The 120,496-nt window shown below is 37.9% G+C and overlaps 15 protein-coding genes, 1 long non-coding RNA gene and 1 other non-coding gene across 21 annotated transcripts; 12 read left to right on the top strand and 5 right to left on the bottom strand.

The window, feature by feature from the left end:
* Positions 1–2,478: 2,478 nt before the first annotated feature.
* Positions 2,479–4,476, bottom strand: LOC131782122 (uncharacterized). Its single transcript, XM_059098835.2, has 4 exons — positions 4,403–4,476; positions 3,655–3,853; positions 3,075–3,184; positions 2,479–2,716 (listed from the first exon to the last, which is right to left on the bottom strand). Exons 1-4 carry the CDS (start codon positions 4,445–4,447, stop codon positions 2,519–2,521), a joined length of 552 nt encoding a protein of 183 aa, XP_058954818.2. The 5' UTR covers positions 4,448–4,476; the 3' UTR covers positions 2,479–2,518.
* A 13,106-nt stretch (positions 4,477–17,582) lies between these two features.
* LOC131782087 (uncharacterized) lies at positions 17,583–19,884 on the bottom strand. Its single transcript, XM_059098802.1, has 4 exons — positions 19,794–19,884; positions 18,746–18,938; positions 18,058–18,179; positions 17,583–17,789 (listed from the first exon to the last, which is right to left on the bottom strand). Exons 1-4 carry the CDS (start codon positions 19,815–19,817, stop codon positions 17,583–17,585), a joined length of 546 nt encoding a protein of 181 aa, XP_058954785.1. The 5' UTR covers positions 19,818–19,884.
* A 9,007-nt stretch (positions 19,885–28,891) lies between these two features.
* On the bottom strand, positions 28,892–33,614 carry LOC131782119 (uncharacterized). The gene is made up of 5 exons (XM_059098831.2): positions 33,479–33,614; positions 31,974–32,249; positions 31,257–31,604; positions 30,446–30,781; positions 28,892–29,952 (listed from the first exon to the last, which is right to left on the bottom strand). The coding sequence occupies exons 1-5, from the start codon at positions 33,564–33,566 to the stop codon at positions 29,933–29,935; spliced, it is 1,068 nt and encodes a 355-aa protein (XP_058954814.2). The 5' UTR covers positions 33,567–33,614; the 3' UTR covers positions 28,892–29,932.
* A 5,686-nt stretch (positions 33,615–39,300) lies between these two features.
* On the bottom strand, positions 39,301–41,414 carry LOC131782086 (uncharacterized). Its single transcript, XM_059098801.2, has 4 exons — positions 41,362–41,414; positions 40,792–40,984; positions 39,954–40,078; positions 39,301–39,501 (listed from the first exon to the last, which is right to left on the bottom strand). Exons 1-4 carry the CDS (start codon positions 41,383–41,385, stop codon positions 39,301–39,303), a joined length of 543 nt encoding a protein of 180 aa, XP_058954784.2. The 5' UTR covers positions 41,386–41,414.
* A 13,713-nt stretch (positions 41,415–55,127) lies between these two features.
* On the top strand, positions 55,128–57,008 carry LOC131782124 (uncharacterized). The gene is made up of 4 exons (XM_059098837.2): positions 55,128–55,233; positions 55,480–55,678; positions 56,096–56,211; positions 56,681–57,008. Exons 1-4 carry the CDS (start codon positions 55,216–55,218, stop codon positions 56,879–56,881), a joined length of 534 nt encoding a protein of 177 aa, XP_058954820.2. The 5' UTR covers positions 55,128–55,215; the 3' UTR covers positions 56,882–57,008.
* Positions 57,009–58,269: 1,261 nt separating this feature from the next.
* On the top strand, positions 58,270–60,514 carry LOC136283842 (cuticle collagen 1-like). Its single transcript, XM_066173230.1, has 3 exons — positions 58,270–58,371; positions 58,592–58,665; positions 59,998–60,514. The coding sequence occupies exons 2-3, from the start codon at positions 58,596–58,598 to the stop codon at positions 60,351–60,353; spliced, it is 426 nt and encodes a 141-aa protein (XP_066029327.1). The 5' UTR covers positions 58,270–58,371; positions 58,592–58,595; the 3' UTR covers positions 60,354–60,514.
* A 2,089-nt stretch (positions 60,515–62,603) lies between these two features.
* Positions 62,604–64,216, top strand: LOC136283939 (collagen alpha-4(IV) chain-like). Its single transcript, XM_066173531.1, has 2 exons — positions 62,604–62,676; positions 63,452–64,216. Exons 1-2 carry the CDS (start codon positions 62,604–62,606, stop codon positions 64,144–64,146), a joined length of 768 nt encoding a protein of 255 aa, XP_066029628.1. The 3' UTR covers positions 64,147–64,216.
* A 2,690-nt stretch (positions 64,217–66,906) lies between these two features.
* Positions 66,907–69,286, top strand: LOC131782084 (cuticle collagen 1). Of its 2 annotated transcripts, none has more exons than XM_066173229.1 (4): positions 66,907–66,977; positions 67,353–67,427; positions 68,422–68,821; positions 69,183–69,286. In XM_066173229.1, the coding sequence occupies exons 2-4, from the start codon at positions 67,358–67,360 to the stop codon at positions 69,232–69,234; spliced, it is 522 nt and encodes a 173-aa protein (XP_066029326.1). In that variant the 5' UTR covers positions 66,907–66,977; positions 67,353–67,357; the 3' UTR covers positions 69,235–69,286. The 2 variants fall into 2 exon arrangements, with proteins under 2 accessions (XP_066029326.1, XP_058954783.2); XM_059098800.2 differs by having other exon boundaries at positions 69,190–69,271.
* A 1,487-nt stretch (positions 69,287–70,773) lies between these two features.
* On the top strand, positions 70,774–72,335 carry LOC131782125 (uncharacterized). The gene is made up of 3 exons (XR_010718946.1): positions 70,774–70,836; positions 71,223–71,297; positions 71,921–72,335. It is a non-coding gene; the product is annotated as an uncharacterized lncRNA (long non-coding RNA).
* A 1,379-nt stretch (positions 72,336–73,714) lies between these two features.
* On the top strand, positions 73,715–75,305 carry LOC131782126 (complement C1q-like protein 4). The gene is made up of 3 exons (XM_059098839.2): positions 73,715–73,795; positions 73,902–73,994; positions 74,644–75,305. Exons 2-3 carry the CDS (start codon positions 73,916–73,918, stop codon positions 74,940–74,942), a joined length of 378 nt encoding a protein of 125 aa, XP_058954822.1. The 5' UTR covers positions 73,715–73,795; positions 73,902–73,915; the 3' UTR covers positions 74,943–75,305.
* A 1,050-nt stretch (positions 75,306–76,355) lies between these two features.
* Positions 76,356–80,715, top strand: LOC131782083 (cuticle collagen 1). The gene is made up of 5 exons (XM_059098799.2): positions 76,356–76,398; positions 76,642–76,713; positions 77,401–77,725; positions 79,275–79,348; positions 80,369–80,715. The coding sequence occupies exons 2-5, from the start codon at positions 76,650–76,652 to the stop codon at positions 80,548–80,550; spliced, it is 645 nt and encodes a 214-aa protein (XP_058954782.2). The 5' UTR covers positions 76,356–76,398; positions 76,642–76,649; the 3' UTR covers positions 80,551–80,715.
* A 2,191-nt stretch (positions 80,716–82,906) lies between these two features.
* LOC131782134 (actin-binding protein WASF2-like) lies at positions 82,907–87,616 on the top strand. Of its 2 annotated transcripts, none has more exons than XM_059098848.2 (7): positions 82,907–83,030; positions 83,269–83,348; positions 84,101–84,121; positions 84,661–84,720; positions 85,049–85,096; positions 85,551–85,565; positions 86,563–87,616. In XM_059098848.2, the coding sequence occupies exons 2-7, from the start codon at positions 83,273–83,275 to the stop codon at positions 87,099–87,101; spliced, it is 759 nt and encodes a 252-aa protein (XP_058954831.1). In that variant the 5' UTR covers positions 82,907–83,030; positions 83,269–83,272; the 3' UTR covers positions 87,102–87,616. The 2 variants fall into 2 exon arrangements, with proteins under 2 accessions (XP_058954831.1, XP_058954830.1); XM_059098847.2 differs by having other exon boundaries at positions 84,101–84,163.
* A 1,404-nt stretch (positions 87,617–89,020) lies between these two features.
* LOC131782149 (uncharacterized) lies at positions 89,021–94,393 on the top strand. Its single transcript, XM_059098865.2, has 7 exons — positions 89,021–89,300; positions 90,604–90,696; positions 91,105–91,161; positions 91,914–91,964; positions 92,303–92,617; positions 92,858–93,102; positions 93,351–94,393. Exons 1-7 carry the CDS (start codon positions 89,180–89,182, stop codon positions 93,750–93,752), a joined length of 1,284 nt encoding a protein of 427 aa, XP_058954848.2. The 5' UTR covers positions 89,021–89,179; the 3' UTR covers positions 93,753–94,393.
* Positions 94,394–95,272: 879 nt separating this feature from the next.
* On the top strand, positions 95,273–102,791 carry LOC131782142 (axoneme-associated protein mst101(2)). Of its 2 annotated transcripts, none has more exons than XM_059098856.2 (8): positions 95,273–95,637; positions 97,005–97,061; positions 97,205–97,261; positions 98,038–98,088; positions 98,878–98,985; positions 99,620–100,234; positions 100,649–101,166; positions 101,711–102,791. In XM_059098856.2, exons 1-8 carry the CDS (start codon positions 95,529–95,531, stop codon positions 102,329–102,331), a joined length of 2,136 nt encoding a protein of 711 aa, XP_058954839.2. In that variant the 5' UTR covers positions 95,273–95,528; the 3' UTR covers positions 102,332–102,791. The 2 variants fall into 2 exon arrangements, with proteins under 2 accessions (XP_058954839.2, XP_058954838.2); XM_059098855.2 differs by having other exon boundaries at positions 99,389–100,234.
* Positions 98,574–98,646, bottom strand: Trnat-cgu (transfer RNA threonine (anticodon CGU)). The gene has a single exon. It is a non-coding gene; the product is annotated as a tRNA-Thr (tRNA).
* Positions 102,792–104,869: 2,078 nt separating the features above from the next.
* Positions 104,870–110,596, top strand: LOC131782148 (keratin-associated protein 10-8). Of its 2 annotated transcripts, none has more exons than XM_059098864.2 (8): positions 104,870–104,946; positions 105,354–105,438; positions 106,660–106,761; positions 107,540–107,605; positions 107,901–107,999; positions 108,316–108,363; positions 108,452–108,514; positions 108,986–110,596. In XM_059098864.2, the coding sequence occupies exons 2-8, from the start codon at positions 105,354–105,356 to the stop codon at positions 109,672–109,674; spliced, it is 1,152 nt and encodes a 383-aa protein (XP_058954847.2). In that variant the 5' UTR covers positions 104,870–104,946; the 3' UTR covers positions 109,675–110,596. The 2 variants fall into 2 exon arrangements, with proteins under 2 accessions (XP_058954847.2, XP_058954846.2); XM_059098863.2 differs by having other exon boundaries at positions 107,898–107,999.
* A 1,493-nt stretch (positions 110,597–112,089) lies between these two features.
* Positions 112,090–117,774, top strand: LOC131782154 (actin-binding protein WASF2). Its single transcript, XM_059098871.2, has 7 exons — positions 112,090–112,172; positions 112,822–112,922; positions 113,255–113,275; positions 113,415–113,504; positions 114,011–114,067; positions 116,823–116,894; positions 117,162–117,774. The coding sequence occupies exons 2-7, from the start codon at positions 112,835–112,837 to the stop codon at positions 117,554–117,556; spliced, it is 723 nt and encodes a 240-aa protein (XP_058954854.1). The 5' UTR covers positions 112,090–112,172; positions 112,822–112,834; the 3' UTR covers positions 117,557–117,774.
* Positions 117,775–120,496: the final 2,722 nt, after the last annotated feature.

The raw sequence follows: 120,496 nt of genomic DNA, 5'->3' as shown, positions 1-120,496 counted from the left end.
GCAAGTAAACAACAAACTTGTAAACGAATAAAACGCATATTTGACTCTTCAGACGACGACGACGATCCACTCTTGACACAGAAAGAGTCAGCTTCGTTGAGAAGCTAAGAACTTATATTTGTCGAGCTTTTCCTTCTTTTTATTCAGTATATTCTTAAACGAATATTTAAGATATACTAATTCGCTGTTATGAAATTGTCATGCTGTAAGCTTAGTTAATTCAATTCAGCATTTTATTTTACTATTTCAGGCCTTGATTTAACTTGTAAGGCACTTTTTTGTAAGTTATTTAAGAAGCTTTCAAAACTTCATGGATACTTGCATAAATCAACTTTAATTTCGAGAAAATCTCAGTTTGTAAAAACCAAATTTCTTCATGGAAAGTGTTTTTCTACGATGTTTACGCACGAGTTTGTTTTCACAAAACGAACGAGGAAGGCTTTGCCTTTTTTATAATATATGAAAAAAAATTGTCATGTATTGCGGTGACTTGACGAAGATCCGATCGTGAAAATAAAAACTCATGCGTAATTATCTTACGTCAGAACTCTCCATGAAGAAATCTATATCTCTAAAGAGCACGTAATGAGGTCATTAAACTACCAATATATCTTGGTGCTATGTCATTATTAAGCATTATAAAATATCAGAGAAATGCGCGCGCCGTGATTGGTCATTTCCATAACGCACGCGCCTTACGTTACACGAGTGCACTGTTGAGATATAATGTACGCAGCCTACGTCATCGGTACAAGCGCGCAATTCAAGATACACTATCTAAAAGAAATAAAAGAACTCGAGCAAAGTGCGGAGAAGCACGAGTCTTCGGCTGGTGCCTCTCGCACTTCTCGAGTGTTCTTAAAAATTCCTAAGTGCTTAGATAACTCAACAATGCTCGAGGAATCAGTTTTTTTACTTATTTACTTCCAGTGTAAGTTAGCGATTGGCGAACTAATAAGAAGCGAATTGAAGTTTTTTAAACAAAAAGAGCAAAAGTATAGGCAAGTGATTATGAGTTCTATAAAGTCAAGTGTTACCTAATTTTAGCAATATTTCTAAGATGGAGTAAGGAAGACTTGCAGACCAACACATTTTCACCGCATTGTCACCTTTTTATAATATAAATGTTATCATTATTTTGATTATTCATCTTATTATTATCATTTATTGCGGTGACTTGACGAAGATCCGATTGTGAAAATAAAAACTCGTGCGTAATTATCGCACGTCAACACTTTCCATGAAGAAATCTATTTCTCTGGAGAGCGCGTAATGAGGTCATTAAACTACCAATATATCCTGGTGCTATACCATTATTAAAAAGTATATATATAATATTTATATGTATATAATAGATATAAATATTATCGTTATTTTGATTATTTATCTTATTATTATTGTCATGTATTGCGGTGACTTGACCAAGATTCATGACACATTTAAACATTATACAATCATATGTTGAATTCGATCTCAATAAGAAAAGATTGGGACTCATTCTCAACCCAATTTGTTCTTTACTAGTCGTTTGAGTTTTCTTTTGTAATAGTTTTGCTCGAGTACAAATTAAGGTAAATTTTTACTTGATACGAATATCAATTCCAAGTACAAAACGTAGTCAAACCAGCCCAAAGACGAGGGAAAGGCGAAGAGAATAAATAAACAAAATCAAAGACCAATCAAAGCGAAGCAAATATACGCAAGTTTCCTCAGGCTGGTCATCGGATCGTTGATAGCATTATCGAAATGAGTGACGACTGAAATAACGAGAATTCTTTGTTATATCACTGAGGCTGGGATCGCAAAACTACCTTATTAACCTAAACTTATTAACTGTGACCACTGCAGCCTTGCGAATTAACCTTAGTGTAATCCAAAGGTTATTAAACCACGGATTCGTTACACACAAAGCTGTTGGGTTCAAATTCCGTTCGTGTGCAGCACACAGTACGCAGCATACTATGAGTGCTCATACGTGTGTGGCAACGCAAAGAAAGTGGCAACGGAAACAAAAAATAGAGTGCCGAACTATTTGAGCAGAAATACAGAAAACAAAATCTTGAGGAAGCGAGCACAAACTTGCATTAGCGTCCTTTGAATTGACCTCGAGAGTCACCGCAGGGACATGAAGAAACCGTGTCGATTAAAGTCTAATTCAAAAAATTTCTATTGGGTTGAACGAAAATTTATCGTCGTCATCCGGGGCCTAGCGCTTGGGCAAGAACCGCAAAAACTCAGAGCACAGAGTAACGTAATAAGTCACTCATAAATTCTGCGGTAACGAAGGCTTTCCTTTAGAACTCAAATTTAAACTGCTTCTCTAAATAAACAGTTTCCGTACGTATCTTAATATGTTATAATTGCCGATAGCGTCGGTTAAAATTTAAATGCTAAAAGACTCGTGCGATAACCAAACTAGGTAACCAATTCGAACAAGCCAAAAAATACAGGAAAATAGAGAACCTCATATTGCATTTTCATGAAATTCACTTTATTTTGTTGATACTTGTCTAACATATTACACCCATTTTCTGAAATAGCAACGCTTATCATTAATAGTTGTGTTGTGTAAGTATAACCTAGTGTCGTGACAATCTGAGGATACTCCAACGCACGTTGTGTCACTGTGCTTGTACCTGTACAATCGAGTCGTTCCCTCTACTCTAACCTCATCAAAAAGGAACTCGCTGCCGATGGAATTGTTACACTCCCGTTTCTGTTAATAGGATCAAGATAAGCTCATTAAAAATTGCAAACTACGGAAAAAGTAAGTAGTCACTTAATTATTATACCATTCTAACAGATTATAGCGTAGCGGCTTATGCTTATCTTACACGGTGTTTTTCAAAGCCTAAGAGTGAAGGTAACTTACCAAATTTGACTCAATAAGGTCAAACTAAGCCAATAAAAACGAGTTTGGGTAAATATGTCTACAATCAGAATGATGGGTCATTATCTGTAAGTGGTTATTGCGCTTGAATTTTGTCATACGAAGGGGTTCGTTTTAGTGTTACGACTCTCGAATTGAAAGCACCCTACACTGAAGTTTTATTTACGATAGATTCGTCACTTACCTCAAAGACGACACCATTTGTTCTCTTAGTTACTTTCAATGCATACTTCGTACTTTGGTCAACAGTGAACTCAATACATCGCTTTCCGTTGATTTTCCTGACTGAAAATTCTAGATGACCAAATCAAAAATAATATTTAAAAACATACTTATATATTTCTTCCGAAAAGGTTAATAAGGAATTTTCGCATATGGCGGTTCTTGGGAAAAACAGTTAACTGCAGTTTGAAGCGCTGGTGATGATAAGGTGATGATGATATGAGGTCTCATTTGCCTTACAACAGAGCATCTTAGTTGAAATCTGCACCAGAGACTCGATGTCCTCGTCTTACGCTTGCGCACTACATCTATTTTGCATCTTTCTAGAATTTAGCATTTTTTTTATGTGCAGGTTCCTTATACAGAAGTCATCCTTCCTCGGTTATCAAAAACTTTCTGGAATCTTCTTTTATTGAGAAGCGATTTCTAAACAAGGACAATGCAACTTGTGGGGCAATCAGAGTATGAAGGCCTTCTTGTCAGTTAAATAATTAACCTTAAGTACTGACTTCAGTTAGATTTCACTGACAATTATCACTCACTTGTGTTGTTAGTTGTTTTTCTTTCACCATCGCACTTTGCCCTGCAAGGCCTTCCTGAAGCTTGACAAGCCCTATCTACGTGAATTGTCATGAGATTGCCTCGAAAACATTTTGTTTCTAATCTAAATTTTGACTGAAGGTGCACCTTTCTCGGGTTTGATAAAGTTGCTATCTCAGCCAATGAGAACAACATTAGAACCTGTGTAAAAAATCAAATAAGCTCGAAGTCACCTTACCCCACTGAAAAGAGGACGATCATGTAAAAACGTTTAATCACTTTTAGGGTAGGAGGATTCTGAAAATGCCCGTTGCCAATTACAGTGATTGACTCTTTGACAACCCATAACTTGGGTCAACAGAGAAAAATCATAAAGTTTCAGGTTGCATGCTTAGGTCAGGAATTACTAGAATCCAGTTTAGAAAAACTCTTTTCGTATTCCAATTAGCATGTTTTCCAGCCAGTTTTGAATGAAACGAGCGACGCCTTAATTTACGACAGTTGTACGAACCGGCAAATTAAAATGTCAATCAAGTCTAAATTAGTAAGTAAAGGGAATAAATCGATAAATGAAAGGAAAAGGCCTTGAGTAGCAGAGAGCACTTTGTTTTGTTCTGTTTCTTTGTTTGTTTGCTTGCCTGTTTGTTTCTTGATTTTGTTTCAGGTAGGAAGGCTTTTATGCCAGGCTTCTGAGATTTTTCAGAAAGGATCTTTTCCAGCAGCACCACATAAAAGTAAAATACTACCTACCAGGAGAGTGCATGAACGATCCCTCAGGCCACTGTAAGTTCTCATAATATTTTACACAGGTCTTAACAGGCCAGCAACCGAATGTGCTCGCATCCTTGCTCGTATCCATATTTATAGCCAGTGCCCTTAATCTCATTTTCGACATGCAGAGTGTCGAGGAAGTGCTAGATTTGTTTTGGTGTAAGAAGGGGGCAGAGGTCTAATAGTATGTAACTTTGCTTTTAAAACCATGGCTTCCTATAGTTACACATCACTTTTCCGCTGTCCGGTGGTCTCTCAATACACATGGGAATTACGATAATTTCTAAAGGATGTGTTCATTTACTTTCTCTATCCCCTGAATGAACAATTCCAAGCACCCACGAGGAACTTCGAATTTAAATGTTGCTTCTGGAGTTTTTACCGTTGCGTGGGTTGAAAACCAACACCATTAAAAAAAAAAAAGAAAAAAAAAAAAAAGAAAGGAAGAAGGGGGCGTTTTTGGTCGCTGAAACACCCAGGCACGCACCAAAAGAATAGAGCTCTATGGTTAATTAAATAATTCTGCAAGCGATAATCATGCCAAGAAACGTCTTTCTCCAGAGGTACAGTGATCATGGGCGTCATCGGAACGCACAATAACAGATATAGACAGCAAGTCACTTTAATCCACTGCCCAAATGGTGTCGCAGGAAATTTGTGGCATGTATTGGCACGTAATTAAACAAATCTCGTGGCAACTAATTATTTTCCAATGCAAACACTGCTGAGGTGATCATACCATTTTTCCATGTTCAATACATTGTTACGTTTCTCGATGACAAGTTCGAATTCATTTCTCGATTGGGTGTCGTCACGCATGGGAAGTCACCTTATTGTCTTTTTCCTTTATGGAGACTCTTATATCAGAATAAAGGGCGGGTCGCACATTGTGTGCTATACCTTAATAAACAAATTAATGACATGGAGACGAAAACTTGACATTGCGCTAATCGTACATCCAAAACAGGAAAAAAATCTTTAATTTGCGTAGTTGATTAAGATGCTTAATCCTAAAGTATACTTATAAATGTCAAATATTTCCTTTTAGTCCTTTTAAAGCTCAACAAACACAGTGAAATCAAGCAGAGATTTAAATCGTGAGAGTTCAATGGCCGGGAAATTTCCTGATTTGCCTCCATTTCATTTTAAGTTAGCAAAGACGATTCAGGAATAACAGAGGTTCATAAATGCATAAGTGAGGGATGACTGTCAAAATTTAAGAGTATTTCTCTTACAGTCAGTAGAGTTTCACTTCTGTGAAAATAGTGGTAATTGAAGTTTCCTATGTCAACTTCCCAAAGATTTATTGCTACAAAGGAAGTTTCCTGAATGGCAAGGTTCAGTTTAAACCATCACAAAATGGTATAGGTTTTTAGGGGGAATCAGAAAGAGAAAAAAACACATTTTATTTACATCACATCATTTTGCAGTGTACCCAGCCATTTTAGGGAAACCAGGCACATCCTGCGGAACTCAGAGTTAAACCCAATAGACAGACACCTTTTGTTTCTGGTGAAGTCATCGTTTTCGACAACTTTATTAAAAAAGTTAAATTCCAAAGTGCAATTAAAAATACCATGTAGAGCTAAAGAGCTAAATCAAGCTTCCAAGTTGTCCTCAATCAAAGTTATACATTCCGTTTTTCTGAATATGCACAATAGTAAAGTTGCATCGTAATAAGTTAAAACACTTCCTGTTGTTCAAAAAGGTATGGAAATTCAAGCTTCGAAGAATTTAGCGCTTTGCGGTTTGCGTCGGAAGACGGCTGGCGAAAAATCGGCGACATAATTCATTTTATCACGTACAGCAAAAGTTCCTGCTTAACTGGTCAAATAAGTTAAGAAAAATTTCGCCCAATACCTCAGTAGAAACAGGAGGTTTTATTTTAGCTCTCGAAGGTGTATTAAAGTGATAACCCTTCCAATATTGCCAACACAAATCTGCATGTGAAAAACTTTGAGGTTATTGACCCCATTGGAAAGTGTTATCCCTACAACCTGAAAGAAAAAAGTAACTTCATTTAGTCGTTTTCGATCACTATATAAAAATGCATTCTATTATTATTGATGCTTATGCACATATTTCTGAAAAACTTCCGCTTTAAAATATTCTCTGTTATCTTACCTCGAATTGCTTCGACTGCGGAGAACATTAACTTATTTATTTCGCTCTGAAATTTTTTTTTAGAATTGCCCATATGCGGATCCTAGATAAATAAAAATTTGTATCACTTTCTGTCATCAAAAGGCAAAAATTACCAAGCTTTTCAGTGATAGCTTAATATTGCCTTTTTTTCTTACACGTGAAAACTAAATTCCAATACTTGATTGAAGACAAATAAATGGAGAGGACACCCATGACTAACATTGACTTGAAAAGTTAGGTTTACAAACAAGGAAAACAATATGGATGTGTATATAAAAAGGATATTACAACATTTGTATAACATTTGTAAACTACAGTAGAGTTAACAACTTTTGATAAAAGATTTATTGAGTTTTTTTTTTTTTTCATGAAGGTTGAAGCAGTAGGAAAGGAAATAGGAAAGCTGACAAAGTTTAGAATTTACGATTTACCCAAGCTTTGAAGTACTTGACCTTTGCGGAACCCTACAGTAAATCTTACTTAACCAACTACCTTTCCACTGAAATTGGCTTTCGTTTACTTCAACGCCAGACCACGAATACCATAGTGATATAGTCTATCAAAAGGAATGTATGAAAGATCTATAAAACCTTCAACTGCATACTCTTTGATCCAGAGAAAAAGACATGTTGCCATAGAAGTCAATAAGTAGCAGAGTGAAAGCAAAGAATTTGAAAATCGTTTACATATCTTAAGATATTATGGTAAAAGATCCCCAGGAGAGGTCAAAAAGCAGCTTTGAAATTTTCTATCACGCGAGCAATACGTCTGGAACAATGCCATACTTTATGGAAAAATTACAAGCGTGCTCAAATAGGTAGATTTACCCGCCTCCCTAAAGAGTGCTTTACGCTGGATACAGGGATTCCATCATTGCCCACAACTTGACCTCACTGAGGCTGGCTTGCAATAGCAATAATTTTTTTCCTCCATTACCAAGTTTTTAAAAATCGATCGATTAAAAGTTTCAGATAAATGCGGCATTTGTGGGAGATGCATGCCTTTGCCAAGTTTGGCCCGATGCCAGAAAATCATGGACAAAATTTGTTTGCAATAACTGTTTGATCCATCGTTTCCTTCTTATCTGTTTTAAAAGTTTTGTTTCGCTTAGACTTTTTCGGTGTCCCCTTAAAAGAGGAAGGCGAAAAAGAATAAAAAAAAATTACTTGAAAACAGAAGAGTTCGTGCTTGATTAGTCAAATAACTAAGTCTTAGGGATAAAATGGAAGTTTAGAAACATTTTGTCCATTGCATTAATAGGAGATATGATTGCTTTGAATGATGCCGTACCTTAAAAGGCAGTCATGATATCGCTGATGTATGAGATTACAACGAGATGACCCGGCTCGCAACCTGATGGAATGAAAGAAAACTCACGCAGAACTTTGCAAGGTATACGAGCCGAGTAAGAGAGGGAAGTTTCGGGAATTTCTCAACTTATCTTTGCAGAACACATCTTGTGTTCTGATAGGATAAGACGAGTGGTTGTATGTCGTTAGGGTTTTTCTGTTCAAAACAATGTTTATGGAATTCTTTCCTCTCCTGAATCTGACCACAATAAGCCACATGATGTCTTTATTTACCCATTTTTACTTCTCTTGGTTTTGTTATGGAACTTTTACGTGTTAGTGATAGTTTTCATTTTTTTTCATATTCTTCTGTAAATTGCAATGTCTGCAAGCCCATGTTACAAATAATAAATCGGTTTTTTTCATTCATTCCGTCGGATGAACTATAAAGCTTATTGAATTCTATATTCAGTATACGAGATCTGGTATGACACATTTTACCTAATGGTTATTTTGTATTCTTCCAGGTGATAATGAAAGGCCATACGTTTTTGCGTGAGTCCTTTTTTTGGATATTCATAATTCTCTCATTTCCTTGCGTTGATAATTACGAAGAAAAAACTTGATAATACATGATACGCCAAATGTTCGTTCACTTTGCGTTGTAACCATTACAAGTTTTCACTTTATTGTTTCAGAAAACCTTTTTACTTTATAAAATTTAAAACTCAAGGAATCCGGAAAGATTAAAAAGGTTGTGATATCCAGTAGCATTATCCTCTTCCCTCACATTTGAAAAAAAAGAGTCAGCTCATGACAGCTTTATTAAATCTATTGGATTAGATTTTGAGCCGGTAAAGATTATCTCTGCGGTTGCAGTGACAGATCTACCAATATTGCAAATGCAGATCAAAAAATATTTGATATTAATGACCCCAGTGACATCTGTTATCCCTTCAGCCTGAAATAAACGATGACTACTTTCAGCTGCCTTTTTAGTTATTTTGTTAATCTTTATTAGTGCTGTTTCTTCATATATCTATTTCTGTCCACCTCCGGCTATAGAGTATTTTATTTTGTTTCAATTTGAATTGTTTAAACTACATAGAACGTTAACATATTTTGCTCTGAATTTTTATTCTCTGTCATTTATTTATTATCATTTTTGTCTATTAGAACTGCTGATATGCAGATCCTAGTCTTTACGGGTAGAAATTTAATTCCAGTCATACAAGTAGTGAAGATATATAGATGGAGAGGAAAAGTAATAAACACCATTTGACGAGTTGAAAGTTAGGTTCCCAACAAGGAAAACAGATGGATAAATACAGACGAAATATTTATATTTTCAATAATATAATTAATAATTGTTGATAATCGATTAATCAGTAGTTCTTTTTTGAAGGTTAAACATATTTCAGTTAAGGAGTTAACAATCTCTGATGTAAAAGAGTGATGAGACTTTGGACCTTGAAAGAAAACGGAAAAATTCCAGTTATTTCTTCCTCATGGCCAAAAACGAAAGAAGTTCAATTGCCTTATGTTTTAGCCTTTAGTTTGATTGTTTCTTGTGTAAATATTTTCAAATTTTCCTAGAAGTATAGATCTTTGATCGAGAAAATATGCTATCCATTTTGCTACAAATAAAGATCGTGGCATTTCAGCAATTTATATTTCTTAAAACTGTGACATGTTAGTGTAATATCATGAGACTTGTTTATAATCCTAATCACACGCTGTTTTATCGTAGCATTCCTTCAAAATTTGTTTATTAGCTTGATGCCTATACTAAATTACAAAGATTAAGGTATGAATTAAGGTTTTGAGAGGTAGAAACTAAATATAAATATTACACAAACAGATTTGGATATTTGACTTGCTAAAATAATTACGTGAGACTTCCAAGTTCAAGTTTTATCCAAAACTACTTGAAGGCTGACTGCTTCATTGAATTGTGCAAGTTAAAATTGATTTTAGTCACAATTAAAGCACTCATCAAGAAATTTAAATAGGTCTGTCGAATAAATATCGTCTCTAAATAAGATTAAATCAAGCTTTGAAGTGCTACTCAAGTGATTCATCTTTATCACAAAAATGGGACCCAGAATTGACCCTTGTAGAACCCCACAGTTTATCATTCGAGATCTGCGATTGAGTTTGTCCAGCAGCAAACTGTCTTGTTTCTGAAAATAGCTTTACACCCACTTTAACGAAAGACCACAAATACCTTAATTATAAAATCTATCAGAAAGAATTTCGTGATTCAATGTATCGGAGACTTTAAAAAGATCTGTAAAAACTCCAGTCGCATACACTTTGCGATCAAGAGCAGAAGAAATTTTGTCATTCAAGTCCAAAAGTAATAGAGTTAAGGCAAACAACAAGAAAATCGTTAGATGGCTTTATCCCCAGCTTTGAAAATGTTAATCACGCAGGCGATATGTCTGGAATAATGCCATGTGCACAAGCGGGACAGATCTGATATTTAAAGACAGCTTTACATTAGACATAGGAATTCCTTCATTGCTACCATCGTTCCCTGACCAAGACTGTCTTGAAAAATCAATAATTTATTTTTCCGTGTGCCAAGTTTTAAAAATCGATAGATTGGATGTTCTAGATGAAATGCTATTATGGGACATGTTAAATTGTATTCCTTGGCCAAGGTTGGCCCGATGATGGTTATCAATAGCTATTGGTCGATATTGTGTTACCTGCCTTAAAATTTGTGTTTAAAGAAATAAAAAATGCGCAAAAACGCAAGTAAATCATGAAGGACAGCAATCAAAAAGGCATGACGAAAACAAAAGAGCACAGCGCAAATTAAAATATCCAGCCGTCCGTCGAGGCAGCTTAGAAACGGGGTCCTTGTAGAATACTGCGCTTGAATCAAAATGACCAAAGTGTTTCGAACGAGGAGAGAGCTAAATACTCGTTATTTCCATCTTGAAGTTTAGGTTGAAATTAGTTTGGAATACCTCCACCAAATTCATAGTATTACCCTCGGTGCACGAAGATTACTGTACTCTGGTCTAAAGAGAAATGTTTTCTCTGCTTTTCTTGTTGTTGTTGTTGTTTTGCGCTATGTGTTTCTATTTGCGTTTTAAAGTCCTTTACTGCTTGACAGCCCAACTTAATGTCTTTCTTAAGTTTCGTTTTTGTTTTCTGAATCCTTTCGAAGAATAGAAAACTTTCTGTTGGGCTGATCCGAGTGTAAACGTCAATAAAGTCGATTGATTGATCGGGTAGGAATATGGCGTGTATTTATATGACCATACTCTGGGACCCTGCTCAAAATTTTTCCTTAACTGGTATTGCCTCAAACAGAGCCCCCAGCCCTAAAAACATTACAATTGCAGTGTTACAGAAATATATCTCACTGCTACATTCTGCGCATAGCTGAATTTTGTCACCACTGTAACGAATCAACATCTTTTCTATTATCAGAGAAAGTGTAGAAATTTGAGCCCCGAAGAATTCAGGCGGTGCTGTAGCTTGAGGCACGAAAGAACAGGGCATAGGAAATTCATCAAAACTAACTTAACATGCTCAACAACACTTCAAAGTTGAACACACAATTTTTGAAGATGGAAAGGAAACCGAAGAACGCTGTTGTGATACATAGGCTTTCCTAGAGTAAGTCACCTCATTCAAAAACAGACCCTTAGTAAAATTTCATATTCCTTCTATTTTCGATCTCCTCGAGTAATATGTGCGTGAAAGTGAGGCAAGTTTGTTGCAATTATGTTCGCTCTCTCTTCCAACTCCCATATTTATATTGCTATACATTTAGGATGAACTCAGTACCAAGTATACGTGATCTTTATCTTCAGTTTCGGAACAGGATCCCACACCTATTAAGGCTTTCATAACATTTCCTTTTGTATAAGATTTTATCGAACGACGCGGCACGTACTCTCAAAAGCTAAAAAGCAGTATGCTGTGGCAATGATGAGGCAACTTTTTCAGTTTTTGCTCAGGAGGTAAAGTTTCTCATCTCAAGTTATGCGTGACCTGAGAAGAAAACTTGCTATCAGTAAAAAAAAAAATTATTATGCCACTGGAGTAAATTATTCGTTTAGCTAATTTGGATTTCTTCGATGATACAGCACTTTTTTTCGCCTTAGTGAAACACTCTAAGACAGACAGCCTTAATGAATAGCTTTCTTCATTTTCCAGAAGGACCATAAAAGGTGAAAGAGGATACTAGAGCAATACTTTTCTCAACCCACGATGTAAGTCAAAATATGATGTAAAAAGACCCTTCCTATTCAGAGATTATTTAGATATTCAATTACAAGGCGGCTTTTAGAAGTGTCTCATGTGGTGAAGCATGGGATCCCAGTTTGTCCTCTCAGAATAAAATTTCAAAAAGATTGAATCGGAATTTTTTTCATTATTGTAAACAGATGTCAATTATCGAAGATAATTAACAAAAAAAAAAAACTAATGAAAGAAAAATCTGAGTTACTGCAAACTGCAACATTTAGTCAAAACATGTCATATTGCAGTTATTTGCTGATTCATGTATGCGTAAGTTGGAACAAGACCAAGCTCAAGATCTCGTAGTCTTACGTAATACAACGTAAATGTGGTAAATACTCGATGGCAGACAGCCTTATAAAAAGCTTTCGTCATTTTCCAAAAGGACCATAATAGGGGAAAGAGGATACTAAAGCAGAACTTTTCTCAACTCACGATGCAAGTCAAAATAAGGTGTGATAAGACTCTTGCCATTTAAGGGAATTTCCGAATGATTCTTCGAGTATAGGCCTTGAGAGATTTAGTAATTACTCGGTCCAAATCCCTTAGTTTGGAAATGAATGCCAAACACTTTGTTCTCTTACAGCCTGTTGTAAGTTAACTATGGTAAGTAAGACGAGTTTTAAACTAACTCAGAAGTCTTTTATTGTTGCTTAAAATTTTTCGCACCTTTTCCATGAAATGTTGGAAAGTTCAGACTTTCACAAGCTTAATCAGATCGTTCAAAAACTAAAAAAAAAAGTAAACAAACGAAAAATTTTTTATGATAAACATAAAAGAGACTGACTTTATTATGGCTGATTTTAATGGTATTCCTGGTCTGATTTTATTCGCTTGTAAGAGTGCTGAACGATACATAGCCGATACATAGCATATGTTATTTATACATCCATTCTTAGAAATATTTCAGAGGAAGTAGGGGAAGTCTTTTCGGTGAAATATCTAGTGATAGATTACAGTGATAAATCTCTTAATTTTCAATCGATTCACCCTATTTTGCATATCTTTTTCATTAGAGATCATGACCTCAGTAGAAACGAATCACAATTCTTACGAATTAAAATCCAAGGACAAGTACAAATTAAGCAAACCGTAGTTTCATTTCAATTGATACATTTTTCATGCCGTGGCTGTACATTCCGATATTTCTGCTACACTTAGGCTAAACATGTTCTCGATCGTTCACATGGATTTTCTTATACATTGTTTTTGGTCTTTTGAGGTCACAGTTATTTTTTTATATCTTTCTATCAGTCTGTTTTTTAACTTGTATTGCCAATTGACAGGTCATGTCTACAGTCAGAATTCACCAAACTTTAGTTGCACAATAAGGTTCATTTAATTTGATTTTATATCATTCCATTTTTTATCAACACGCTTAAATATCATGAGAGAAATTTTGAACTGCATGATCGAGATATTTCAAATACGTGTCATCTTAACACAATCTTCAATTGGCACTGATTGATTTGACCTAAAGCTAAACGCCTTTTTTTAGCCCACTCACTCAATGACTAGACAAATAGGTGTAGTTATACATGTTACTGTATCCTTCGGTTTTCTTCGCCTCTTTAGAGATATAGTCGAATTTATCGGGCATATTTTAAATTTTGAGCGTGTACATTCTTATTGACGAGATGAATAATGACCTCCAGGAGCTATATTCAATTATAAGGCGGCTTTTAAAAATGTCTAATGCGGTTAAGCATGGGTTCCTACTTTGTCTTCTTAGAATGAAATTTAGGAAATTTTTTCACTTTTGTAAACAGATATCAATTACTTGAGAAAAACTAATGAAAGAAAAAAAAAATCTGAATTACTGCAAACTGCAACATTTAGTCAAAACATGTCACATTGCAGTTCAATTTGCCAATTCGTGTAAGTGTAAGTTGGTACAAGACCAACCTCGAGATCTCGTAGTCTTACGTAAGACAACGTAAATGTGGTGGCGACAATCTTGTTGGGATCGGCACTAATAAGTACAACGTCTAGTCCGGAAAGCATCAATGTGACACGCCGCTAGATGTATTAGCTTGACCACAAGATTCTCCGATACGAGTAAGCGCGTGTTCGTGTCGCTAATTCAAAGGTTACGGAGAAAAATAGAAAACTGCAGAGTCCCAAGGCTGAAGACATTAATTAGAGAATTATTGAAAAAAAAGGAAAAAGAGGAAAAAAGACAATGCTCTTGATATATGGACACCATTGGCCACCGATAAAGGAGGTTAATAGTTTGAGGAGAAATTCCAATGGCTTTGGGACGTAGAAAATTCGTAATGTTTTTATAATCGTTGAATAACTTCACTTGTCCTTTCATGTCAGTACAACGAAACAATTACCCATCAATGTTCTAATTGTTTGAATGTTTATTTTTTGTTTGTTTGTAAAGGATTTACGATCCCAGCAAGCGGAAAAAAGAAATGCATTCAGGTTTCTGACGTACAAGCCGGCTCTATGTATTCAACCAAGGTCAAGAACAATAGCATATTGATTTTTTGAGATGTGCACATTTCGAATCAATACAGCCGAAAACACGAACAATTCAGCTCAACAAGATTATATTCGAATATTTCTTTTTAATTTCCTCGGAATATAACATAATCCATTTTAAGACCCCTCAAGATTTCTCCTCTGTGAAAATTTTCACTTGACTGACACAGTGCCTGATTTTCAACCAACAATAAAAATATTGTCATTAACTGTTATCTCTCAAAAGTAACGAAACTCTTGACGAACAAACTGATAGAAACGATGAGAAAGAGAAACAGAGGAAAAGAACAAGAGGAAGAAGCATTCAAACTGACGAAGAAATCAAAACGCGATGGAAAATCACATTTGCGCACAAGCAGTCATGTTGCTGACTAAGCGAAACAACGTTAAGCCATATCTAAGAGAAGCTCAACATAATTATAATTGTTCTCCAAGGGTTAGTGTTACGGTATAATCTAACCGACAGAAAAACACTACAATCCTACAAACTCAACTTCTTTATTTAACAGCAAGTAATGTTCTTAACCAGGAGCGATTCCTAAAAGAAGTACAATACTTATTGTTAATAAACTTAAGTAAGCTCACCACAGTCTATATCCTAGCACACCACTGACACCATCTCACTGCTGTCTCCAAAGTTCCTTGAAATGAGCAATCTTCTGCAGTAACTCACTCCCTCGGTATATGGCTTTCGAAACAGTCGTCGCTCCGAAAACAACAACAACAACTACTACTGCTTCTACTTGACATAGGTGAGTCTTAACATATAATCACAAAGTGTTCTGCCGGGTACATTCCAGAAGCTCATGTAAGAACTATTTTAGTAGTATTTCGTAATAAACACGTGACTTGATAAAATGTTCTAGAAAGTTCTATGGTATGCAAGTCAACATGAATAAATAGTCTGGAGATTTTTGGAAGCTTGTATTTACAACAATAGAGACCTTTAGATCCGAGAACCAGGACCAGGACCAGGACCAGTTTTGGCCGCGCGCGCAATGGCACTACAGACTTGTCCTCGAACTGGTACGCGTCAAAATGGCAACATTTATATTGTAAACAACCAGTGTCGGTGCGAGCTTTTTAGTTTTCAAGCTGCTTTCTCCCTGATTTGACCATGTTATATATTGACGATGTATTTGAAGAGGTGGAGGTTATACAGATTATCATGGACACAAAAAAGGACAATTTGTAATTTTACAATATCTTTCATTTCTTTTTCATTTAATTGTTCCCCGCAATGGCCATAAAGCTTTCAAGAAATATTTTAATAAAGTATTGATACTGCTTTAGTACTCTCAATTTATCTTGTAAAACAAAAACGCAGTTCGCAACATATCAACTTGGCCTCATTTGTTTACATAACAAAGCGACAAAAAATCAGCTCTTCTCTCTTCATTTGTTTCAAATTGGATATCAACACTATAGTTTACACAACTGAAAATATTTTTTTAATGTCTTTTGAAAGATAAAAGCATTGTCAACAATAAGTAAACTTAACCTTACCTTTAGTACTCTCAATTTATCTTGTAAAACAAAAACGCAGTTCGCAACATACCAACTTGGCCTCATTTGTTTACATAACAAAGCGACAAAAAATCAGTTCTTCTCTCTTCATTTGTTTCAAATTGGATATCAACACTATAGTTTACACAACTGAAAATATTTTTTTAATGTCTTTTGAAAGATAAAAGCATTGTCACCAATAAGTAAACTTAACCTAAAAAACTGGTTTCGGGAGGGTGACTTTTTAACAAAAACTCGTCGTCGACCACTTAGGGAGGACGAGTTTTTCAGGTTGCCTGACCGTGACAGACCTAGTGTGATGCTCAGTATGCGCACGCGTAACAAAACTGATCCTGATCCTGGTCTTGGTTCTCCGATCTAGAGGTCTCTATTAACTCATATCACTAGATGTTAATCAAATCAGATTAAATTGACTCCGAATTACTTTTTCCAAAATAACTGTTCCCTCACCTATTTATTTTTATTTTCTCCTGTAGAAATCATCCCGTTGTGGTATTGTAAATGATGTTAATTATAAGTTCCTTTCTAGAAAACTAGTATTACTATGAATGCGATGGAAGGAACGAAACTATTTATAGTGGTAATAGGACCGAGTGGAGTCAAATTCTGTCTGTAATCATACAAGTGATTAACAAAATCGGATGAGTGCGAAGCCCTTTAACTGTCTTATAACATTGTGCAATTACAAGCATGACGCGTGCAGTCCTATCAGTGTTAAAATCGGGCTGGTGATAATCAATCACATTCTAAAGTTTTGTTCTAGTTTTGATTAACCTTGGTCTAAGTGGGAACCGTGATGAGACGCTATTCTTAGCAAAGCAAGCAAGGCAGGCGTACACATGACAAACCAACACTTCTTTAGAAAAAAATCGAATAGTGTACGATTACAAAGAACCACACCAGTTATTCGCATTATAGAGCTAATTGAATTACTAATATTGCAACTTTTTGCAATGAGTTAGGCTAAGCGTAACATAGGAAATACAAGGCTCTACTTTGCTTTGAACCCTTGTCGCTTACATGAATCCTTTTCAGTTAAGGAGGGTGAAACGAAGTAATCATGAAATAACAGATATACGTTGATAAGTTGCCATGTGAAAATGTGGTTTTGAGACCGAAAAAAACTGTCATGTAAAAAATCCATGATCTTGAATGATGTTACTTGTCCCAGGAAGTGTATTTGAGATGCAAACTCAAGCAGACGCTTCATTATGTTATTTATAACACGTTTCACCTCCTCCTCCCTCAACACCCTGCTCCTCATGTGATATACATTTCGCTTCTGAAAGTATAGGATTAGTGGATTTTGTAGATATCACCAGGCTCTTTGCAGTGCAATACTCAGTTTTATAAACATGGGTAACTTGACAACATATTGAGTTAATTTTCTACCATATTTACGGTACAGTTTTAAATCAGCAACGTATTTGTGAGTACATATTTTTTCAGCGTAGGAGAGGCCACTTAATGTGTTTAAAGCTACATTTTTTTGTATTTGCATCACTAATAGTCATCAAGGACAAAGTGCCATCAATGTTTGTGCCTAAGCACCTTGAATTGTGTGTATATGTAAAATAGCCAGAATCACTGTCACGAGCTTCAGTAAAAATAAAGGCATCAGCAGTTTTGTTATTGCAGCCATTCTGCTGTTCCTGTGAATGTAATAAAAACGTAAAATTAATTAGGGAAGATCTTTTCCAATTTAAGGCCAATGATAAAAAATGCAAAGCAGTTTAAGTCCATTTCTCTAGGAAAGGAGCGATAAGAGGTAACTACTGTTTCACTGAGTGTATGAGGATATGAATTGAAGTACTGTTGTTCATTGTTAAGTAAAGGCATGAAAGAGTGTACAACTCCTTCGTTACATCTTTTATCGACCACGATGATTATATTTCTGATATTGTTTTGCGATCTGCTCACCTCAAAAATGATGCTGTTTATGGAGTCAACCTTCATTGCATATTTAACATGGCTGGGTGAAGTGACTTCAATGCACTTTGTAATGTTTGGGGTTGACTTATAAACCCTAACAATGGTAAATCCTACAAAAAAAAATAATTACCCTTGTGAGCTATCGTTTTTCAAAAGGTATCTCCTTGCACTCATGACTTTAGTTAGATACAACTAGTGTCTAGGTCTGTCAAATCGACGTCTTATTCATGATATCGCCTACGTTATAGCTAAGTGATACTCCTTTCTCTTTGTGGCCTTCTCTCCTTTGTATCATTTCACATTCTATGTCAAGTTCAATGTTAGGATCAGGCATTCTAAGTCTCTTTCGCTTTGATCTGATGGACACGAAAAGCAGGCCAATGAAAGCTGATTACATACCACCCTTAGACGATGATTTGGAAATCGTCATTTTAATGGTATGAGGTACTTTAGCCATCAGCATTTATTCCCATCATTTTTCATTTTTCATTAAGTCACTTTTTAAAGAAAGCACTTCTCATCAAAATGTGTGCTTGTGTCATCACATATTCATAACCATCAGTTTTACAAATCCCATCCTAGTCTATTTCAAGTCGAAAGATAAAAACAGGGACGAGTGTAAAGAATTCATGTACACTTTTATAATAAAATAAAATTTTCATCAAAGTTTACTCACTCGCTGCTGGATCTGTGGTCGTTGTACCATTAACTCTAACCTGACATTTCCTCTGACTTGTTGAACACCTCTGAATCTTCATCAGACATGCTTTAGTTGTAAGAGCGTCGCATATCGCTGATTTAAGGGTTTTATTTTTACGTTCGTTTGACTCGCTGAAGTCCACGAGAACTACCAGGCACACAACGACAATCTAATGAAAAAGTAAAATAAAAACACTATGATGTTTCATCAACACAAAAGAGAAACTTTTTATTCTATTAGTTTTCATTTTTTTTTTTGCATGTTTTCTTCTATCTTGTTATTTTGTCGTGTTTTGAACTTTTTTTCCGTTTTTCTTTTATTTTATTTTTTTAATTATTCAAGAAAGATAAGGTATCTGGAGGGTCTGATGTACTAAGGAAATATTCTTCAAATTCGTTAACAACCCTCGTTCAGCGTGTCAAGAATTGAAAAGAAAAATCTAAGTGATTTCAGATGAATTTAACCAGACATTCAAGATAGCGAGACATATTGTCACAATTTCATAAGAACTTTACCATTATCAAAACAATTTCAATACATTAACCTTTAAGTGACACAGAATGAGCATGTAACTGAAACACATACAGAGTACATATATCCTATTAGACGTTTTGGTGTATTATCGCTGATACCACACGCCAAAACTAGCTATACTCAGCGATACAACATACCAAAACGTCTAATAAGTTACTTATCATCCAACTGCTTTGTTTTGTGCTAAGTCTTTCTGCTCATTTCTCATAGGGGCGGGAAAAGCAAATAAGTTAGAGAAGAGTAGCGCGCGCAGCCGAATCATTATGGTTAAAAAGGTATTTTTTTACAGTACAAAGTAAACAACTGTCCAAGTAACCGTATAATATCGCAGGATATTTGTGGCGATTCATTTGAAGAACCTATCTGGCTGAAACATTTAAACCATAGAATCTATCAAACTAAATCAAATATGTTTGATATGTGAAATTACCCTAACCTGAAAAGGAACATTCGATGTACAAGCAAGGACTGACAATGACTATATACTTACTGGAAACATCTTTTTCAACTCCATGATCTCTGGTTTCTTTTCTTTCAATTTCAGTCAGCTTTGAACAAGTGTATATGTGAGTTCGTCTGCCATATGCCATCTGCCACCTCTTTTATACCTGCATTCTCTTAAAATGATCAGACAACTAACTGCTATGGAATGTATTTGGTTACGAAACTTCACCACTTCCGAAAAACAATTTGCAACAAAAACAAATGCATCAGGATTTGAAAAAGCCTTCTTTGTTGCGAACGGATATCCTTTATTTTTATCGCACGTTTATTGTCTAATAATTATTTTTCAAATCTAAAATCATACAATTTTTCGAATATGAAAGTAATTTCCTTGACTTAATCCACCGAAAGATAAAAAAAAAGGAAATTAATAACTCTGAAAGGTAGGGGTATCTTTCTGAGAATCTACCAGGGATTGTGCTCTCTTCCTTTAGGAAGTCTTCCAGACGGAATTGACTCTTCCTCTCTTGGAGGTCTATCGATGAAGATGAAAAATAACTATTCCTCAGTCGTCTATAATGTGCGAGGAGGTACGGTGAATCCTTCACCACATCAGGAGAAAAACGTTTTGGCTAAATCAAATACTCCACCAGATATAATAGATAAGTTGAACTCCCGTTGACTGAAAACTACAAGGAATTTTTGGTTTGATGGGAGTTCTCTGAGTTATCAGAGCAAAGAACAGGAAGTTTTTACTACTATTCAGTCAGAGTACAACATAATAAAATTATATCATCGTAGAGCAAAGACTATATAGAGGAAGAAGAAGTCAAGCAACCAGATGGTCAATTGGTTTGTGTAAATAAAGGAATGGGAACAGAAATTAAGAAAAATAATTTACGACTGCGTTAATTTTTGGACTAAACAAAAGATTTTTGTGTGACCCATCATGTATTGAAGAACAAGGCTGATGAATTCGTTGGTAAAGAAGTGTTAAAAGGTCAATTCATGAATGAGGATTACTGTACTATCATACATGGAGTAATTTTTTCTTCTTAGTGTATAAAACGAAGGCAATAATCACTCTCACCTAATTTTCGTGTATACTTCAAGTACAGTAAGAGACAAAAAAAACTTTAAATTGGCTCTTACCTATTAGGACAGGACAGGAAAGTAAACAACGTGGAGCGTACAGGAAAAGCGAAGCCGTCAAACACGTGGCGTGTGGGGCATTGAGCCCAAACAAAATTGAAACTGGGAGTGGACGTAAAAAAGTTTAAGTACGATCAATTGTTACTGAAAGAGATTTAAAGTAATTGTTCATGCAAATTTCCTATAGCAAGGGAAAGAAATCAAAAGACGAATAAATTAAAGTGGAAAATTGATAAACAGGAAACCAGCATGCTAAAAATCTCTAGTTTAATTGCCGCGCAGAAAAGACTCCATAAGCACCCAAATTAACTTCAAGATTTCTTCACATGCCCTTTCACTACCTAGCTTGTAGTTGTGGGCAGCAACGATTAAAAAAAATTGTCACTTAGTTATGATTATAATTCCAGAAATTGTAATATTTTTCAATTAAAATCAAAGTGTTAGTTTGAATCAATGTATGCTTACGCGATAACTTTGGTCAAATTAACTAGTGCCTATTTGGAGTAAAGACGCTCGCATAGTTTTTAAACTGTTAACAGTCTGTTTGCATTTGAAATTTCTAATCTATTAATTACAAGTTCTAAACTTCAACTCGCCGATGTAATGATCGTTTCATTAAAGAAGTAACAAAACATTCATGGTAACAGGTTATTTGTCGGTTTGCATCATCATCATCATCATCATTCGCGTTCAAGTTTAAGTAAACTTGAAAAAGTGTTTTTCTATTATGTTTTCCATCTTCGTTTTAGGGAAGCTGGACTAGCGTGACCTAAGCGACATTCCCGATGCATGACTCCCGCTTAGCTCTTGCCTCCTCCCCACGATTAAAGGAAACGGAGGAAAAAAACCGCCAAACAGTCTATTTTGAGATTCTTTAAGCGTTTTAACAATTACTGGCGGTTCATCCTATACTATTAGCAAAATCTTTCCACAAGAGTAGTCCGGAAGGAAACATCAATGTACCCAAGTGTAAAGAATTATCTGGCACGCGAAAAGAAAAAAACAGAGTTATTTGATAACCCTACAATGAAAAGAATTTGTTTCTGTCTGAGAAAGAATTGTGTAGGCGGTAATTCTTCGCTTGAGCAGACCTTGATCGTCAGTTTACTGATAAGGCGTTATGGTACTGCAAAATTTCGCTGAATGTTGCTTTTTTTAACGATCTCACTGAATCTATCTCCTTTCTTATCATCGAAGGTACGAGAGAGATAAATGGGTATGTTTCTAAAGAAACTGTGGTGCTGCGTCGTAGGGGGTAAAGCAAGATGATTTGGAGCTCTAACGAAGGGCTAACGCCGATTTTACGAAATATTATCCAATCTGTTGAAAAAACCAACTCTATGAGAGAGACAATTCGACATAGAAGATGTCTGACTTGTTCAGAGTTATTATATCCGTCTTCTTCATCCAAGATTCTTAAAGACTTCTCTGCACACTAATTTCCACAGGTGACGCAACTAAGAACCCATCACTGGGATCTGAATTACTAACTTCGGACAGAGTTACTCAAAGGTGCAGTGACGCAAAAACGAGCCACGTTTCGAAGAATACCTTTCCCAATCGTGTTTTGTATTCTCTATATTGGATGTTACATACGTAAATAAACGAGGTAAAGATGTTCGCCGTAAATGATAACTTTGGTGCTAAAATACTTGCAAAAAGACGCTACCTGCATTACTCACTCCGCTAATAGGAGGTTTCATCTCCCTCTTGATATATATCAATCTTTGGCGCTAAATACTTAAGAGGCTACTTGCATTACTCAATCCGCTAATAAGAAGTTTCATCTCCCTCTTGATATATATCAATCTAAATTTCAAGTAATCTGTTCTGGATTGTCTCAGGATTAGTTTGTTTTGTAGTTCGGTATCAACTCACATAGCTAAAAAAAAGGAATAAGGAAGGTCCAGGAATGGACACAAACTCTGAATGGCAACTCATAAAAATACTTTCACCGCACAAATCAAATTGATCCTTTAATTTCACTCATAACGGAGGGAGTAATTTTGAGAACGTCATGATTGGAAAGGATGTCTTAGAATGGCAACTATTTGTATATTCGAGTAAAAACGCAGAAATTATACTTGATTGTGGTCTGGCAACTTCTGCTTCTTTATCAAATAAATCGACACTGTGGATTCACTCCCGCCATGTTCATCTACATGTTGTTCGTGTCCTTGGAGACTTAAGTTTTGCAACCATGTCATTTGCAACCCGTTAAATCTTATCCATGTGTTATCATCCTCGCGGCCCAATTTGCCTCGTTCTTTCCATTCGTGTGTTTTCGAATTCTGGACCATAGCAACATTTTCTTTCAAACTCTCAATCTCAATTTTCCTTCGTTCATTTGACGCTCATGTAAGATGTGGGGTGTCACTATTATGAATTAAAGCATTTGTGTTTCGACCCCCATTTGTTGGTAGATCTATTCTTGCGGGAAAAAAAAGGAATATAATAACTGTAAAAAACATAGAAACTGACAAACAAGCGAGCATTTACTGAAAACTGTAAAGCCATGGGACAAAAAGTAAGAGATACGTAATTTCTGGAGGATAAGAGAAACTGAATTGAGACTGCATGTGAATACACAAAGGGACTTTGAACCCCAGCATTAGTAGTTTGGAGATGCATGTATGATAGAACTTGCAAGCTTTAGAAAAAGGGGACACCAATTCTTTAAATGGCTCACGGTTCAATTACGTTGGCTAGTGAAATGAACCGGCGTGGGAGTGATGGCTAGTTGAAAATTCCACCCACAAAGATGTAAGCCGCTTGTATGTGGAGGTATGAACTCGGTAAGACACGGCATACGTGCCGGCACGTCTAATACTTCTTTTGGAATTCAGCTCAGTTTCGCTCGAATAATAAAGCCTGTGATGGAGCTTGAAAGCGATAAAAACAGCCTTTGATTCACACGTAGACTGGCCGTTTAAGTCTAATTGGAAAATAAAATTTACCTTACATCTTAAACCTTCACTTCCTAGGGAACGGAATCGCAACTCGAACGGGAACTCAAAACTTAATCAAAGTGCTTTGTGAGCAAACTCGTGAATTGACAGATGACTTACATGATTTTTGGATTATATTTAATGTTATCTGGTTTAGGGAATTTTGTGGTTGATTGTCATATTTAGAGTACGAGCAGTAGTTCAGTGTTCGCTAACGTAGCATAGAAACAAAGTAACGTTGGGATGAGAAGGCATCACAATTGAAATGATCATGCTATCACATTTGGCAAGGGTGGATGATGTCATGTGTTTTAAACATATATCATTTTTAATTCTGGTTCAAAAGAAAAGGTCGGAAGTAAATGTGGGTAGGAAGTGAAATTTACCGTCTATCATGAAAGACTCTTACTTCAAAACAAACGATGCCAGTATATTCGCCAGGCTACATTCTGAACCATTTACGCCGAAGATCTTCAGTGTGAATCTTTGCCTTTTTCCATATAATCCTTAAAAAATCTTGGCGTAAATTTAGTAAACCTTCGCCGTGACCTTTGAGTGGAATGCATCTTGCTATATTCGGCGGAACGGGTGGTTCACTTACGTCAGCAGAATACATTATGAATACAAAACTGTCGAACGTCGATACATCCAAGAAGAACCAAGAATAAAAGCTATAGCCAAAAAAAAAAAGCCATTCCTCAAGGGAATCGACTTACTTCCAGTTCAAACACGACTTCGGCGCTCGCACGATGTACACTAATTTGAGCCCGCGATACTCCGCGCTTTGGTTTTTTTTCCACTGGTAAGCGGCTCAACAAAGAAAAAAAGTTCACAGGAATCGACCAAGCGCTTTTTTCCCCCACACACCTCTTATACTCATAAATGCTACGCATTCACTCGTAAAAATGAATAGATCTGGGCGTTTTTCATTTTTCCATCAGCTTTTAATACATCAAATAAGCTTTCCCTAGGAACAAAGTAGCTAGAAAGGCATACGAGCGCACGAAAATTCATCACTATTGAATGAAGACAAGCGTAATCTTTGCTCATTAAAGCTCAGTTATGCTTGAGACGTTCATTTTGTCAAGCTGTCTAAAACGTTTAAAATCCCGGCTGTACCTGAACATTTCTACAACTTCCTCCTCGTCTTAGATGATAATCAACAAATCGTTATTTTTAGTCGAATAAGTGTATCAATACAAGTCATGAAAATGATACGTTACAACCTGTCCCTAGGCAGAGATACTTCCCAGCATATCTTTCTTTATAGCGTGGGTAAACCGGCAACAGGTCACTTGTTCATTTTTGTGATAATGCATCATGCATATATTTAACTAAACAACTGAGTAAAAACGTATCTTTTGTTGAAAGAATCTCTATTCCTTTCATTCTTCTTGTGCATCCTATTGGCTAACACATGCTTGGCTATGGGGTTTCCGTAATGGGCAAAGTCTCTGAAAACCAGAGCCACTTGTACATGGTATAAATAAGGTGTATGGGTGAATTATTTTCAAGGAGAATCCCGAGAAAGATCAAACAGGCTGGTGAACACACAATGGTGTGCCGAAAAATCTTGCTTGTAAGTAGCTAAAAGAGTACTATGATCTTATGCAATATCTTCAGCCTGCGCCTACCAAACGATTTAATGATTTCTTCCATTTTCTTGATTTTACATAACTCAGATGCTTAGTTTGAATGAGGAATAATTTGTTTATAGCAACAATCACTTCCCCGCTTTAGAAGTGATCCTTTACAAAGACGTTTGGCTCTTTCTTTTCTTGTTATTACATCGATGAATTTCTCCATCTTGTTTTAATGGTCATTTGTGGTCTACCTGTTCATTTCACTTCTCACGTGATTATGATTTGGTATACTTTATTCGACCCAATATTAGTCTCAAAAGCTCTTAAATCAGCCTGGCTTTAGTTAACTGATCATGAATGATAAATAAAATATTTGTCGGCGAATAGGATTTTATGTTTTGGCCCTCTGGGTTTATTTCTTGTTAAAGTCACGTAATAATGCGTGATACGGGTTACAGGGTGGTGGAGAAGGAAGTCAATGCATCGCATCCACTCAAGGCAAACTGCTTGCTCAGTAACCTCGCTAACGTGGTCGTGCATTAACTTGGTTTTTTCCACCGAGTGAGGACGTTTATTTCCGACGCAAAACTTCCTCAGCCACCCTGTCGACAAGGTGGTCAATCAACTCAAAAGACTTCTGTCGTAATTACCCTGCCCGAATTCAAGTAGCAATTTTTTTTATTCTGGAATGTTTGTAAAGACGTTTTATCTCTCATTCTTACGATGTTTGAAAATTGTTAAGATTTTTTTCAGGACCAGTTTAATATTACAACTTCTGGATGTCTAATAAAGATTCAGACTTGTGTATCCGGCGGTAAGAAATGTGACGTTCGATTAAATGAGAAATGGAAGACAGATCCAACAACGAGTGAGTAAAGTGAAAAAAGGATGTAAGTTTCTAGAGAAACTGTGATGCTGTATCGGTGAGAGGGTATAGCAGGGTAAGTTAGTGGTATCAACGGAGTTGATAACGTAAATTGGCCACCGTAGAGAGTTCGAGTGACATTTCGAGCGTTAGCCCTTCGTCCAGTCGAACGACAAAACACTAGAAAGTCAACTTTTAGACTCTTTACGATGGCTAATTTACGTTATCAACTGAGTTGATAACGTAAATAAGCGAGTGAATAAAGGCTGGTTAAACTTTACTGATACAGAACACCACTAGATAAATAAACTCAAGCTTGATGAACTTTGTTGCTGTGGAAATTTTCCTCGTTGGAAAGACTAAGCCAGTGTCAGTACAATCAGTGTCATTCAGTAAGTTGATCAAGTTGTGAAAAAGATTGCTCCTACAACGCCAGACTAATAGATCCATATCCAACATACCAGAGACGGTATTTCTACTTTTAACGGCAGAAGGATTATTCATCATAAAGTCTTTATTTCATTTCGTCCAATGCTTTTTTTTAATGGAGTCATTAACATCAATAAAACAGCCAAAAAAACTGGAAAGTGCAATGAATTCACTACAGCCAGCCGAGTTGAATATGGGCTAAAGTCGACACTACGACTATAACATCATTTGTGAGGCGAGTGATTATTGAGTAACCTGACTCTGACATATAAAAGGAAGCTATGGGATTTTGATAAGGTTAACTGACTAATTTTTTTTTGTCGCCATGCATTTGTTCATTCTCTCATTTACGAGTCTGCACACTGTCCTATTTCATGCATCTGTTATATTGATTTAATTCCATAAATTTTAATGTTAATTTTGATTTACCCAGACATTTTAATAATTGTAGGAGCACTGTCTATGTCATTGGTGTTCTACGATGAGCAAGTGGTCCATTCAAAAAAGCCAATTCCTTTCTATACTGTATAGTTAAAATAGTCAATTCAAAAATATTTATTGTCTCCGCTACTATGATTGATCAATTTTCATGGAGATTAAGGCATACTCTTGAGGAACATCTTTTTCATTTTGATGCTGAGTGTTTCAAATGAGGGGTCAATATCACGTTCGATAGCTACTGTTGTTGTTGTTATAAAAACGGAACGTTTTTTTAAGAGATTGAATGAAATATCCCTTCTCTTCATTCACTATCATTTGTGTTTGTATTTATAGCAGCAAAATGCCTGTCATAAAATCATTCCTGAAGGGTTCATTTTAACAGAAGCCAGAAGCTCTGGATATTTCATATATTCGCAAAAAGCGAGTTGTCTAGGTAAATACCCTAATGGTACCTTGTCTGGAATGAGTTTGAATGATGGACAAAAATGTAGATTCCTTCACTATGACTACATTTGAGCATTATGATTTGAGAGAATATACACCGTATTCAAATACTTTTGCTAATAGCAAGCTTTCACTAACTGCGTTATAATACGAAGCCTGAAGGGAGATTTTCTGTCGGTTTATAGTATGTTACTGAGCTCTCTTTTTATTTTAATTTGTTCTGTTATTATACGAGGCTAAAGCCGTAGCTGTACATGTCAACAAGCCGTTTACTTTGTTGTAGTAAGTTTGGATTAAGCCATTCCCTCTCGATCTCTTGGTATGAAAAATTTTGCCTCAATAAAATGTTTCGTTGAAGATGTTATTGTAACTCACTCAAAAGTTTTTTTTAAAAGACGCTTTCCTTGTAATGCTTCAGTTTCAGCTCAGGAGATGCACATTTCATGTAATTCTAGATTGCAAACGCCTCATACTGCCAGCATAATACTAATCAAACTACACATATTATTATATACTCTCTACGTAAACACTGGCCAACCCATTTCCCCTTTGCAATGAAATCGTTGCACGTTCAACACGTGAGGTTACCACGGTAGTGATATTAATCCGCCTGAGGAAAATTTTTGGAGCATTAGTTCATTTCTTTTCCGTAATCAATTTAAATTGGAACTTATCAGTGATCGCAACCCACAATGAGGACGGAAATCCTGCGTTTGTTTATGTGAGCGTCAAGCTGTAAATGAACTTTCAGAACTCAGTTTCAAGTTCCTTCGTATTTACCTGTTTTATAGAGCAGAATCAAGCCTTTTACTCTGAAGTTCAGCTGAGCGACCGGTTACGATGAAGTGGTCGGCGATTTACCGAATGACACTCTCCTTGATTTACAGGTAACATTTTACGACAGCGGAAGTGTCTCCGAAAGAAACTAATTTCTGTCCAAAGTTTCATTGAGGTATATAAAAGGGTCCGAACAAAAATTTATTTGGCTCACATTAAAGCCGGGCTAAGCTTCCTTTTTACTTCTTAATCTGAATCATCGAGAGGTTGGACAACTGTTGGCTCACTTCATTGATGGTTCGCGATTGACCCCATCGATGGCCTCTAAATATGGCTAAGCATGGTTATGGCGATGTGAACATTTAAACAGGAAGCGTCGCCACGTGCAGCATGTTTGCTTGTTGTATGTATAATCATTTGCATCTTTGAGACATTGTGTTGTAGAAAATGATGAGATTTTTAATCATGAAAAAATTAAAGTTATGTGATCGTAAGGAAGTGGTTTTCTCGGGATGATAGTGTCGCTTTAAGTAGTGGAGAGCCATAACTGAAATAACTCAAAGAAAAGCCTCTTATGCTTTGAATGGCTACTCAACCGCAGATAAAGACTCAGACATATTTTGGCTCTAATTATGCTCGGCTCTAGGCGAGCTCAACGAGTACTCGCTCTCTACTTAACAAATACGTCCCAAGTTTCCGTGCGTCTCTGCAGTTACGGATCACAGACGACAAAATGTAGTAACACTTAGGCTTTTACGTACCAACTGAAATTTTTCTTTGATCGACCACTGAGCAGACTCAACAACATGGAATCTATTTTTTTTATCGTGTGGAGGCTCGAACCGTCATTAATTAATGAGAGCTAGGCGATCTCCGTAACCTTGACGCGGGCGGGAAGAAGCCATTGAATAATTTTTTTTGCTTCTTAAAACCTCAGAAAAGATTCTATCAAGTAAAATTACTTTTACTCACAACGCCTAAAAATAACCAGGCTTAAACGGAATGCGATTGCATGACCGCCACGCAATTCCCCTCCTTAACTGATTAGCCAACTTTATTCCAGCACTGAAATATAAGATTATCACATATTCCTTTCCACATATTCATCCCTCTCAGTTATAAAGAATCAGACTTTTGCCAATTTTTAAATGGCTCGATGGATTAGTTGGCCAGGGAGAGTTACGGCGCCGATAAAGGGACTCAGAGTCATGTGTTCAAGTCTTTTACAGCAAGCCTGAACCTCAGGGGTACCAACTTGACCTTCAAATTTGGGAATTTCTTCATACTTTTTAAATATTTCAGTTAATTAGCAATAAACGTGAAGTCAGTAATTGCAACTCCTTAACCAGAAGTGAACCGAAAACTTTTAATTCTGCCTGAAAGCTTGCTTTGCTGCTAATTCAGCTCGATATTTTTCGAACTCTCAAATCCACTGAGCTTACTATAGATAGAAAAAAAAAGGCTGAAGCTTTTGATCGCAATTAAAATTCGCCATTTCGTTTTATTCTTGGTTGTCGACTAACTCCTGCTGTGTTATTCCTGACCCTCACCAAGAAGAAATGTCTCCTATGAATAGAAAGAGAACTAAGCATGAAAAAGTGCAAGATCTCATGCTTTAATTTGATATCAACTGTACATTATAAAAAGTTAATGACGAGGACATTTCCAAGAATATTGCCTCCAGATAGCAAGAAAAATGATACCCTTGAATTAGTGGATGGATGAGAGATAAAAAAAGAAAAGGTCGCTCTGTCGTAAGCTTTCCAATTTTGGTGCTATAATACTTCTGAAATAAATGTACGTTTGGAGAACTTGATGTTCTCAGAGTAAATATGATAAAACTATTAACAGTTGCTGTAATTAATTTCTCAACTAATGTTTGAATAACATCCCGACAAAATGACATTCTGGTTCAAGTATGAGATCCTTTCAATAAGCGCGTCTTTCTGCACCTTCAAAACTCCGTACATAATACTTTGACTGCTAATAGCGCCTGCTGCAGAGGCTTTTTCCTATAACTCATCACTCTGAACTCAGTGATGAACATATTTATATTTACCTGTTGTTGACCGAGTAGAAACTTTCAAGACAATTGATGCTTTCGTAGTGTCCTCATACTCACACTTCCACTGGCAGCTGTAATTCCCTTCATCAACCTTAGTGACGTTAAAAATATTCAGGATAAATTCCTGCTTGCATTTGCTGTGTGTGTGTTTCACTACTATTTTGTACTTCTTACTGCTTGCCAAGGGAACGTGATCATTGTTTTTATACCAATGCAGCTCATCTGGGCAGCCAGTCTCGTCGCTGTCAACTAAACATGTTAGGCTTACGTTGGAAAATTTGTTTGCAGAGACCATAGATGTTGAAGTGGTGGGGGGCTGTGGTAGAGGACCTGTGTTTCCGCGATAAAAAAGTTTAAAACCATGATAACTCATTAACAATAATTAAGGGGCTTTGGTAACCTTTTGATTTGTTGGGAGTGCTTTTTCGTTATGAATTATTCTGAGGCAATCATATCTTATAGACAACAGTGGCTAGCAACAGTGGATAATTTAAGGAAATTTTTCGTCTCAGTGTTTACCAACAGATATCAAAATTTTTTAAACATGAACGTTCTTGCATTTTGAGAATGCCCGCTCTTACTTGAAGCAGCCTGCAGCCTGCCCCTATCATTGAATGTTACAATATGAGTGGATTTACCTGTGTGTGAATACCACCATTCATTCATAAAGCATAAAAGTGTGTAATAGCAACTCTGATAGTCAAAAGCTACATATCAAAAAAAATGAAACGGTCCTTAAATCATGCCTACACTCGTGGTTTTGAAGCCTCTATGTTGGACAAAAGTGATTGAAATGACTACTTACAAATGAATATTAGTTGTACCATATAGGATTTATTGCTGGACCAGCCTTGAATACTATCCACTACACTACAGGTATAGAATCCTTCGTGTTCCTCGCTTCCTGATGGGAAACGAAGGACACTACGAATCGCTTCTTCTTCATTGACCCGTATCTTCTCCAGAGATTGATAAATGCCTTTGGTTCCGTTCATCAACGGTAAACGCACTCTATTAGTATTTGGCAACTTATCCTTGTACCAGTTGACAACAGCAGGTAGAGGCCAAGCCGAGAAAACGCATTCCAGTTCATTTTTTTTGTCTTTTGATATAATATTTGGGGAACTACTTCCCCAAAGAAGATTAACAGCACCTGGATATAAAAAGGATATTACTTCACCTGAGGTGTCAACACTTGCCTAATGAATTCTCAAGAAATTGAAATCGGGTTGGTAGTTTAACATGTGACTAGCAATCGACAAAGCTGCTTTCTTTTCCCCAAAACGAACCCCATTTCAAGCCATGTCCATAACTCTAGGCTTCTGAGACACTTGGCTAAATGTAAAGATGCACTATTTAGTTCAAACGAACAGCAAAGGTGGTTAAACATTTGCAGGCATAACTTACAGTTCTTTTTTTTAATGAGAGTCGAACAACGATAAATACAAATGAGACAGGAACAAGGCCCCAGTGGGGGCTGAGAGCAGTTTCAGCCAAGTCAAATAAATGAGGAGCTGCTTACGTGTAAAATGTACAGCGGTGCACTGGCAGATATACTTCCCATTCTTTGATTTCCCCTTTTCTTGTAAGACCAAATCCAATAAGCCCTTGCTTTCACCAATTTGCTGTTTTGCTTGCTGCCAGGTGTGGATGTTTCCCTTTCTTCTCACGTTGATGGCACAGTTGGGTGGTATCTTGAGACCTGGATTTACTGTGATATTCTTTGTGATTTGGCAACTGGCTGACTCTGAACAGGAAGCCTTTACTTCGCATTTCGAGCTAGGCGCAGATGACACATCTGATTCACAGAACAATAGAAAAATGAGTTTGTAATCTCTTTCAAACGAATGGATGACTTACAGCCCAATCTCTATGTGGGGGAGGAAAAGAGGATAGAGGAGTGGGGAGGAAGGGAGGTTAAAAGGGTGAAAAGGATAGTTGACACATAAACTAAAAATCTATCGAAAATCGTTTTTCGAAAATGCAAAATCGTGCCCCCTAAGTTAAGAGTGAAATTAAGCAACAGCAACATGAAACTGAAGAATTAAGAACCTAAGTGAAAAGTGCTTCTCCTTGCGATGAAAGTCAACAATGCTTTACAAGATAATACTTTTCTCTACATTTCACAAAGAGCAGCATTTGAAATTTTACTGACTATGATCCACTGAACACGCACGTTTTGAGATTCTTCTTAGAAGTTTTTTAGGAAACCCCCTATATGTGTACATTCCTCTTTGAAAATAAAAAGCGCAATTTTTAATAGGCAAAACAAAAACAAACCAAAAAATAAATACATGAATAAAACAAACTGAATAAAATTTTCGTAATCGATGCTTGGGTAAACGTATCTCTTATTTCGATAATTCGATATGCGCAAGAAGATTTTGGATCAATTAAATTACAATGCAGCTTTGATACAAACTGCGCTTTTTATGCTTTTGCAAATGACTGATTTATTGTAATATAGCCGTTCACTCCACGATCAAATTGACACAAGGAATCCAGAAATTGCACCGTTAGGTCAGATAAAAGGGTCTACATTTATCTCTCTGGCTATGGTCATGAAATCAACATCTATAAGAATTGTCTGAGGCAATTGCGCAAGAATACAGCAAAAGTGGAGATGGAGAGCCACACATTTCTTAGGCGCTCGGAAACAGTAAAGGGGGACATTACACTTTGCCGAATCTGACCCCACAACTTGAAAATGACGAAGGTTGCGAGATCTCTAACTGGCACTTATTCACAATTACCAGACCCTTTTCAGATTAAATTTGGTATGAGTAACAGAGTTTCCATGCTGAAAACAATTTTACTCCTTGATAGAGATTGGAACACAACTCTTTATTAAGGTCGACAAGATTTTCACGTTAAATTGAACGAAAAAGTAAAAGAATATTTCCTCGAAAAATTATTTTATCAAGTGATACGTCTTAGAACTGCTAAGCGTACAAAGAAACACGTGAAGAAAAGGAACTGCTAGATAAATAAACAGAACAATTTTAGTTGTTCAATCAATCTCCTTACCTTGAAACAAAGTAAATGACAAAACCAACAGCAAAGAGACTTTTCTCGACATGAACCTCACGTCTTGTTCGAAACACTGATTCTTCATGCTTCTACAGCGTGGTTTGGCGCGCCTACACTTCACGTCTAAAATCTGATGAATTTATACCCCCCCACACTTTTTCAGAATTATGATTTAATTTTCTTTAAAACAAAACTTATTTGTTCAAGCACCATAGGTACCTATTGAGTTCCGCCCCTTTTTACGTCAGGGAGGGGATTTACCCCGGATTAAGAAAGCGTCTGTTCAACCAGGTTTAAGAAGACGAGTAAGAAGCTTAAGGAATGAAAAGAAAACGATCCATCATGACTGGGAATTGATTTTCGATATCTATTGCTTTGCTGACGTCTTTGATGCAATAATGAAAATACTCGAGAATTTTCAGTAGGAACAGCGAAACAATAGCATAACAATATGCATCACAACAGATATAGGAGCTTTATTAAAACAGGATATATTTATGCAGATGAAAAGCAATTAGCCCACTTTGGAGAAGCTTTGTTTAGAAAGGCGGGGTAATGAAAAGGAGTTATAAATTACAAAAAAGGTGGGTGCGTGTTGATTTTTTTCTATTATCATTCATCAAAAAGCTGATCATAGGAAAAACAATACTTTTTTTTTTGTGCCCGCGTAGCTGGTGGTTTTGTGTGCGCTTTGGAGGGCTGCGCGGCGGAACCGCAAAGACGAACGACGAAGCCGCTAAAGACCCCGCTCATATTCACGCTCCACCGCCCATCTCTTCGTCCAGCGCTCAAAGTATCGCTAGCTAGACAGGCAAGATATAATAAGTCGGAAACAAAAATGATCTTTGTCGCGTAAGATACTTGCAAACCTGTGGGCACAAAACGTTCATCGTTCTCTGCAATGTAACTTCATCCAAATACAGGTGTAAAGATGGCCAAACATTTATTTGGTATCGATCTGGCCACTTCTTATTTCACGAAACCCGAAAACAAAAATGGAAAAACAGAATAATAATTATAATAATATTAATAATAAAAATTTCTAGTTATGTGCATTTTGATTCGTTCGAAGTAATTCGCACATTTGACTCCATTATAAGGAAATCCTAGTACAGCTATTGAGCGTAACGTACATTTTAAGTTGAAAATCCCTGTAGGTTTGGTACAAACATGCGACCTTTATCTTCATTTAGAATGCATATTTTCTTCCCTAAATTAACTAGGCCTACTCCTTAAAGAAAATATGAAACAAGAACGACCAAATCACTGGAAAATAGAAAGGGGGGAAATTTTAATTGAAAGTGGAGCTCGGGTCACTTTCTAAGTCTGATGAAATGGCTCGTGGCTCAAACTTTAGTCACGGTTAATTATTACCATTAACATAAGTTACTAACTACTTGCAGAGTGTTTGATGTCCAATTCTGCAAAACCGCGGCAGGGGGCTATGTTGCTTAATTTTGCGTGGTTCTTTTTCATAAAAGCGTGTGGGTTTCCTTTTCTTTTTCTTAATTACCGCAACATCCGTTAAAGGGGTTGTTATCAGTCCAACGTGGGTCATCTACGTCATTGGCACTTAGAGTGTCTCTCATCACCCAGTAACTGATAGGAAACAGGGGCAAGTAGCAATGGCTCACTTACAGCGTGAACTTAGGAGAAACAACTTTTTAAGTTTCATTTCGTTTATAGATATCGTTTCGAAAGATAATGAAGGATTATTGGCGATATGTTCGCCCTTATGAAATTAAAACTTCATCATTCCTTAAACCCATTAACAGTCAATCCGCTTTGGGAAAGAGAGAACTCGTGGCATAGGGCCAAGTGGGTGATAAACAAAAGAGAATTGAAATGTACAGTAAGCGAGGGGCCTGTATATGCTCGTCGATAGATGATCCTATTTTATCTTTATCAGCATAAGAAACACTAGGATTGAAGCACACTCCTGAGTAGCGTTTAAATTTAGCTTACTCTCACTTGGAAGTTAGAGCTACAATAGGAAGTCTATTTATGAATCGATAACAAAGAACATCAGTGTTACAGATTGATAAGCTTCTGTGACGCGCAAAGCAGATGAAGCTCAGACTAAATAGAAACCTCAAAGCTGGTCTTAAGCAGGCACTGCTAATTATTGAGGTCATATGTGGCAATTTCGCAACCTGTTTTGAAATATTTATGTGACGATGACTTTGGTTAAAAAAAGAAACACTTTTCTGTTGGGTAAACAACCGCCCACTAGACAGGAACTTGGAACGCTAAGTGGAAAAGAGTGGTCGGACTCTACTATTGTTCAAAGGCACACTCTTCCGTTGTAACTGAGACTTCCTTCTTTGTTGCCGACCAACGTAAGGCCACCCAAGCACGTGCTTGAAGGATACAGAGGACGTTTTTGAGCTGTCAGAATAATTCATAATTGTTTTTTAACATCACACGACGATGGCATGATAGTTGAGTAACTCACATACACACATTTCTTGCCCTCGAAAGCAGAATTCTTATGTCCAAAAAGACGTCCGCCGTGTAGGAGATAGACGTTCCCGACCTAGTTTTAATTTAACAAAATGTATGTTATCTTTTGGCAGATGAAGGTAATCTAAGTTTAAACGACTAAGTTAATTTGACTTTGAGAAAACAAACCTCAATGGTAAACTGCTGAATTCTCTCGTTTCTTTTAAGTTTGACCCACTTATCGTAAATGACCCATCGTGACTGATATGTGGAAAATTGTTGCGAACAGAAACTGAATTTAAAAAAAGAGAGATATTAAATCGTACAATCCCATGGGGATTGGCTAAGCGGGAACATTTTGCTGAATATCCCACATTTATTTCTTTATTATTTTATATGATTAAATCGCTCTTGAAGTATATGAGTGATAGAAATGTCGAGCTATTTGTTGGATATTTCATTCCTAGATTCACTTATTTTCTTCTATAAAAGTATACTTTGGATACTCAACTATCAACTATTTTCGTACTTTAAACTGGTCATAAGAACCTTTCGAAAAATCTGCGAAAGGAAAAATCATTCCATCTCGGAAAAGACAAAGAAGTTTCTTTGTCACGCGGGGGTGGGCGGATGAATTTCATGTGATGGGCCATAGGAAGAGGTTTCACCTTAAAGGGCAGCCTTAAACACGCAATGCTTTTATTCATTATGCAACTCTGCCGGTGTCCACCACTTAGGATTTGTTCCCACGATGCATGAAAGGTAGTCGAACTCCAAATAATAGGAATCACCAAATCGTTGTACCAGCGCCTCACTAACAATGGCGTTCTTCGATTTAGAGAGCACCATTTCAATACCATGTAAACCACGAGAGCCTGATCCTTCGTTACTACTGCCCCAGTTTTATGGAACAGGTTACCCTAAAGCGTCAGATCAACAAAAGATCAAGAAATATTAAATGTGAAATTAGACGATTTTGCATCTTAAGACCTTTTGCTCGTAAACAGATGTGAGTTGCAGTGAATGACAGAACATCCAATTATCCCCACCAAAAGGGCCGGTTAAGATTTTTTTTTAATTTTAAGGTTGGTTTAGTTCTAAACACCTTTTTGCGTCGGCCTATATGCAAGTGTGTCTCTTACATGAGCTCCTGTCGAGAAAACGAATTGGAGCTGACCTACTAAGAGGAAAACGAAAGACCCTTTTGACAGTCATGCTGAAATTTTGACACTTTTGACGCATGGAAGAATTAAGATAAAATTTACGTTAGATTGAAACTGATAGCTGTTAAGCTACATGATGACCAAAGTAACTTGAATTCAGCAAAAAAGCCACCATTTTTTTACTTTTTTACATTTTTTTATTGGTTTATACAATTCAAATTTCACCAAAACTACGTCCTGCTAGACCATTCTTCTTGGTGAAATAAAAAACGTCGAGGAAACCGTAGGAGGATTCTCAAAATAGCCATTTGTTTTTAATGTATCAAAAAAACAATGCCATTTGGAATAAAAGAGGCAAAAACAAAACAAACAACGCTTCCCGTCTCTAATGGGGAACATGCCGCGCTGATTAAGCTTTCAACTAGAAACAAAGAGCACAAGTTTACTTTGGCAAGGCTAACTTGTTAAGTAAGACCGTCTTAGTGGTGTTCAAGAACAACACCATGCATGTTCATGAATCCAACATTTTGTTTTGATTTTCCCAGAGACTGTTATTGTAAAACTCTCTGTGCTCAAAGAACTTCATTATTTCAATGTTTATAGAGCTGTCTTTCGCTTATTTTTATTCTCAAAGTCATTCATACATCGCGCCGAATGCCTATTGTTCTCGCAAAAAAAATATGGATCTGTTGTATTCGCAGCGAAGCGTAATCTGGATCTCTAAGATGGTGACCTTATGATTATCATGACAAGCCGGTTCAGGAATAATAAACATTTCTGTAAGGCAGAGCTTTCTTCTGTGGAGACATCAGTCATTCTATTTCCTTTCCATTTCAGTTGTTTTTTTTAGCCAAAAGAACTCACCGGGAAAATATTCATTTTAAAATATCACTGGTAGAGACATTCACTTAAACAGAGGTGCCTTAGCATCGTCTTACTTACAGCTGCGTCTGTGACAATTGACTGTTGAGTTGAAAGATTCCATGCTAATCAACACGCCTAAATGTACGGAGTAAATCAACCATGGAAGGACATTTTTTTTTTTTGAGCAACGCAGCTGTCATGATTTGGGCCAAATGTAGTAGCTTCTTACAGTGCCCATCCTTTCGGTTGAGTGAAATTTACTCAAAGACGAAGCTACATAATAGGGTGATTATTTGAGATCTCTTCTTTTATTCTCGTTTAACAAACACAAAGCAGATCAAATGGGGTTCTTCCGACCCTAACTAAGCCGACAAACTGCACGTTCTTACGTTTTTCTTTTGTCTGATTTTTTCTTCTGGGCGGTTTCGAAAAAGGAAGTGACGTGTAAGGTTGGACAAGTTATTAAATAACACGAACCATCTTATCGGCCCAAGTGCCTAAAACAAAGAAAACATTGAATCATTTGAATTCTTATTGACAACCTCTTCCTATGGGCTACCTTCTTCAAGTTCCTTGACCTTGCGGGCTGGCCACTTTGGCTAATTCGCGGTAAGTGTAAGCCATTATTATTCTGGTATATCTACCGAGTATAGGATACTTATACCAGTTTTTGGCATAGTCACACTCGTCATATGATGTTCAAAACACATTAATATCAGAACATCAAAAGGCTACCTTTAGTGGCTGCAGTTTCAAATAAAACCAATTGGTGCTCCAGCTTTTCGGCCTTAAAAAGTATTGTCTATTTATCACCTGAATTTTTTGTTGTATCTGGGGTTTACCTCTTTGAAAACTCGATGTGTCAGCCAAGATTCTTTCCCTCCTAAATTATTTCCAAGAATAGGAAAATTATTGGTGATGCCGAAAAATATTTCTTACGTGTGCTTATAGGATCCACCAAAAAAAATACAACAAGAATTCAAGGAGAATATCCGTTTCTTACTTAGTCCAGGAATTACTACTTTGCAGGTGTTTCAATCCGAATATGATGTAGTCAAATGATTAGGTTAAAAGGGTAAATATTTATTACAGGCTCGAACTTAGCGTCTTAAGTACAAGTCATAAAAAAGAGAAAAAAATACTCGAATGTGGTTGCAACATCAATCTTTTATATAAATATCTTGAAAGTAGGTCTCCTTTGATATGAACAATCGTCAAATGTAAAATAGCGATAACATTAATATAAAAATCATCACATACGATGATGATTACAATAAAGATAAAAATACTGATCACCTTAACCATCGATCATAGGCTAGTTGTAGAAATCAAGTCTACTTGTATTTATATTTATGTGTACCTCAGGTGAGTGTATTTGCATTGTTGCTCATTGCTTGGATCGTTAGTTGTTTTTAAGAATAACGTGCCATCTTTCCTTGCAGCAAGGCACTTCGAGTTATAAGTATATGTAAAACTGTTTTTGGATCGAATTCTAGATTCTTTAAAAACGAAGTCATCAGAAATGTTGTCGTGACAGCCATTCTGCTGCTTCTGTGGATGCAACCAGAATAAGAAATGAGCCAATTTCTAGCAGATATGTCCCTGCCTTATCCCTAACAAACTACGAACAAATCTTAATTCAGAAAAATTGTTGTAAAAAAAAAACAAAACAAAAAACCCCCCAAAAAACCACATGTACCCCACATGCAGAGACTGGCGTGCATTCGATGGGTTTCAATTAATTTAAGGATCAAACAGAGAAGTTCTCTGGGAAGAGAACGTCCCAGTGGGGTAGGAAATCTGCTGTTTACAATACGTTATCCAGGGACAAGAAAGTATCTTTATTTTTTAAAATGAAACCAAGCAGTTTACGCATCATTAAAAGTTGGTCAAACTAATTAAGGTTAATTTTGAAAATCCGTTTCTTACTTAGTCCAGGAATCCCTACTTTGCAGGTGTTTCAATCCGAATATGATGTAGTCAAATGAATAAGCATCGCTCACCTCAAAAATGATATTGCTCATAGTGACGACCCTCAGCGCATACTTAACTTTGCTGTTTGTTGAAAATTGAATGCATTTTCCTCTTTTCATGCCCGACGAGTTCTTGATCGTGACGATAGTAAATCCTTGAAAGAAAGTACAATCATTTCGTCAGCAAGCTCGTGTCTTGGATAACATCATTCCCCTACATCTAGGCAGTACGGAAAGCTGTAAAACACTAGAACAAAATTTTCTTCCGAATCGGCATTCTTAATCTCCACGGTATCAACGAGCGCTTTTCATATAACTAATTTATTCTTGTTTTTTCGACACCATATTCTCACCAATAGGGCAGCTCGATATTCTGCACATAAACCCACATACAATCCACAATTCCTCCGATCACCCTGACGAAGGGCTAACGCTCGAAACGTCAGTCTTTAAACTCTTTAGGGTGGCTAATTTATATTTTCAATTCAGTTGTTAACACTAGATTACCAGGGTCCTGAAGTAGTCTTGTTGGACTCCTTTATTTGAAACAATTAATCAAGAAAACCTGTAGTTATTTCATGCACTACCGCTTTAGGACCTTACGAGCTCCCCTTTCAATGTTGAAAGTAGATATCTCGAAACGAGTTGTGTAAGTTTGAATTTTAGCATTCAAGCAGAGACAATGACATATTTTTTCAGTGACGTAAAGGTGACAAAAATGTTTAAGGAAGCTGCTTAAAAGTATGGGCTGTTGAGAGAACCGTTTCAGATTTATTTCAACCTATAAGCCGATTCGTTATAAACGAATTTTAGAATTTCAAGTCTCAGTTATGTTTAAGTCAGTCTCAGGTGATCAGCGTATACTCACTTGTTGCCGGATCTGTTGTATAGGCACCATCAATGCTGACTTTTGTTCTGATCGTGCTGCCCGAATAACTTCCAATCTTCATTAAACAGCGATTAGTTTTTATCCAGCCACAGAAAGCTGACCTGATGTGTCTATTCTTGCCCTGTGCTGATTCGCTGAATTGAACAAGCTCCAAAGAGCACATAACAGAAATCTAAAGGAAGAACAGAATATTCGTATTTCGCTGTCTCTCAACATGTAGTGCAATTTCAAAAAAATACTATAAAAAAGTATTTTTTTCTTAAAACTCCTCAATTAGAGGCAGTATTCGCTGAGGGCCATTGATGGATTCCGTTCTAAATAGAATCGTATATATCTTGACCAACGGCTAAGGTAGAATAGGACGTAGTTGTTACCACTGTAAAAGTTAAGCCAACCATTACTGGCCAGGCTAAAGAGCCATGCCAAGCATCATCAATATAAACTGACGGAGATCATTAGTAGATGATATCAAAGAATCTTCGAAAAACATAGTACCGTAGCTTAAGTCTGGAGCCACGATAACAATAATGAAACAGCTAAGCTACTTACAAGAAAAATACTCTTGCAATCCATTTAGACAACCTTGTTTCCACTGCTTCTCAAATAAATCAAGTATTTTTTAATGAAATTTCCATAGAACAAGGGTCTTATTTATACCATTTCAAGGGCAGGATTTTTTTAACGTGCCAACGTAAGAGTAGGATAGTTTGTTTTTGTTTTGAATTCTTGTTATTGTATACGGAACTCGCAATTCAACCCACTGTTGTAGGGTGGATTGCGGTAACAGAAGCAAATGTTATTTCAACCTCTCTGAACGGAAATTTTGTACGATCTCTAAAAAATTTTGTCGTTGCAGAAATAACCATGTGTTCTTCTTCGTTCATAATTGGTCTAAATATAGCCAGTTTATCAAGAGGTTTCGGCAAGAACTTTGCCAACAAATACAAACCGAATCAACGATAATTATGCAATTTCATTGAGTCCAGGTAAGGCCTGAGCTGTAAGCAACAGTTCCCCCTTAAGGATCTGGCTGCAATTAGCGACCTGTATTTTTATAGATGATATCATGAGAATATGCCACCAAAGAGAATTCATAACATGTGAACCCTGGGTTAGCTGTTAAGATTGCGTCACTTGAACTCAACAGGGTTGTAGTAAAGGAATTATAAAATTATGCGAGGAGAAGGGAAATTTGAAAGGCTATTTTTCTGTATTTCAGTGCGTTGTAATTTTCGATCGATTGCGGTTGAAGTCAAAAGACAAATAAACCGCAGGTAACAGGTGCTTTTCAACGTCCAAACGTTCCATGTCCCCCTTATCATAAGTGGTATCGGAAGAACGTTGGTGTCCTAATAAAGCATACAGTTGAAGAAAAAGTGTAAAGAAGAAGCAATGTTCAAAGTTTCAAATGTGAATTCAAAGTGAACAATTTAACAAAGTGAGCAATTTTGGTGAATCTATAGATTCACCAAAAGGTCACAGAATCAAGGAGAGAATTCGTTCATGGTTCTGAAAGGCCCATTGGGGTTGTGATCGACATCTAAGATAAAGACAGGCCATCCGTAAACTTAAAATTAGGGGATGACGGTGGCCAAGTGTTTCCCGGAATGGCGCCGTAAACAAGGAAGAAAAGCAAAGTTATAGTTAAAACGGATATCGCTGTATGTTGGAGTTTGAAGACTTCCCCCCGTTTCTTGTCTTACAAAGGTACCCCACATACAAATATTTTTACGATTCCCTGAGCCATTCCATTGCTGTAACGTTAACATCGTAATCGGTACGTCCGTGAAACAGGAATGAAGTTAGTGATGGCCGCAGATACTATGCGGCATGCCACACCGCGTAGTTCCGGTCACGCCACATAAGTTCAATTAACCGTGAAACATTTCCGCCCGTTTCAGGGGAAATTCAAAGTTTCTTTAATGAACCTTTTTATCCAGAACCACTTAACCCACGCAACTACTTTCTTCGAGACAAATATTCATCCATCTAGAAGGTTTCATTTTAGAAAGTGGTTGCTTATCTACCTGCTTGTTTATTTTCCGACTCTCAATGTTGTTTCATACATATCTGATCTTAATCTTACTTTGCGGCAGGGTCCCGAAGTACCTCCCTAATCATTCTAAACAGCATATGGCAGTTTGCGGCCTTTCCCTTCATCTTAGCAGCTCGGAGAGCTGCAAAACACTAGAACAAAATTTATCTTCCAAATCGGCACTCTTAATCCCCACGGTATCAACTAGTGCTTTTCATTCAACTAATTTATTCTTTTTTTCTCGTCACCATACCCCACCAAAAGGGTAGCTCCATTTTCTGCATATAAACCCACACACAACCCACAATTCCTCCAATCGCCCTGACGAAGGACTAACGCTCGAAACGTCAGCCTTGGAACTCTTCAGGGTGGCTAACATTTTCAATTCAGTAATTAACACTAGATTACCAGGGTCCCGAAGTAGTCTTGTTGAACTCCTTTATTTGAAACAATTAATCAATAAAGCCTGTAGTTATTTCGTGCACTACCGCTTTACTATTTTTTTTTCCTTTTTTAATTTTTGAGATTTTCTCTCAATGTTTTTTCACTATCTTATATTACTCATGTTTTCATGGTATTTTACATTGGTTAGCTGACCTTTTTGAACCGGCTACTTTTGATTATAAACTACACATTGTGTGTTATCTGTTCACAGTATCTTCTTTGTATGTCAATACAAAACGTTAGTACCAAGTCAAACAAAATGCTTTAAACTGAATATTTTATGTGTCGTCTTGCTTTCCTTTTCTAAGGGTGAAATGTCTTTACCCTCCATATTAATGAAAAGGCAGCGGAACCATCTAATCGGGGAAACTTACGAGCGATCAGCGCTCTCAAGATATGAGAGTTGGGCATTGGCTAGCTCTGGCTGGGTATAACTTACCAAATACGACAGTTGTTTTCTGAGAGAATATTATGATGATTGTTTTACAAAGTGGACACTATACCATTAAAGAGAGCGCAAGCAATCCTCATGAAATAACAGTGGCCTTCTGTACAAGGTTATTTTCATGGGTGCGTAGAGCGAGGTCAGGCAACGATGAACACGAGAGTTTCAATCATGCCTATTTTGTTCGTGAAACTTCATTTTATCTATGATTAGTAACATATGTAGTTTCCACAGTTAAAGGTAGGGGACGGAATTGAGGCCTTTGCCATTCGAAAAAACCAAATTTCCAACGTGTTGGTATCTTGTTTTCTGTTGTTTTTGTTGTTTTATTTTTTCTGGCAACCTGAAGGCCTTATATAATTTTGACGAAGCCAATACGTATTTATCATTAGCCCCCGAGAAAATTAGTCTAACTTCTTCTGCAGTTTTGTCCCTATTTACTCACTGAAAAAATTGCTGCCACATTCTAACTGGAATCGAGGTTTACACAGAGCACAAAGGTGCCATAGTATCCCTTTGGCAGCGGGGCCAACAGAGTTACTCATAAATCAACTCATTGAAGCACCAGAAATAAATCCTAGTAGTTTCATTATCTCTCTCACAATCTTTTCTTTCCAGAAGACACCTTATTTATAAATGATGTTATCATTAAGTTATGGACTAAGAAAAGCACTACAGAAGTAAACCTGAACATTCTGGATCATGAAAACATTGTCGTAGATCAAATTACTTTTGCCCTACGTGACTCATCGTCTCAGGGAATAATCTGTATCGTTTGGTAAGTTATTTTAATTCCTGTCACCGAAACTTTAAGCTAACAGATCACGACTGTCTTGGCTTTAGGTCTTTGTGCGTTGAGCAGGTCGAGGAATTTAAGTGAAATTTCCCGTAACTCCCCTGAAATCCGTAGCATTGTTAAGCCTTGGCACCATGCGTGTCTATGGAAATAAAGAAGAACAAACAAAACAGAGGCAAAAAAAGGGAAAATTGGGAAAATTATACATTAGCTACCCTTACATAGCTCTTATTCCAAGGGTACCTTCTCTTATTTCACAGAAAAGAAATAATTATTCCGACTCTTTCGTCTATCAAGAGACCCTTGAAAAAAAATCAAATGGAACTAAGTTTGCGATCTGAGATATGGGGGATATTTCAGCCTCTTGTCGAGGAACTGATGAAAACGTGACCATTGTTATCTATGCACGTCATTATTAAAGTGCATTACCTTATCTTGTGTAGTTTCTTATTTACTCAAATCCCTGATTATGAAGGCTGGTTGGAATTTTTGAAATTTTGAATCTTTTGGGTATTTGACAACACTTGTGCACAACTTAAGGACTACGGAGTTATTTCGGAACCCCCGGTATCCGCTTTTTCCTCTTTTTTTTTCATTTTGCTTTAAGAGATCTTACGTAGGCAAGTGAAACTTAAGAGCATTGTACAAGTGTGTGATGAAAAATCCAATCCTAAGCCATGCATATTTTATATTACGTCATCAGTTACATCCATAATCCACAAGAATGGGTGTCAAATATACAAAGAGAAAGTAAGTGACGCAGTCGGAGGCTACAAAGTTTGATATATCATGATTAAATCGTTAAGAGGCCCTTTCATGGAACATAACTTATTATTCTCCTTGGATATCGATACTTTCCTTTCTCTCTAGACAGGCCTGGCTCAGGTATACTGGGAGTGATTGCAACCACACCTTTCCTTCGAGATAGTCTTCCTCTCCAGAAAGTTCTTTCACGTTCCCTGCCGCATTACAGAGTTCTTTGCAAAGTAAAGCTATCTCTCTCATTTGAATCATGTAGTTTCTCAACTTTACTTGTAATTTCGCCAAAGGAAATGCATTTCTACGTCTGCCACTGAGACCCAGTTATGGTCAAGATGAATATCACCTGGGCGCCGGTTTTAAAATCACCGTCTGAGGACAGGACGTTGTGACACTAAATATTTGTAAAGTGCTGCCGAAAGGTGCTCTTGCTCCAGTTTTCCTGTGCTTAAATTTTTTATGTGCTTCAATTTGAAGCTCTGAGCAACCTCTGAAGAAATTGCATGCTATTTTATACTCTTTTCCCTCGATCAGAATCGATCATGGAAATATCTAGGAAAAGTGATCAATTATTTCTCATATCCTCCTGTGTTACATTGGAGAACGTTGAAGTTTTGGAAAAAAACCAGGCTGTTTTATGCAGGTACCTAATTTCTTGTAAAATACTTTTTGTTTTTAATTGCAATTTTTTTTTATAATTGTAAGGGGAGAGACTTTTTTATCTTCCTTTCACATTTTACTTGCGTTTATATGAGAAAACTCTCAAAGAGGCGAATTTCATACAAAACAAACATTACTAAGTTGACTGCCCATGAGTCACACAGGTATATCTTTTCATTCCATTTCTTCAATATAATAGTTTCCTATAAAAAAAATTCGCTTTTTGTTTAAAGAATGCTTGGCAGATACAATTTGCGCCGCGACCAGCTTCTGATAAATCGACGAAACAAATATGATATGTATTCAATTATTCGAGACATCAGCCACTTCTGTTCAAGCTAATTTAACTATTTCAATTCCTTGGATGAATTATCAAATTTGCCAACAGTTCTTATGACCATCTCTATTCAGCCCAGACAAACAAACAAAAAAGCTGTTTTTGCACTTGTTTTAAACATGTGAACAATTCATACCATAAAGAAACAATATACTTCTTGAAAACTACCCAATTAACAAGAGACAAGGAATCTTGTTTTAAAAGACAGTTCCAAAAGTGCTCCCGATGTAAATTCAGCTGATCACATGAAAATTACATCGAGAGGGTATCAATGGGGTGATGGATTTTTCGGTTAACGGTTAAAATTGGCTATTTTACGGCTAACAATTGATTTCTTCAATCACAGCTAAATGAAAAATGTCTGCGCTTAACTTTTTTTATGACCTAGAGACCCTTTGTGCTTTTTCTGGGCCCAGCCTAAAAAACCTTTTCGTTTAATTCAGTCTCAGAGTTTTATACCCCCTCAACCGGCGTCCTGAATTATGTTTAATCATGCCTATCTTATTTTATGTTGAACTTGCGGAGCCCTTACCCCTAAGATATTGCACTTAGATTTAGGACGTTATTTTTCACTTCACTCTTTAACAGATTCTATCAGGTCAAAACAAGCGTCTTTTGGATTGTTTCCAAAAAGCCCACGATGTTCCCAAGCAAGGCTCGCATTATTAAAAATAAACTAGAAACAGCTGGAGCGGATATCAAGAGAGATAAGTTACTACTGGCAAGTAAGCATCACGCGAAGTTTTAAACCATCTGCACTGATCCGCTAATGAGAGGTCTACGATGGAAAACAAACATAATTAAAAGAAAAAAAACTACAAGCTATGACAATGAATTGGCTCTTATAAACAATAAAGAAGGATATGTCAATACCCATTTGTCTCAACCGCTAAGATTACATTTGACAAAGCCTCCTTCCGATTAGTTTCCTTTCAAACATTTTTCCTACGTTGCATCCGTATATGACGATTTTGGAAGTGCTGATTCCCGAAAATTTCAGTTCACTTGCCAAATGAGAGCACAGTGCCTTTTATGGCTAAAAGCTTGCCCGAGACATCTCTGAAACTCTCGATTTTGTGTTTGGAGGCTAACAACTGTGCCAGTGGAGAGGACTCGCTAGCGCGCCACGCCATCTGCATGTTTGATGTATGACAAGCGTTCATGTTCTCCAGCCAGAATTGGTTTAGTCGAAACTATCCTTTTTGAAGATCGCTTTAGAAAGACGGGAAATCTAGGTTCGGTCGCTGATGAAGGAAACTGTTTAGATTTTAATTTTACATGGGCGTGGGGATGAGATCACACGGTTCCGGTTCTGCCCAAAGGGAAGTTCTTAGCGACTCACCCACAGAGACCTTGTCCTTGAGCCGTGCCATAAACTATTTTAAGTCCCTATTAAACAAGCGGGCTGCTATATTTATGCTGTTCAGTATTTCATGAGGATTGGAACTTCCACTTCTGTGTGAGTGATTTTCACTGATTGGAAAGCTAAGTGGAAAACAGGAACAAGGAAATACCTTTTTGAGTATTGTCGTAAGATGCAAGCTCGAGTTCGTTCTTCAAGCTGGCCAGTGTCTGATTTAATCAACAGGGTTGTAGCAAAGGAATTACAAAATTATGCGAGAAAATTATGTTTCTGTATTTCAGTGCGTTGCAATTTTTGATCGATTTCGGTTGAAATCAAAAGACAAATAAACCACAGGTAACAAGTGCTTTTCAACGTCCAAATGTTCCATGTCACCCTTATCATAAGTGGTATCGGAAGAAAGTTGGTGTCCTAATAAAGCATACAGTTCAAGAAAAAGTGAAGCAATGTTCAAAGTTTCAAATGTGAATTCAAAGTGAACAATTTAACAAAGTGAGCAATTTTGGTGAATCTATAGATTCACCAAAAGGTCACAGAATCAAGGAGAGAATTCGTTCATGGTTCTGAAAGGCCCATTGGGGTTGTGATCGACATCTAAGATAAAGAAAGGCCATCCGTAAACTTAAAATTAGGGGATGACGGTGGCCAAGTGTTTCCCGGAATGGCGCCGTAAACAAGGAAGACAAGCAAAGTTATAGTTAAAACGGATATCGCTGTGTGTTGGAGTTTGAAGACTTCCCTCCGTTTCTTATCTTACAAAGGTATCCCACATACAAATATTTTTACGATTCCCTGAGCCATTCCATTGCTGTAACGTTAACATCGTAATCGGTACGTCCGTGAAACAGGAATGAAGTTAGTGATGGCCGCAGATATTATGCGGCATGCCACACCGCGTAGTTCCGGTCACGCCACATAAGTTCAATTAACCATGAAACATTTCCGACCGTTTCAGGGGAAATTCAAAGTTTCTTTAATGAACCTTTTTATCCAGAACCACTTAACCCACGCGACTATTTTCTTCGAGACAAATATTCACCCATCTAGAAGGGTTCATTTTAGGAAGTGGTTGCTTATCTACCTGTTTCAGGCTCTTGTCTTTCCGAGTCTTAATGTAATTTTCATACATATCTGATCTTAATCTTACTTTGCGGCAGGGTCCCGAAGTACCTCCCCAATCATTCTAAACAGTATATGGCAGTTTGCGGCCTTTCCCTTCATCTAGGCAGTTCGGAAAGCTGCAAAACACTAGAACAAAATTTGTCTTCCAAATCGGCACTCTTAATCCCCACGGTATCAACGAGCGCTTTTCATTCAACTAATTTATTCTTGTTTTCTCCTCACCATATCCCCACCAATAGGGTAGCTCAATTTTCTGCATATAAACCCACACACAACCCACAATTCCTCCAATCGCCCTGACGAAGGACTAACGCTCGAAACGTCAGCCTTGAAATACTTTAGGGTGGCTAATTTATATTTTCAATTCAGTTGTTAACACTAGATCACCAGGGTCCCGAAGTAGTCTTGTTGGACTCCTTTATTTGAAACAATTAATCAATAAAGCCTGTAGCTATTTCGTGCACTACCGCTTTAGTATTTTTTTTTCCTTTTTTAATTTTTGAGATTTTGTCTAAACGTTTTTTCATTATCTTATATCATATTTTCATGGTATTTTACATTGGTTAGCTGACCTATTTGAACAGGCAACTCTTGATTATAAACTACACAGTGTGTGGTATCTGTTCACGGTATCTTCTTTGTACGTCAATACAAAACGTTAGTACCAAGTCAAACGAAATGCTTTAAACTGAATATTTTATGTGTAGTCTTGTTTTCCTTTTCTGAGGGTGAAATGTCTTTACCCTCTATATTACTGAAAAGGCAGCGGGACCATCTAATCGGGGAAACTTACGAGCGATCAGCGCTCTCAAGATATGAGAGTCGGGCTAGCTCTGGCTGGGTATAATTTACCAAATACGACAATTGTTTTCTTAGAGAATATTATGATGATTGTTTTACAGAGTGGACACTATACCATTTAAGAGAGCGCAAGCAATCCTCATGAAATAACAGTGGCCTTCTGTACAAGGTTATTTTCATAGGTGCGTAGAGCGAGGTCATGCAACGATGAACACGAGAGTTTCACTCATGCCTATTTTGTTCGTGAAACTTCATTTTATCTATGATTAGTAACATATGTAGTTTCCACAGTTAAAGGTAGGGGACGGAATTGTGGCCTTTGCCATTCGAAAAAGACGAATTTCCAACGTGTTGGTATCTTGTTTTCTGTTGTTTTTGTTGTTTTATTTTTTCTGGCAACCCGAAGCGTTCTATAATGTTGACGAAGCCAATACGTATTCATCATTAGCCCCCGAGAAAATAAGTCTAACTTCTTCTGCAGTTTTGTCCCTATTTACTCACTGAAAAGATTGCTGCCATATTCTGACTGGAATAGAGGTTTAAACAGAGCACAAAGGTACCATAGTATCCCTTTGGCAGCGGGGCCAACAGAGTTACTCATAAATCAACTGATTGAAGCACCAGAAATAAATCCTAGTAGTTTCGTTATCTCTCTAACAATCTTCTCTTTCCGGAAGACACCTTATTTATGAATGATGTTATCATTAAGTTATGGACTAAGAAAAGCACTACAGAAGTAAACCTGAACATTCTGGATCATGAAAACGTTGTCGTAGATCAAATTACTTTTGCCCTTCATGACTCTCGTCGTCTCAGGGAATAATCTGTATCGTTTGGTAAGTTATTTTAATTCCTGTCACCGAAACTTTAAGCTAACAGATCACGACTGTCTTGGCTTTAGGTCTTTGTGCGTTGAGCAGGTCGAGGAATTTGAGTGAAATTTCCCGTAACTTCCCTGGAATCCGTAGCATTGTTAAGCCTTGGCACCACGCGTGTCTGTGGAAATAAAGAAGAACAAACAAAACAGAGACAAAAAAAGGGAAAATTGGGAAAATTATACATTAGCTACCCTTACATAGCTCTTATTCCAAGAGTACCTTCTCTCATTTCACAGAGAAGAAGTAACTATTTCGACTATTTTGTCTATCAAGAGACCCTTGAACAAAAATCAAATGGAACCAAGTTTGCGTTATGAGATATGAGGGATATTTCAGCCTCTTGTTGAGGAATTGATGAAAACGTGACCATTGTTATCTATGCACGTCATTATTAAAGTGCCTTACCTCATCTTGTGTAGTTTGTTATTTACTCAAATCCCTGATTATGAAGGCTGTTTGGAGTTTTTTTGAAATTTTGAATCTTTTGGGTATTTGACAACACTTGTGCACAATTTAAGGACTACGGAGTTATTTTGGAACCCCGGGTATCCGTTTTTCCCCTTTTTTTTTTCATTTTGCTTTAAGAGATCTTAGGTAGGCAAGTGAAACTTAAGAGCATTGTACAAATGTGTGATGAAATATCAAATCCTATGCCATGCATATTTTATATTACGTCATCAGTTACATCCATAATCCACAAGAATGGGTGTCAAATATGCAAAGAGAAAGTAAGTGACGCAGTCGGAGGCTACAAAGTTTGATATATCATGATTAAATCGTTTAGAGGCCCTCCTATGGAACATAACTTATTACTCTCCTTGGATATCCATATTTTCTTATCTCTGTTGACAGGCCTGGCTTAGGTATACTGGGAGTGATTCCAACCACACCTTTCCTTCGAGATAGTCTTCCTCTCCAGAAAATTCTTTCACGTTCCCTGCCGCATTACAGAGTTCTTTGCAAAGTAAAGCTATCTCTCTCATTTGAATCATGTAATTTCTCAACTTTACTTGTAATTTTGCCAAAGGAAATGCATTTCTACGTCTACCACTGAGACCCAGTTATGGCCAAGGTGGCGCCGGTTTTATCATCACCGTCTGAGGACAGGACGTTTTGACACTAAATATTTGTAAAGTGCTGCCGAAAGGTGCTCTTGCTCCAGTTTTCCTGTGCTTAAATTTTTTATGTGCTTCAATTTGAAGCTCTGAGCAACCTCTGAAGAAATTGCATGCTATTTTATACTCTTTTCCCTCGATCAGAATCGATCATGGAAATATCTAGGAAAAGTGATCAATTATTTCTCATGTCCGATTCCTGTGTTACATTGGAGAACGTTGAAATTTTGGAAAAAACCAGGCTGTTTTATGCAGGTACCTAATTTCTTGGAAAATACTTTTTGTTTTTAATTGCATTTTTTTATAATTGTAAGGGGAGAGACTTTTTTATCTTCCTTTCACGTTTCACTTGCGTTTATACGAGAAAACTCGCAAAGAGGCGAATTTCATACAAAACAAAGATCACGTTTAAGTTGACTGCCCATGAGTCACACAGGTATATCTTTTCATTCCATTTCTTCAATATAATAGTTTCCTATAAAAAAAATTCGCTTTTTGTTTAAAGAATGCTTGGCAGATACAATTTGCGCCGCGACCAGCTTCTGATCGACGAAACAAGTATGATATAAATTCAATTCTTCGAGATATCAGCCACTTCTATTCAAGCTAATTTATACTATTTCATTTCCTTGGATGAATTATCAAATTTGCCAACGGTTCTTATGACCATCCCTATTCAGCCCATACAAACAAACAAAAAAGCTGTTTTTGCACTTGTCTTAAACATGTGTGAACAGTTCATACCATAAAGAAACAATATACTTCTTGAAAACTACCCAATTAACAAGAGACCAGGAATCTTGTTTTAAACGACAGTTCCAAAAGTGCTCCTGATGTAAATTCAGCTGATCACATGAAAATTACATCGAGAGGGTATCAATGGGGTGATGGATTTTTCGGTTAACGGTTAAAATTTTGGCTATTTTACGGCTAACAATTAATTTCTTCCATCACAGTTAAATGAAAAATGTCTGCGCTTAACTTTTTTTTGTGACCTACCGTTGAAATGTTTCCATTGTTTGCGGCTAACGGTTAATTTGTTTGGCTGTTTTTCGGCCAACAGTTAACCCCATTGAGACCCTTCATCAACAGCTCCCCTGACATTCTGCTAAAAAAAAACCTTTTCGTTTAATTCAGTCTCAGGGTTCTATCCCCCCTCAACCGGTGTCCTGATTAATGTTTAATCATGCCTATCTTATTTTATGTTGAACTTGCTGAGCCCTTTTCCCTTAATATTGCACTTAGATTTAGGACGTTATTTTTCACTTCATTCTTTAACAGATTCTATCAGGTCAAAACAAGCGTCTTTTGGATTGTTTCCAAAAAGCCCACGAGCAAGGCTCGCATTATTAAAAATAAACTAGAGACAGCTGGAGTGGATATCAAGAGAGATGAGCTACCACTGGCAAGTGTGCATCACGCGAAGTTTTGATTCATCTACACTGATCCGCTAATGAGAGGTCTACGATTAAAAACAAACATAATTAAAAGAAAAAAAACTGCAAGCTATGGCAATGAATTGGCTCTTATAAACAATAAAGAAGGATATGTCAATACCCATTTGTCTCAACCGCTAAGATTACATTTGACGCCTCCTTCCGATTAGTTTCCTATGACGATAGTATATGACGATTTTGGAAATGCTGATTCCCGAAAATTTCAGTTCACCTGCCAAATGAGAGCACAGTGCCTTTTACGGTTAAAAGCTTGCCAGAGACATCTCTGAAACACTCAATTTTGTGTTTGGAGGCTAACAACTGTGCCAGTGGAGAGGACTCGCTAGCGCGCCACGCCATCTGCGTGGTTGATGTATGACAAGTGTTCATGTTCTCCAGCCAGAATTGGTTTAGTCGAAACCATCCTTTGTGAAGATCGCTTTAGAAAGACGGGAAATCTAGGTTCGGTCGCTGATGAAGGAAACTGTTTAGATTTTAATTTTACATGGGCGTGGGGATGAGATCACACGGTTCCGGTTCTGCCCAAAGGGAAGTTCTTAGCGACTCACCCACAGAGACCTTGTCCTTGAGCCGTGCCATAAACTATTTTAAGTCCCTTATATTTATGCTGTTCAGTATTTTAAGAGGATTGGAAATTCCACTTATGTGTGAGGGATTTTCACTGATTGGAAAGCTAAGTGGAAAACAAGAAGAATGAAACACCTTATTGAGTATTGTCGTAAGATGCCAGCTCGAGTTCGTTCTTCAAGCTGGCCAGTGTCCGTAGCTTTTGTATGGCCTTGTGTCTGATAAGATAATCTCTCAGCCCGTCCGTGCAAAGACTTGTTTGGAAGAGAACGCCTATTAGTAACTCGATTATCTGTGGAAACGGTAGATCTCTTGGTCGTTGTTGAAAGGTACAATTCGCTCTTGGGAAAATAAAATCCATACAATATTATACTGTAATCAAGTATGACTGAAAAAGTAATGTTTTAACCGCAATAGCAATTAGGGAGTTTGATACGATCACAGCATTCGACAAGAAATTGGCACTGAAGTGACGGATGCATAAATCAAAGATAGAGTTTAACTTTTAATCCAATTATTCCGATATAAATATCCATACTGATAGACTATTTCTTTACGTGGTACTCTTTCTGTAGCCGTTGAATAAGATCCGCATGATGTATCATTTGCGTGCAGGATCATCGAAAGACATTATCATTATTCTTCTTGATATAAGGTTAGGGTCTCCTCAGCTTTCGTCCATTCTCACCGAATCTTATCATGGCTTTCTTTTCTTGCACAATCAGAAAAAGGCAACTGAATAGACGTCAGAACTTCTGGTGAAGTCTAAATCAAGGTTTATAGGAAAATATAAGAATTTCATACAATTAGCTAAAAGCCATCCGCCTTTCAAGAAGCTCCCAACTTAAGCTCCGACATTCCTCTTACATATTTCTGGGAAACACAGGTTTCGGGTTTTATAGATTGTTGCTCCACATACAGGTTAAACCAATCATGAAGGATATGCCTTTAATCGGTGTAGGGTACCTGTACGACTGCCAAAGGTATTGCATGGTGATACCATTTATCCAGGAGGTAGTCATTACTTATAGTTGCTCCCTCTCAATAAAACGCTAATTATCACTAATCGCTTCATATCCCTATTAACCCGTAATTGGAATCCAGTAATCGTGGAAAATTTGCTAACTTTGGTAAATTTCTTCAGTTCAAACTGTTGAGGAATGCCTTAGAGTTGTGCTTCATTTGCCAATCTCTCAGAGTGGAAAGAGGGTCTGTGTTGGAGTTACCGGATATTATCAGAGTTAGGTGGGCAATAGGGCACGCCAAGAAAAATCGCATGAAAGAATTTTCAAGAGTTACACTTTAAGTCAAGTTTTAGCTTGCAACATTGGCCAATGTTACATTCTTTGAAAAAAAAAAAAAACGGGAAATAACACTCCAAGTGAACCCTATGTAGTTTACCCCCCTCTGCATTGAAACAAATCCCACAGTCGCACTGAATAATATGTTTCATCTGAGATCATCCGGTGCAGCAATGGCAATCGTTCCCGTCTTTGTCACGAAGGTCACGTCCGGAGAAGTTTCTCACTTCCGCACAGAGGATATAAAGAAAAAGAATCAATACAAATCTCAGTTACCCTCAACACACAGGAGCTTCAGTATTGTAGACCATTGTGCGTAAAAGATGGACTCAAAACTTACGGTGGGTATGATGGGCAAATTTAATATGTTTTTTTACAGCTTTACCGGACTTTGCTTAAAGCTTGTGGCACGCACATTCTAAAATAATAGTTTTTAACGAACCTCATTATAAGTCCCAATAGTTCACAGGTCTTCCTGATTGCTGGTTGGATAGCGCACCCCTGTAAGCTGTAGATCAATGCTATAAATCCATTTCGATAAAAACTTTTTGCTTAGTCCAGTTAAATATAAAGTGTTTTGATTGCAGATTTTAGCCGTCTTTTTGGTGCTTTTGGCGAACGTCGAATCAAGATCAACTGTTCGAAGCCTAAGCTCAGTTTACCGTGGACAGAATTGCAGAGGAGGAAACCTCATTAAGATTCATACTGAAAAATGTTCAACGTTTTCAGGAAAACGGCACTGTGTAGCAAAATGTGACGGTTCTCGTACTTCAGACCCTACGACAAGTAAGTTAGGTGTCTGAAATCTTGGTGACATGGAGCGCAAACGGAACTTCAAAATCATAGTATTGAAGCGGCAATTGACAAAATTTGACCTATGTGACTGACGCCAGTAAAAAAAAATCTTACAAAGAAGTAAATTAAGGGCAAGATGAATAAGTTCGTTGATTTTTCTAGTTCTTCAAGAACCGATTTTCACGAAGGTAAAGTTGATTTAGTGTATTTCCCATTTCAAAAAGCAAATTGAATACTTTACCATGTTTATCCTCTCCTTTTTTTTTTCATCGAGTTTTTGTTACACCAATATCAGTTGTAGTTTGAAACGATCTCGCAATTTATCAAAAGGATGTTGCCGTTTAATCAAAGGTAATATTTAGCGCCATATTTCGTTCATAATCTTGTTTTCCTCTTCCATTATCAAAGGAATTAAAATTGAGTCCGTGGGAGGAAGGAAGTGCATCCAATTCACTAAAAACGAAAACGGAACTCAATACCTATATACCTTAAAGGTCGTCAACGGGACCAATGTTGTTTTTGAGGTGAGTCAGGAAGTCTTTTGAGAATTGTTCGTGAGCAGAAGTACTCAACATCTCTGGCCACTCCTCAAGAAAACAGCTCATTTAGATCTTTGTTCTCGTACTTGAATTTGGGAATGGTAGACATAAATAAAAGAATGTAAATGTAAGTGTCACTCTGTCAGACTTCTAGAAGAATCAAAAATAGTCGCGAGTCTTGCATTTTCCACGAAAATTAGCATTGATATGTAAAGGTCACTTAAAGGTTTCAGTCGGGGAACAAAACAGTCTTAAAGTGGACTCATTCTGAATTACATAAACAATCGAATTGCTCTGCATTTCTTCAAAGTTGTGGACTAAAGTTTCCTTTTATGGCAAAGCTGAGAAAGTAGGTGGTACTCGTCTACATACCTTATTAATGCTCATTGTTCGTATTCATCAATTGAATGTTTATTAATGTTTATTGACATGTATTTTTGTTCTTCTTTCACAGGAAAGTGGTTGCCAAAAACCAATTGAGGACGGTTTCCTCTTTGAAGAGTCAGTAATAAGGATAAGAAGTGGAAACTCGAAACGATTTGTGTATAAAAAATACAACACCATGTGTCTAGCCACTGATTGCGACGGAAATCTTTCTCTAATTAGTACAACAAACAAAATTAAGAGCATGTGCAGGTTTCTTAAGCTTAAATAAGTAACAATCATCTGTTAAAGCTGATGGTAATGACGATAATCTGTTTTTGATTTTACATCTGTCCAGCACTTATATCGCGACAATAACAATTCAGGTAGCGTAAAAGTAATTTACAGAGGAGTTTAAAAGGAGGCTAATAAATGTTATTCATCTGATAACTCAGATGTGTGTCTTTAGCTTTTACTTGCAATTAATTATGATAAACATTCCCCAAGATTCCATGGGAGGGATCAGTCTTGGTGGCCCTAAAAATGGCGCGTCGACTTCCGGATCAGTAAGTCGGGTCTCCAGCGCCGGTCAGAGTCAACGTGCTTTTTCATTGGCCGGTTAAGTACCTAACTCTTACATTGCCTTTCATCTTCCGGGGATAAACAATATTTAGAAGAAGAAGAAGACTTTTATTTATTCAGGGTAGCCCATTGAGATGCCTCAAGCACTGCTATCAATTGGGGCCTGATAAAAATTAAAATGATAAGAACTACACAATCATGCTAATAAAAACCACATAATCTCAGGGAAACCCTGGCATAAAGGCTATGGACCAGCAAGATTAACTACTGCTTTTCTTTTAATTCGTAAGGCAAGTTCAGCCACCTACTGTTTATTTTACGTTCGCTCCAGTCTCTGGGTTATGATAATCGCAGTAATGAATTTGCGGGGTGATTATATTGAGAACGCAAAAATTTTATCTTAACTCGCTCTTTTTTCGTTTTCATCTTGGTTTTTAGTACTGTATTGTTTCTCTGCCTCCCCAGTTACAGTACCTTTTTTATGAATGACGGCTTTCCCGCCCAGTGCAAACTTCTACTAGAAAGCAAAAATAATTAGGTCAACATTATTTTCCTTTAGAAGCATGTGGATACAGGTGCCAGATCCAATTATTATCTTTTCATTTTTAAGATTTAAGGGCAAAAAATTTTTCATCTAGCACCCAGTTCACATTCCAAAAGGAAGCGCATTGGAGTTTCCTTCAGCTCTTACATAGCCTGAAAACGTTTGCTATTGATCAAGTCTAGATTTTTCTGCTTCTTCCTTAAGTGTTTATTTTTGTTTCGTCACCGAAATATGACAACAAATTAACTAACCACGGAAACGATACATCCTTAAAGGACTCTTCATATGATTGGAAGCGCTTGTTCTCTGTTTCTACTGATTCCCTTCTTTAAAAAAGCACACGATACTTAAACTGATTTCTCTTTTGCTGGAGAATTTCAGATCCTTCCATCACGAATGCATTCTAAAACTCCAAACTTCTCTTGAGGAGATATGCAATGTTTTGACAAGGAACGACTGATGCGCTAAACTAGTGGAATTAATAACAACCTGAAGTAACCAATACAAGACATGAAACTTGACGGGCAGCACGAACGTAATTCCAGAACCATTAACATCTCCCCTGGCAAGCAATCAATAATTTATTGATAAGATCGCATAAACTAGAGGAACCTTAATCAAATAGGACATTTTTCAGGTCGAAAAGGCAATAAAAGGTAAGCCATCGGTATTTTACAGAGTTTGTGTTTCGTCACTGCAATGAATTTGAACTTCACCATTTCTTCCTACAACTTAATGTGTTTTTGTCAGTTAAAAAAACCTAATGCTGGCACCATTAGCATGATAAACCATTTCGACCATCCTAATATTTGGTGATGTTTATAAATCTCTTCCTTTGCTAAGAACCCTAATCTATATTTTTCTTCAAATCCGCAGGAACATGAAGGTCCAGTTAATTTTGTGCGTAGCTGTTCTTTTGGTAGCTTCCGCAGCCGCGAGGTCTCTCGAAGGTAAGCAGAATAAAAAAAAACAGTGCACTATTTACTTCATTTGACCTACATATGACAACTTCATAAATGTAAAACAATAATCCATGTAAAGTGTCAAGAACACAGATAGTCACAGTGCATATGGCCTGGACGAGGAATAATTGTGGGATACAAATCTTCCTGACAGAAGGGTAAATTGCTTGACAGCTATTCATACAATGTCTTTCTCGAAAAAGGGGAAGTGAAAGTTTATTCAGACGCTCTTTGGCCTTTGGTACGACAAACAAATATGTCTTTCTAAGATGTAATTTTCTCAAAATTGCCTAAGTTCAATACTTAAGTTTATCTCTGAGAGGAATGAATCGTGAATCGTTTAAGAAGCTAGCATGAAAATAATACCTCTGAAGCGATACCTCAAGTTATTTTTACTTAAGCGGTGAGCCAATGTTTTCCGTGGAGTTTTCGCGAAATAAATCTTTGCGGTAGATTTAAATTTAAACTGGTTGAGAAGTGCCGTATCTGTGACATAGAAATGATCGCATCGTTTTAAAAAACCATGAAAGTTACTCTGAGATATTCGGGTCAATTAGAATACTATTGACGTATCATGTCAAGGCAAAACGAAAGACGAACGATGACTTCAGAATACATCTGTAATCTTTAGGTGACCCCACTAGTTCCACTCTATCTAAGATCTCGGAAAAAAACTTGTAATGCGGGATCCTATCTCGAGTGAAATTCATCAACTGTTGATTGAAATATATGCAAGAGAATTATCTTCCGCTACCGCCATGACCACGATGATGGTCTGTTCCTGTTCTTTAGAGTGGAGATAAATCAGATTGAGAAGAGAAAATCTTTAGATTTAATTGAATTTAGAGTTTTTGGTACCGTCTTCATGGAAGTGTCTTTAAGTAAAATGATTCTGCAGTAACAATTCACCGGCTAAGTTTCCGTCGACTACTAAGAATAACTTGACGGGTACCTGATTTAAAACGGTAAATAAACAAAATGTGTTCAAAGAAGGTATTAAATTTTTCGTCCAAGTTTAAAATTTAAATTTTCCATATAGTCCATCCCTACTTCTAGACGCTCTGGAGCGTAATGGACAAGACATCCTAACCACTGAATTAAATCATAAGTCTTGAAGGCTGAAATGGCAATCATTTACCCCTATGATGTTTCCTCTTTGCTTATCGTAATGAAGTACTATAATATTGATATAGGTATTTAACAACAATGTCTCGCCATGTGCTCACCTTAAATGGTGACGGAACGATCAGTTGGGCTCAAAGTAGCAAGTATATAACATTGTGGTATTGATGCATGTGACGTTTCCTCAACTTTTTTCAGCCTCAAAGAGGTGTTGTCCACCACCTCCACCTCCCCCACCAGCCCCGCCTGTTGCGGGACCCCCCGGACCTCCTGGCCCTCCAGGAGCCCTCGGCTGCGCGGGCCCTCCAGGATCCACTGGTTGTCCTGGATGGAAAGGTGCTCCAGGAGTAGCAGGACTAGCAGGACCAATTGGACTTCCTGGAAAACCTGGTCTTAATGGCGCAGTCGGAGCACCCGGCCCGATGGGCCCCATGGGACCATCCGGATGCCAAGGACTTAAAGGCTGCCCTGGACTCAACGGTGCCCCCGGTCCAATAGGACCTCCAGGACCGCCAGGACCACCAGGACCCCCAGCTCAACCTTGCTGCGGTTAGGGTGCAATCCAGAAACAGATCAATCACCAAAACCTGACGCAACAGCAGACTACATTGAAGATAACTGAGAACCTGTTTCTGTATTAGTCCTTCTTTCTCCTTCGAGGAGACTCTACTTTCAACAGAAATCAATTAAAGATCTTTTTTGAATTACAAAAAAAGTGATGTACCCTCTTTCACCGAAACGTCTAAACTTTGCCTCCACTAAGGTGTTTCATAACCTTACACACAGAGTTGCTAGGGGACTCAGTTCACTCAGCCATATGATCAGATTTCAAGAAAAAGCTACACACATTTTCAAGCTCTCACCTATACATAGCTTATCAGGCACGTAAGGCTAAATTCAAAATATGAAAAACATCACACATACTTAAAGAGCCTTAATTAATAAATTATGCCAGAGAATATTTTTTTACCGAAAAGGCCCATGTATTCCACCACTCCATCTACCTCATAAACAGGACCCCAAAATCACTTCGACAAACCAACGGTTACAACCAGAAGTGACAGCGCAAACATAACTCGCTCGAAATTTAAGTAAGAAATAAATAAGAGCTGAAAGTTAGTTATCCAAGATCATAGGAAACAATAATTCCGTTTCTATTACATGAACGCATTACGGTGAAAGATTCCGTGTTCAACAAAGGGCAAGCAACAGCGGTCATATTATACACGCTAAAAAAAAGGCAATTATTTCCGATCTTAGCATGATAATGGTCGTCATAAACTACCAAATCCCCTCTTTTATCAGTAAGTGTGGTCTCTGAAAGACTATCATATTGTCGCCTCAGAAGTGACTCACCACCACTGACAACAATTTCTTTCAGAACTCAACTCACCCGGAATATCAGACCACACCGAACTATTTACATCAATGCTTGCAAACTGTTACAAAAATCAGTAACGGTAACATATTCCACACGATTCTTTACTTATCATGTCTTGGAGCGTAGTTTCGGGAGAAGATAGCATTGGAACTTTTAAAGCTTTTATATGAAGAAAGCTGAAGAAAGGGCGGCCACCTGTGTCCATTATAAAGCCAACTTACGCGCGGACAATTGAGATTTTATCCTTTTTCTTAAATAAAAGCCTTATCCGAAATAAGGCTAAAATGACACTTTGCTGAGCTGATGGTGAAGCCTGTATTACCGAACAAAAACACATCTTTTAATCAGTAGAACCCTTTGTGTCCTTAATCGAAGACTCTGGTGGCTAAAACTCATTATAAAAATCATTGTCCTTTTCGCACCCAAACGATAACCAAACCTGAGATGAGGTAAAAAACAAGAAAAGAGACCGTATTTAAAATAAATATTGTTGGATCTGATTAGACCACACACCTTTACATCATGTTTTTCTCCCTATAACTGTATTTCAGAATACTGGATAGAAACGTATGCAAGGAATTAGATAACTTACAATAAGAGTCAGACTTGAAAATGAACAAAAAGTAATACTAAGTATCTGTAAGATAACCAAAGAAGATACGAACGATAAAACTATCATCGCTTGAAATAAGGCATAAAGGTAAGAAATAGTGAGGCAAATGGAAAACAACTGGAAAAAATTCCGTAGTTTGCAAATAGTAGAAATGCAAAATCAAATCTATTACACCAAGTGCTAAGCAGGCACTCAAGAATTTCACACCTGTATCTGCTTGTTCTTTCACACCACAGACAAATGGTTTTGGAAACACAAGACACCCTTCAGCTTAAGGAAAAGACAAATATTAGGATATTTTTCTCCAATCATTTTTCAATTCATTTCTTAAAACAACTCACTCACCTAATGGGAATATTACTTCCCGGAATGTTTCGTCTGGTTAAGAAGCCAAGATTGTAGCGTATTATATGATCTCAGCAGTTTTAATAATTTAACAGTACAGGCGTATTCATATATACGATAGACGTCTCAATTGCTCAGACGGGTATTTGGTCTTTACACACCGTTTAGGTAAGTGTTCCCTCTAAGATATATCTTGAGTTTCGTTTTATCTGAAGACTCGAAAGATGTTTTTAATCAGCGTTTCACTTTTGAGTTACTTGATCTTCATCTAACCATAGACGATACGTGTCTAATACAAGAGCGAATATTCGCATCTACAAGTAGACTTAACAAAAAGCGTCCGACAGGCTCTGCATTATATGATATCTCTGTGTTAACTGATGATGAATTTATTTTGTTAATTGATTTCATCCTAAATTCTTTGTATTCAAGTCTACTTTCACGTCCTCCTAGACAGGCCTAAATATGAAAACTCAGCTGGTATGGTGTTTCGCAGTCATCTTCGTTGGCTCCGTGACCGCCAAGTCAATTCATAGTGGTAAGTAAGAATATTTCTCGATAATAAATTGCTCTAGTACACTACACTCATAGTGGAGACGGATTACGACCTACCAAGGTTTTACGAATCCAGATGCTAAGAGCTGGCGTACATTAATGCAATTCAAAAAATGTATTTTGACTTTCCTAATCCGTTCATCGTTTCTCGTCAAGTAATTAATAATTAAAGTAATTAAAGTGCCAGGAGACAATCTATCCTTAACCATAGTGGCACTCTTTAGAAATCAAATCAAATCGCGAGGACTCAGCAAAAGGATTATGTGGAATTGTTTTAGCTCAAAGACTTCACTGCCTATCTTTGTAGGCTCACTTGGTATCCAAATGACATATTTGCCAAGTTATGTGAAAGAATTGATTCTTGCGTACTTTCATCCCGCATTATCCGCTAAAAAAAATCCGTTTCATCAATACATTTAAATTGATACAAATTCCAGAAAACGTTGTTTTCTCGATATCATGATCGCGTGATAGCTTTAGAGTTTTCCAGTCTGGGAACATCTCATATGTATTATATGAATCTAATCTAAAATTACAAATGCGAACTCTTTTTCATGCCAAAATGAAATTCAAACAATCATGTTTGATCATCTCGACCACTAGCATTAATCTTAGCTCTGAGAATGTCCGTACAAAAAAAACCCAAGATAAAAGGCACAATTTACGTTTCAGGATAAGGTTTGTTTCATTTCATATACATTTTCCACGGTGGAGAAGTATCAAATATGATCAAAAACTAATTGTAGATTATATTTCAGTCGCCAGGCGATGTGGTTGCACATCTGCTGTTTGTCCACCCCCAGATGCACCTTGTCCTCCTCCACCTGCCCCTTCAGCACCAGTACCACCTGGCCCTCCAGGGCCTCCCGGACTACCAGGCTCTAACGGATGTCAAGGTCCTCCAGGGATGGCCGGTTGTCCTGGGCTTAAAGGGCCACCAGGCAGTGGAGGGCCACTCGGGCCACCGGGGCCTATTGGACTTCCCGGTAAACCTGCTCTTCCCGGTCCACCCGGGCCACCTGGCTGCATGGGATTACCTGGCCTCCCTGGATGTGCGGGAATGAAAGGACCAGCAGGACCAGTTGGGCCGCCAGGCCCGGTAGGACCAGCAGGACCACCTGCCCTCCCAGGCCCTCCTGGACTACCTGGAAAAATAGGCTGTGCTGGTGCTCCCGGATGCCCCGGTTTCAAAGGGGAGCCCGGAGCGATGGGACCAATAGGACCTCCAGGAGCTCCAGGAAAACCCGCTCTTCCTGGCCCTCCTGGCCAACCCGGAAGTATGGGACCGCCAGGTCTCCCCGGTTGCAGCGGCATGAAAGGATGCAACGGCAGTCCCGGAGCCCCAGGATTTGTTGGCCCTGCTGGTCCTCCAGGACCCCCAGGATCTCCGGGTCCACCAGGACCACCTGCTGAGCCACCGTGCGCCCCTTGCGGTGGTGGCTGCTGCGGTTAAATTGCGCATGCAGCCAAAACAGTACGAGTTATTTCAAGAGCGACTATTAAAGCCTTGTTAATGAGAGATGGAAAGGACGATAAGAAGATGTTTTTCACATCAAAATATTCCTTTATTTTGTAGTGCATGTCACGGTTGAGCAATAAAAAGGATGCTGACCCATTCTCTAAACGTAGTGTCATGACTGTACAGGGGCCGTATGACATTTAAATAGTAGTCCCACATAATTATAGGCAGTAGGGCTACCTTAAGTTAACTATCCTTACGCCCGATATCCGATTATGTTTTGACCCTTTGCACCCTAATATCAGTGTGCTTATACATTTCCTACGGTACTTACGAGGATGGTTTTTGAAAATGATCAGCTCCTTAGGAAGGCAATCAGTTTTTCTTTTTTATTTTCAAGACTCAGGAGTGTTAATGTAAGGAGAAAAGCTAGTCACCTTTTGGGGCTCAAACGTTAAAACACTATGTAAGGGTTTCGTCGTGCAGCAGGCCACTCGCATATCCCTATATTGAAATTTCTCAAGAAGTGAGAGAAGTATTTTAAAAAGTAGTTGTAAAAAATTTTCTCTTTCTCCTTTTTTTTTTTTTTTGCTTCCTAGAGAGTCCTCCTCCTCTCTCGGCAAACGAAAAAAATCGCAAAACACGTCTTGAAGGTCTCCAAAACCATGAATTAATTGCGACAAGCCTCGTTAAATTTACTTTGAAATTCTTTCTTATAAAATTTTGCCCTTTATTTGTTTTGCTTCAACTAGTAGGGTCTAGATGGCTGCATGCTGGTAAACTTCCTTTTTTCGTTTTTATGGACCTTTCTTAGCGTCGGTCCCTGAAAACTAGTTATCTTCTTCCATCAATGATATCCATTTATTCTAATAAATCTACCTCACGCTTGGTTAAGGCCACATAATGATATTTCGAAACGTTTTCTGTGAAGCATAACATTACCTAGGGTAGAAATCACCGAAAAACTAAAATAATCTAGAGCAAAAGGGGACGGATTAAGGATGCACCTAGAAAGGGTTAACACGGTTTGGGGGCTGTGTCCAACTCACACAAAAAACGTAAGCTTAACATTTCAGGATACACAAGGCATGAAATAGCTGTTCCGATCCTCCTCACAGACCACGATTTAACTGAGATATACGAGGCACGAATTCACTAGACGAGAAAGAATTTTTGTTCATATCAAATTGAGAGTTGAACTTTTAAATTTCATCAAATTATCGTTAAAAAATCTAACGCGTTAAAGAATACCAAAAATGCTTTCAATCTTGCTTGTGTTTGACACTGGACCAACAGACAAGAATGCAGTGACTTTCCTGCAAAACATATTTCAAAAACTTGCTGTAAAACAAATACACTGAGTATTTCTCTCCTTAACCGAAAAAGAATTCGTGTAATGAGTGCTTGTGTTCTTGAGATCCACATACAAACATCTCTCTAACAGTGATTTCCTGACTCGAAAAAACGGCTGTCGAATTTCTCAGTCATGGTGGGCGGACTGCAGTGAATCATTAGCAATACCTTTTCTGCACTTCCTCATTCATATAACTACTTCAGTTATTACAGTGGTAGTACATGGTAACATTTATTAAACGAACGAACAAACAGAGTAGTTTTCTTTAAAATCACTTTTGATTTTCGAGAGATAAGCATCAAGACACCTCAAAACATAGTTGAATCTATAAAATACAATATATATATTTTGTTAAAAAGCTTGAGGCTTCCTATGCGCATATTTAAACATATTTATGGAACCATGTTGTTCCATAGTCATTGCACATCTATATCTGAGCGTAAAATGTCTCTCAGCGAGCACAAATCTTGGACAATGGGAGGCCTTACTGGGAGATTAGGAACCAACAGCAGACATCTGAATTCTTTCATTTACAATTTAACAAGTTTGACACATTTAAAAAATAAAAAGAAACAAGCAAACTCTGTGTTTGACGAGTTGTTTCAATCATGCCACCCTATTTCTTAGGTGATAAAAGTTTTTATCACATGAAAATCTGCTTAAGGTCAGAATTTCTTTTAACAGCTCCTTTAAAAATTGGCTTGAAGTGGAAAATAACTTTGGGATGGCGTAAAGAAGCATTAATCAGCTAGCCGAAGCGTGAAACTTTGATAAATAAACTGTGCCAGAATCATTGGAACTCATCAGGATTACCTGTAATTACCAAGTGAAGAATGAAAGCACAACCTGCCCAAATATTTACCTTAGCTTTTCTGCTACTAATTTTCCTCTGTAAAATGAGTTGTAATCTTAACTGATGGTTTAATTTCTGTTTCACTTTCCTTATATTAGTGGTTCTTTTCATAATTACGAGGTTTAATTTTCACTTAATCCTATCATGTTACAGGTGAAGTATTTGTTAAGCAGCATTTAACTTGTCTTTAAGGCCAAATGGCAAAATGTGCCTCGCGTTTAAAAAAACACATTATCTTAAATCTGTTTGCAAACGGCCTTGTAATAGAGTGTCTTTAACATTTGTAACTCATCATTTTCCCGCACTTAGATTTTTACAAACAAAACTCTAACATTATCCATAATATTTAAAACGAGAATAAAATAGCACACAATAGACCCAAGTCAAGCGTGACAAAGTGGGCTTGACACATTACTATTTAAACCACTGCCCATTTTAGTGACACCAAACGAGTTTTTTTACAACCTAACGTCACCTGCTCGTTATGAAGTTGTTGACCAATCAGAACCCAACACCACCAACTTAGCCATTTAAAATTAATCACTTTCATGTCGGTAAATACTACTAGCGCATCAAAGTAGGTCACATTTTAACCGACTTTACAGGATAGGAAAATCGGTGAGTCTTACATTTATATGTTGCATAGTTTGAAACCAAGATTTTCACAGATTCGCTGAGAATTTTGATGGATGTTTCCTGTTATAAAGACTAAGCTATTTAAGAGTAGTCACAACATTATTATTTTGTCTATGTTATCTTGTTGATTTTTTTTAACATGACCGCGGTTCCATTTGATCTATAACATGATCGAATTCCTGAGATCGATTACCCTAAATCAAACACTTTCAAAGTTCAAAATGCTCCTTGTCGACCTTTTTCTAATATCTTTTTAGAACTACATCGCTGTGACTCTTCTTCCAATATTTCTAACTTAAACTTATGAGAAATAGCTGAGGATACAGCCTTACTTCATCTATTTCATTATTATTTTAGGTAAGATGAATTCCAAGATAATATTTTTATTTGTTCTTGCCTTCGTCTGCTACGCACATGCTAGGTCGACAAAAGGTAAGTTCGCTAGTTTATTTTGTAAAGTTTGAAATAGGTCAAACGTGAAACATAATAGCTTTGATAAAAAACAATTAAGATGTTTATCCTAAGATAATAAATCTCTGCCAAACTTTTGCAAGTCAAAATCATCAGCTTCTGCAACAGATTTTCGAAGCAAGAACCACGAATGCCTAATATTGAGAAAAATGATTCCATCAATTTTCGTCAAACTGTGTAATCTATTTTAGACCTTTGTATGGGATGATTGTCTAAGAAAAGTGACTTACTTAACACAAAGCACACCAGGTGGCATCAAATCGAAAAGAAAACCAGTTCTATCACCGAATACAATCCTAAATATAATTTAAGTTCGTTTCCCGCCAGTTTGAACTAAATTTTTCGACCCAATGATCTGAACCAATGAGAATTAATAATTTTAATGTAATTGGAACGATTGATGATTGTCATATTTCAGGACAGGAAGCAGCTTAGGAAGAAGTTCATTAATCTCGGCAGAGTTTTACTTATCGAGTTCATGGCCATTATCCTTTCGTATCATGAACCTTTTTTTTTTTTTTTCATCTTCTTCCGACGATTTAGACCGTAAAATTAGTTGATACCCGCCTGTCATAGCGAAATCATGTTAGCAGGTGGTACTTTTCTCAACAGCTTCTTTGGATTGAATCAATTGTTTTTCATTTGCCTTTCTACGACGAGGTAGCCTTTTACATTGCAACGTATTCAAGTGAGGAAGATTTCACTTCCATTTACCCTTCCTATTCATTTACTCCTCTTAGTCATATGAATTCAATTTAAAATGGAAACCTAAGTTAATTTATTATTTTCTGGAAAATGTGTTTACTAATAAGTGTGGATGCAGGTGGTCATTCAACTGTAGAGTGACTGGTGAGTTAAAAAGGCAGTGCTGTCACTGGAGTAGGGTTATAACGTTTCACGATGCTTGGGCGAAAGGTGCAATATTTTTTCTTTTGCACTCCCTTCATTTCAACAGGCTCCAAACGTTGTTGTCCCTGTTGTCCACCTCCTCCACCACCACCACCACCAGTTCAACAGGTCGCTGGACCACAGGGACCACCCGGACAATCTGGATGTTCTGGTCCCCCAGGAGCTCCCGGATGCCCAGGATGGAAAGGATGCCCAGGACCAGTCGGTCTCCCAGGACCTCCTGGTGCCCCTGGACCTCTCGGACCAGTAGGACCAATGGGACCTAAAGGATGCGCTGGAAGCCCAGGCCTCCCCGGTTGCCCCGGACTCAAAGGATGCCCAGGATGTGCCGGTCCACCAGGACCTCCAGGAGCTCCTGGACCTCAGGGAGTTCCCGGAGCTGCTGCCCCAGTCCCATGCCCACCTCCACCACCTACTCCATGCTGCCCTGCTCCCGCATGCTGCAAGTAATTGGTTCCTTTATAGATTGAAGGAATAAAAACGATCGACACGAACTTTTAATAAACTTCACTTTTTAAATCACAACAAAAACTGTCAGTGATTATTTTACCTCACGAGAACATTTCTAAAATAATGTCATCACTAGAAAGCTCAGTATACCTCAGCTACTACGAAATGAATAGAATACATGCGTGAGTTTCCTCCCCGACTGTCAGAGATAAATATTGAACATCGGCTAAATAGAGCTCACGCTGCTTTTTCTTTCAAATCATATGTTATGATCCCTTTGAGTGCATACTTTAAGAGGAAAAGTCCACATTTCGCTCCAGAAAATTCAGTAATGCTTATTTTCATTTACTTCGTGAGGCACAAGAAGACGCCAAAAGGGCACGGGAAACCACATCATTTGCACAAGTAAACCAAGAGAAGCAACGAGTTAGACAATTACATTTAAAAAAAAAAGGTTTGATTGTTTTAAAGCTTTTTAATCATGAGATGAACAAGTTTCACTTTTATTTTCCTTTTTCCCGAGCATACACTCTTGGACTAATTGGGTTTTTTGTTTTACCTTTCAGTGTTTTACTTTAAAAAAAACAGTTGAACAGCAAATACATGCTGTAGAGCTTGAATTCTGGGGAAAAAACACGGCAGCAGGGATGTAAAACACGATGTCTGAGTACAGTTAATAAACAAAGGAAAAATGAGACTTCGAGTTCTTCCTAAAATATATCGACATGTCGGCATTAATCAGTCAAAAGACTCCAAATTTATGTTGCTCCTGGATTCATATGATAGTGAATCTCATTGCCTTCAATTTTCATGGCTCTTTGGCCTTTCAGTATCATTGTTGCAGGTATTCTGTCTCGCCTTAATGCATCTATTGTTTCACATTTCACCCATGTAAGATAATCTAAAAGGGCTCTTCCTTTCTAATAAAGCAGGCTAGGTTATAAATTTTCAAGTCAACTCCACCTGTGGGTTCCAATAATAAGGCACCTGTGAACTACACCTTAGTGAACTCCGCTGTGCACAGAACTGGCTAAATCCTGTTACTTCAGGGTACCCAATTCACATCGCATAACTTGCATAGGAAAACTACACAGAACTAAGTATAAGGGAACCCTCTTTCTCTCATCATGTAACTCTCAAAATATTTCCTGTGTCACAATAAATAAAAACCCAATTATATATTGATCAAGTGTTATAACTTATTAACTGGTCATTTTAATGAATTAAAATTCCTTTAAAAAACAACGCCGGTGTTAAGATCTGCACCACATTGCTTAGTAAACCCTGATTGAAAATACTCAACCGTAAGCCGTTGAAAAGCTGAAAATCGAATCCTGGATAATGGACAGCATATAGTTTCCAACGCAAATTTCTGTGCACCCTACCCTCTTCCCCGCTCCATTGCAATTGAAAGCTATCTTAGAATTTTCATAACCGTTCTTGCTCGAGTGTTAAGTGTTAAATTCCAGAAGGAATTTAGAGTAAAGTGTTCGCGATTTTTCTGATCATTTCACCTTACCTTACGAGGGGCTCTAGTATTAACTTCAGCACTCCAATTTGGAATTTATTGTTACTCGGCGTTTAATGAAAAAATTATGGCTGGGAAATTTCCCAAAATCAGCCCTTTTTGTAGGAGGAAATATTTTCTGGAGCATATCGAACAAAGGTTCTATCGGAAACCTTTCTATAACCCTTGCATGATTGGCTAAAAGAAAAAAATCATGAATTTGCTAAACCAAACAGTTTGAATATTTCATCGTCTGTAATTGATCCACTGGTTGATTCACTTGAAAATATGTTCAGTGCATTAGCTCCTATGGCAACCAATATATTTCATCCTAAGTATGAACTCTTGAGCCAATCAAATTTTGATAACTGTTTTGGTAATGGCCATTACGTAATCAAATAAAAGCAACAGCAAATACTTTTAACTCACCGAGAAGTAGTAATTTAAGTCAGTGGTAGAGTCAAAGTCAGTTGTTATACAGCCTTAGCAGGAAAAAGAAAGCTGGTGAGTATAGTCTTTTTAATTTTATCTCCTTAAGTTTCTTTTTCTGTTCATTTCATCTATAATCTTCAGTAGCATCGAAGAGAAGTATTCGGGACATATTTTTTTAATTGAAGTTTGCGATTTTCGCAACTACCTAACATACTTATTTTACTTTCCACAACACCGATCTATAATAAATTCGATTTCCCTTCATAGTTTACTAGACTTGAACCACTTTCCAAAATACTTTGAATTCCTTTTCTTCGCTGTTTGTTACTCTTTTAATTATTTGCCTTCCTTGTTATTTTCTCGTGATCACCGAGTCTGAGAAACTATTCTAAGGACCCTTTTCGATTTAAAGAGGGGTTATATCCAATACAATCAGCTAATGGTTTTCTTGTTTGCAGGTAAGATGAATTGCAATTTACTGACTGTTTTACTCGTCGCATTAGTGGGCTGTGCACAGGCAAGATCGACAAAAAGTAAGAGTTCCCATTCTGACTGTGTGAGTGTTTAACGTGTCAACCATGTTGTTGAAAGAGAACCACTGATCAAAAAAATTCCAGTCACTAGACAGGGACTGGAGAGTAACAATTATTAAAGGGAGAATAACCTTGAAAGCTTTCAAAACCGACATTGAGCTTCTCGACATATTTACAGAGCTACATGCCGTAATAAAAATTTATTACTTCTCGTCAAAACTATGTGATGACGTTGGCAGGTGCCAATGTCGAATTTCCTTTTTATTCTTAATATGTTCCTCCTGATTTTAAACCAAAGTTTTAAAATTTGGTTTGAAACATTTTTTTTACACTGGAATGAGAACGATCCTAATGATCACATTCCAAGCTCTCACTTTTTCAAATTTAGTCATAAAAATATATAAATTACTTGGAATAAAATCATTATGAAATTGTTCAAGTTTCAACTATTTTATAATGCATCTGGCCTATCCTGTCCAATTTTCCTTCATAAACAACCCGTTATTAGGTACTTTCTCCGTCGAGGATAAATTTCTGCTGAAAATAAGATTATCTTTACCAAATCTATCAATCGCTGCCATGTATCAAGCGAAAAGCTAATTCTTTAAACGATATTTCATCAGATGCAAAAAGCTGTTGCCCGTGTTGCCCACCTCCTCCACCGCCAATGATGCCACAGATACCGGCGCAACAGGGATGTGGTGAGCCCCCACGAGGTGTCGGATGTGCGCCACCCTTGCAAGCTCCCTGCCCTCCTGGACCACCGATAGGAATGCCCCCAGCAGCACCCCCGTGCATGCCAATGGCACAACCAATGGCACTACCACCATTAACTATGGGACAAACTGGTTGTCCTGAGAGTCCTCGTCAAGGATGTATTGGTCTCCCTCCTGCACCACCCCCATGTTCACCTCCACTTCGTGCACCACCAGCACCATGCCCACCTCCTCGAGCCCCTCCTCCTTCAAAATGCTGCCCTGCCCCGGCATGCTGCAAAAAATCGCACAAATCACATTAACTTGTCACAGATCAATAATGTACCGTCTTTGACTTCTTGAAATAAATATTACAATTAGATCAGACCACGATTGGAATGCGTGAAATACTTAACCACTGACCAATACTTTAGGGTTCCTCTAATACTTTTTCGCTATACAGAACAGACAGAACCACAAAAGGTGCAATCCTGGCCGAAACGTTCGGAACACTGGTAAATAAATTCCTTGCATTCCCCTTTCTCCTTTGATCTAGCCACATTGGAAGTCAGATGTTTCTTTAAAATCATGAATAGGATATTAACTTCAGCATTGTCCAATGGGTTTGTGATTTAAATCTTGGCGAGTTTGTTTTCAGTTACAACTGAAAATGAACGAGCTTGTCCATTATATACGAGTAGGACTATGTTCGAGAAAGGGGAGCGTTCCCAAACGTTCAGGCAGGATTATTTCATTTGCATTTGCCAAATGCATGACTCAAAAATAGTTGAAGTCGTAACTTGCTCTAAAAAAAGGGGAACTGAAAAGGTTCCGAAGCGATCCAATCCGAAGGCTCATAGCTTATGCACAATGTTAAGAACGTTGGAGACAACAACGGAAAATTTTCAAATTTAACCCAAATGAGTTTACTCTGTTTAAATATTGGCATCGAGGGGGGTATAATTCGCAGATTTAAAACATACCCCTTGAACGTAACTGATTAGCGTTCTCTGCTTCCCATTGCAATTAACCTCACTACTTGATGTATGAAATGGACATGAATACGATTATAATTGAACAACGGCAGTTCTTTTATCTTTACGAGAAACTATAATTGATTCAATCTTTTTTTCAAGCTTTTGCTTTTATCTGCCTCTTAATCACGTGCAACAGTCCCTAAGAGAATTTACGACGATCATAACTCGTGAAACTGGATACAGGGAAATCGTTGAGAAGAGCACTCGACGTAATCATTTTTATACTCACAAAATCGCGCTTGGAGCATCTCTAAGCTAAGACACCAAAAACAGCGTGTCTTAAGCCAAAACGTTCTGTTTGGATAACAGAAGTCATGAGCTATAAAACACTCTAACTTTACAGTCAAAATCTAAACTAAGGAAACTTACATGTACATAGTGATGATAATGCGGTCTTCAGGGTGAAGGTTGTTGTTGATTGTGAAGTTGGATCAATATCAGTATTTGAGCAACTGCGCACCAACCTCCCCTCCCGCCTCCTACCCAACATTAAACCTTACCTTTTGTCAGTTAACTGTTGTTGAATTGGGGAAGGGTAGGTGAGCAAATGCTAAGATATTGACATTGATCCGAGAGGTTGACACAAACTTAAGAGATAAACTCTGTAGAACACCAGTTATGTTTATGAACAGAGGTGTTCAACAGATAGCGTCAGACTTTTCAATTTTCACTAACAGGTAAAACAATGCAAGATAGTTGAAAACGTTTATTTCACCTCTGTTAGGAAAACACGTAGACAGGAGGAAGTTGGAAAACTTCCAGAAAGGTGGAATTATGATATTATACCGACTTCTTTCTTGAAAGTTTTACTTTTTAATTTCTGCAGCTATTCCTTGGTAGTACTAATGATTGTTTCCTATTTCCTTTAATAGGCCGCTCAATCAAAATGGACTTTAAAATTATAGTTTTGGTGGTGCTGATATCTGTGGTTTATGTCTCCGAAGCGAAACCATATGAAGAATTCCGTAAGTTGCTTTGTCTTTTTAAAAGAATCATCCTTTAGTCCAAGTTTAAGTCGTGAAGTACCAGCAGTATCTACAATCTCTTTATTCCACGATGCATCACCTATCAAAAACGTTTTCGGAACGAACTTAAAATTACCTGTCAACTCTAGTAAATCTCACACTCAACCAGTAGTTTGAAATTGACGAAAGTAGGAAAGAAAGTTTATGTAAAATCAGAAATTGATATTTGTAAAATCTTCAATATTTTGGTAACACAACACTATAATAACGAGCAAAGATGCTCCCATTTCTTTATGAAGTTCCTTAAGTTATATTGATACTTGACAAAGACACCTGTTTGTAGTAAGCATCGTAGAGAAAGCATTTTCAACTTTTCATTCACAGAGATAACTATATTAAAGTGATCAGAGTTTTCCCTATATGTTCCCGTTAGTTCCTAACTGCGAGAACAGTCTTCCTCATAAAAAGTGTCGCCAAAATCCGCAAAAGAAGAAAGCTGCTTTCGAATCAAACTTACTTTTCTCTTTTGCTCCACTTATACTTACGCTGGGTTTTTTTATTAAATCCGGGGGAGAAATCATTATATCTTTGTTCATAAAAATTTAGTTCTATACCATAAAACTAATAAACTTTTATTGCATTTTTTCAGTCAACAAGGTCTTAAGAAGTAATCCACTGCCTTGTTCTCGGTCCTGTTGTGAAAAGTGTTGCACAAACGTTTGCAGAAGAGACTGTATATTTTCGTGTTGTGCAGCCCGTCCACTCGGCCCATATCCACCTCCCCCTGCACCGCCTCCCCCATACCCAGCCCCAACACCACAGCTCATCCCCGGACCGCCAGGATTCGCAGGAATTTGTGGATTGCCAGGACCTCATGGACCTAGAGGATGCCCCGGCTGCGTTGGACCACCAGGACCACCCGGACCTCCGGGACCCCCGGGACGCTAAGTACCTGATAGAGAAGTTGTAAACTCTACCAAAAACAACTGAAGTGATTGAATAGCGTTGGGAATCACAGTCTCGATCTTTTCGAGAAAACAAACTCGTTTCGTCGTTCCTTTCTGGGTTATAACGCTACTTCATTTCCACAATTTAAATAAACATCACGCCGCATCAGTTTTTTGCATTCTATTAGTTCCTTCTGGTGTTGTGGCGAACACCTGGTTGTCTGCTTTAGAGAAGGCGCTCCTTGTCAAGAATCACTTTTTATTAATTTTTTTTCCTGATTTTTTGAAGCAATATCGCTGACATCGTTCTTATATATTTAGAACAAAACTCAATAAAATTTTGAAATTCCTTTTACTGCTATAATGTTTGTTCACTTCTTTTCATTTGTTGTTCTTTGCTATTTTGTTTCAAACCACGCAATCAGGCACTCACGAGAGTAAATTTTATGGGAACACTGGGAATTTCCAATGTTTTTTTTGCCGTTGTCCTCAAAAAGTACATGAGATCCCTTATAATGATGATGAGACCAAACTCCCCAAACAGCTCGCAAATCATAAAATAGGTAGAACAAAGCGGTATCAAGTTAAAGAGAGAGTACCGTGATCAATATTATTTTGAAGAATATATATAGTTATAGTTTTGTCATTTCCCTACGACACAATTTTTGTCATCCCCAACATATCGAATATTTGCACGAAGATAAGTGTTCAAAGCAAAACAGCTCACAACCAACTTTTGGCAGCGGTCAATTTCTTCAATAAAGAGACAATTTCACCTGTCTCGGTCAAGTTTATCCAGTCCGTCAAATTAAAGTGAAAGCTTACGTTTACACTTATCGTTATTTAACCTGATTAAAATCAAATTGACATAACCAACTGAAAGGGGGCAGGTAAGGGATTAGATAAAATATATGATCAACGCAGACTAATGAATTGCAACGTGCACATCTGAACTTTCCCCGAGTTCATCGGTTTGGATCACTCAACCTCAGACAGAAACTTTGACGTGTCTGTCAAGTGCCTGAAAAAACATCCACATGCATCATAGATGCAAGCAAATAACAGTGAAGTTGCGCATCAGTTCTTTTATATAACAAACTTTCAAAAGGCTCATACCAACATCTCATTCCTTCACACGTGTTTCCGTTATATTACTTATGCCCTGAGAAAAAAATACTGCTTCAATCTGAATCTCATCGCTGTCTCGTTGAATACACCTCAACCTTTCTCAACGGAATCAAAATGAAAATTTATCAAAAATACCATGAAATACCTGCCATTTATCAAAATTTTGTTTACAACTTTCACTTCAAAAACCTGCTGCACAAGAATGTAATCAAAACACGTAACAATAGAAAAAAATTGATAACTCACCGCCGATTTAACTCATTAAATAGTAATAGAGGACATCTTTGAAAGTTGCTTGCCTCTTCGTGATCGTTGGATAATAGTGTCAGGTAAGACGTGACATTCTTCTCTAAACAGAAATATGATTAAGAGTGTTTATTCTCAAAAGAATATGAAATTCATCGGAAAAAAATACAACTACCAAGATACCAAATTTAAATTTGGCAAATGATATTTTTCAAAATATACAAATAGCTTTATGATCAGTGGGGCTCATTGAAATCAGTAGTTGGCACTGAAAGGATGATTTCTCATGGGTGCATCCAACGAATCCTAGTTTCCTTTTGTTACAGAACAAATCATGGATTATCGGTTGGCTGTACTATTCACCCTGGGGCTGGCCTACACCGCCTCGTCAATGCACAGTAAGTACAAATACAGTTTGGTATAGATCTTATCACCAAACCCAAATACCAAACCAGTAACTTTAATTGATAGAATAAAAAGAAAAATAAGCTAGAAACTTAGATTTAAATAATGAGATGGCGTGGAAGCCCAATGTAAATCTCTCGGACTTGCTTTGAGCTTACTCGGTATTACCAAAATTCTTCGCTGATTTTTTTTCCATCTTTAAAAAGTTCTATCTATACAACAGGGCTACAACCAACACAATGAATTGCCTCGAGATAGCGGTTTCAGAGAATATTTATCGCTCACTTCCTCTATATCTAGAAAAGTTTGCGTTCTGAGGTCCAGGCACACAAGAGCCTCGAATTCTGAAGAGTCATTAGCATGACCGAGCTCGCATATATCCACAATTTTGACGGCTGGCTCATCAAAAACCTATCCAAATTTATTCCTTTTATAAAACGATTGGATGGCGAAGGCACTAACTGACTGACCGACTGACTGGCTGACTGATTGGCATCTTCCTTAAAAGACCTTACCAACTAACCGATTGACTGAATGAAAAATTAATCATCTCGCTTTTTGACTGACCGACTAATTGACTGACTGACTGACAGAATAGAAGTCGAACTTTAAAAACGACCCTAGATATTATAGCAATCGAACGTGTATGAGCTAAATGGAATGAAATGCTTGTTTCATAGCAAAGCGTGCAGCCTTCCCATGCGGAGCTGGCTGTCTTCCGCAGTGTGCCCCAAACTGCCTTGTAGACTGCTGCGGCAGTCCTCCACCAGCACCACCCGACCCACCTCTCCCAGCTGTGTCAGACATGATGAAGCCTCAGCCAGCACCTATCGTTGGACCACAGGGACATCCTGGGTCACAGGGTTCCCCAGGAGTGATGGGACCTGTAGGACCCCCGGGAATTGGCGGAGTCCCCGGACCTCCGGGACCACCCGGACCACCAGGACCTCCTGCACCCCCTGCTCCACCTGCTCTTGCGTGTTGTGCGGTGCCGCCCCCAGGGAAGTAAATCTGTTTTGGAATCGTGTATAACCATCACGACTCTTTTTTATTCTATGTACCAGCTTACCGACTTGATAAGACTTTCAAGAATTGTTGTTTCGCTTTTGAAGTGATGTAACGAAGGTTATGCGTTCCATTTTGTTTATCTTTTACGTCCACTTCTAATATTTACAACATTGACAAGAATACTATTAATAAAGGTTATATTTATGATGGTAATGTTATAAGATTATCATTAGTTTTAATAAGTTCTTTTTATCGCATTAGTATAATATTGTTTTGCAAGAGAGGTGCTGCACACTACTAAAAAGAAGTTATCAGTATGAAAGTGAATTCGAAAAGGGAAAATTTACTAACAAGTATAATTAACATTATCTTGTAACATTGACTCGTGCGAGGGATTTGTACTAAATTGATGTAACAAGAGCCAATAAAAAGATTTAACAAATAAATCATAGTAGCCTTCATTATCGCTTTGTCTATTGCGATTTGAATGCTTTCCTTTAGTTTTCACAGCAAACTCTTTTAGCGTTTTGGTACGTCCCATTAACTCAAAAAATTAAATTTGGCAGTATATGCTGGTCGAGAATTGCATGATATTTTCTCTTTTAATAGACTTTGAGTATTTTGGTATCACCTATAACATGTCAGGTTTGTTAAATCCTCAACGTTAGGAACGAGCTTCCTCAGGCTCTTCGCTGCCCAGCCACTTATGCAGTTTTTATGCGGAAATTCTCTAGTCTACCGCTTCCACCCTCAAATACTGATTGACGTAGATCTTTTCGTGTCCTTAAACCGCGCGCGCTTAAAAATTTGTCACGCTGTATCTTATGAAGTTATCCTACTTACTTCACGTGTCACAAAAACTACCAGTCGTTCTGCTCAACTACAAAACGCACTCGCTCAACTCAAGCGAAGATCAAAAACGACAGCAGTAGAATTAAGACACCTGCAATAAACTAAAACTGTGTTCACCAGTCGTTCCGCTTCAGTGTTTTTATTGTGAAGCAGTTCGCATAAAATGCGCCCACAATCAATATGCCACCTTCAGTTCATTAGGGCAACTGCGCTTTAGCTTTGCGCGTATTTCCCTTTTCATGAAGAATGCAAATAAAATCAAGGCAAGAAGAGACTCGCAATCGGCCCCGTTTCCTACTATAACTCAAGTCGTTCCACTCCTGCGCATGAGCGCGTTGTCGGGTCGTCTGATAAACGTAAGCTCTCAAATATGTTTTGAATTACGTGCTTGAGAGGTTGAGATCACACAATAAAATCATTGAACAACAGAGCGTTAAGCAGTTTGTTTTGAAGGAGGGACTAGAAGGTAGGTCCGTTCATCGTTTGAAGCCGTGAACATATCTATATATGACTAATAGAGTAGTTAAGCTGGAAAGGTATTCAATGAAAGCAGACCACGAAAGACCGTTTACGTAAAAAGCAGAGCCGTCACTTCATTGACAAAAGAAAATTTAAGAGTACGGGTCAATAATTCTGTCGAACATTCGTTTAATTCATTTACATTAAATTTCAATTTTGTTTTTGTTTACTTGAGACTAAACATGGATATCCGGATTCTGCTGTTGATTGCCATTGGACTGGTACTCTGTGCCGCTGATCCAATCAAGAGTAAGTAAAAATGCTTATCCGCATATCTTATTTCCTTCTCCATAGCAAAGCCCTTTCGACTCTAAAGAGAGTGCATCTTTTATTAAATGGTTTAGCCGTAAAATTTAATAGAAAATCTAGAACGACAAACCCACCCTGATGAATTTTGCTTATTATTTGTGCGTAAGAAGTGGGTATAATTATATCTACACAAGGCCTTTCTAAAATCCAAAGATATCACTACATCTGTTTTGATAACCTGCATTTAGACAATTTTGCAAAATTCCAAGAGATAGAGACTTGAGGCAGCTATTACAATTTTTTTTCCGCCAAAATGACAATTGTCCCCAAAATTCAGGTTGCTACTAGAAAGCCTCATACTCAGATTTGTGCAGTGTTTGGTGGAGAATGTAAGGTTTTCCGATTAAAGAGAATGAGTGACTGCCGTTTAGTCAATTTGAATTGGGTAAAGAATGCTTAAAATAAGCAATATAAATGTAGTCGTAATATGTGGCCTCGTAGTTCCATTGAAGGCATCAGTGAAGATTGACAGTGTTTTGATTGCTTTTCCAATTACTGGACCATTTTCTTCCTCACTCTTCTGCTATTATTTCTAACCCTCCACTGTTTTCTCGTGAAAATTATTTTTCTTTTAACAACAGAAATATGCTACAAGTGGAAAAATCTGAATATGTCACTTGTTGTTATATCCAAGAAATATGTCTTTGATTAGGCGAAAAGGCGCACACAAAACCTCTGGATGTAAGGAACAAAGTCACCTATGATCTAAGATGGCGGGATTAAGACCGGATCAAGAGGAACTTGAATAATTATCTAGAACTACCTCGAAGTGATGAACTACCTACTTCCTTCACAATCTCAATATATGATGCAGAAAACATAAAATGAAAGCTGACAAACTTAAAAACCGCGAGCAAGGAGGGTTGTCTTGATGAGACAATAAATTTAATGACAGCTGGTGAGATCTTGAGAATTCAAAGTAGTTAGAAAGCTAAACGTTGATTTTGCTTGACATTTCAGCCAAAAGGGATGCGCAATACAATTACATGTATCCTGGTTCCGAAGGATCCCAAGGCCCCCAAGGCCCTATTGGTAACGCGGGAAGACGAGGACCAACCGGAGATCCCGGACCACCAGGACCACCCGGACCTCCTGGACCACCCGGACCACCCGCTCCACCAGGCCCCGCCGGAAGAAGATAAATGAAGAATTTACAGAAAAGAAATGCGAAAGAAATTTTGTACTTCTCTGCATTTCGTTCAATGATTGTTAGTTCATATTGGAACGAATTAAACTGATTTGAAAGCCACGATAAAGCCATGTAAAATTTCGAAGGAAAAAAAAATTAATAAAAAAACCATATCGAAGACTCTTGATCTCTTGTATTTGATTTGACGTAGTTTTATTTTCTTTCTTATACCACTAAAACTTTGTTTTGTTCTGGTCTTCTACTGCTCAGTCAATAACATAATAGCATTCAACTATCAGAAATCACACAGAGGGAAAGACTTTTTCCATATTACGTATAGCTATTTCATGTGAAAACGAAGAAACTAACTTACGAACACCTCGTTAGCAAAAAGTTTTCGGCTTCGCTTAGGGTTATTTTCCTAGACTGTTTTAATTCTGATTTTTGTTGCTGTTGTTGTTTTTTTGTCTTTATGTTCTGCTGCTGGAAATCTTAATATAACTAACACATTGTGTACCTGCAGAAACTGCTTTATAGTTCATTCGCTGGCCCACCTCAACGATACTCAGTATAAAACAACACTGATTGGACGCTTTTTACCCTAATAAAAACACTCCACAATTGCATAATATCAACCAGTTAATTCAGACTAGAGAGGGACTATGATCATGTTCTATTTCCCGCCTTTACGAAAAGACCCAAAAATGTTGAGATCGTAATTACTGTTTTTTCGTGATAGCAGACAGTGAAAGCACAGCTTTGCATGTAATATTCGCAGTAATGAACATTACTTAAGCAGTAGTGAAAAGAAGCACTGCACCGGTATCGCAGAGGTCATGGGTTCAAATCCCGTACAGGCCTGAATTTTTTTCAGGCCTTCTTTTCATTACTGCGAACGTCGCTATCATATTCACGTCTTTATCCGCAGTTCAAATATATGACTTTCATATTTCCGCAGCCGTTTATTCACCACTTCACGGGTTTATTTGGAACCACCTCCCAGTTGGCTTGTTAGCTCATTTGGTAGAGCATTGCACCGGAATCGCAAAGGTCATGGGTTCAAATCCCGTAGAGGCCTGAATTTTTTTTTTCAGGCCTTCTTTTCACTATTACCTAAGTAGTATTCATTACTGCGGAGATCGCTATCATATTCACGTCTTTATCCGCAGTTCAAATATATGAATTTCATATATTCACAGCCGTTTAGTATGCCAAGTTGTTCGAAAAGCGATTAGAAGTACTAATCGATGTTCTCGTTTAGTTATCCAAAGTAATCATATGGGCCAATCAGATGAAAGGAAAATGTCACGAGAAGCCAATGAGAACTCAAAGTAAAAGCAGGCAAACTAACTGAGCCAATCACAACAGAGAAGATCAAAACCAAAGCGATCCCAGGTTGCCTTCGACAATCAATCGAAAATTGCTCTAACGGACTCGGTGTCCAAACTCAGTTAGCTGAGAATACCGACAAAGTTAGTTCCTAGTTATTTTAATTTTTTTGGTCCGATAATGAGATTTTTAATTCATTTAATAATCATAGATCGAGGATACAGCTTCTCTGAAAATAAAAATAGTGTAGCCTGAACCGATACGAGCCTTATGATACCTTTTCATCTTTTTCAATACTAGCACGAAAAACCCACCAGCTAAACGCATCAAGGGACAAAATGTTTGTTTAGCAGTCTCCGGTTGTGAGCAGACGATAAACGTATATAATGGCCAGATTATCCAACTGATTTTTCAAAACGCTCACATAAGAAAAAGGCTAATTATTCTGCATGAAGGAAGCTTTTACGTTGGCAAGTCTCAAAACAGCCCGGTTCAAAAATGATTGAAAAAATTGAGAGAAAATCTAAAATTAAAGTACCAAATCGACCGCAATCTATTATTAATGGCTGAGAATCAGCGATCGCCATTCAAAGAAAATGCAAACGTCGATAGGTTTTCACAGTTGCCATTTTAAGTGTTTGTAAGGTTTTAAATTGAATTAGCTCGCGCATAGATATACTTTCCAATCTCGGTAAGAAAACGAAAACCTCTTCGGAGTAGCTTTTGAGGCTTCTGTCACCAGTGTTACATTACTTGCTCGACGTTATCTAATATTATCAACACCTTGGCGGATGTTTTTTTCTCTACTTCCATCTACAATTCTGTCGGTTCTTTTTCAGATTTCATCCTCTTCCGCTTCTTGAATTGATCATCAGTGCATGAGTGATTTACTTAATATAACCGGCACGACATTTGGCCTTCGCTTGCTCGCATCCAAGTGAAATCTAATAACATTTTAGACCTTGCCTGGTCTCTATAAAAAATTGAACGGTTCAAAAGCTAAAGAACAATGGTTTGAACCGGTACCGTGAAGGGCAGGTCAATTACCCTTGCTTATTCTTACATCATGAGTAGATAACGAGGATTATTCCCTTCTATTTCCCCCTGTGGTAAAATAACAACAAACAGCATTTTCTCTTGGGTGGAAAAGGTTATCGGAAGAAGGTAAAACGTGAAATTTAAGCGATAGAGCCATCTTAATTCACCTTTAGCGAGCTCAGAATGTGTTTAAGTCCGTGACGCATTGGAAGGCACTTAAAATTTCGGGTTCGCCTAAGTTGTCCTCAGCTCTTCAAGTTGGTGAACCAGAACACTTCCGAGCCAAAACAATTATGGATTGTATGTAGATCTGAGTTAAATTGTTTCACAACCTATAACGAGTTCTTTCTTTTCAATCCTTCAGGAAAATGGGGATAAGATTTTTCGTATTTCTTGTCCTTTTGGGACTAACACTTTCTACATTAGACGCCAAGTCTTTAAAAGGTAAGACAATCTTTTCTAAAAATATTTATGGTTGTGTGCTAGTTTCAGTTGATATCATAGAAAGTTTTCACAAATTTCTGAAGTATCTTCTTTCCTCTCCTGAGAGCAAAGAACTCTTTAAATACACTTCACCGTGTGCAAAGTGTGCAATCTAAACTTGAACCACTTTTGAAGGCCACGGTTGGATTAACTAAACAATTTAATATTTTATCGAATGCAATGTTTCCCTCTTAATCAACTTAATAGGAGGGGTTTTTCAGCGTTAATCTCTTCCCGATAGTGCTATGAAATTTAACTGTTATTTAGTGCGTAACACTGTGACAGTTTGAGAAAAATTAGGTTGAATCAAGCTATCCACAACAAAACGTAAAACCATCTTAGTTACAACCATTTTAACTCCTTAAATTTGTGAACTGTTGAAGAAGAATACTTAAAACGAAGAATTTAAATTTGCATAGTTTCCGACTTTTCACTTTAGCTAAGTTTAGTTAAGCGGTTTGATCTCTTCTCTAGTATCTGATGATCGGAGTAAAAACACACGTGAGAAGACTGTCTGTGATCTGCGTCATAATTGACTTTATGTGTAAGGTTACTTGATACTCACAAAACTCTTCACACAATGGCTATCACAATTTCTCAGAAATGATTAGTAAAAGAGTCAAGTTATTTAAGGGAGTTAGGTATAAAAGTTCTTTTATACCGCTAACCTTCTTTTAATTTTTAATTTCTTTTTCTTCTCTCCCCTACAAAAGGACACAAGAAATCCAAGCACGGTAAGCTCCTTAAAGCTCTCATTCATACGGGGCCCGAGAAAGGTAATCAATGAATCGCTCATTTGCATGCCCATGTTTCAACTGAAATTTGCATGTGGAACGGACACCGTATGTAATGGCTTGTGCAGATTTGCTATGGTTAACGTTACTAAGAAAAGATTAGAACTGCAATTCCCTAATTCCTCACTTACTTTAGACTGCTGAAGCTTGGAAGTGGTTCCAAAAGGTACGGTGATGCTTCCGAAATTTAAAAATGAACATGACAATAATTTGAACACCTCACAAGATCACGAATGCACCTCTCAATCTTGATTGAAACGATTAAAGGCAGCCGAAACACTGAATTTAATGTTAGAAAAACCTCCTAGATCATGTTTGCTTTACTATGCCGTACACATATACGGTCAAAGAAACCAAGGTTACACTACTTTCTGCAAGAGCGGCTTCCTTGGGAAAATCGCGATAGTTTCTGGCTTTTTTCGTTGCTTGTCAGAGAAAGGCCGTGCAAAATGTTCTGATTTCCTCTTAATTTGTCATAGACGAAGACACAAAGAAGAATGATGAACCTGCTGCCGAAGAAGCTTCAGGAAGTGCTGCTGGTAAGTGGGTAGCATGTGCACATTTAGGGCTTTAGCCTGTTAAGACGTTTTTTACATGTAGGCAACATACACACACACTTGAGGATAGCATCCGTGATCTGAAAATGGTCTCCACCAACACATTTTCGCCTAGAATCCAGACCTGGCGAGCGTGTCTTTGCTCATCCGCCATTGACTTGGAAAAATAAAACTCAAAACAAAGTTTGATAGGAAATAAAGCAATGCTCAATGCATCTGTCATATCTGCCTTTACTCCTCGCGGACTATTCGGGTTACGTTGTGTCAATTATCAAGCTCAAAACTTTTTCTCGTTCAAACATAATTATAGGTGCATCCGCAGCCGGAAGTGGAGAAGAATCCGGCTCCACCGAAGAAGGTATGCTTGTTTTGTTTCTTGGAATATTGTCCAGATTACTTTGAGCTTTTTTGCTATAAATCACTCAAGGTAATTTGATAACCTCTATGTGGCAAAGCGTCAATTCTCGTTTGTCATAAGAGACAAAAACATGAAAGAGATTAAATTTCTAGCAGAGCGTTCGAGTAGACTTTAGGGTACTCTTGGTGTGTAAAGGGGATTCGAGTTTTTTTGTTTCTTTGATTCGAGGTTTTTGTTTTCCTTACTAAGAAGCAAACAAAGTGTTAATTATTGAAACGAAAAACTTAGACTGCTAAATTAGTTTTGCAATCAGAGGGAGTAATATACAACACTGTTACCATTTCGGCTGGTGCCTAATTGACATTCAGTTCACATTTCATTACTGCAGTAGGTGTTTTCTGTCCACAGCCTTTTGCACAGATTTAATTTCGTTTTCCTTATTCTGTTCTGACAGCTCCACCAACTGAAGGTGAAGGACCACCTCCTCTCGTAGTCCCCACCCCTGCCCCTGAACCCCGAATCTGCCCTGGCACCTGTCCCCAAGTGTGCGCACCAGCCTGTATGGAGAATTGTTGTCAAACACCCATGCCCCCACCCTGCACACCACCTGGTCCTTGCCCTGCTCCCTTGCCGGTACCAATGCCTGCTCCTTGTCCCTCAGTTTGTGCACCAATGAATCTTCCCTCATGTTGCCAAGCTCCACCCCCTCCACCCCCTCCCCCACCCCCACCTCCACCACCAGCCGGTCCCCCAGTTGTTCTTTGTGGAACTACCTGTGTTGATGGATGCGGACCGACTTGCCCACCACAATGCTGCAAGCACCACAAGAGAGGACAACTAAAGAGAACCTCGCACAAACACTGAGACTTAGTCAATCATCTCTCAGCTGTAAATAGAACTGTGATGGTACTCCTTGGATGTCCAAGGAATTACATAGCTGATTTAGAAATCATTCCAAGAATGCTATAGTTAATACAATAATTGAACTTTGATAATCAATGATTTTTCAACGAAATGTAATTTAAATTTAGATTGGTTTACGGTTAGGACAGATTGATTTTATAATATGATTTGAAGGAATAAATTTGTTCTGATTAATGTTTTGAGACAAGTTTCTTGAGAATTCTCTGTTCCTCTTCTTGAACGTTTGGCAAGGCTTCCCATCTTTAACTTCTGGCTCAGTTTTCTATGCTTGCATGTTTGACAACAACTTATAGAAAGGAAAGAGGAAGCACATTTTGAAAAGCGAATGACCTGATCATTATCGTCTGCCACCGAGTTAAAGCTCGGGAGCCTTGACTCTTTGTAATTTTCACTAAATTTTACACTTTTAGGTAGAATGTACCTACCGCAAGTGCGATCTCTTTCGACAAATTACTGTTTGGCAAAAAGAAATATAGGAAACATAAAGTCTAACTGTTGTCAAAAATGTAAGCTAATCCATTTTCTTTCCTTTCCTTTCGTAGCTGAGGCAACTTCGACGCCTAAACTACCATATAAGGTTGTAGGTCCTCTAGGGGGACACCCACATCCAGGTCCTCCAGCTGCATACAATCCGTGTCCCCAGCCTCGATACTGCGACCCCGCCAGGTGCAAAGATCCAATTGGATGTGCTCCATCGTGCTCTGAGACTTGCTGTGCCGATATTCTTATTCCACCACCTACTCCACCCGTCGGTTCTGGGGCAGGTCCATGCCCTGATGCATGCGCACCGACATATCAGCCTTCGTGTTGCATGGGTGCCCCTCCCCCTATGGCTACCCAGCCATTTCCTCAACCCGTATATCCCCCTATGGGACCTCAACCAGGATTCGCACCCCCAGCTGGTTATGGTCAACCTGTAGTCATTCCGCAGCCTCCACCAGGCGGATGTGGACAGAGCTGCTTAGCCACAAATTGTGCCCCACCCTGCCCACCGCAGTGCTGTCGAAGAAAGAAGTCAGTGATTCACCACCACGACCGTAAGACGAGATCTTTAACGTCACGCTTTGCAATGTGCCATTAGTCTTTCAAAAATAGATTTACACGGGTCAGACATCGTGGAAGACGAAGCGAGCATGTTTTAATATGCTTATAGTTATCAATCAGAAAAAAAAGTGTTCATACTTCTCTTTCCTAAAACAACTTCCCGAGCTAACTCTAGGCTTTGGCTTAACGGAATAGCTAACAATTTGTATTTAGAGAAGGTTATAAAAAATTTGGAATTTAGGAAAGAAAAGCCACACATAAAGACACTTAACTTCAACATTACTGTGGCTTTCGACGACATAGATTATGCCTGTTTCTAGTATAAGGGTCTTGAATGTTGGTAAAACGAAGGCGATTTTCTTTACTACGGTTATACAGGTTTTTCCACATCATAACCCTTAAGAAGACATTTGGTGATATTAAAGAGCCCGATAAGTATCTGCTTCATGACAGGAGTGTAGATAAATTGGGTCTGCCAGACTTTCTTGAAGGTCAAGAGGATTTATTTCTTCTTTCCCTTTTTCGAAAAAATAAAAACGAGTTCATAGTTCAGCAATTTGTCTTGTCTTGTCAAATTTACACAGGACGTAAAGCAAAGAGTGTAAGGTTATCATCCTCTGCTCTTGTGGGGATACATATCATTGGTTGAAAATAGAGGAAATATACAATTTATTCACAAGTTTCAATTGATCAACCACATTTTGGACTTAATTTTCAATTATGGACGAAAACATAATTTCTATCATCACTGCTCGCAAGTCTGAAACAATTGCCAACAAAAAATGAATAATAGATATCTATGTAATGGTCGCCGATTAGCTCTTGAGCACATAGGAAAACCTCTTTCCTGAATATGAGTCATCACAGAAAAAATCATCATTCACCAGTTGAGGTTGTGCTATTTATGAAAAAAACGTCCCCAAAGGAAGCATTCCTCACATCGATGCAAATCAAAGGCTTCCCTGCTAGTTAAGACATGTAAGATAGTTTGGGTAAATTATATGAACGAAATTTTCCCAGAATGCTCCATGAACCTCGGCGACCCTCGGCTTGTTCCTATTGTTTCGGATCAACACTTACCCTGGAAACCACTATCTTCTAAATCGGAGTTGTAATTTGAGTATATATGGTTTTTTTTTCCAATTTGAACATGTCTTTACTCTCCATGGTCAACTTTCATAATACATATTATGGACGCTTTTACTATAGATTTTCTTCCTGTGTTACAAAACTTTTATTCTTACGGGCTGTAAATTATTCATGAGGAAATTAAGTGCACAGCGCTACTCAACCAAGAGATCGCATAAAGGCTCTGGCATATAACGCCAACAAATTTCAAATTTGGGTTCATTAAGTTCTTGTAAACTTACAGAAATTTCGCTTATCTGGTGTTGAGAAGATTTTACTCTCGCAGGCAGGTAAAATGAAGACATCTCGTAAGTAAATTCAAACTGACCGGTACCTGTTTCAATGGCATTTACTTCACAACTGAGAGAAACGCAAGAAAAGTTTCCTTGCCCCGTAAAATTTTCCAACTATCTTGGTGTTTCTTAAATCAACGCGATCTTAGGTACTGTTGGACAATTTGAAAGCGGAAATGATTCCCTGCCGCTAAAATTTCTTTGTCCGGTTTATAAAGTTTTTCCACAACAGCTTTTTCCGTTCAAATCTCTTATTCCGGGCGACACCTCAAGCAATACCTGCAAATGGATGTTAGAAATTCATGATAGATATCTGATCTAATGGAACAAGGCCTTTTGCGACTGTGCCCTATATACGGCGCTAAGACACGAGCCAAGATGTAGTATTTGACGGCAGTCATTAATTTACTTATTGACTAGCAAGTTTGCTTTTTCTGAGTCATCTGTGTGTTCTCATTGGATAACACGGACTTGCGACATAACGGGTATCTACGAGTAAATGTGGTAGTTAATTATTCATGAGGAAGACCTTTGTGGTAGAGCCATTGAGGTGTCTTTGTTTGATCTTGAAAAAAACCCTTCAACATATTTCTGACATGATTATCTAAATCTTGAAAAGTTCTTTTTCTACCATAGCCTTAGAAAAATCAAATTGCTTCCTCGTCGATTTATTTACAAAGCAAAAGAGGTCAGAATGAAAAGATCTATTCTTTGTTTGCTGGTTGTGCTCTGTTGGTCAAGCTTTGCACTAAGTGCTCTCGTGGAGGACCCTGATTTCATAGATGAAAAAGGAAAAGCGCTGAAAAACTTTAAAGGTAAGTGTATCTGTGCTTTATCTCTCCCCCAGAACTATTTACGCCTTGTCATTTTAATAAAGACGAAACATAATTACTCTGTCAGTAGTAGAGAATACAAAATTGCGCTCGTGGAGTCATTTCACCTGCGGGTCAATGAGTAACCACAGGGCACTATCCTCCTTTAAACTGAAGCGCGTTGTTTCTTGTTTTGATTGTCAAATTAGGAAAAAATTTTTAGCAAAGGTAAGAAGTCAGTAAATAATTGCACTTCATAGAACAATGTCAAATAAACAAAGTAAGTAAGTAAGTAGTTTTATTGACGTAAACGTCGCCAATAATCACAGCCCGGCAGATGATTATGATTCACCGATTGTTCCTAATCAGTCGTCTTCCATTTTAATTAAAGTCATGAGGTGGACATATTTAGAACTTTAGCGGTATGAAATATTCGCCAACCAAAATGGGGTGGTCGTTGTATTAAAGGTGTGAGTTGATTAGCGATCATTATCAACATAATGAAAATAAATCCTTGAATGGTTTCATCTGGACCGTATCAAGGTTGAGCACATCTGACACAAAAATATCTCCGAAGCCTTAGCCACCATTGCCTTTGTACCGATGATCCAAAGTTCTTCTCGAATCCCCTATGTTTCACAAAGGTAACAGTTGGCTTCTGAAGCCTCGAATTCCAGTAGTAATGGCATGATTTAATATATATACATTCATGGAAGTTTTTGCCTCCCGACACCAAACGGTGACTACAACCCATTTTGGTTTGGAAGGTGCGCTCAATGAATAGTGAATGCGCTTGAATACAGAGCGAGAGATCGGGGTTCGAACCCTCTCTGGTTCATCGCGTTGTGTTCCTAGGCAGACACTCTACTCTCGCACTATCAGAAGGCTTTGTAGAACTTCACGATTTGATAGGGGCGTCCTACAATATATTAGCGAGCCATTTAGGAGGATAAACAATGTTTCTAATCGATTATGCTTAGAATCCAGGATACGCTCCGACGGTACTTAGAAGCCAGGTTCGTAAGATTTAACGCGCGTATTGTCTAATTTAAAAATTGAGGGGAAAACGCATCCTATATCTCCTTCTAAGCACTGGTCGTATCTTCTAGCTTCAGATTATTCCAGCTGAGTTTGTTTCGTCTTGTTTTTGACACCAGAATCTTTAACCTGATTATGGCCCCATAAGGAGTGCCCTATTAGCTAACGAGAGATCTTAAATTGAGATATTTGCAAGACCAAACTTGATTTTACTTTATGCTTGTTTTCCTGCTGGTAAATGAAAGACGCCTCATTTTATTTCGCGCAGTGGTTCCAGGCTCAAGAAGAGACAAAGTAGACTACCACAACGTAGAACAAGAGGCAGGAAGAGCTGTTCTTAAATTGCTTGACGCCAAAATAGGTAAGTTTTTGCTGATCCAACGACTAATTCGGCTTACTCGCAAATATCTTTTCTATATTTGACAAATATTCACCGAAGTGGAAGCAGTTAGTGATGGATATTTACCGCGCTAGCCACTGATAATGAAGTAAATTGTTGTTTTAGTATATTCTAAAACAGTGAAATAATACAGCAAAAAGTACGATTGAATCTTATTTGTTCATGAAATGATTTTACTACTTTCGAGTCCAAATCCCGCGCGCGTTTCTCGAAGGTGAATAGCAAGAGAATTGGGAGTTTGAGTAGCCAATCAGAGCATGCATTGAACGCCCTCCATATATACTAAATATGGATATTCCTTTCTTGGAAGCTAATCTAAGACAACCATTAGTTTTCAGCTTTGCAACGTTTATGTCTCGTCATTTCTAGGAAAGAAGGTTAATGATGCTGCAAAAGAGGTCACAGATTTCCTAAACGACGCAGTTGGTGAGAATTATACTAATTTTTCTTTTGTAAAAGCAGGCGCCCAGCACTTTCTTACCTGTAACACAACTGTAACACAACGAGTTAACCCTTTAACCTCTAAGAGTGACTGGCATGTAATCTTCCCTCACAATATTCAAGCATAAGCTTAAGGGAATAATGGAAATGATCTCTAACTAGAGGAGTTTTTACTTGTTAAACACTAAAATTCTCCTCGATAGCACCTTAGGAAATTTGTAGTGATCAGTATGGAGAACATGTTGGGATGTAAAGGACTTTACGTTTTAAGAACGTTAATAGGCGCGTACTCAATGACTAAAACAATTACTTCCGTTTTCTGTGTTTGTTAGCCTCATTCACACATGTTCACGCAGCAAAATCTTTGTATTCATCGTGACAAGGTGCTACCACGCACAGTAGCATCATTAACGTTATGCGTGTGGCTAAAGCCATTTCTCACGAGAATTGAAATTTTATAACATATAAGTCGAGCCTGACTTTGAATTTCATTTAAATTAGGCACAACTCCGTCATCAGTTATCTAAAAGTAGGATGGATCAAAACAGCCTCGTATTAAGCGTCGCTACCACTATGTATATCAGACTTCAGTAACCCACTTTAGAAACATTTTTTAACTGACTCACTGAACAATCAAGGTATTAGATTCAGAGACTTTAAATTATTAGTAAGCTCAATTGAATGATATATCACGTCCTGGACTAACACTTCACCCAAAATGGTGGTCATGTCTACAGGTCATCACGCCCAACAAAGGACAAAGGATATACAATCCGACAAGCAAAAAGGTAAAAAATTATCAGATGCCTAATATCTTTTAATGAAAATGGAAAACATACCGCAAAGATATTTAATTACAAACTTACTTCTCTCTCAACTCCCCTGCCCCCGCCCAACCGTCGTTGATTATTTGTTTTCATCGGCTCTCACTGATTTCTTTGCCTCGCAAGGTGAAGATTGATAGAATGACTGGCATTTTTTTAACACAATCATGGTTGGCGTTTTGCGATTGAAATTATCAGTATCGTATCTTTCTACACCTTGCAATTAAAGTTTAAAATGAAATATTGTCCATACTTGTTCTCAATATTTTCATTTGTTTGTTTTTTTGCATCCTTATAAACAGAAATGTCCCTTCTTCACCTTGGGGCAAAGAAAGTTCTCGACAATAAAGATGAAGAAAACAAGCCTAAAAAGAATAAAGATGGTTCCTTTCTTGTGCATTTTAAAGTCCCATATATTGTGACACCTGTCGATGAGAAGAAGAAAACAAAACCAAAGAAGTATCATCACAAACACGGGAAAAAGCCACATTTGAAGAAATACCATCACCGCATTTTGCATCACGGACATCATCATCACCACCATCATCACCCAGCTCATGCAGCAGATGCAAGCAAACTTACACCGCAGACTCCACAAGCCCCATACAATCCGCAAGGTGAGAGAGCGACGTTGGCTGAAGTCGCTTACCAAGTGTCTTAGCAGTCTTTGCATTGCAAAAATCACTGCATGCTTGAATATCAACCAAGTTTCCATGGTTACATGGATGACTGTTTGCATAGCTGCAAGTTGCATTGCTGTATGGTTGCATGATTGCAGTAATTCATGTTGGCATAACGCGTTTCACTTTTTAACCCTTTGGTTAAAAGGCCTAAATTATATTGTCGTTTCCTTACAGCACCTCAGGCGCCGCCCTCACAACCCAACTACAATGCTATTGATTTAAGCTTTAACGGTTACAACTGGACTTACCAGTATAGTAATGACACCAGTTCGGACATGATACCCTGTCAGGGAAACTGCATGGATCCTTGCACAACACAGTGCTCCATGAGGCAAGATTGCTGCTGCTGTGATCCCAATATGATGGCTCAAACCCAGGCCCAAGCAGCCGCTCCGCCTGCTGCACCAGTGTACCCTCCAGTAAGTTAATAACGTTCCTTTTGACAACAACTGACTTACACTTTTTACTCTGATCAAAAACAAACACGAAAAGATCACACAAGCTCTCTGGTGGTCTTCCTTGTCATGTTACAGTACCATTCGTAATCCTGGGTTCTGACTGACTAGTGCCGTCGTTAAGTGTTAGATCACACGTGATGTGTTAAAAATCGTAAAAAAGGCATCAAAAAAGATAGGAGGATAAAATTTTACACTGAATTACCTTTTAGGTTCAGCCAATCGCCCCTATGGCTCCACCTCCTTTCCAGCCTCCTCCTATGCCAGCATTCCCTCAATCGCAATGTCCCTCGGCCTGCAAAAGAAACTGTTTTACGTATTGTCCGCGTGATTGCTGTGGAGTAGCAGGGAAAAGGGACAAGGTTACAAAGAAAGGAGCATCAGACAGCGAAGAGGAAACCACCAACAAAGTAGAGAGCGACGAAGCAAGTGGTGACGAGAGAGTAAGTGAAGAAGAGACCGAACGACAACATAAGGTGGAGGATGACATCAAAATACCAGAAGAGAAAAATGAAGAGCAAGAAGACAGTGGAAAGTCTAAAGAACAAGCAGATAATGAAGAGACCTTAGAAGGAAGCTCGGAGAGCAAAGACGATAACGAAAATGACGATTAAGTTGCGAAAAGGGTTGTCCGACACAAAACGATTTCATTGGATTGACCTTCCAAGTGGCTCAAGCTCGTATACTAGAGTCGGCAAATCTCCAGAAAGAATGCAAAGGACAATGTTTAAGACGGTTTATACATACTTAATTTGTTCCGTAAACTTCAAAACCTCCCTTAAGCGTCGACTGGGGTTACTCCCATGCCGAAATGAGACCTAACTTACTAAGCTCTAACTTTTACAAAGTGTTAAGCGTACATCAAATATGATGTCTGTTTCCAACACATTTATGAAAGCATCTGGAGGGATGAGATATTGTTGTAAAGTACCTCAGGGAGAGAGGTTGTTATTTCAAAATGAACCTCGACTTTTAACCGTTACTGCTCTTTGAAAAGCCTTGAAACTTTCAGTGCACTCAATACCTCCAGGTCAATACATTGCTGATTATATAGATCTTCCTTCAGAGGAGACATTTCCTATAGTAAGGTGCACCTGTAAAAATCTATAAGGTAGGGTGTGTATATCAATGAAGTAGCTAAAATGAAAAATATTTAATAGGTTCAAATAGGGAAATGTAAAAGAGATTGTGTTTTGCCCCTTTGATCAGTTTGTAAAAAGATATTTCTTTGACTTAATTAAACATCAAAACGATATTTTATTTCTCTCAGATATTGCGGTTTTCTTGAAGAGTTTTCTGGGAATTTTTATCGAAAACTTGGAAATAAAACTTTCAGAGTAATCACGAAGAATGACGCCATTATGCTATTGCATAAAGAATTTCGTATGCCAAAACAATGCGTCGTGAGTTTTAGGTGAAAAATTACAAGTTTTTAACGAATGTTATTTTAAATAAAAAAAGCTGCCCTTTAAAAGTCGACGAGAAGGCAATATGTGCAAAGCAGTGTTATATTCCGGTAAAAGGAAATGCACAAAACCTTTCAAAACTTGCAAAAAAAATCCCGGATAAAGTTACCGGAAGCCACGATAGCTTGTAATTCTTAAAGTTCGCAGAGACCAACCAACCATCGTTTTGCAAAAAAACAAAGAAAGAAAAGAAGATGATATTCTGTTGGTCTATTTTGTAAGTTATTTACCAGTCTGACATCAGGAAATAACCATGCTGCATAGGTTTTGTTTTGAAGTTATCAACCTGTAAACTGCACGCATCAGCGCGCTCATAAAGCGTCCTCTTCGCGAACCGTCTTTTGTTGAAGCCGGTGGAAACGTTTTTTTGCGTTTTTCATATCTGCAAAGGAAAACTAAACTTATATGAAACGTAGTAAACAGTAGATGAATTTCTCACATAATTTTCCTCCCAAAAAATGTCCCAGTGACATGCGACTGGTGGCGTATTTTTTTATTTGTTTCGTTTTCGTACTCTAAACAAAAGATGAAAGCTTTTTCGAGTTCATCTCCTTTCCTACACACGCTTGACAATTCATGGTCCCTGTGATTTGGAGCACGTGGTTCTTGTGTTAAAGTCTTTGACCCCAGTCTACACCACAAGCAAAGTTTTTTTAACTTGTTACCCAAAGCCGTTAGCCGTGCAACTTTGACTCTGTTTACTCGCTTGGTTAACTTATCTCTTGATTTATTAATACTACCCAAAGACGACGATTCTCTGAACGCACATCAGTCTCGATAAGCTACCAAGTTTTTTCAAAGCGCGTCGAAGTCCAACGAGGGCCAATTTTTTGGCCATGATTGTATAGCTTTTGAATATTTTTTTTAATCATCTGTCAAATAACGTTTCATTTTTTTCCGTGGAGGATCATCTAGTCTAATATTATGAAGTCAAACAGTTGTTTTGCTGTTCCACTTCTTCTGTGTTATTTTATATGGATCTGTGTCAGCAAAGAGACAACACAAAGGCCCGAGAAGCGATTTGACATCAGAGGTAAGCTTCAGCGGCTATCCAGCACTAACTTACCAATAGCATCACTCTAGTAACCTCATAGCGAAACTCAAACGTCCCTCTTCGCCACAGTCATCGTTGGAAAGTAAGTCATAAATATTCATGCAAATACCATCCATTTTACCACATATAATTACTCAGATCTCTCGAATTGCTCTTAAGAATTACAATTATGTCTCATACACTCTTGTAGACTTTGCCGAGAAATCTACCAACGAGAGTGAGGATAGTTTACACTGAGGATCAAAATTGGCGTTCACTCTTAACGACAAAACATTTCAGTAATTCAGCCGGTATTGGCTGGTATTTCCTTAGTCGTCAAAGTTTTTGATTCCCAAAATCTTGTTATCCGGTATTAGCGAGCTTACACTTAATAAATATCTTGCTATTTCTTGTCCTTTAAATTACTTCCGTCAATCACTAAATTAACTTTGGTTGCAAACAAGTGTTCTATCATGTCGCCAATGTTTACCCCGAGGACGGACTTCATATTTCTTGGATAATAAATCATCGGATTTATATGTCATCCTGCGTTCTATGTAGCTGTGAAGTGAATGGATTTCCTCTTCAATTTATTAGAATTATCACCACAAAACTTGTTCCCGACTAAAGAACTGAAAGTCTCTTCAGATGGAAACTACGGAAATACTTCATTGCTTTACTCGCAAAAAATCATCATCATCGCAGTGAAATTTTCTTGCATTCCTTGTGCTCTTGTGCAAACAAAAATCTGATCATTTTCATTGTCCATTCAACAACCTAAATTCTAGAGGGAATTTGGAGTGAAGTACACCGTGCCATGTTTCCGACCAGGGTGCATCTTTCCCACTCAAAGAAAACACCAGCAAGAATCATTCGCGGAATCACTGAATCACAGCTAGACTGTTAGCCAACAATCACAATTCTTGACTCTCGGGCAATAACATCATACTTTTATTAATGATATCTTACATACTTTAAAATTTGAGCAGTTAGATTATCATAAGTACAAATCAACAAATGAATCAATCTCTCTTCGTCCTGTGACTGACTGGTGACAAATTTATCCCCCCGAAAAAACGGCGGGTACTGCAACAATTGGATTTAATCCTGCCTCTCATACTGTTCAGGTACTTCCACTAATTGAGCTACGATGTCTAATTTTAGGAGCATATACCATCCTTAATATAACAACATTCTGAAACAGAATTTGCAGTCGTACAAAGAAATGTCACAAAAACCATTTAGCATTAGACGCAGGGCAAATTACTCGGCTTAGAACCTAACTTTACTCAAATTTAACTCAGGTTAATCTCGTGGTAAGCTGCAAGTGTATATTATATTTATAATTTCTTGTCTAAATCCTTTAGGAAAGGAATGGGTAGCAGCACAAAAAATTATCAACAAGTTGGTTGATGAAAGTATTGGTAAGTTCTTAGCAATTGTTGTTGTCATGTGTGTTGTTCAGTGTTGTTCAGTGCTTCTTGGCTTAAGAACAAACAGACGTAACTACAGATTTAGGTTTCAGTCTTACTTAGTTTGCTTTAATATCAGTTTATTTATTATAAAGCTAACAGGGTTTCCGAGGCGGAGCATGATGTTGAGCGTTTACTGGAGTCCAATATTGGTGAGCGACTTCTTTAGCTTTCAACTTTTAAATCGTTAGTTATTTTTATCGGTCTGTGTTAATCACCACTTAAAGAGAAGTGTACTAGTGGAACATAGTCTATAGATTAAGCTAGGCCTAAAAGTAGTTTCTTTGTTGATATATCATACCTGGCTTACAGTATTCGAATCGACATGGAATATCATCATCACTGCTGTTGTGGTTCAGTAAAAAACGAATCATAAAGAAAGGCTTACCTCCCAGGAAAAGATGATGCGTCTATTTTCCAACTGAAAACTCTGTTATCCATAAGGACGTACCATTCTCAGAACCGAGGACAGTGTTGAGCAAAATATCTTGACGAAAGCGCCATTTCGTTTCTACGTCATCGGAACACTGCGGGCACATTAGTCAGTGATTGACAAATGTTTCGGGTAAATCATTCACAAGGGAGCCTTAATAGAGGATAACACTAGAAACACGCTAAGCTTGTCAAGTTCACGCTGAGCGTCCAAGTCCCAGACTTTCCATATCAAATCAACAATGATATGGGGCCGTGCCCAGCAAACCCTACATAAATCAGACAGAAACATGTATGTGACGACCCCATCAACAAAATCATTAGAAATTTGAGTTACATCTTATCCAGATTGTAGTTAAGTTTTTCCCCTTGAAAACGGTTTTAGAGCAGAGAGTTCTTCTATTTAGTCGACCAGGCTAGATTCGAAAGGTTTTTTTGAGCTGGACTTGATTGATCGACATAAAAGCGAATAATCTTTAATACGTTTTCATTTCAGCTGATCACATCAAGAAAACTGGTAAAACGCTCCTACGAAAGTTACCAAAAGGTGAGGAAAACTGTACTTGATTCAGCTTACAACGATAGAAGGCACATACACTGGTTCTTAATGTCACTTTCAAGCTTTATATTTTTGCGAACTCTATGCACTAGGGCGATGTAAGTTATCATGAGCCATGTATACAAATACGTAATTAGCCTATAACTCCCATGAGTGACCAAGACAGAACTTCTCCTTACAATATCAATGCGCTATCGAGCAGACGAATGATGAGAATAAAGAAAAATATAAATTATGGGATAGTTAGCTTATCCAAAACCAAATTCTCCAAACTAACATCATACGAACTGTATGGAAGACAGTAAGGAGAATTAGTATGAGATCTTGAGAGTGAAAGTGTTAAAGAGCTCATTAAATTGAGGCCTAAATGGTAACAAAACATATAGTTCATAGAGGTTTTCCTTCTCTTCAATATTTTTCATTGTTACCGAGCAAAAAATTTTTAAAAATGATTTGAAAAAGTAAAACAATTTAGCCTCATGAGAGATTTGAACTCTCGACCCCTGGTTTACGAGACCAGTGCTCTAACCACTGAGCTAACGAGGCCATCCACGACAATGAAGTAGAAATAAATTTGATCGACTGTGGCTCGGGGGGGGGGGTTGTTACCGACAAGTTTTACTTGAGTGTGATTTTTTGGGGAGGAGGGGGTAGTGGAATTGACCACATAATAGATACTCAATGGTAGCTTATAGTGCTCAGCCGTGTTAAACGACTCACCAAGTTGATTGGAGATGTACTTGAATATAAGAGTTCGCAACTGAATTCTCCTCACAGAATGTACAGATAAAATTGAGCACTGCTCCGCTCTCGCCAAGTCTGGAGTTTGCAAGACATCACCAAAGGCCATGCACCAACATTGTGCGAAAACCTGTAACTTATGCGGTAAGTCATAGGTTATGATAGGTGATGATGGTAAAACTAAAAACTAGATAATTGTTGAGTTAAAAAGCCTTGACTGAAGTGGTTACTGCTGACGTAAATTCTCGGAAGGAGCTACAATTTTATCTTCTATTTCCAAGTAATGAGTGGATATAAGTCTATTGAAAGAGTAAACTTTTACTGTGACAATGCGTTAAAAAAAAATTAGTCGCCGAAGATTTCTTTTCAGCCGCATATTGATGAGTTTTTCATTCGTTGTCTCTTTGTATGCCTTCATTTACCGGGCTTATACTACTTTCCGCCTTTCCGCACTGAGGGCGAGGAATTCTTGACAACACTTCATAGAGGGAATCATTTATGTAGGCTAGAAATCATGGGCTAACCTATGGCTCTCTCTGTTTTAAAGAGGACAATTTCTTTGATGCCACACCCCACATCGCCATCGCGCTCAAGAAAGAACCTGAAAAACTCTTAAAGAAACAGCCAGTTGCCCCGGTCCTAAAAAAGACTTATCACAAATCTTTAAAGGATAAAGTAGTGCCAGAGAAACCAAAAACTGAACAGTCTACGAGGAAGCATGAATTAGCAGGAGAGGGATTTATTCCAGCTGATACGATCAAAATCCTTCACTCTATAGAGCCACTCCTGTCACAGCAATCCAAAGGGGTTATGAAATTCCATGAAAATGACTTGAGCCCAGAAAACGAGAAGATCCGCGATGCACAGAAGCTGCTAGAGTATGTAAAAGTTCTCAACCCACCGAAGAAGATGGCTATCCTTGAAGCAAAGGTATCTTTAGCAAACGAAAAGAAAAAGTCTACTACTAAGAAACCAAAAAAGATTGTCACACACGAAGATAAAGACAAAGAACAAGAGGACAGAGAACAAAAAGACGAGGTGAAAAAAGAAGAGAAGTCAAAACCCAACCACGCACCCAAATCGAAAGTTGCAAAGAAGAAGCTTAAAGTTAAGGGAACACCGCTGACAAGTTTATCAAAGACAGTGACTTACAAGAATCACAAGTACAAGATCACACCAGTCGTGGACTGGGAGCGAATCTCTAAAATGCTGGAAAGTCTTGGCTACAAGGCTGTTCATATTGTTGGCGTCAAGGACAAAAGCATCCACAAAGATCTAACAGAACATCTTAAAAAGCACGGGGTAGACAATATTTTGTCACACAAGATAAAAGGAAAGGCCGCTGCGGAAACGTTTGTGTCAGCTGTTCACCGAGAAAAATCTTGGCATAATGGTAAGGTTTTTTAATTATAAAGGTTGTTTATTCTTTAGTCCTGTTTTTGCTATTTTGATGGGGAGTTTGTCGAAAAAGGGGGACTGGCATGTACTCTCAATACTTTTAGACCAACAAGTCACCTGGAGATGAAGAAGGAAGGTTCAAACTTTAAACTTTGGAAGTATTAATGAATTCAATCTCAACTTATAATTGTCGGTTAATTATAACTGATATTATTTCTGTTAAGTTAACGATGAACTGATAAAATGTCCATCTGTACAAATTTAATCCCTCACTACCTGATGTCTGTCGCTTTGTTCTCGAAATTGTATCATTTGCGGGATCATTCGGAATTTGAAGTGCAAATTAGTTATCATAGTGGCTTCTTCTGGTATATAATACGATCAAACACTAAGAGTGTTTATTTTGCAGACGAATATTTTAAGACTCACTGCCATCCAAAGTGCCTCACGAGCTGCGTATCCTCTTGCATGCCTGGATGTTGCCGCGAGCACGACAAGGTGTCAGTCAAGACAGGTCTCGCCAAACATTGCCACGCATCCTGTTTGACGAACTGCCTGCCATCCTGCGGTAGCGGCTGCTGCTCGGCTGACGAGGAGCGAAAGAGGGGCCACCACTTCTTACATTATCAGAGGATAAAAGACTACCACAAGACTAAGGATGAAGCGGCTTCCAAGCAGCATGACCAGCCCAAAAAAGACACTAAAAAGCTGGAAGACAAAGTGAATCCCAAATGCCATCCGCAGTGTAAAGAAACGTGTATTTCGTCCTGTGGCAAAGGCTGCTGCACAGACGAAGGCGAGAGGTTGAGAGACGAGAATGAGAGAAAGATGAAAGATCAACAGGAAAAATATAGGAAGGAGAAACAAAAGAAGATTCTGGAAATGTACAAACCTCAGCCCAGGCTCTGCCCGGCGCCGTGTCCTCAGGTAAATGAGCTGAAAATATTTTTCAGCGGTATCAAAATTGAAATTAAAAGATTTCAAAAGTCTTTAATTGTTTCCTGATATAAAGGGAACAAAGATTTAGAATCTCGATTCCTGGTTTACAGAATTAGTAGTTCATCCAGTGAGCTTTCATGGCGACACCGCTGTGACAATCTTCTTATGAAAATTAATATGGAGGTAAAACTCTGAGAAAAATATTCTGCCTGTTGAAAAGAATAAGGAACCCCTATTCAGCGAGGGACCATCCAGAAAAAAGTAATGGGTCAATAAATGAAATCTGTAATGTTTTACACAAAGATATCAAGTTGTTTTTCAGTCTTTTTTTTTTTTTTTTTTTTTTTATATTTGTTGCTTTTCTTGTTTTCATGTGCTGTTGCTGTAGATAGTTACCATGCTACTCTAAATTTCGCGGCTGTTAACGTTACTGCTCCTGCTGCTGGTGGTGCTCTTACAACTGTTTCTGCTAAGAAAGTATTCACTACATCTTGCCTTTATTTTTTTTTCACCTTCTCCCTCCTTCTTTTAGGTCTGCGCTCCGGCTTGTGCTGATGACTGCTGCGCCTTTGGAAAATATGCGTCACCACCTGCGCCAGGACTCCCTGCTAGTGACCAACCCCATCCTGGTCTGACCCCAAACGTTCCATATCCCCACTCCAAAGTCATTCCTCTCGAGGCCTATGCCTGCAAAGAAACCTGCAAGTTCTCTTGCACTTACGACTGTCCCCGCGATTGCTGTCAACCGGAAGAGCTAGCTCAGGAAGAAGCTCATGAAGCTGCCGCTCTTGCACCTTCAGCTCTTTCATCTCCCGCTATAGGATCTCCAACCACAATAGGAGCGCCACAAGCTATGGCTTATCAAGACCTCGCTCCTGCGATGGGGACATGCCCGAGTCCCTGTCCTGGTGGTTGCTACCCCTCCTGCACTGTGGCTTGCTGTACGTCGGCTCTGGGCCTTCCCCAAGAAAATCAGGCAGAGTTGAGCCCAGAGGCACGTTCCTCCACTAAAAGAGTACTGCATATTACTCACCTGGTGCGACCAATCACGAGTTTAAATGGATGCGCATTATCCTGCGCCACACACTGTACACCAGCATGCGCAAGATCTGGCTGCTGTGATTCGTCGAAAAGAAAGAAAAGATCTGACTAAATCGTTTCGTGACGAAAAGAAGAAAAAAACATTGCATTTAAAATCCATTCATCTTAAACAATGATCGGGATTGAAGATGTAAATGCTGTTCAGCGGAAAACCCTAAAAAGACGAAGAACTCTTAAAAGTACCGCACATTAATGCCAAAGAGAGTGTAGGAGAAACGGTAGTTGCTACACTCCATAGAAACAAACTTAACATAGAAGTTATCATACACCCTTTTCTCCTTTTTTTCTATTCTTAAAAGCCTGCTTCAAGGCTTTAGAAATAAATATTGTGACTCACCAATACAGATTTAAAAACGTAAAAGTTTGTTGAGTACAAATTTAAAGCTATAGATATAAAATGTAAAGATCAACGAATCGAGAAATCTTTTCACATTTTAGGTGTGTTCTAAAGATATTGAAAAGAATTTTGCTCTATATGTCAAACGTATTCTATTCTTGTACATTACCATAAATGGTTGCACCTATCAATACGATATTTCTTTAAAAAATAAACTCTTTATATTATGAAAACTCTCTTTTGACAACGTTTCCTTTGCTGATGCGATCTCGAATGGCAAAAAAAGTGAAAAGCTTGCCCCAATTCTGTATGCTGGACTCAGAATGCTGAGTTTTATTTTCATTTCCCTGCCGAGGACTTTTGTCTGGACTTCTTAGGCGATACGCTATTCCCCCACAGTGCTCCTCGCCACGAATGAATGTGAAAATGATACCGGAGTGTTGACAGGGAAACTTGACTGAAGCCACGTCCAGGAGAAATAGGAGAAATTTTGTCCTTCAATGCCCAGAAAATTGTTTGATTTAATTAATCGTGCCTGAGTGTGTTAATTTTGCCAAAAATTGAATAAGGCGAGTAATCCATATCCGGTTTTGGCTAGCACTTATGCATGTAAAAAGAGTGATTTTATTGTTAGGTTGAGAGAACCCTTGCAAAGGACATTTGTTCTAAGGTTTGAGTGGCCAATTCAACAACCTGAGTGGAATTCATCATCAGTAAGTAAGGATCAACGTTTACGGTATTGAGTCCAAGCAAATGGCCTTGATAGATGAATGAATAAATTAGATAATAGAATGGTGCGATTAATGAGCTTTACGAACAGGCGACGTGCAAAAAACAACCCAATTAATTACTATGAGCACCCCTTAAGATCAAAGAGCTCCAAGTAAGCTCATAATAATCAATCAAAACCGCTGGGAAAACCGATCGCAATCAACTAGGATAAGATAATTTATTTAACGTCAATTACAAAGGGAGTGGTCTCGCAATCTCTTGAGCGCGAAGCTCATGATATCAGTGTTCGATAAGCTATACAACTATGGACTAAAAATGCTAAAAACTAAGAGAAAAAATAAAATTAATACACTTAAGATCTATAGACTACCTATATCTGCATAATAAATTGGTCAAGTCGGAAGGTAATTGTGTCATAGTGAGTAAGAGTATTCATAAGTATCAGAATATGAATCTAATTAAGACAAAAACTAGGTACTTTAAATGTTTAATAGAAATTTACTTGAAAGTAGGGGAGGAAAATTTGGATAGGATTAGATGGTCTGTGCTTTGATTTTGGCTCTGCTTCCAAGCTCCACTCTACATTACCTGACCTTAGTTTTGCAAGTATAATCATATCTAGTATACATTGATTACAACGAGTAAATAGGAAAGTTTTGAAATCTTGATAAAGTATTACCAGCATTAAGCATTGAACAATAATCCCCGTAGGATTCTGCAGTGTTTGTAACTCTTACAAAGAAAATCAATTACGATTCGATTAGGTATGACCACTTTCAGTTATTTATTGTCAAAGGAAAAGGTGAAAGTCGTTTTCTTCGATGATTTTGTGAGAAGGACTCAAAGGTCATCCCATGATTACAACCGGCCCGTCAGAGGACCTTCGATGATTAAGGTAGTAGAGTTCAGATAGTGCTGCACTCTAAAGCAGTCACAGTACAGTGCATTGTGAGGCATGAATAGACACAGGCCGAATTTTGTGACATGGATTATCCTTTACACTGCACTTCCCCTCCATGCGCCACCCAATCAAACACTTCAATGTTTTATTAACTGTAACATAAGAGGCCAGTGAAGCGTTTATCTTGTAATATCATTGGCAACTATTTCTCTCAATTAATAGCACGATTACAAACTTGGCAAAACCTTTGATGTATTTGGTTACAAATACAATGCAGTTACACAAAGCACAAAATCCACTTTAAAGAAAACTCGCACTCAGACAAATAGACGAATGATATGATTACACGCCTTGTCCTTGTTATCTCCTGGAACACAAAAATCAATGGAAAGGAGCAATTATGTATTTGCATCCTTCACATGACAACCATTTGACGCTTTATGTGAATTTTTGTCGCTTTATCCACCCAGGTCAACCCCAGCAACATTGTTTACACTTATTTGAAAATTCCATGTCCCTCTCGGTCGTTTATCACTTAAACACCCGTTAGAACGAATAGCATTTCTTTATCACCGAGAACAATGGCTCGTAAATAAGTTATGAGTTGTCTTGAACAAAGGATCACAAAGGAATACCAAAGCTTTCGTGTTGGCAACATCGAGACGCCTTAGGAAAGGATATTACCGAAAGCAAAAGGGTAAGAATATCTCTTGCGTTTCTGAAAAAAATTAAAAAACATCACCATGCTGTGAATTAGATAAACCCACATTTAACTGGGTTAAGGAGAGTCCCCTAAAGCGTTCCTCAACAGCCTCGCTTGAAGGTTTTAGAACAAAAGTCAACTAATGTTATTTTGCCCTAAAAATCTCGATTTTTTATACGAGTATTGAATCATTTTTGTAATATCTTCGTTTTATTAAAAAAAAAACAGCCCATGCACGATTCCCAGATTCTATTCGACTACGTTTCACAGACAATCTTCTAACCACTCAACTTTGGATTTAAATTGAAACACAACAATTAGCAAGAAAATCACACTATATTTCATTTTTTTAAAATTTGAGAACAGAAATCCCATTTGAATTACTTGCTCTTTTTCTTCAGATGGACAAGAGACTGCTGAGTATCGGGCTACTTCTTGCACTGGTTTTTATCCTCTCAACATGGACTTCTGAAGCGAAACATCACAGTAAGTTAAATGTTTAATTTGCATACGAACCTTTTACAAGTCCAACCCTAGTCTTGATTATGCTAATTTTGCCACAAGACGGGAAAAGCGCTTAATTTTTGTCGCTTACCAACCTTTTTTTTTTTAACTCCCTTTGGAGTTGACTCAATTAAGGTTTTTGTTTAGTTTAAGCGATCAGTTACAGAGCTGATAATTCTAATATATGAGCAGAGGCCATTGAAGTTGGCCACCACCTAGGTAACCAGGCATTTAAAAAGCTGAAGAACAACAATTCTCTCAAGTGGTTTAATATTTGCTTTTTGGTTATTCACTGAACCAAAGATCTGATCACTGAACCAAATGATCTTTTGATAAGATACTGACCTAAGGAAGAAAATAATTACTTGTGCTGCTCGGACAATTTTCTGACCCAAGACACTTATAAGTTCATCCAACATTAGCAAAGCCAATTCAATGTTCCATCAGACATTTAAACATAACTGTGTTGTAAACGCGATAATTCTGATGATATAGTTTCGCTCTAACAGTGGCTGAAAATCAATATAGTTACCTTAAGCGAGAAACTAAATAAACTAAATGAATTATTAATTTGCGGATTCTATATTTCTTTTAGGTGCTCTATTGAAAGAGCCTTAAAAACTGTTATAGCACTTTACATGTGTTTTGAACAGGCATTATTACGCAGTTCTGTAATGGAAATTAGAGAATGTTACCCCGTAAGCAACGATTAGTTTTCTAACGATTCGAACAATAAAAATTTATGCCTCTTGAAATCAGTTGCTAAAGAAATTACGATGACATACCCATACCTCAGATTCATAAAAATTCCAAATGTATCCGTTTAAATGTGATGAAATATAGCGAAACTGACGTCGTTCAAGCATCCAGCAACAGCTGAGTGCATTCTAGAATGTAGTTTACAATTTGATTAAAGACTTTTGAAAAATAACAATTCAGACCAAGTTTAGGCTATGAGGACCTAACTCAAATAATAATATTAAAGATTTAAAAAGAAAATATTGTATAAAATGCAGGCTTCCCCTCATCGACCATTCTGGTGTTAGGTTTTAGTTTTCTCCCGTAATTCAAATGAAAACAATAAAGATACAGACTGAAAATTGTTGTCGAAAAGTGAGGCTTGTCTCTATCGACCATTCTCTATTTAAATGATAGTTGTCTCGCAAAAGTTAAGCTTAATACTCCACTCTGTATCTTTAATAGGACATCACCATCTTAAAAACATACTTCGACACAAAATTCAAAAACACGAAACGGACAAGAAAGTGAAAGCCAAAGCAGAAGATAAAGCAGAGGATAAACCAGGTGGGAATTATGAAAAAACGCATACATCATGTTACCTTGTTCTTGGAAAAGATAGAAAATCTAATTGACTTCAATTATTTTAATTATTTTGTAATATTGATTTATTCATAAATCCCGGTATGTGTTTAATGTAAATCATCATTATGTTTTTATAATTGGAGGTTTTTTCCAGTAAATTTTCCTGAAAACTCACCGATACCCATTTATCTTAAGGAGAGATAAAGATACTGAGAAAGGAAAGAGTCCTGGTGTCGAAAAAACAAAGATAGGTCTGACACCAGGACTTCATTATCCGCAGTTCAGCGGGCTAATCATTGATTGGATCATAACCTTTTCACACCCAAGAGTGACCAGGAAAAAATCTCTCCTTACAATATCGATACAATATCAAGCAGACAAATTATGAGAGTTAAGAAAAATATCATTAAGGAGATTTTTAGTAGATCCAATGACAAATTCTCGGAACTAACATCATAAGAATTATATGGCAGACAGTAAGGAGAATTACTCATGAGATATTGGGAGTAAAAGTGTCAGCGATCTTCCATCCTATGATGACCAAGCGGTTATTACACTGAGCAGCATCAAGGAGTGTGACTGGGTTCCGCCGAACCTTCAGCGAAACCTCACTATATGCTGGGAGTGATCTGTGATCGACTAGCATACCATACAGGCTTCATTTAAATGTTGAAGAATAATGAATTGAAAGCTCGCCTATATTTTAAGTTTCAAGAAATACATGTATGTAACCAAGCAGCTCATTCATGTATCTATTTAGAAGAAGATGCGAGTGGAAGTGGAATCGAAAAGGATGGTGCGCCGGATTCTGAAGACGATGATAAAGGTGTGTAAATGGGCTACTCGAAAAAAAATAATTTATTTTTCAGTAACTAGTTTTTTAACTAGTAACTAACAGTAACTAATTAAGAAAAATTAACAGATTTACATGCTCCTTTTTATTAGTCATATGGATGTATCATCGTTTGCTGAAGGGGTCATAGTCAAGTCCCTTTTTCCGGTCTGTTCTTGAGTAGCTCTGTGGCCTCTAACAAAACAATGAGGAACAACTGATTACATTAAAATTAAATTTGCTGAATTTTTTGTTACTTTATTATTTAATTTAAATGTAACATTAGCAGACGATGAGGAAACCAGAGAAGAGAACTTGAGAGATGAAGAAGAAACCAGAGAGAAGGAAGAAGCAGAGAGAACGTCCAAGAAAAAATTGCACGATGAAAGTAATGTATCAAAGTTTTCTTTTCACTCGTTCTTTCCGTGGAAACTAGTTACATAAGGCTAAGACAACACCAAAAGATAAAGCCTGAAAAAAAGACAGTAACAACCAGAAGAGTAGGAAAATGTAACGGAACGTGTCGCAATTGCTTTACTAATTTTGCGTCTGGGTGATCGAGAGTGGCGCGAAAATAAAAATTGATATCGATACAAAATTGAATCAGGCTTTCTCTTAAGGGTATTTTGTCTCTTAGCTTCATTATCTCTCTATTTCAAAATGTCCCAAGGAATCTCACTTAATGAATACTATGTTATTTCCAGTCGAAGCCGATAAAGGATCTCTCAGGGAACTTCTAGACTCAAGTATAGGTATATTTTTTTCAATTTAGCTTTCACATTTTTGCATCTTTTCGCTATAAAAAAGCCAGTTTGCTGACCCTGTATCGTTCCCTTACAGAAAACCTTGCCAAGGCAGGAAAAGCGATTCAGGCTATCTTGGACGCGACAGGAAAAAACAAAGGTGATTTACATGTTATTCAGTCGATGCTTACAAACATTTCCCCTGCTGGTTTCTTCCAGTCGTAAGAGTACTCGTATCCCATTAGGTTGGCCGAGGCTCGGTTCCCGACAGTGACGTGGCATTACTCGTGGGTTAAGTTTTTTGTTGGTTCTCGTCTTTCTCTTCAGATTCTCCTCTTTTCTTCCATCAACCAAATTTACAATAAGATTTGATTTAGTCACGCACAGCCACTTGTCGGATATCACATGGCCAAAATCATATTAACATATTGACTTATTCATTCATTCAAAATCGAACTACTTTTGTGGGAGATTACAACTATGTGACGGTTGTTCATATTTTTAGATAGCCCTGAGCCCAAAATTGTACAATTCATTTTCTACCCTTTGCGTTGTTTTTACAAACCTAAGGCTTCTCTTCCTTTCTAAAAAATCCCATGTAACCTCTCTTGTGAACTTAATTGTTTTCTAGTGAGCCAAACTTGTCCTGGAACATGCCCGGATGTGTGCGCACCTGGATGTATCTCGACCTGTTGCAATCCAACGGCAAGTCCTATGGCTCAAACTGCAGCCCAAGCTCCTTACCCTAGTGCTTATCAACCTGACCCATACCAATATGCCGCAGCTCAACAACAGTACAGCCAGTATGGTCAGCTACCACAGGCTGCACAAGCAGCACAGGTTCCTCAGGCTCTCCCAGCTCCACAGACACCCCAATACCCTCAGCAACCATCAGCACAGCAGTGTCCACAGCAGTGCTCTGTGATCCCATGTCCTAGCGCCTGCCCACAAAGCTGCTGCAGTGCACAGCCACAGTACCCTCCGCCGGCTCAACAAGCGATGAGTGCACCAAATTTTCTGGTCCTTCCTCCCGCCCCAAAGAAACCAAACAACACCCAGTCGTCCAGCTGTGCTTCACCATGCTCTCAATCGTGCGCTCCTTCTTGTCTCCCAAGCTGCTGCTCCCCCTCCATGGGCATGCAAATGGCAATGCCTTATCCACAACAACCACCAATGATGCCCCAAATGCCTCCGATGCCTCAGATGCAACAACAAATGCCACAACAAGCATGCCCACAAGCGTGCCAACCCGCTGCACCCGGTGGATGTGCACCGCAGGCTCAATGCCCGCAGCAGTGTTGCCCAAAAGGGCGCAGATGAATTTCTGTTTTACGTCAACAATACCCACTCATAAAAAGTAATAAAATGGAAAAGAAGTGAATTATATTTTTAAGAGAGGTAAACCGTTGGATTTCGGGGTAACGCCTAAGGCGCTCTAAGAATGTTTAGCTATAGGAGCACCTGTCTGGATTTTTGGCTTGTGTTCTTAGGTACGTGATGTACTACAAAAACTATGCGCTTTAAGAGTTATTTCATCATTAGAACCCTTTATGTGATATTAGATTAGTTAGTTTAAGCATCAAACTTATGCAAAAACAGAAAACACCAAAATATAGTCCGACATTGCTCAGTCCCTGGTTCTCCTTAGAATAAATTTGTATCAAAAATAATCGAAAATATCCAGTTTATGCAAACCTTTCAAATTAAGTGTACAAACAGCTGAAATTTTCATTTTCATCATTTTCTGCCTGCCGAAAGAGTCGTCCTTAATCTTTCTCATGGGCAGATTAGTCTTCACATAATTCCTGGCTATAGAAAAAGTGCCAGACATCTATAGATATTGAATTTATATAACCGGTAAAATGCTAATTTCTAGACCCGTTTGTGCAAAGAATGCCGTCATCACAATATTTGAAAAGTTACAAGCATCCTTACGAGGCCTTCTCCGACATTCTTAAAGAGTAAGAACTTGTGATCGGGTAATATATCAATTACGTTATGTGTCTCATGCGTCTATTTTTCATTCTGGTCATACATATTTGTTTTGTATTTATTCTCAGAAATGTGAAAAGGTTTTCGTGGCTTTGTGTCAATGAAACTACAGCACCGTAAAAACAGTATTAATTTTAGAAAGTCTTCACCAAATATATTGTCATGAACATACCATGACCCTTGTTTAGGGAAAGTATCACAATTTTAATTCTAAACATGCCATGTTTTAATAAACAGTGTTTCAGTCAAATCCGAGTTGTGTGTTTTTTTCTAGTACAGGTTTCTGACCAAGTGAACCCAAAAGACGGCTCAGATGAGAAATTGGCCTCAAAAACACGTTCCACTCTCCCGACCGATAACTGATGCAAAACTTAAAACCACTTAAAACCACTTAAAACCACTCAAGACTTAGTGACCCGCATCTTCCCGCGTATCGGGGAATTTGCTTTTCCAGTTTGGATTCTCATTGGCTCTTTGTAATATTTTTATCTGAACTGGTTTTGGATTTACCCTACTTAGTAGAAAATTGCTCTTACTACATAAGGGATTTGATTTACCTGCTGGCAAGGGGAGGGAGGAGGGAAGAGGTATACACTGTGAGTCCAGCTCAAGTACATCATCAGCACCATTATCATGATCCTCCACATGTCTTTTGCCAAATATAGCTGACTTTCCATCCAACAATAATGTGTATCCCAACTGAGGAAAGGAAGTTTATTGCCTCTCGGGCTCACCTTCCGTCACATTTTATACTTTTAACCTTTTACTTCCCAAGATCTTATTTTTAATTCTTTCCTCTAGCTGCTATACATTTCCTTGTAAATTAGTTAGGAGAATTTGGTGTTAGATCAGGATAACGACTTCTATCTGATTATATTGAATATTCTCATCACCCTTTTCTGAATAATGTATGAATATTAAAGGGAGAAGTTACATATTAATCACCACTGGGAGTCAGAGAGTTAAAAATCCTTTTTATACTGTTTTGAAAGTCTACGAATGCGTCATTGGATGGAGCTTTGACTAAGAACACGAGTCACCCAAAGTACAACATGCACATTAAAGTCCAGAGGTGCCCTTCACGATAAGAGTCGAATGTCTTAATAAAATTTGAAGCCTATATGTAGACATTTAAGACATCATGAAGTAACTTGCCGTTGCAGAGCTCAACTGAGAAAAAATGTTGCACAATAAGAGCATCAAAACAATAATGCGTTCAATCAGATTTTGCACATTTAACTCTTTATATCCCACAATTTAATTAAATTGTCACGTTTGTCAGTGTTTGGCTTATCTAGGGGGGAAGTGATAGAAACGAGCCAACTTATCAACTTAAGGGTGTTATTTTAATAGAAATCCCACTTCTCTTTACTAAGGTACAGTTTAACGTAAAGAAACTGGAAGGGAGAATTGCTCTTTTAATCTTGGGAGTGTGAAGATTAAACACTCCCATATATGGCTGGCCCCAGAGACAACATGGCAATATAGGTGAGGCGGTAATCAGTTATTTCTCAAATGTGGAATCAAATAGAGTTCATCGTAATTTTTTTTCCTTTTTATTAACTTTAAAGTGATCGTCAAAAAATTTTTTCAACATATTTGGCTAGAGAATATTCAGGAGGTCAAGAAACGAGATCAGATTCTCATCCAGTCAATGATCTTATCGTCAGATGACTCACAAGGTCAATGCGCAGGCGTAGTTTACAGAGAGCGGGGCAAGTACCAGCTGAGCGGAATAAATAATTCAGCGAAAAAAGGATTTTTCGGAAAAGTGATTTTGTTAACAACTCTCCTCTCCTCTTTACTGCTGGACTAAAAGGGGAAAGGTATGATGTTTTTATTCTTATTTCGTTATTATAGATGTGTAAATGTGCTGTGTCTCAATGCAACTTACTCGTGGTACCGTACGAAGCGATTTAGACAGAGAGCCACACGGTTTAATGGTCCGTCATATAAATAGTAGTCTTGAAGTCAATAACAAAACGTTTAATAACGGAGATCGCTCGGCAAGACGCCATGAACATACGCTGCTCTCTTCACCCCGACTGTCTATCAAAGAAATCTCATAAACTAGAAACGCCGGATCATCAGTTCTACTAATTTGTACCTTAACTTTGTGCCCACATGTTAGAAGAAGAAATTACAAATCACCTGTTGGCGATTCTAACTTGATTTTGTTCCCCTGCGCTCTTGTAAATCTAAATCCCTTATGTCTTAGAAAATAAAAATCTAAACACCAGCATCAAACATACTGCTTGACCTCAAATTCATAGATTTCGCCACAATATTTTCCGGGTTGATATTTCACAAAATCTCCTAAGCGTTCCGATTGACAACGTACTTTCTTTATAAGGAGATTTTGAGATACGATCACTCCAGGAAATAGCCTCATGATTAACACTTAATGACAGTCGATTTAATAGAAAAAAAATGCTATGGCTGGTTCTGAATGAGTCTTTTTTTTGTCGTATCTAGAAGGGTGACGAGTATGAATATCAAATTCACGAGCGCGCTCTTAGCCGCTCTAATCTGCCTGTCATTTACCAGCCACCTCGTGCGGGCGAGAAGTTTAAAAGGTAAGTCTTGATGTTAAAACTCATGCTGTAAATTTCCATAGTAACAGAGGGAGCACTATGGTTCTCTTCATATCAGTAAAGGAACCAGATGTATGCTGCACGATATATTCGATATGTATTTGAAGATTAAATTTGGCCTCGCCACCCGTAGAGCACGACACAGACTGAGAACTTGGAAGAATATGGCCTCATTCAGTTCGTTTAAGTAAAACATTCATTTTTGAGCGATTTTTTTAAATTATCTATTGCAAAGCAAATTCAACTAAATGAAAATGTTAGATTTGTTAGGTAACATATGTACTAAGTCGCAATCTTATGTTTATTCTTGTTAGATTTAGCAAGTATTTCCAAAGGTAAGACTCTTCGATCATTTACCGCTCAAATCTCAGCATTTGTTTCTGGACGCAAGGAAGGTGAAAGGATGTTTTGACAATTCAGTGTTATTTGACATGAAAGACAGAATAAAAATGTCCATTTTTTCCTTTCTATAAGAGGAAGGTATCGATAACGAGGCTCAAGACGACGGTGACGAGGCTACAGACACAGCTGTGGATGAAGTGGATGCGGACAGCTTAGACGGAGGTATGATAGTGGAAATATAGAGTGCCTACTGAGTAAATACACAATATGTCAATGTAGACTTTAATGGTTTCATTTCTACAGTGGAAAATCTGCCCGTGCTATACATTGGAATAATTGTAATCATTTGTTCAGCGGAGCTACTGCGCATCGCATGCACCTTAGCGGAGCCTCATATCTGAAGAAAAAGTCGCTAACTCTTGGCCAAGAAAATCTATTTGCCACATGACCAGAGATCCTTGCTGGCAAATGCAGAACTGTTTTTCTTTCAGTCCAAAGCTTAATTATAAACACAAACCTTTTGACAAAAATCTAAAAATTTTGCTTTTATAAAGCTTGGCTAATCGGATCAATTTCAGTATCTGGGCAACTGCCCACCTACCCCCTCCCCTAACCCAACATTAACCTTAACTTGTTGTCAGTTATCTGTTGTTGAGTTAGGGGAGGGGTAGGTGGGCAGTTGCCCAGATACTGATATTGATCCGGCTAATCTTATATCTTAATTTTAGATGACAATGAATCAGCGATAAAAAGAGGCCACTTAACTGACGAGTATGATTACTCAGGTGAGAAGGCTTGATGAGCTTGTCATTTATTGAAAAATATTCCTATCACGTCAAATACTGAGTGAAACAGAAAACCAACATCTTAACAAAGCACATTAATGGCTACTTGGGGAACATTTGTATGAGATCAGTAAGTTCAAAAAGTAAGATCTCCTCCAATAAAGATGAAAATCACATCAACGTTCTCATTGTAAGGTGGAGGGAGGTTTTTTGAAAGAAAGTATTATGTTTAGTATCATGCCATTTCTTTTTGAATCACAATGAAATGTCAGATGTCAACTGATAAACAAACCAAATGTAGATGAACAAACAGGCAATTGATGCATGCATCGAAAATAATCAAGAAAGGGTTTATTAAACAATTGCGGATGGGAAAAACGAAGACGTAGAAAAGAAAACTTGCGAACAAAGGAATTTTGAGAAAAACTGAAATCACTTCTTGTTTCGGTGTTGCCGTCTTTAAACTTCTTTGGTTGACCTTTTGCCTATTTATGTGGTCTTTCCGCTGTGGTGAAACAAACATATGTCAGTCAATGGTAACCTAGGTTTTACTATACGATCATGACTTGTGCAACTTTCTCCTGGACATGCATTGCAAGAAAAAGAACATCACGAAAGAGAAGTGTTGTCTTATATCCCACCCATTCCTAATCAACGTATGAACGAAACACTTTCCTATGAATGAACTTCTCGGATGTTACCAAAATAAAAACATTCTTTTAGCTAGCCTTTCAGAAATTTTTGGATAAAAAATGAACTTCTTTGGTCAACTCCAGTTGAGTTAGATGTATAACCCTAAAATTATAGTCGTTGTCCGATATCGGGTGGTTATGTTTCTTTAGTGATTTAGTGATGCTCTCACCACTGAATTAATTGTACCATTACCAACCCTTGGGGTTTTATCCATGAACTCATTGCTTCACTACATTTATTCACAATCAAGTTGGGGACGCACATTTTAAGGTATATTTGGTATACTTACTTAACAAATGCTAACTGGGGATATCACCATCACTGAATGTCACCTACAGATAACACTTAAAGAGGGCTCGCAAAGGAATTTTATGGGGCAGCTTGTGGGTTTGCTTGCTGTTTCGATTATTAGTCGGATAGGGACTACTTGTAAAAAGGATTTATCTTCACCTTCAAAAAATACCATTACGTTTTAGTACGTTTAGACTAATAATCTAACAATTACCAGAACTCCATAAAGTAAAATGCTTACCATACCAATGGCACCAAAACGATGAAGACCATCATAGGATCATCACATGACACCGTCACCTGAGTTCCTACCGCGTTTTAGAGAGACAAAACATCGGTCACACCGACATATGGCTTTGCGGGTTTGTAACCCTTTTTCTCTCTCTTACTTGCTACTATTTCTTTCTTATTTTCTTTTTGCGTTCGACCATAAACAGAAAGGAAACATAGATTCTTAGAAAATACACATTCTGCGAAAGCTTTCTTTGGTTTCTTTGACTCAGTTTGGTTTGGGTAAATATTATTTCTGGAAATAGGATACTGTGGACATCGATCAATCTTTTACATAAATATCAGCTTAGAAGGGAGGTAGAAACCATTCGTTTGTGCTATTCTTGCCAAAAAAGCTAACTGATAACAGCCTAATATGTTACCCAGACCCTGATGTGTGATTTCTCCGCTTGGCTGCAAGAAGTGTGGGTACGAAACTAATTATAAGCATTTATACATGGATGATCTCGCTCTTTTCTTGTTATATTCTACCTGGTCACTGTGAAAATCAAAATAATTCCAGAATTGATATTGAAATAAACTACGTTGCTAAATTCCTAACTCTTGCTAATCTGCTTAACCAAGTTGAAAGTAACCACCATTACTAATTTCGTAAAACGCCACCACTAAGTCAACATCATTAGAGCACAGACGTCTAAGTATAAAATTTAGCAGCAAACGCCGCAATCTATCTTCAATAGGAAAGACTGAACAAATCTCTCGGTTTCAAAAAATGATCAGACATTAGAATACAAGCTTTTAGGCTATCAAGATTTTATTCAAATTAAAAAACCAAACGTCTTAATAAACTTTTCTTTGCCTCTCCATGCCTTTCTAAACTTTCTTATTCCAGGTTTTCAAACTTTTTCCCCGAAGCCATATGTAGTGTGTTTTGTCATAAGACCAAGACGAGTCATTCCCATCAAAAAGCGTCCAGCACACCCAACAAAATCGCCAACAGGTACACCAATGCACACCTAACATGCATACTCATTTTTTATGGTGGTGACGGCAGAGGTATATGGGGTAAGCTTTAGAATAAATTTGTTGCTGGTGAAGGACAAATCCTTTTTTATTAGATACTACTTTCACCTTGCTATTTGGGGGCAGGCACTCGGAGAGGGAAGAGTATTTGCAGAAACTACCGTAAAGAAATCTCGTCCACTTTTCTCCGAGTGTCATGAAGCTTAGTCGCCCGACATGACTCGATACCTAAATCTATGCGCCCGGCCTGCAAACCATGCAGAATGGACTGGGCAAAGCGCTGCATTCAATTTTTAAGCCACAAATTATCCTCTTCTAGATAAAGATGGAAAAAACCTGGAGGCAAAGTGCAATCAAAATTGCAATGTAACAAATCTACTTAATCTAAACTAAGGTCAGCTTTTATTCTGTATCTAAGAGCAGAAATCTAAATTAGAATAACCGCCTTGAAAAAAACTTGCCTCAAAGTGAACTCCTGAAACGGCGGTGAAATTGACACATATCATTTGATTGGCAGATGAATCTGCAGAATCCGGAAGTGCTGCGGCAGAAAGCGGAAGTGGAGGTGAAGAGGAAGCAGCCCCTGAGAGTAAGACATATGTTATATAAGGTCGTCTCACTTGTTGAATTATTACGTGTTATTCGATACCATTTCGGATTCACATAGTGATGATGTAGGGCGACCCTCTCCCATATGACCTTGTGATGGGATGTTTTGATGGAGTTTCCATCTAGCTTTGAATTTTTGCAAAATTTTAAAAGAAACTGTTTGTCCACTAAAAAAGTTATTACTTCAACTCTTGAAGTTCTTTAAAATGCACAAATCTAACTTAATTGCTTTCTCCTTGATATACAGCTGAACCGATGTGTCCTCCACCATGCATCCGTCCTCCTGGCCCAGAGCACTGGGTACCGCGACCCCGCTACGAACCCGGCCCAGCCATTCCTCCCCCGCCACTTGAGCCACCCCCACCCCCTCCTCCATGCCCACCTACATGCATGCAAGTGTGCGCTCCTACCTGTGACCCAAGCTGCTGTGGAACACCCGTAGCCTTACCTCCACCCCCACCGATGCCAGCTTGCCAACCATCCTGCGCACCAACTTGTTGCCCAATTCCACCCCCACCACCTCCTCCACCACCGCCACCACCACCACCCCCACCCCCACCACCAATGATTTGTCCTCCAACATGCCAGCCCAGCACCTGTGCCCCAGCCTGCCCTCCAATATGCTGCAAGAGAGGAGACTAATCTCCAGTCGAGTTACCTTCAACCAAACTAGAACTTCGCGATCATGATGGTACATGCGATAGTGAAACGCAACTTGACTTTCTCGTTTTTCTGTCAAGAATATGGTATTTCTGTACATACAATGACGTTTTAAGGTCTTTTGCTTTTTATCTGAGAGCATATTGTGACAAATTTATGTTTTAAGTATCGTTACTGGTTCAATAAAGTATTCAAGTTTATGTGATTGTCTGGCCATTTGTGTCAATGTATTAATCCATGTTTAAATTGCGTAAAGACCCAAGAAAAGCATTTTCCCTAAAGAATCCTGAATTTTCCTTTTCCATAATTAGGCTTAAAACACTTTGCTATGACCACTCCGTCTTTTCCAACTTGGTCTTTCAACCAACGCGAATTGTTTTGAAACAGTAGTCATTACCCTATACATTTGAAGTCATGCCCTGTAAAGCTAATTCTGCAGTAACCAAAATGTAAGGGAAAAATATATCAGAACACGAATGCCTTTAGCAAGTTTCTTGGAAAATAATCTAGGCCACCTTCGAATTATTTTTATTTCTTCTGAACGCATTCCTTTGTTCTAGATTTACGGAGGTCATTAATTAAGCTTGCTTCTCCTTTGCTATTGGAATATTCTCAAGATGAAAGTACCTGTATAAAAAGAATGCAGTTTGCAATTGGAGGACTACTAAATTTTGTCATTCTTGTTCACTGTCTTTATTTTAGAAATAAAGTATATACTTCCTGATTCTAGCTGAGCATTAATTAATAAGCCAATTTGATATAATTCATAGTTTTCACCGTTAAAGAAGATATGTACCTTGACTGATAAGAACAGATAAACACGCTAAGTAAAAGCAATTTTTCAAATCATTGCAGGAAGGTTATCAGAGTTTAGCGATTCCCTACAGCTGCTAAAACTAAGCGTAAACACAATCTGGGTTGTTCAACAGTTCCTCCCCATCCAGGGGATAGGGACCTAAACTCTTCTCCAGGAATCAGCGGTTTGAAAATCCAAGATGACGGCGAAGTAACTGAGTGAAAATTATATCTGCTGAGGGTTAGTGTTATGCGCAAAACGTATTTTTTTTTCGCAATGTAGCGGGCCAGACTTACGGAAACTTTTGATTTGAAACTGTATTTGGAAAACTGTCGACTGTCCTAACTGGAACGTATTGACAACCAAAAGTAAGATTGGATATTTCAAAGGAGAGGAGAACAAATCTTTTAAAACGAACTTGTCACTGCATCAGGTATCACATGGCTTTCTTTCCTTTCAAATAAATCGATGTACTTCCTTTAGTGATTCAATGGATTTTTTCTCAAAACCTTTTCGGTCAGAACTACCGGCTGGTTCGAGATTTGACGAATGAATGTTTAATGTTCAAAGGCAAACCACCCGTAAGTTTCAGCTCAGATTGTGTCCGGTGCACAAATGCCAAACAAACTACAGCAGCGAATCTAAGGATGATGTAATGCACTCGATTCAAGGTTACTCAGCCGTGACAGATATTTTTATCTTTTATTTTCTTGTCAAGAATTAAAAGAATAATACAGCTGGTAAGTATTTTCAGAGTTTTTTCCCGTTATTTTGATTTCTAGAGAAAGATTCTGGCTTATTGAAACGTGTCGACACTTTTTGTGATTCACCTTCCAATGAGGTGGTCAAGATTTCTTTTGGTACCTGTCCGATTTGTCGATTTCACGCCTGTATGGTCCAAATTTTACTTCTTCGCTTCAGATGTTCTGTTCTTAACAAGATGACCAGGTTGTGGCTTGCTTCAGCGACTTGCTTTGCTTCGCGGTCACGGTCCTGAAGTGTGAAGAGCTAAACAGTTACGAATCAGGTATGTGTAACAAGCTATTTATCAACCATCAATATAACAGTTATTTTAAAAGTGTGTTTCTCGAGGCCATGCCGGAAGAAATCCTTTAAGCCCCGGGCCTAAATAAAACTATCGAAGTCGGTCAACAATTTTTATTAGCTTATATTGTATAGACACTAGGACTGACTAGGACAAATTTTATACCAGTAAAGGCAGACTTAGTGGACAGATCAACACTACTGAGAGAAAGTGCAGAACTGTATTGGTAAAAATTTGGAATTTCAGATGGTCAATGTTTAGAAGCGAAAGGAAAATTAAATAAGAGGAAACTTTCCCAAGAACAGCTGCTTCTTAACAAGCTTTCAATTGGTATTTAGATCAGATCTAGAAGATCACTGAGTTCAATTAGAGGTCAATGTTGTAAAACAAATCCAAATGATTTTCTTCGTAATGAACGCCGGCAATCTCACTTAAAATCAAACAGGTCCATTGTGTGAGTTAGCTCAAATGAGAATTTTAAGTCAAGGATTAACTTTGCAACTTCCTCTTAATGCAGAAAGGCTATTTGTAAAAACAAATCGATAATAACATAAAACAAATCTGCAGAAAAAAACCTTTTTCTCTAAGGATGTCTTACTGCTCTAATATGAGTTGCCAAAGATGGTTGCCAACGAGTTGATATAAATGATAAAACAACAACTGTAATAGGATACATTGGCAACTTTTTGGATCAGTCTTACAACGGAAACATTGCTGCGTGAAAAAATGTTATGCGATACTGTAATTACATCTAAGATAGACAGCGAGAATTTTGTCTTTCAGCGTTCGCAACTGGGAACGTAAGCTTCCTATCCGATTTACAAAAGGCATATTTGTGTATTGTAATAACTGCTAAGTCACCAGGTTCCCATTGTTCCCAGGGCTTCTCATTACTCGACTCGTTTGCGAGGAAAGTTTCATACATGGGGACGAGGTTGAGTCCTATTGGTTTCATAGTTGTTATTAGATTATCCCAACAGAGCTCATCAAAAGCGCTCAATATGTGATTGTGCGAAGGTCCAAAAAACACCAAAGATATTTTGATATAACCGATCCTTGCGGACTGGGGACGAACCAAGGG

Source organism: Pocillopora verrucosa, chromosome 10 (assembly GCF_036669915.1).
Source record: "Pocillopora verrucosa isolate sample1 chromosome 10, ASM3666991v2, whole genome shotgun sequence".
Classification (NCBI taxonomy): domain Eukaryota; kingdom Metazoa; phylum Cnidaria; class Anthozoa; order Scleractinia; family Pocilloporidae; genus Pocillopora; species Pocillopora verrucosa.
This window is presented reverse-complemented; position numbering and strand designations above follow the sequence as displayed.

Coding starts and splice junctions, on each gene's coding strand:
- LOC131782122 (XM_059098835.2), bottom strand. CDS start 4,447: ATGAGAACTTACAGTGGCCTGAGGGATCGTTCATGCACTCTCCTG. Junction 3,185..3,654: donor AAAAACAACTAACAACACAA/GTGAGTGATAAT, acceptor TTGGTCATCTAG/AATTTTCAGTCAGGAAAATC. Junction 2,717..3,074: donor CAAATGGTGTCGTCTTTGAG/GTAAGTGACGAA, acceptor TCCTATTAACAG/AAACGGGAGTGTAACAATTC.
- LOC131782087 (XM_059098802.1), bottom strand. CDS start 19,817: ATGGAGTTGAAAAAGATGTTTCCA. Junction 18,939..19,793: donor AGTTGAAAAAGATGTTTCCA/GTAAGTATATAG, acceptor CTTTTTCATTAG/ATTGTCGTTGTGTGCCTGGT. Junction 18,180..18,745: donor GACCACAGATCCAGCAGCGA/GTGAGTAAACTT, acceptor TTTTTTTTGTAG/GATTTACCATTGTTAGGGTT.
- LOC131782119 (XM_059098831.2), bottom strand. CDS start 33,566: ATGAAGAATCAGTGTTTCGAACAAGACGTGAGGTTCATGTCGAGAAAA. Junction 32,250..33,478: donor GTCATTTACTTTGTTTCAAG/GTAAGGAGATTG, acceptor TCTGTGAATCAG/ATGTGTCATCTGCGCCTAGC. Junction 30,782..31,256: donor GGTACAACTAATATTCATTT/GTAAGTAGTCAT, acceptor GCGGAAACACAG/GTCCTCTACCACAGCCCCCC.
- LOC131782086 (XM_059098801.2), bottom strand. CDS start 41,385: ATGGATTGCAAGAGTATTTTTCTT. Junction 40,079..40,791: donor TACAACAGATCCGGCAACAA/GTGAGTATACGC, acceptor CTTTCTTTCAAG/GATTTACTATCGTCACGATC. Junction 39,502..39,953: donor TGAGCAATATCATTTTTGAG/GTGAGCGATGCT, acceptor TTGCATCCACAG/AAGCAGCAGAATGGCTGTCA.
- LOC131782124 (XM_059098837.2), top strand. Junction 55,679..56,095: donor TACTTCAGACCCTACGACAA/GTAAGTTAGGTG, acceptor CCATTATCAAAG/GAATTAAAATTGAGTCCGTG. Junction 56,212..56,680: donor GGACCAATGTTGTTTTTGAG/GTGAGTCAGGAA, acceptor CTTCTTTCACAG/GAAAGTGGTTGCCAAAAACC.
- LOC136283842 (XM_066173230.1), top strand. CDS start 58,596: ATGAAGGTCCAGTTAATTTTGTGCGTAGCTGTTCTTTTGGTAGCTTCC. Junction 58,666..59,997: donor AGCCGCGAGGTCTCTCGAAG/GTAAGCAGAATA, acceptor AACTTTTTTCAG/CCTCAAAGAGGTGTTGTCCA.
- LOC136283939 (XM_066173531.1), top strand. CDS start 62,604: ATGAAAACTCAGCTGGTATGGTGTTTCGCAGTCATCTTCGTTGGCTCC. Junction 62,677..63,451: donor CGCCAAGTCAATTCATAGTG/GTAAGTAAGAAT, acceptor ATTATATTTCAG/TCGCCAGGCGATGTGGTTGC.
- LOC131782084 (XM_059098800.2), top strand. CDS start 67,358: ATGAATTCCAAGATAATATTTTTATTTGTTCTTGCCTTCGTCTGCTAC. Junction 67,428..68,421: donor ACATGCTAGGTCGACAAAAG/GTAAGTTCGCTA, acceptor TCATTTCAACAG/GCTCCAAACGTTGTTGTCCC. Junction 68,822..69,189: donor CCTGCTCCCGCATGCTGCAA/GTAATTGGTTCC, acceptor GTGAGGCACAAG/AAGACGCCAAAAGGGCACGG.
- LOC131782126 (XM_059098839.2), top strand. CDS start 73,916: ATGGACTTTAAAATTATAGTTTTGGTGGTGCTGATATCTGTGGTTTAT. Junction 73,995..74,643: donor GAAACCATATGAAGAATTCC/GTAAGTTGCTTT, acceptor GCATTTTTTCAG/TCAACAAGGTCTTAAGAAGT.
- LOC131782083 (XM_059098799.2), top strand. CDS start 76,650: ATGGATTATCGGTTGGCTGTACTATTCACCCTGGGGCTGGCCTACACC. Junction 77,726..79,274: donor GCGGTGCCGCCCCCAGGGAA/GTAAATCTGTTT, acceptor TGTTTACTTGAG/ACTAAACATGGATATCCGGA. Junction 79,349..80,368: donor TGCCGCTGATCCAATCAAGA/GTAAGTAAAAAT, acceptor TTGACATTTCAG/CCAAAAGGGATGCGCAATAC.
- LOC131782134 (XM_059098847.2), top strand. CDS start 83,273: ATGGGGATAAGATTTTTCGTATTTCTTGTCCTTTTGGGACTAACACTT. Junction 84,164..84,660: donor TCATACGGGGCCCGAGAAAG/GTAATCAATGAA, acceptor AATTTGTCATAG/ACGAAGACACAAAGAAGAAT. Junction 84,721..85,048: donor AGCTTCAGGAAGTGCTGCTG/GTAAGTGGGTAG, acceptor ACATAATTATAG/GTGCATCCGCAGCCGGAAGT.
- LOC131782149 (XM_059098865.2), top strand. CDS start 89,180: ATGAAAAGATCTATTCTTTGTTTGCTGGTTGTGCTCTGTTGGTCAAGC. Junction 91,162..91,913: donor TTTCCTAAACGACGCAGTTG/GTGAGAATTATA, acceptor TCATGTCTACAG/GTCATCACGCCCAACAAAGG. Junction 93,103..93,350: donor CTGCACCAGTGTACCCTCCA/GTAAGTTAATAA, acceptor ATTACCTTTTAG/GTTCAGCCAATCGCCCCTAT.
- LOC131782142 (XM_059098855.2), top strand. CDS start 95,529: ATGAAGTCAAACAGTTGTTTTGCTGTTCCACTTCTTCTGTGTTATTTT. Junction 95,638..97,004: donor GAAGCGATTTGACATCAGAG/GTAAGCTTCAGC, acceptor TAAATCCTTTAG/GAAAGGAATGGGTAGCAGCA. Junction 98,089..98,877: donor CCTACGAAAGTTACCAAAAG/GTGAGGAAAACT, acceptor TTCTCCTCACAG/AATGTACAGATAAAATTGAG.
- LOC131782148 (XM_059098863.2), top strand. CDS start 105,354: ATGGACAAGAGACTGCTGAGTATCGGGCTACTTCTTGCACTGGTTTTT. Junction 105,439..106,659: donor TTCTGAAGCGAAACATCACA/GTAAGTTAAATG, acceptor TATCTTTAATAG/GACATCACCATCTTAAAAAC. Junction 106,762..107,539: donor TAAAGCAGAGGATAAACCAG/GTGGGAATTATG, acceptor GTATCTATTTAG/AAGAAGATGCGAGTGGAAGT.
- LOC131782154 (XM_059098871.2), top strand. CDS start 112,835: ATGAATATCAAATTCACGAGCGCGCTCTTAGCCGCTCTAATCTGCCTG. Junction 113,276..113,414: donor TTTAGCAAGTATTTCCAAAG/GTAAGACTCTTC, acceptor CCTTTCTATAAG/AGGAAGGTATCGATAACGAG. Junction 114,068..116,822: donor TGACGAGTATGATTACTCAG/GTGAGAAGGCTT, acceptor TTTGATTGGCAG/ATGAATCTGCAGAATCCGGA.